The sequence below is a fragment of the Xyrauchen texanus genome, chromosome 1 (assembly GCF_025860055.1).
Source record: "Xyrauchen texanus isolate HMW12.3.18 chromosome 1, RBS_HiC_50CHRs, whole genome shotgun sequence".
NCBI lineage: Eukaryota > Metazoa > Chordata > Actinopteri > Cypriniformes > Catostomidae > Xyrauchen > Xyrauchen texanus.
This window is the reverse complement of record NC_068276.1, coordinates 16,061,929-16,206,107: the sequence shown is the minus strand read 5'-3', so window position 1 is coordinate 16,206,107 and position 144,179 is coordinate 16,061,929. Positions and strand designations below refer to the sequence as shown.

The 144,179-nt window shown below is 40.1% G+C and overlaps 4 protein-coding genes across 5 annotated transcripts; 1 reads left to right on the top strand and 3 right to left on the bottom strand.

Moving 5' to 3' along the window:
* Positions 1-68,503: 68,503 nt before the first annotated feature.
* Positions 68,504-82,078, bottom strand: LOC127649632 (CAAX prenyl protease 2-like). The gene is given in 9 exon segments (XM_052134853.1): positions 68,504-70,368; positions 70,371-70,448; positions 76,243-76,305; positions 76,397-76,468; positions 77,160-77,327; positions 80,680-80,758; positions 80,909-80,992; positions 81,308-81,410; positions 81,773-82,078. Coding segments are annotated over 9 exon segments (957 nt in total). The 5' UTR covers positions 81,937-82,078; the 3' UTR covers positions 68,504-70,222.
* Positions 82,079-83,557: 1,479 nt separating this feature from the next.
* LOC127651437 (E3 ubiquitin-protein ligase pellino homolog 1-like) lies at positions 83,558-105,438 on the top strand. Its single transcript, XM_052137261.1, has 7 exons — positions 83,558-83,907; positions 94,703-94,893; positions 98,492-98,621; positions 99,202-99,303; positions 101,394-101,615; positions 102,952-103,140; positions 104,088-105,438. Exons 2-7 carry the CDS (start codon positions 94,724-94,726, stop codon positions 104,703-104,705), a joined length of 1,431 nt encoding a protein of 476 aa, XP_051993221.1. The 5' UTR covers positions 83,558-83,907; positions 94,703-94,723; the 3' UTR covers positions 104,706-105,438.
* Positions 105,439-110,529: 5,091 nt separating this feature from the next.
* On the bottom strand, positions 110,530-123,514 carry rab1ba (zRAB1B, member RAS oncogene family a). Its single transcript, XM_052127151.1, has 6 exons — positions 123,205-123,514; positions 118,353-118,425; positions 116,764-116,859; positions 116,322-116,417; positions 115,911-116,042; positions 110,530-113,087 (listed from the first exon to the last, which is right to left on the bottom strand). Exons 1-6 carry the CDS (start codon positions 123,216-123,218, stop codon positions 112,893-112,895), a joined length of 606 nt encoding a protein of 201 aa, XP_051983111.1. The 5' UTR covers positions 123,219-123,514; the 3' UTR covers positions 110,530-112,892.
* Positions 123,515-125,828: 2,314 nt separating this feature from the next.
* Positions 125,829-142,816, bottom strand: LOC127650282 (tyrosine-protein kinase receptor TYRO3-like). Of its 2 annotated transcripts, none has more exons than XM_052135601.1 (15): positions 142,652-142,816; positions 142,503-142,564; positions 141,446-142,058; positions 140,880-141,035; positions 139,021-139,353; positions 137,995-138,154; positions 136,224-136,318; positions 136,040-136,138; positions 135,650-135,730; positions 134,790-134,882; positions 134,230-134,351; positions 133,309-133,418; positions 127,745-127,904; positions 127,186-127,319; positions 125,829-126,767 (listed from the first exon to the last, which is right to left on the bottom strand). In XM_052135601.1, the coding sequence occupies exons 1-15, from the start codon at positions 142,773-142,775 to the stop codon at positions 126,455-126,457; spliced, it is 2,655 nt and encodes an 884-aa protein (XP_051991561.1). In that variant the 5' UTR covers positions 142,776-142,816; the 3' UTR covers positions 125,829-126,454. The 2 variants fall into 2 exon arrangements, with proteins under 2 accessions (XP_051991561.1, XP_051991570.1); XM_052135610.1 differs by having other exon boundaries at positions 137,995-138,034.
* Between the last annotated feature and the right edge of the window lie 1,363 nt (positions 142,817-144,179).

The following is a 144,179-nucleotide window of genomic DNA, read 5'->3' as shown; positions in this document are numbered from 1 at the left end:
TGCGTGGGTGATCAACGACTACCCGTCGCTCTGCCAGAAGGAGTAATAAACACCATCATACACGCTAGAGCCCCTTCCACGAGAAGACTCTATGTGTCAAAATGGTCTGTGTTCTCAAAATGGTGCACCGACAGACCCGCGTGTCCTGGACCCGCGGACATGTGGGGTGTCGTCGCTGCTCGTATTTCTACAAGAGCTGCTGGATAAGGGCAGATCCCCATCCACGCTCAAAGTGTATGTGGCGGCCGTTGCGGCGTTCGCTGAACCCCTGCACGGCCAGTCATGGGGTAAAAACGAGCTGGTCATCCGCTTCCTCAGGGGAGCTAGAAGGATGAACCCCCGCGCCCCCCATCGGTTCCTATCTGGGATCTTTCTATAGTTCTCGAAACTATGAAAGCCCCCCTTTCGAACCACTTCAATCCGTGGATTTGAAATACCTTTCACTCAAAACCATTTTTCTGACTGCCCTGTCATCAGTCAAACGTGTGGGAGACCTTCACGCACTGTCTGTCAGCGCTGCGTGTCTTGAGTTTGGACCAAGTGACTCCAAGGTCATTTTAAAGCCTAGACACGGCTATGTTCCCAAGGTGATCGGTACTCCTTTCAGAGCACAGGTCATTTCCCTATCGGCGCTGCCAGCACCGGATAGCGAACGCGACGCCAATCTCCTTTGCCCGGTCAGAGCACTGAGATTGTATACTGCGCGCTCCGCTGCTTTCAGACGCTCCGAGCAGCTTTTCGTTTCATTCGGAGGGCGCACCAAAGGTCTCGCCGCCTCGAAACAGACACTATCTAGATGGATAGTGGACGCTATTGCTGCTGCATACGCGTCAAAAGACCTGCCATGCCCGTTGGGCATTAGGGCTCACTCCACTAGAGGCATGGCATCCTCGTGGGCATGGTCCAGCGGAATTTCCATTCACGACATATGTGTGGCAGCGGGATGGACTTCCCCTCCACCTTTGTCAGATTTTACAATATGGAAGTGCCCGCTCTGCAGGCAAAACTACTAGCGGTTTAATACGCTACAGCTCCCCTGGTGAGCTGCACTGATGGGACACATTCCACACAGACCGGCACCGCCGCTCTGTCGTTCCCTTCCTACTATGTGCTTATGTATTACACAATCAATGACCCGCATTCTTGCCGGCCAAATATTATTTCCCCACTCATAAGGGCTCCCCGGGTCCCCCTTAATTCCCTGGGGCTCATACAGTGGATGCTTGGCGCGCACGGCGTTGACAATGGGTTCCCGTAGCGTAAGCTGAGCTTACGCAATACGAGAGAACCTCTCGTAAGAGAACGTATCGGTTACCTAACGTAACCTCGGTTCTCTCTAGATGAGGGAACGAGTATTGCGTAGCCGGCCGTGCTCGCGCCACGAGCGACTTTTCGCTTCAGTCAATGAAAACCAGGGTTCCAGCCTACGAACTACGCTTATATGCACTCTAGTCACGCCCATTTTGGCGGGCTTTGATGCAGTGAGCGCGCGGACGCCTCTCATTGGATGCGAGTTCGCCCAAGCTCGTCTATAGGCTGCAGCAGTTGCCACAGAGCAACCTATGAGCTCGCTAGCTAGCCCGCTCAAGGTCTGCAGCTGCCGCACTGCGTTGACAATGGATACAAAAATTAAGGATAATTTTTTGGCTTCAATATCTCAGAAAAGATGAATCTTTCCCGTAGCGTAAGCTAGCTTACGCAATACTCGTTCCCTCATCTAGAGAGAACCGAGGTTACGTTAGGTAACCGATACGGTTTATTGATTAAAGGAAACAAACAGGCATGAATAAACAAAACTACCACGATGGGCAAATGAAAACAAAACACGAAAACACAGGAACGGGAACACGGGAACACGGGAACACGGGCATGGGAGCGAGCATAAACTACGTACAACAGCATTCAACGACAGACAAGGACTAAACCAAAAACCAGGATATAAATACAAAAACATGGGAAAAAGGGGCCAATGAACAAACAGAACAAACTAGGTGACAAGGTGATTAACAGAAACCAAAGGCAAATTAACAAGGGCAGGTGAAAACAATGAACAGTGAACACGAGGGAAAACAAGACTATGGAGGTACAAGGGTGACAAAAGTGAAAACTAAGGAATAACAAAAGTGACAAAATTACAAACAAAGGGCAACAGTGAGACAAGACAGGGTAACCGTTACATAGCCCCCCCCAAGGATCGGATACCAGACGATCAACAAAACAAAAAAACAGGAAGAACAACTGACAAATGACAGGGGGCACAAAGGGCAGACAGGCAGTCCAGGGGGCAACGAGAGGCAGACCGACAGTCCGGGGGGTGACGAGGGGCAGGCAGGCAGTCCAGGGAGCAATGAGGAGCGGACAGGCAGGCCAAGGGGGGCACAAGGGACACGGAGACAGAAAAAGGAGGGCGAGAGGGCAGATTAGCAGTCTCTGGGGGTGTGTGCTGGGAACCAGGTCGGGTGGCCTGGGAAGCTTCCACCAGGTAGGGGCGGGTTTAGGTGGACTGGGAGATGGCCGCAGAGCAGGGGCCGGTTCGGGGGGCCTGGGAGGTGGCCACAGGACAGAGGCCGGTTTGGATGGCCTGGGAGCTGGCCACAAGGCAAGGGCCGGTTCAGGGGACCTGGGAGGTGGCCATCGGACAGGGACAGGTCCAGGAGGCCTGGGAGGCAACCTCAGGACAGGGGCAGGTCCCGGAGGCGGAGCTGAGAGGGGCTCTGGAGACGAAGCTGTGGGAGGTTCTGGAGGCCCAGGAGGCGGAGCCAAGGGAGGCGGACCCATGGAAAGCTCTGGAGGAGCAGGAGGCAGAGCTGGGGGAGGCTCTGGGAGCTCGAGGCGGAGCTGAGGGAGGCTCAGGAGGCGGAGCTGAGGGAGGCTCAGGAGGCGGGGCTGAGGGAGGCTCAGGAGGCGGAGCTGAGGGAGGCTCGGGAGGCGGAGCCGCAGGTGGCTCGGGAGGCTCGAGAGGCGGAGCCCTGGAAGGCCCAAGAGGCGGAGCCCTGGAAGGCTCGAGAGGCTTGAGGGGCGGAGCCCTGGAAGGCTCGAGGGGCTTGAGGGGCGGAGCCCTGGAAGGCTCGAGGGGCTTGAGGGGCGGAGCCCTGGAAGGCTCGAGGGGCTTGAGGGGCGGAGCCCTGGAAGGCTCGAGGGCCTTGAGGGGCGGAGCCCTGGAAAGCTCGGAGGGCGGAGCTCTGGAAGGCTCGAGAGGCGGAGCCCCAGGAGGCTCGGGAGGAGGAGCTCTGGAAAGCTCGGGAGGCTTGAGACGGAGCCCTGGGAGGCTCGAGAGGCTTGAGAGGCGGAGCCCAGGTAGGCTCGAGAGTCTTGAGAGGTGGAGCTCTGGGAAGCTCAGAGGGCGGAGCTCTGGAAAGCTCGGGAGGCTTGAGAGACGGAGCCCTGGAAGACTCGAGGCTTGAGAGGCGGAGCCCTGGGAGGCTCGAGAGGCTTGAGGGGCGGAGCCCTGGGAGGCTCGAGAGGCGGAGCCCTGGAAGGCTCGAGAGGCTTGAGAGGCGGAGCTCTGGAAAGCTCGGAGCTCTGGAAAGCTCGGAAGGCAGAGCTCTGGAAAGCTCGGGAAACTCGGAAGGCGGAGCTCTGGAAAGCTCGGGAAACTCGGAAGGCGGAGCTCTGGAAAGCTCGGGAGGAGGAGCCCTAGAAGACTCGAGACTTGAGAGACTTGGGAGGCGGAGCCCTGGAAGACTCGGGAGGAGGAGCCCTGGAAGGCTCGAGAGGTGCTGGCTCTAGGATGGGCACGACCACTGGCGCTGGCTGTTGGACGGACCTGGCTACTGGCTTGCAGACCGGGGTAGGCGTGACAGGAGGAGCCCCGGACGGCTGAAGGGTCTCCACAGTGGGTGGAGAGGTAGGGTCCTTCTCGGCGAAGCCCACGGTGTACGGCGAGCCGCAGACCAGTAAGGTCGCCTCTAGGAAGTCGTGGAGAGTCCAATCACGCGTAGCCGGCGGCAAACGCTCCCTGAGTGAAACGTGTAAAGTGTCCCTGAAGAAAACCACCAGGGCTGAGTCCGGGAAGTCCGTGAACGTCGCCAGCGCGAGGAAGTCGCTGATGTGGTCTTCAACAGGGCGGTCCTCTTGTTTGAGGCTGAGCAACCGGTAGTTGGCCCGAATAACTGCTGGATCCATTGTGTGGTCTGTCGTTCTGTAACGAATGAGGTCGGAGTCAGACAAGGGATGAGGATCCAAATGCGGGTTTATTGATTAAAGGAAACAAACAGGCATGAATAAACAAAACTACCACGATGGGCAAATGAAAACAAAACACGGGAACACGGGAACACGGGAACACGGGAACACGGGAACACGGGAACACGGGCGAGTGAGCGAGCACAAACTACGTACAACAGCATTCAACGACAGACAAGGACTAAACCAAAAACCAGGATATAAATACAAAAACATGGGAAAAAGGGGCCAATAAACAAACAGAACACAAACTAGGTGACAAGGTGATTAACAGAAACCAAAGGCAAATTAACAAGGGCAGGTGAAAACAATGAACAGTGAACACGAGGGAAAACAAGACTATGGAGGTACAAGGGTGACAAAAGTGAAAACTAAGGAATAACAAAAGTGACAAAATTACAAACAAAGGGCAACAGTGAGACAAGACAGGGTAACCGTTACACAAATAAAAGAAAAGTAAAACACTTTGTTAAAAAAAAATTTTAACAACCATCCAGACTTGATTTATTTTAGAAATATGGTATATCAGAGCAGATTTATTTTAGTCATACCCTCTGTTTGTTTATATCTTTCTCTTCTCTCTCTCTCTCTCTCTCTCTCTCAATTCAGTTTCAATTTTAAAATACTTTATTGGCATGATTGTGTTTACATACAATATTGCCAAAGCATAAATACACAAAACAGATAATAACAAGACAAATATAATAATAAAATAGTAACAAATAACAATACAAATGTAATTAAAATAAGGTGCCAGGTAATTAATAAAACTATAATAACAATATACACTATACAATATAAAATAAAATTAGCCTTTAATATGACATGTTGAAGATAAGAAAATATAAGTACTGTGACTGAAGCACATTAAGGCAGTAATTGGTTTCTGAGGGTGTGCATCTCAAAAATGAATTTTGCTGCATCTGATGCGTGATTGTCTTCCCCCAGTAACACCAGCATCTGATCTGTTTCTGCTGAACTGAAAAACTGTGGCTTCTCTCTCTCTCTCTCTCTCTCTCTCTCTCTCTCTCTGTCTCTATCATTCACACATAAACACATAAACACCTGAAACACACCACAAGCTTTATTGCAATGGGGATTTTCAAAACACAAGGTTTAAAGGATTGAAACCTCATGTTTTAAAAATGATCATAGCAATATTGTTTGATTTGCATGTTTGCCTTTCTAACCTACACACATACACTCGCTCTCTCACTCAATTTCCTCTTCTAACCCCCATTTCTTCTTCTCTAAACCCAACGTCTGGCTTTCAGATCAGCAGGGTCTGTGTATCTTCAGTGTTAACCCCTGCTTATCTCCAGCCCAGAGATGACAGACAGAAAGAGAGAGAGAGAGAAGATATTCTACATGACCTCTCTCCCTCATTGTCCTCCCTTGCAGAGTCTGATGGAGATAGCGTATGTGTCTGCAATTCTCTCCAGAACTGCTAATGACCACCAAAACCTACCCGTAGAAGAACAATAGATCCGCTAATGGCCACTGTTCAAGCCACACATACCTTCGCTTCTTACTCTTTCAAAAGAGAGAGAGGAAGTCAAGGGAGAGGGAGGGGGTGATGGAGTTCTTCCCTGGAATGAAGCTGAGAGACTTTTAAAATGGGTTTCTATAACATGATATGTTACTGCTTTGAGACAGTGGGAGGAGGCTTCAAAAATCAGCCACCATAAACCATATGCTTGCCCGATCTTTATTCATTTTGTTGACTGAAACGATACATATACTTCTGCTGATGGGGGTCAAATTTACAACTGTTCTAAAGTTTACATATAGGTTACGCTTGACACTTAATATTATTGGTCAAATGTTGTCACCTTTGTTTTAATTATGATTCTCTAGTAAGTTATTAGATATAAAGTTATAAGATACATTTAAAAAAAAAAATTAAGTGAAAATGAGGGCAGTACCAAGAAAGTAATACTATGATGTCATTAATAAATAAAAAGAAATTCTGCATTTCAGTAATGAGAATTGGTGAGAACTGATGCATGGGTTAAAATGCTATATTGTATATTTATATTATATATATCCATCCATCCATCCATCCATCGTCAACCGCTTATCCTGTGTACAGGGTCGCGGGGGGCTGGAGCCTATCCCAGCTAACATTGGGCGAAAGGCGGGGGACACCCTGGACAGGTCTATATTATATAATATATAATATATATATATTTTTTTTTTTACAAGTTTCATGAGAATCACCTGATGACAGTTTATCCATTCCTTTTGTGTATATAGGAATGATCAAAGAAGAAATAACCCTCCCTGACATGCTGTCAGAGTCATGCTTGCTGCATTTACCTTCAAATCCCAACTTAAATGTTGCTTCCATTTTATTTTCAAATGGTAAGTTGGCAAACACAGAGGCAGAGGCAGTTGAGGCTGGACTTTGGGAAACAGAAAAATGACAACCTTTTACTTTTTTAACTATCAAAGATTTTCACAAGTCTGAATTAATCATGAATCACTTCACCTGTTATAATAGAAGATTTAAGGAGCTAGCAGAGATAAATTAAACCGCAACCGTAGCCTCGCCTTATTCCCACAGCTGTGCTCCCTTTCAATGTTGACCTCAAAAACTCTTCCCTCATAACCTTCATACTAAGACTAATTTTTATCAGGCATACCCTTTAAAAGGGCAGGATTGCCTCTGAAAATATGGCCGATCACACACAGCAGCATCTACTTTAAGACAGCACAAACATTAAGAGAATGAAAGGCACAAATATCCTTCATTACTCTTCACCGATCAGTGGGTGAGAACTGTAAAGCCATTACAACTTAACTAAAGCTGCCAATCCACTTTGGAAACCAGATATCAGAGCAGAGACTAGTAAACCACTGTTACATGTCAAAGCTAATGTATCTGTTTTTTTATTATTTTTATCCCCTTATCTCCCAGTTTGGAATGCCCAATTCCCACTACATAGTAGGTCCTCATGGTGGCGCGGTTACTCAAATCAATCCGTTGTGTCCGCCTCTGAGACCGCCAATCCGCGCATCTTATCACGTGGTTCACTGTGCATGACACCACGGAGACTCCCAGCATGTGGAGGCTCATGCTACTCTATGCGATCCATGCACAACTTACCACGTGCCCCATTGAGAGCGAGTACCCCTAAACGTGACCATGAGGAGGTTAACCCATGTGACTAAACCCTACATAGCAACCGGGCCAATTTGGTTGCTTAGGAGACCTGGCTGGAGTCATTCAGCATGCCCTGGATTTGATCTCTATGTTGGCCTGTCCCTATCACTGAAATCTAAGTGGCTTACTTGAATGTATTTCCAGGACCAACAAGGATTCAGGAGCATATCTTACTGTTGTTTGCTAATATTGAATGCAGATAAAAATAGTTAATGCCAGCAAACCAGGTCACCTATATCACAAAATGGTGTGAAGAGACAAATTATTGCAATGAAGTCAAAAGCCCAGGGAGATGGCATGGACTGGGTAATAAGAGTAACTCTTACATCACCCAACCACATTTTTCAACAGGGAAAAAGTCATATTTTCAATCTTTCATTGGAACTAATGTGGCAAGAAATGAACCACATCCTTGAGCATGACAATGACTTGGTATATGGATTGCGAGAGGAAAGGGCAAAGAGACTTTTGAAACAGCACTGATACTACTATCTAGTGAATAAAACCTTTTGGGTTAAGGCCACTGCCAGTTCACCCATTAGCTAAAAAAATAAAGATGGCTGATAAATTTCAAAAGAGAAGGGCTATTTTCCACCAGGGGTGTTGTCAAATTTTGCAATCATGTTTTAAAAGCTGTGAATATGTTGATATTGTACTTTTTCTACTTTTCAAAAATGTATGTGGAAGCATTTAGTACAAATATCAACAAATAATTAAAAAGACCACCCTGACTTCCAGGGCTACCAAGTCTAGTCTGCTTTTAACTACACAGAAAATAATGATATATCCACTCACAGTCATATAGGAAAAATAATTCTGTCAATGCAATGTCTTAGTCAGTCTGAGATCTCATAAAGTTCCCACTGAATTTATATAATGTTCTTTGCTTCATCAACACCCTAACCCATGCTGAACCTTATCTTTTGAACAGTGACAAAAGACACTGTACTTAGTATGTTTGAGAAAGAAAGCACTCAAGTAATTTCGTTCATAACAATAATTAGCAAAGGTCAAGTCACTCGTTAATTTGGTCCCTCTTAATGTGTTGTTCCCCTTAAGGAAGATCAAAGCTGCAGTCACTACCACCATCTCAACAGAGGATTCATCTGATACTGATGTTTTTAAGTCTCATTGAAGATCCATTGACCCTTCACCATATAAGCCATTAGTCTTGCACGATTCCTTGAGGTTCAAAGTCACAATTTCAATTTCTTGTCAACATCTGAAGATCACAGTTCTGCCCATATCATATAAAAAGAGATCTCAGTGCTGCCTAATACCTACAACAGAAGAGCACTAATGGATACTTGATGCAGCACAGACCAAATAAAAATGCCATAGATTAAACATTTTACGGTCTGTTAGCTAGTTGGCTGAAGTTGCAAATACACGCACATGTGAAAAAAGTTTTTAATTTTATTTCTTTAAATGAATGTGACGTGAAATGCATAGAGCATCTGATTTTCATCTTAATAATTTAGTAGTAATTACATGAATACACCCCTAAACCAAACCCTTAAAACTCAGATACGCTCAAGGCAAAGTTCCTCTTCATTCTTCACTCAGAACTAGAGAATTCTAAACAGTCAAGCAACAGTATATCATTTGCAAACATTCCAAAACCGGGCACACCATTGGGGGAGGTGTTTAGAGTAGCATTTAAATATAAGATGCAGAAGACTTTATGTAAAACTAAAGACACTAAAGTATGTTATCAATGATTACATGTCTCATTCTTTGAATAGAATTCACACAAAATCAGTCAAATGTAATTTTTGGAAATTGTCTCTATGCAAACAATTATACAGATGTAGTTCGCACAAGCTCAGCAACTCCACACACCGTGTTCTCACAGAGTGTTTATGTTATGTGGTCTCGACTGTGTGTAGAAATTAACTGGAAAAAGATTCTGCCATCAAAAGGGTGTGGAGCACCAGGTCACATCCACCAATGACGTGGACCAATGGCAGTAAAAAGGTGTTTAGGAGCCATAATGAACTATTACTGAAAGTTTGCATTGGCAAACTGTTGAGGCAACCACCACAACAAACTCAAAAACACCTTTTTGGCCAGATTATGCAATTACGCCACATCCATTTGTTCTTCGATTTTTTTCTTGGAGTATATTGGGCCTGTAACGCTATTGAGACCAAAACAGCATTTTTTGAATGTAAATTATTTAAAAGGCACCATGCATCCAATTTTATCAAGTGTTTCAGTAGTACATTAATATACTCCTAATCCAAACCAAAAACTAACCCCAAACAGCATTCTTTCATTGAATTTTTTTCAAATATAGTATCTTGCTAGCCACTAAAATTTGAAACTAACACATTGATTTCCCATGTGTTCATGTTGGGAGCTTAAACAGTTGTTGACTGTCAACCTCAAAAAGTCTCTCAAAACATGATGTGCCCTTAAACTTACTCCATAGGCACCATCCCAATGTATCCAAACTGTTTAAACAAAGTCCCAAGACCCAATGGAATCAAACAGGTTTAAAGAATTTTCTTATCTAATTAGGACCAAAACCAAGCAACACTCTTATTCAACACTGCCTACTTGTCTAGACTAAAACATGCCTGATATTTTCAGCCAAACTGTGGATGTAGTGTTTTCACCAGGAATAACCAATCATGCTCCTTAATCTAGCCCCAGATAGCCTCACTCTGGACATTTTTTCTTTGTGGAACAGAGAGGTCCTGAGATGAGAAGAACATGTCATCTCATCACAAGGATTATGTTCTCTGGAGCAGCTGGATGTTCCTGCAGGTCAGTAGTTTAACTCTCACACAGAGAGGCCAAATGGTCTCAGCTCCCACTGTGGGTGAATTGTGCTATTGTTTCAGCTGAGGTGAAACCCAATCTCAGCCTCCCGTTCACCACAAAATATGCAGGTCCCTTCCTCTCTTCCACCTCCACTGTTCCTCCTCATCTCTTTCTTTGTCTCTTTGCAATGTTTCTATAAATTTACACTTGACGGGTGTTGACGGAGGGTCTGTGCCACCCCCAGCAAGTGTCCCGTGCTGCCCCCAGCAAGATGCCGCCCCAGGCGGCTGCCCATGTTGCCCATGCGTAAATCCACCTCTGCATGAAATGAGATAATAATTTGTCATTGTAGTTGAAGGCAATAAAAGTCATTGATGCAATGTGTACAACGAGCCACATATGAATCATTGTGTAAAAATTTTGGTTTTGTAATGTGATTCTATGGGACAGATATATTTGTCACTGAAGATGTACTTTTTGGCTGGTCATGTGACTCAAAATTACCTTAACCCTAACCATGCAGCCATGCAACCACTTCTTATGCGCAGTCTGTGTTGGTACCGACCACCTAGAGGGGCACCATCATAACCTAAGCAACATAACATAACATAACCATCAACAACTGTGTCCTCAAAATTTGTCACACCACCAAGTAAATATGCGTATCAGCCAAAAACCTCAGATAAACCTGATAAAACAAAACCTCTAATCGCAGTCTCAGATGTTGTGAACAAAAGCTGACAAGCAAATTAAAAAGAGAGGTGCCTGAAAAGCCCAACGTCGCACACAGAAGGTTGGTGACATGCCATTAACATGAGCCGCTGGATAAATAAGCATGTTATACAAACTAAACATACTAGATTTTAGAATCAAAGCTGTAATTCAAAGAGTTTTATGAATCGTATGAACAATGCCTTTCCACTCTACAGATTGTGTGGTGCTCTACAGAAAAGAGCTCCATTGTTGTTGAGTACTCCTGGAGTGTGGTTCTGTTGTGTAACAGTGTTAAATAGATTGTGTTCACACAGTATGTAGGCAATAGTGTATTAAATCATTTTGAGATCAATAGAAATTATTACATTAACATCTGCATCGATTTCTATTTAAAAAAGTAGTTCCAGAGGTAAAGGTTCCAGAAAGCTATTATGAACAAAAGATTAAAAGGATTTGCATAATTACAGGAGGTTATTTTTATAGTTTTTATTTGATTTAAGAAGGCTATTTTCTGAAATCACCCTCTTGAATGATTGAACTAAAGATAATGGATATTAAATCTTTATGTAATTGGCCTTTTTTAGAGACATGTTCTCTTTAAGTAAAAAACAAAAAAAGCTCACTTAAACTAAAACAAATAAAGGGCGAAAACTGTTAGTCAAAGTCTGATTCAAAATGTATCTAATGAAACTATGAAACTACAGACACTGAGGTCAGAAATCAAATGAAGTCTCCCTAGAAAGAGGAGGTCAGTAGTTCTTTAGCTGAAATTGGTCTGTACGTACCGAAATTTCAACCACTTCTGCCAGTGGCCAAAGCTGGAATTTTGTCTGTATGTGCACGCATGAGCACCATTTTCAGTGGGAAATGTCCAAAGAGTGGTGCCAAAAGCTAGATGTAAAGCGCATTTTTTTAGTTACAGTTAACACAAATGCATCCGCCACCCGGATTGAGTCACTACGCCACCATGAGGACTTAGAGCACATTGGGAATTGGGCATTCCAAACTGGGGAGAAAAGGGGAAAACACACACACACACACACACAAATGCATATTTTAGTAGCCATACACCGCAATCTAATCTCCAACCCTAAACAGTTATTGGAGTAATCAACTTCCGAATAACGCTTATCATTGATGATGTGAATATGATTGCTTCCTGGTTTATGTGGGAACCAGAACCCGTGCTTCTGAGGCTGCTCGCACAACTCTCATTTGCTCCACAGAAAAAGGTGAACAAATTTGAATTGATTCAAAGATGCCTGATGGGAGATTGCGCTTGTCAGTAACTCGGCTGAATGCGGTCGATGTCAGGATATTGAAACATTTGGTAACAACATGTCGAGTTCCCATGTGATCATGTTGGAGTCAGGGAAGTAAATGTGTGAAGTGCCATTTCTGAAGAAGTTAAAAGTATCTCCAGAGCAATGCACAACGGCCAGAGCCAGATGGACTTCTTTTGGTAAGCAAAATAAGCTAAAAAGCATTGTGTACTTTTTGGGGAAATATTGTTTGGAAAGGGTCTGTCTTACAGAAGTGGTGATTACTTTAAGACTACATGGGAAGCACGGCTTTCCTTTAAGTGTAATTAAAATTGCACATTGACATGTTTATCAAACTGCATGAAATCTCTATAGTACATAATAAGCTACATGAGAGGTCAACTACATACAGAGAGTCAGACAGAAACTCACACACTGATCACCCTTTAGTTATAACTCTAGCTTCTCTGTCTCTGAAGGACGTTTTTACAGGCATTGAAGCTCTTCTCTAAGCCTTTAATTCATCATGTGCAGGAAATACCAGGCAGGCTTATATGTTTGTTTTGGTTGCAAATGAGAGGTTGTTTATTGGGAAGAGAATGAGCCAGTATTGTAGTTTCACTTCATTTATATATTTTGCACCCCTGGGACTTAAAAATACCCACCAACATTTTCAGCAAAACATTGTATTATGGGGTGAAAATGACTTCATAAATGAAATGATGGAGGAACATAAAACTGCTGAAGTGTGCTGATAAAGGCTGTCTTGTGTGTTCTAAAACATACAAGTGTGAGTATTGCATGAAATACAGGTGGTAACAATGTTACATCATTTGTTTATAACATTTCTAAGACTAGTCACCACTGGCATGTGCATTGATATTTTGATTTGATTGACAATGAAACCAGAAGTCTAGGGGAAAGTTTATAATTTTATTGGGCAGTGAAGAGTAGGAGATGATGTGATCAATTGAAGCATTTGACATGCTCCAATAATTTAAAGAAAGTGCATTGGACCAAATTTGAGTGGACAAAAATTGTTGTGAGGGCCTGTGTCTGCTATGGCCAGGGTGTTGACATATTTCTCAACCGATGAGCAAGTTGCTAGGTATCCAGCTAACTTTTTAACTGTAGTGTTAAACATGCTATATTTCAGAGATGGAAGTAAAGGAAAGATTCCAAGAAGAAGAAGAAAATACAACAGGGCAAGAAAAGAATGTTGCTATTTCACACATTTTAGTATTCAGAAGAGGCCCCAACACAGCAGGCAAAATACTTGCAGAATTGAGTGAGAGAATTGGCTGTAGGATAAATTAGATTTTAATGAGGATATGCATATGCGCATGGTGGAGCCCATGAGGAGAGGTGAGAGGTGGGGCTCTTGAGGGTCTGAGCTATGACTCATCCTCTGTTCCCTCTATAACTGAGCCTCGGAATGTTGTTGCTCAAAAAAAATCAAGTCTGATCTGAGATACAATTAATAAGATCACACTGTGTGTTCCCTGGCTAGAGGTGGTTCAGTTCAGGAATTGGAGGAAGCCAGTAAAGAAAGCCAGCTAACAGAAAGTAGATGGGCAAGAGAGAGCCATTTTGATTCATATTGTTTCCTCTGATGGATAATGTGATAGTAGCAGGGATTATGATATTTAACAATAATGGGTTGTGCATTATTAAAGTAAGGACAGGAAATAAAGCACCAGTGTGGCGGAAAATAGTCTCTACAAGAATGGACTGGCATTTACTTGAATCACAATTACATGAAACAATGAATTAAAGTGCATGCTTGAAAGTTTATTGTTGATTCTTATGCAAAGTCAACATAAAACAAGATGAGCGTTGATTGTCATGGCAACAGCTAATTTTAAGGTGGCTCTATTGCTTTTCATTGTACAGCATCGGAGACACCTCTAATATTTGGTGGTAAGGTAGGTAGGAGCCAGCATGTGAAAGTACTCTGGTTGTTCATCATTCATGTTCATTGTGTACAATAAATGATAAAACTCAACATGTCATAAAAACGAATGCATTTATTTATGCCCTCTGACCGGAAGAAAAGGGTTAAATGGGGCCTGAATGGTCCTGAATGGCATTCTGGCTCCTTTGTTTTAATAATAAAAAAAAGTTTTCATTTGATTTATTTTATTTAACACATTTATGTCCCCTTAACCACGTGTATTTGCTCAACAAAAAAAAGTCAAGTTTATTATCCTTCGCTCTAGTCAAGCGTCATATTCGAAATTTTCACTGTTCTCTAGCGCAGCACGAGACAGCGTGACTCAACACAGCTGCTCATTCCACTCTGCTCTGCTCTGCGGTCTTTTTCTAGTTTTATTAAAAAAGCTGAAGATCTAGCAACTGGATGGGTTTTTAATCCAGGAGCACTCACATCAAAAGCAAAGATCATACTAGATAGACACACTGTAAAGGCTTCACTGTTATTTTTTATATGTATACATGTGCAAACATTTATTTATTTTTGTAATGTTTAATGTTCTTTAATGTGCAAATATACAGCAGGGTTCACGTGTAGGGTTCTATTTTGCACTTGAATTCAAATATTTCAGTAACAATTTGTATTGTCTGCGTAACAATTTGAGTAAAAGGTTGAAAAATGTGTATGCATTTCAGAAATTCCATTTACCAAACACTAAGAAGTTTTGTAATTCCTCTATATTGTGCCTTTTACTATGGCGATATATAATTTGTATCTCATCTAGGGCACCAGAATTACCAAATGATTTTAGAGTTCCCTCACCTCCAAAATACCGATTTAATCCATCCACGTACATTCTGAAACAGGAAATTTCCTTTACTATCAGGGCTATTCAAGCAGGACCTAGATAATTCTGTGTGTGGTGCTTTAGTATAGTGGATTATGCATTGTGGACTGTCTCAGTCCATTCCTGATTTCTTTAACCATCATGATTTTGATAAAGGTTTATATATATATATATATATATATATATATATATATATATATATATATATATATATATATATATATATATACTGTATATAGCATGCATGATTGTTATGATATTATAAACTACACTATCTTTTCATAAATCAATGATATTATAACCATTTGTAAACCATATACCACTGTTAGCACAAGTTTATACATATTGAGTGACCGTCTTCCATCATGTCCCAGTTCTGTTCCTCCTTCTACTCTCTAACATTTCCTGCCCTCTCTTGACTAAACAATAATAAAAAATAATGAATTAGTGAGAGCAATCCTTAGTTTATTGGCTCATGAAAACAACTGCCAAGTTTCAATAAACTTGAAGCTACTTCTCTATGTCAAACTGAAAAAACAATTTAGACTATGAAAGGAGTCTAAAAGGAGTCACTCTATATCCCTACACTTAAAAAAAATGTTAATGAATAAATAAAAAATTTACTTCATGCTGTGGTTTTCTGTGGACATCTTTTTAAAGTCACTGATTCAACCTGACTGCATTAGGTTACACAACAAAACAAATCTTTAGGTGAATAAATCAATGAATGAACGAATCAATCTATCAATGAATCAATCAATGCATGAATGAATGAATGAATTAATTAATTAATCAATCAATCAATGCCTGAATCAATCAATAAATCAATGAATGGATGAAATAATGAATGAATGAATGCATGAATGAACGAATGAACAAAATAATAAATCAATGAATCAATCAATGAATCAATCAATCAATCAATGAAATGCAGTGAATATACACTCACCTAAAGGATTATTAGGAACACCATACTAATACTGTGTTTGACCCCCTTTCACCTTCAGAACTGCCTTAATTCTACGTGGCATTGATTCAACAAGGTGCTGAAAGCATTCTTTAGAAATGTTGGCCCATATTGATAGGATAGCATCTTGCAGTTGATGGAGATTTGTGGGATGCACATCCAGGGCACGAAGCTCCCGTTCCACCACATCCCAAAGATGCTCTATTGGGTTGAGATCTGGTGACTGTGGGGGCCATTTTAGTACAGTGAACTCATTGTCATGTTCAAGAAACCAATTTGAAATGATTCGAGCTTTGTGACATGGTGCATTATCCTGCTGGAAGTAGCCATCAGAGGATGGGTACATGGTGGCCATAAAGGGATGGACATGGTCAGAAACAATGCTCAGGTAGGCCGTGGCATTTAAACGATGCCCAATTGGCACTAAGGGGCCTAAAGTGTGCCAAGAAAACATCCCCCACACCATTACACCACCACCACCAGCCTGCACAGTGGTAACAAGGCATGATGGATCCATGTTCTCATTCTGTTTACGCCAAATTCTGACTCTACCGTCTGAATGTCTCAACAGAAATCGAGACTCATCAGACCAGGCAACATTTTTCCAGTCTTCAACTGTCCAATTTTGGTGAGCTCTTGCAAATTGTAGCCTCTTTTTCCTATTTGTAGTGGAGATGAGTGGTACCCGGTGGGGTCTTCTGCTGTTGTAGCCCATCCGCCTCAAGGTTGTGTGTGTTGTGGCTTCACAAATGCTTTTCTGCATACCTCGGTTGTAACGAGTGGTTATTTGAGGCAAAGTTGCTCTTCTATCAGCTTGAATCAGTTGGCCCATTCTCCTCTGACCTCTAGCATCAACAAGGCATTTTTGCCCACAGGACTGCCGCATACTGGATGTTTTTCCCTTTTTACACCATTCTTTGTAAACCCTAGAAATGGTTGTGTGTGAAAATCCCAGTAACTGAGCAGATTGTGAAATACTCAGACCGGCCCGTCTGGCACCAACAACCATGCCACGCTCAAAATTGCTTAAATCACCTTTCTTTCCCATTCTGACATTCAGTTTGGAGTTCAGGAGATTGTCTTGACCAGGACCACACCCCTAAATGCATTGAAGCAACTGCCATGTGATTGGTTGATTAGATAATTGCATTAATGAGAAATTGAACAGGTGTTCCTAATAATCCTTTAGGTGAGTGTACATGGATGGATGGATGGAAGGACACTGATCATGATAATTAAGTTACATTGAGCAATTCTTAGAAGAACAGTCCTTCCTACTGAAACGGTGCTTTTAAATAGCTTGTCAGTGATGCATTATTCATCTGCAATTAGGCTTAATTTTCCAAGCAGACAATAGTTATCAGTAGTAATATGCACAGTATCCAGGCAGCACACTGCTTTTAACAGAAGCTCAGAACAGAGGTTGAGACAATGAACAGTAGACATGCCATCTGTATTTGCCCTCCTCTTGTAACACTTTTCACTGTGGTCCTTTTATGCTGTTGATTTAAGTTGCTTCTTTACTGACCGCACCTCATACACTTCATAAAATGGAGTTTCATTAACAAAGTTCGGGAGGAGTAGATTCATTTAATCTGACCAGTCACACTACCAGAGTAAGCGTATATAAACAGCTGCTTACCTCTACGTGGCATCGAGCCTTCCTGCATTTGGCCCTGCCCATTTGCCCACCAACAGACCCAGGCGAGAGACTCGGATCGTTGGATGCTACTTTGCTGGAAAGCATCCACCCAGAACATCTGAACATCTCTTCCATCTAAATAATCTTGTTATTCAACAGAAGTTCCGCAGCAGCAAATAATATATATGTATTTTTTTTGCAGCACTGATTGATACCACTTTAAGTTCTATTTTTACTCTGTCTTTCTTTCTAATTTCTATTTGCCGAATCAGATCGTAGTGTGAAGCTGCTTCCGCAAACTGGCTGCTTCAATGCTGTTTACATGTCAGACAACTCCCTATGACAGTTTACATGTTCTCTTATCTAAACTTTCCACCCGAGGAAAACAAAAGATTAACTATTTAATCAATCAACTTTCCAATGCTCCCCAGCATTTCAATCAGGTTCTGCTGCACAGGTGATTCCTGTCAGCTTGATTACCTCGCAGTGCTGGGCATGTTTCATTCAGTGATTCTGTTTGAAGTCATATCTATTAAATCCAATTCTCAGGCACAAACTCCAATGATTTCGTACGTCCTTGTCAAAAGGAGTCACCCCCTGCCAATCATACTTTAGAGTTAATGGAAATACTTGCATCACGTTGGAAAAAAATCAACACACTCCAAACCATACGCTTTAAATAAATATCAGACTACGGTATTAATATTGGTACTTATTTTCAGGTGCCTTCTCATTTCATGACACACACAACTTTAAATGATGTTGTATGTATGCACATGCAAGCAAGTATGCTGACATTGCTTTACATATGTTCCAGACATTTAATCTAGCAAACAATTAAGTTTAAGGCATCCACAGATGCTACGTTTACAATGTCTTCCTCAACAAATGTTTGTACAAGCATGGCAACACCTAATCATGGGGAAAATCGAAACTTCTTCCTATAAGTGCTTTTACAGGGGATCTCTTTTTAAGAACCTGTTTCAACTATTCGTTTGTTACCCCAATCGCCAGGGACATTTAACGCTAGGCATTTTAGCTAATGCTTGGTTTACAAAGTACTGATTACATTATCTGTAAATGTATATATTATCCATAATCCCATCCCTCAACGAAGCAGCAAGTAGCGGTAGCCCTGTTTCCATGATTCCAACAATGTACACCCACTATCAGAGTGCTGGGCTAGGCTGTTATCTCAACAGAATGCAGATGCCTGCTAAACCTATACCCGGCTAACCCCAATGATTACATTTACATTTACATTTATGCATTTGGCAGATGCTTTTATCCAAAGCGACTTACAGTGCAATTCTTACAGGGACAATCCCCACAGAGCAACCTGGAGTTAAGTGCCTTGCTCAAGGACACAATGGTGGTGGCTGTGGGGCTCAAACCAACAACCTTCTGATTAACAGTTTACCAGTACTGTGGTTTATACCACTACACCACCACCACGATTCATTTCTGACCACGTCAGGCTCCTTCGGCCACATTCACTAATGCTCTAATACCAACCTTCCGCAGCCTCAGCATTTTACCATGCTTCCGCCGAAGCCCCTTTCATCTCTGCAACAACTGCAAGAACCTTTCTTCTCTAACTAATCCGTACAACCCCGGTACCTCACCGCAAATCCACTCCTCGGGCAGTGCGCTCAAGTTTGGCGACACCACAATCGCAGCGCCGTGCAAATAAACCTGTTACTACACTGCAAACAGCACAAATAGACTTTCGAAGCACCACAATCTTCCGGGCCACGCGACAAACTCCCACTACACTGCAAAATAGCGCTGTGGAAGGGTGGAGGGCGGGGCCGGGTAGTGATCATACACACCCGGTCCCGTATTAGGCTAATCAAGCCTCCCGAGAGGGATAAAGGTCGACTGCACAGGATCGTGCGGGAGAGAGAGATCGTTTACGGACATGTCCGTCATATGTGTGTTTGTCTTTTGTTTCAGGTTATTATTAAAATATTATTTATGTTGAAAAGCCGGTTCTCGCCTCCTCCTTTCCATTCATCCCTTTACACTGGTGCCGAAGCCCGGGAAGGAGGAGGGATGCCTGTCGTGGAGTCCTCGACACTGCCATCCACCCAGGGGAGCGCCGCTGCCATCCACTGGAGGATGGCAGTGTCGAGGACTCCACGACCGCCTGGAGTGGTAGGGCCGCTGCCAGGGGCGGAGGAGAGTCCCCATGAGTCGCCGAGAACGCGGAGGGGCGTTATTTCCACCGGGGGTCGTGAGTCTGACTCCGGTGAGAAGTGGCTGTTGTCCGCCTGAGAGGGTGGAGTAGTGATCGAGGACCATGCGACGGTGTATCGGAGAACCAGCGAGTAGGTTTCTTCATTTTTTTTTCATCTCTCTCTCCTCTCGCTCTCTCTCACTGCCGCTCTGCATTGGACTTTTCCCTCTCTTTTAAATTTTACAGTGTTTTTTTGGGGGGTACTACACTGTTACAGGAAGTACTCCCCCAGTTTAATTATTTCTGTTTCCCTCCCCTTGTCCCCTCCCTCGTCCAGGTAGGCGGGGATGACCTGCCAGCAGACGGGGCTTAGGGCACGCCCTCCTCCAGGGAAAGGGGGGGTGTACGTCATGCTGGGGTCTCCCCAGCCTGAGAGAACGAGGGAGGAATGTGGCAGGGTGGAGGGCGGGGCCGGGACGTGATCCTACACACCTGGTCCCGTATTAGGCTAATCAAGCCTTCGGGAGGGAGAAAGGTCGACTGCAGAGGATCATGCGGGAGAGAGAGATCGTTAACGGACATGTCTGTTGTGTGTATTTGTCTTTTAAGTTTATCATTAAAACTATTATTTATATTATCAAGCCAGTTCTCACCTCCTCCTTTCCATTGATCCCTTTACAAGCGCAATGCTGCATCTACAGCACGTCTTTCAGGCTATGCGTCCAAGCATCCATGGCTCCGTAACCCATATTATGCCACTCATTCCAAACGAACCATTACTCATCTAATGATTGACTATAATCAGGCTGTTTTAGGTCTTCCCTAAACAGTTCACCATAAGCCTGCATCTGCACCTATCAATTTAATTCAAAAATAGCCTACTATACGCCCTCACATCAAATGCTCATCCACTCAAGCCATTTGTATCGCAGAGAAAATTCTTGTTTATATGCAGCATAAACTTTTCACATGAAAACACAGGCTCATCCACTCGCAGCTCTGAGAGAGCTCAGTAAAATACAGCATAAACCATCCTCACATAAATTGTATGTTCTCCCATTGAACACGTATGGTCCTGTGCTCGAGGATTCATCCCATCCATATCGCAAGGAGGGTAGGGCTCTGGTTTTAAAGCAACTTTAATTACTTAATTTGAATGCAGCACAGCCTCTGCCGTCCGAATGCAGCGAGAGTCACCACATCCAGGCCATGTGCTCTCCCATTCAAATCGTAGTGAGGTCTCTTCCGTTCGACCGCGCGAGCACCCCCATTCAGGTGCAGGCTGGGTTACCCGTCCAAATTGCCATGCAAACCGTACGTCAGTAGGATGCAGGATATGCAGTAGAGTACCCTGTATATCATTTACGTAAATCAGATCAACAAAAGTCAACCTACTGTTTCTGAATTCACTGTGAGATCAGTCTGAAAGCTTGCAGATATTTGTTTTTAATATGGTACTGTGTTGTACTTGTGCTACTACTAAACTTTTAAGTCTTATTGCATAATTTGCATCAGAACATGTCATCTTCTTGGACCATGTGGTCCCACACAGCGCTCTTTAAAACTACATGCTCCATATTTAGAGGAAGACAATGGTTAAAATAGTTACACATTAAATAGTCCCCTTGTATGTTAAATACATGCCCTATATAATAAACCTATCAAACTACCTTGGTATGGTGGTGGGGGCATGGTCGAACTCGTGGCCCAACAACGTCCGGTCACAATCACCTGGTGTATGAGGATTTGAAGAGAGCCACTTGCAGCGGGTCAGCCGCAGCCTGGAGTAGTATCGTCAGCTGATGCTTGGTGACAACGGCCGCCCATTCACCTTCTCCCAACAGCTCCATGATGCCTGCTGGAGGTGGCTGCTGGATGAAAAATGTGACGTTGAGGCCGTAATCAACCTGGTGGTACTGGATCAATTCATTACCCAGTTACCGAAGGAGATGGCAGAGTGGGTCCAGCGCCACTGCCCAGCATCATGCGAGGAGGCAGTCCGTGTGATACCGTATCCAGGGGTTGGCAAGCCCCTGATGACTTTTCTCACTCTCCCTTCTCCCCTCCTTCCTTCCCCTCCCATTCCTCCCCTTCTCTTCCTATTTACCAGAAACGGGGATTCCCCCCTCCAAAACTGGCTTCCTGGCTCAGGGATTGGTCAACCCAGCGGTTCCCCCTGACCTTCTCCACTCTTCCCCCAGGTTGATCTATTCGCTTCCACCAGTGCGACGTAAGCTTGGGTAGGTCTGTTGGAGCTGCGGGGAACCTGGGCATTTCCTGGACTGATGCCCAGTGATGGATATGGGATCCCAGACATACCGCAGACCGCCCCTGAGCAAGTTAAATTGTTCTTGATACCTGTGAGTATTAAGGGGGGTACAGTCCAAGCCTTGGTGGATTCGGGTTATAACCAGACCTCCATCCACTAATGCTTGGTTCAAGATGAGGCTTTAGGTACAAGCCGTCGGGTGAAGGTGGGGTGTGTGCATGGGGATATTCACGATTACCCATTAGTGACAGTCAATATTCAATTTCAGGGACAAAAGCAAAGTGTCAAGGATTCCGTTAGTCCTCTAGAAGCAGTGCCTCTGCGCAACATTTCAGCACAAAGTATTGCAGAGGAACTCTTCAGAATTATCTCCCGAGTGAGGATTCCGAAAGAAATCCTCACTGTTCAGGGCACTGATCATTGGGATTAGTGGCTCAAGCCCTATTATTTGCCATGCGAGTGGTCCCGCAAGCCTTCACGGGGTTCTCCCTATTTTAGCTATTGTATAGGTGTCGACCGCAATGCGTGCTCGATGTCCTTTGGCAAAATTGGGTGAAGGGACCTTCAAACAGCAAAAATGAATCTGAGAGTAAAACTCCACACACTGGGGCAATTAACACAGGAGAATTTGCTCCAAGCTCAAGAATGTCAAAGCTGGCTTTATAATGGAACACTCGACTGTGGGAATTTACACCGTGAGATAAAGTCCTTGTATTGCTCCGCACATCGAGCTCTAAATTACTCACCAAGTTGTAAGAACCCTCTGAGGTCACACGGCATGTTGGAGAAATTGATTATGAGGTGAAATTAATGGATAGAGGTGGACAAAGGGATATTGGCAGATCCCCTTAACACCAACGTCCTATGAGAAAACAACCTTTTCCAGGGGCTCCAGCTACATTCCAGTGGCTCATGGGCAGGATCCTTAGACTGCACGCTGCCTACACCGCTGCCAGTCTGGATGACATAATTATCTACAGTAATAATTAGTAGCAGCAAATGCAGCATCTGAGTGCTGTTCTGAGATCATTGAGATGGACTGGGCTCATGGCCAACCCGAAGAAGTGCGCAATTGGGTGGGTGGAAGTACAGTATCTGGGCTTCCACTTGGGTCATGGATAGGTGTGTCCACAAATTGATAAACCCACAGCAATTGCAGCATGTCCGACACCCAAGACCAAAAAGGAGGTGAGACAGTTCCTGGGGCTGGCTGTTATTATCGCAGATTTGTTGGTTCAGCCATTTCCTCCCGCCGCTGGGCTTTTATCCCTGCAGCCACCACCAATCCATTACACACATTAATTTCAGCCAACTTATACTCGCAGGAGATGAAGCTCATTCTTGTGGTAAAGTCTTTGAAGTTGCACTGAGGTGTGAATTTGAATTTTAAAAATAGCATGTGAAAAGATGTCGGCTTGAATTTTAAGAATTCCCTTAACTTCATCTTGTCTGATGAAGCGTGAATTTTGCACTATGAAAGAAAAACACGTAAATTAAATCATTAATCATTAAAAGTGATTCATTTTCTATTGGCTATTAACTTATTAAACTTAATTACTTAATAACTTGATTTTACAACAATCAGATTTTACAGTGTGAATGACTAGTTACAATTTATCCAATATACTGTAAAAACTAGATTTCGTGAGTGGTAGTTGCCCTAGACATGGCTCGAGACACTCATTCCATGTACGTTTCTGGGATTTCACCCATTTTACCTTACAGCAGGTTTGCTTATTTAGAATAATAGCACACTTCTACGAAACAAGCTGCACAATTTGAGGTATCATATCCATAGCAAAAATGTGCAGGATTAGGTATGTGCTTATTGTTATGGGTTTGTTCCAATATGTAACCCTAAGTCTAAGCAATAGTAATAGCAATACTTGTTTTAGCAATCACCACAAATTAAAAGCAGCAGACAGGTAAACAGACAGGAACACACAAACACAGCCACACATCTGCTTCCCAAAAATGGCAAAAGCAGCGGTCCCTTAACTAAGCATTCTTTATCGTAATGTCTCATACGGAGTTCTGGGAGTCATTGATTTGTTTTGTTCTGGTGGGGTAACTCATGAGTGGGCTGCATTAGAGGGGTTCTGGGAGGAAATCCAGTCTCAATTTTGGTATCCAGATTCGGTTTGTTTACCATGCAGTCCCCATGAGGAGGCTGGTTGACTGGTTCCTTTCATCCCCTCCAGCCATTCTCTCTCTAATGCATTCAGTCTGGACAGCCACCACGTGTACACTGCTTGATTTTATTTGCTCTTTAGTGTGAGAGAGTGTTGTTCCCACACTGGACGATGGATGTTTGTGGTGTGCGACAAGCAATGATGGCTGGAGTCATGTTGCCTCCATCATCAAAGGTCACTCTGGCAAACTTCCTGTTTTAGGTCTGTACATTTGTATCACATTAGTTACTATTTTGTTGCATCTGTTAATTGCATCTAGTGTATTAAAAACGTACATAAGGAAACTATTATGGAAAAACTCACAAGGGAAGAAAGTCTTAAAACCAAAAAAAAAAAAAAAGATTCCATTAACACATTTAGTTCTGCTATTCACAGTCATTTATCATTCAGAAATTAACATTTTATAATTAACACTTTTACATGCACTTAAGAAAACTGTTTATTCCAGCATTCTGATGCTGTCCATCTTGTCAACGAGAATGACAAATTCCTTGTGCCACTAAAGGGAGAAAGCAGTTCATAACACCTGGGTTTCTCCCGGGGAACATGGCTTTTCTATTGATTTTCAGGTGTGAGTATCATTAATATGAGTCCTCACATGAGATGAGTTCTCATCTTATGTGAGAGGTCATGATTTGATGAAAAAATGCAGTTAATTTCTTTCAGAGTAAAACCTTTAATGTGGAAAAAATTACTGTGTGCACCTTTAATAAATTTGCTGATTCAATTAGTGACCTAGAAATAGTGCAAATATTTCGTATTAAATTTCCACGTTTTTTATTTTTAAATTTTCAAAATGTAATTTCCAGATTTGAATTAGATTTTGAATCCGACATTTTCAATGTGGTCTCAGACTTTTGGACCCCACTGAACGTTGGATAAACCATTTCATATATTATTCATATAACTCATATATATAATAAAGTTTTAAGAATTACATAACAAGCATGCAAAAGATTGACATCAGGCCTTGTAGAGGTTCTCTGTGCTTGGTCAGAGCACCCTGCCCGATCTCTTCTCACGCTCTTCCTCAGTCTCCCAAAAATACGGCAGGAAGTATTGGGGTCACACTGGAGAAGGAGGGGTCAAGGAGGAGGGCGTTGAGGGCAGCAATGTGTATGCTTGCAGATGTGTGTGTTTTGAGTATGTGTGTGTAAGAAATAGAGAGGGCGTCATTTTCTCACTGCATACTATTTTTAGTGTTTCTGCATGCAGGCTGGGAATCAAAACAACAACAAAACTATTGTACCTTCTGCCCAGTGACAGATCAAATCAACTGCTATGATGTATATATTAAAAAACATAAACTAAACAGACTACATAAACACAGAACTATGGAGTCAGTATATCAACCCATTGAGATGCGATAGTATGGCATGTCCTGTTTAATTATGTGTAATATCTGTGTTATTAATAGTGTAATGCACTATACAAGAGGATAAGAGGCTGTGCTTTTAGTATATAAACACACAGTCATGTATGGGAGTAGTATGAGATAACACTGATGGTGGTAACACCATTAAGGCTAGAATTATAGTTTCCTGTTCCATAGAAGAGGCCCAGTATGCACTATAGGCCCAAACATACTCTATGTAAGTATGTGAACACAGACGCATCTTGCTACGCAATCTCGATTTCGAGGGTCATTGCATTGTGAAATGTGTCATCACAGTTCATAACCTAACGCAAGTATACGCTGTATTCTCAGCGTTGCCGCAAGGGGCTCTACAGCTGATTTCTGTTTTCAATCAACAACTGTCATGGCGGAGCAGCAATTTGAAGAGAGTCTTCCCGAACAAGTTAGGTTATACAAAAATATTTACGACTCCTCGTCCCCTCTCCATTCAAATAAAACAGCGATTGAAAATGCTTGGCAAGAATTTGACGCATCACTATCACTTTATACCCAGTCGTCCAATCACAGTGGAGGAGGGGCTGGACAAATACCACACCGACCAACCGTCACATCCTACTTGTACAATGACTGAACAACAAAGGAGAAGTTTGATGGTCTCTGAATATTCATGTCTGTACCAGATGACATATGACCACAATATGAATATGAAAAAATAATGCTTCAGCCTTCCCTTCATCCAGAGCAAGGGCCAGAGCAAGTACTCTGTGCCGACATTTTTACATTTAGTACTTGTTGATAACACAAACTATCTGCGAAATTAGTTACTTGCAACACATTACTTCCGCAAATATTCTGTATCATAGCAACCAAATCATCTAAGCTGAAAAAATGCTGTGTCTACAAAGCGATCTCAAGTGCTCTCAGATTGGTATTTTCAGAAGAGCGTCTGGCATTTTCAGCTGGCAAAAACCGATTTGGTTGACACACGGCCATAGGCAGCATGAACAGAATCCATCAGACTCCAGTAGTTTAATCAATGTCTCCACTTGGTTTTGATTGAGAACAGACCAAAATATAACTCCTTCTTCACTATATCTTGACAGCAGTTTCACTGGCAATCATGACTTCAAGACATTGATTAAACCACTGGAGTTGTATGGATTGCCTTTATGATAACTTTATCTAATTTTTGTAGCTTTTTGAGTTCTGGTCACCATTCACTTGCTTTGTATGGACCTACAGAGTTGAGAAATTCTCCTAAAAATCTTCATTAGTGTTCTGCAGAAGAAAGAAAGTCATACACATCTGGGATGGCATGAGGGTGATAAATGATGAGAGAATTTTCTTTTTTTGCAAACTAACCCTTTAACTTCTCAAAATGTGAAGATAAAAATAAGAATAATAAACTATTGTAAATCACATTTTAAGTGAATATCACTGTCCAAAAGGAGCATCTAATTTGTATGCAGGGTCCCATGCCGAAAAGAAAGTTGTCCTGAAATGGCAGCATTCCAGCATCAGATACAAAGTATTCTTTAACGTTGTCTCTCCGGGAAGCCCTCTCTCGTATCCACATAGGATCCTGTAGGCAGCTGTCACCTTCTGTGAGATGTCTCCACACACCAGCTTGCATAGCCCCTTCTGATGTTGTGCTGTCAACTAGTGGCCATGTACCTGGGTCATTGGCAAATAAAATAGTAAGAGGCAATAAAATCTGAAACAATTTAAAAACTAATACAAAATACATGTATCAATATAGCAGTGTAAATGAAATCTTTGAGTCCAAATTGAAAAGGTAAAATATCAAAATGACTTTGAACTCAGAAACTGAAAACATGTTCCCCATGCAAGAGGTGTATTCAAGTAATGGTTTTGAATTGCCTTTTTACTCTATGTATTTCTAAATAATTTAATAGATCTAGACAAAAAAAATAGTGTCACATCATTGACCAACCTGTGTGGTTCTGACACGGAGTCATCAGCCTGACACATAAATTGTGCAAGGCTACACAGGCTTTGACAGTCGCTACAGCTTTATCTGGCAGGCAGTCAATGGATCTGTTGAAGATCTGGGGAATCTTGAAGCCATGATTCCGAAAGCATTATCAATTACTCTCCTGGCTCTTGCTTGGCGGTAACTGTAAATGCACTTCTCGTGGCTGAGGTTTGACCCTGTTGAGATATGGAGAGATAGAATGAGTGTGTATATACACTGGGGCCAAAAGTTTAGAATAATGTACAGATTTAGCTGTTTCGGAAGGAAATTTGTACTTTAATTCACCAAAGTGACATTCAACTGATCACAAAGTATAGTCAGGACATTACCGATGTAAAAAAACAACACCATTACTATTTGAAAAAGTCATTTTGATCAAGTCTGGACAGGCCCCATTTCCAGCAGCCATCACTTCAACACCTTATCCTTGGGTAATCATGTTAAATTGAACATTTGGTGCTAGAAAATCACTTGGCATTATATCAAACACAGCTGAAAATTATTTGGTTCATTAAATTAAGCGAAATATTGTCTTTGTGTTTGTTTTTGAGTTGTCACAGTATGCAATAGACTGGTATGTCTTAACATTAGGTGTCAATACTTAAAATTAGTGCCAATATTAGGTCAAAAATGGCAAAAAAGAAACAGCTTTATCTAGAAACTCATCAGTCATCATTGTTTTGAGGAATGAAGGCTATACAATGCTTGAAATTGCAAACTAAACAAGAGGATAAGTACATCAGAGTCTCTAGTTTGAGAAATAGACACCTCACATGTCCTCAGCTGACAGCTTCATTGAATTCTACCCGCTCAACACCAGTTTCATGTACAACAGTAAAGAGAGGACTCAGGGGTGCAGCCTTATGGGATGAATTGCAAAGACACTTTTGAAACAGAATTTTTTTTTTAAATAAAGTTAGAGTGGGCAAAGAAACACAGGCATTGGACAACAGATAATTGGAAAAGAGTGTTATGGATCTTAACCCAATTGAGCTTTTGTGGGATCAGCTAGACTGTAAGGTGCATGAGAAGTGCCCAAGAAGACAGCCACATCTATGGCAAGAGCTACAGGAAGTGTGGGGTGAAATGTCACCTGAGTATCTGGACAAACTGACAGCTAGAATGCCAAGGATCTGCAAAGCTGTCACTGCTGCACAAGGAGGATTCTTTTGATGAGAACTCTTTGAAGTAGTTTAAGAAGTTCTGGACATTTTTTTCATTTTCTTTTAAATTGCAATAGTAATTTTTCACATTATTAATGTTCTGACTATTCATTGTGATCAGTTGGATGCCACTTTGGTTAATAAAAGTTCCAATTTCTTTCCAGAAGAACAAAAGCTGTACATAATTCCAAACTTTTGGCCGCCAGTGTACATGATACAAATTGGTAGTAAAATGTGAGTTTTACTCTCTCAATGTCTAGTTTAATATCTCTAGTGTAATATGAAAATATTACATAGAGCAATGAGCAACAAACAATGCTTACAGATATGAAAAAGAAACCAAGGACTAATCACACCGAGAGTAGGCCCATGGAGAGAGTGGTAAATTAAAAAAGGTCTTTACCAACGTGGTGAGAAAGAAATGCAAGCAAGAATATTCATTTATTGCTCACTAAATACCATTTCACATACAGTATATGTATATTGAATTAGGGCTGGGTATTGATGCAGATTCTCAGATGACTTTCGACTATGATTCACAAGCTCTCTATTCATTTAGATTCCGATTTGATTCAATATCTATTCATATGGGTTTATTTCAGTTATAATGTCCCTTTTGATTACATATAAAAGAAATTATCTACCAGCTAATACTGTTAATCTTACAGGGCACCTTTTAACTATGTACATTAGGAAAATATTAATTGTAATAATTATATTGTATTACTTTTTCATAATTTTGGTCACATTTTGGCTTTTTAAAAATGAACAAATAAATGTATTCAATCAATAAATTAGACATTATATTTAATATATTATTTTTGTTACATATTTATTGCATGCAGGGTGGAGGCGGCCTGTCCGGTGGCGCTGTAGGCTTTCGATGTCAGCGACGATGTCATCCTACAGGCCTTGGAGGGGAGTACCGGGCGATCCAGGCAGGTGGCGGCGTTCTCGGGGCACAGGTGGATCGCAACCGCTCTGTCCACCTGGGTGACTTCCGTGTACCCGTGGGCTGCCCCACCATGAAAGGTACTGAGAGCGGATGAGTGAGGAAGTCGGTGCCCTCCACGACCTCGTCAACTCGTCATGCACTTCCAGGAAAAAAGTTACGGGGTGGTGTTGGGTCCTCCGCGTCAGACGCCTGAACTCTCTCCTATGCAGCGGTGACGTCGTCATCCAGTTCCGGGGCCTCAAGGGAAACTGCAGGCTGGCCGTGAGGCGAGCTGCACTCACCTCGAGCCTGGACGGAAGCAAGTGAGCATGCCGGGGGGGGCGGGTGGTTCGTGGGGATTTACGTAGCGAAACTGAGCCTGCTGCCATCCCCAAATCACCTCCAACAGCACGCAGCGACAGACTTCAGGAAATAAAAAGTAAATCTTTTATATTTCATCTAGATAACCAACCAGTGGTTGTCTTGCTATTCCGTTCAATGTAATTCACATCCCTGGTCTAGATGTAGAACATAGGCTAAATATAGAAAATTACTCAAAAGATTATCATCAATTTCAATCTCTCTTTTTTTTTCAGATAAACATCAAGATTATTTTATCGCCAAGCCCTATTTATAACATTGCATTAATCTCTAACAGCAGCCCAATAATCTCAGTGATAGATAGCGAATTTACAGTCTACATTATAGACACAGAATCTAGTAAGCAGAAATATGAAATTTACCTCGACATGGTTCTACAAATTAGAGGCAGGATTAATGCTGATATCTGGCTTGAGCAAGTTAAACTTTTTCCCTGCAAAAAGCCCTTTCAGGTGTTGAACTGTGCTTGAGGCATCCTCCGCAGTTGGTGCCAGGTCTACATCTGCTGTTCAAGTGTGTGATTTGATTTGATGTGACTAACGAGACTCTCTCTAACCAATCGCATTGATGGATAAAAATAAAATCAGGACAGGGATGTAGCGAACATAGACGGTGGGAAAATAGCACAGTAAAAGTAGTTACAGCATTAAAATATACTTAAGTAAAAGTATACAATTTTTAAACTACTTAAAATAGTACAATTCCTGGGAAAAACTACTTAATTACAGTAACATGAGTATTTGTAAGTCGTTACTTTACACCCCTGCGAGTTTGTAACTCGCTAGCATAGTGGGTTCTCTCCCGTTTGCTGTATGGCTGGACATGGTGAAGAAGCTTGTCAAATTTGACAGCTGTCATTCTGAAATACTCTAAGTGCTTGTCGTCGTCCAACTTATGCATACCTAGAACTAAAGAAACATGCTCTCATCCCTGCTTCTTGTGCGATTCAGCGGCCGCACATACCACCTTCTCTTTTGTTTAGTTTTTTCTGTCGTCTTTTCAGCAAATACAAAAGCACACACCTCCACTGTCGACATGTCATTGTACTTGTGTGAAGTATGTTTGGGCCTATATTGTGGCCCATACAGTATGCCCAAAGGCCAATATGTTTGTGAATTTCTGATGGCTCTACAGTGACAACAGTTTTGTAAGACCTCCCTGAGATTTCTCATGAACATCTCAGATAAATGTGTCACATATTTGGCCCCTGTGTAAACTTGCAGAAGATATTTGTTTGGTTCATTAGTCATTTTTTCCTCTTTTTTTCTCAGTGGCAAGAGCCTGAGAAAGCTATGTCCTGCTTCTATATTTGGACATGTCATCCTTGATATATGTCCTTGATAATGTGTGACATTTTTTAGGATTTGCCTTTTGCTCTAGCTCAAACTAACTAGGAATAATGTGGTCTCGCCACATCAAGGGGCAGCTGAAGCACAGTAAAACACAAGTGCATCAGCGCTTACTTTGATTAATCACAGTTCTATGTACACTCACCAACAACTTTATTAGGTACACCTGTACACCTACTTATTCATGGGATTATCTAATCAGCCAATCATGTGGCAGCAGTGTGATGCTAAAATCATGCAGATACAGGTCATGGGGTTTCAGTTAATGTTCACATTATCCATCAGAATGGGGAAAAATGTGCTTTCAGTGATTTCGACCGTGGCATGTTTTTTGGTGCCAGACAGGCTAGTTTGAGTATTTCTGTATTTCTGCACTTCTGTTCTACTATGCTTGAGCTGCCCCTTGATGTGGCAAGACAACATTATTCCCAGTTAGTTTGAGCTAGAGCAAAAGGCAAACTGAACCAGCAAACCCTAAAGAATGTCACACACATTCACAAGAAAGAGAAACACTCCCAGCAAGGTTCTAGTAGTGTTTCATGTCTGTATATCAGAAGATATTTTTCAGAGTGATTATGCTATATCAAGGACGCCATGTTGAAATACTCAAACCAGCCCGTCTGTCACCGACAATCATGCCATGGTCGAAATCACTGAGATCAAATTGTTTCCCATTCTGGTTGTTAATGTGAACATTAACTGAAGCTCCTTACCCGTATCTGCATGATTTTATGCACTTCACTACTTCCACACAATTGGCAGATTAGATATTCGCATGAGTAGATGTACAGGTGTACAGTACCTAAGAAAGTGGCCGGTGAGTGTATAATGCTCATTTAAAATGTGGTTGTTGTGTTTTTCTTTATACGGGTAGAATTATTAAAGATTCATGCACTCAAAGCTAGCTCTGTAATATTATAGTGGTGCTTGTGTAATGGGAGCCAGCTGGCTCTCCTGGTCTTAAGAGATGCACTAGCGACTGAGGCAAGGGCCAAGCCTTTATAGCACTGTTTCAAATCCCTTTCGGAGCGTGTTGAGTTGGAACGGTGATACTGGTGCTGTGACCCGAATGGGAGTGAGGTTTAGGGGGGTGAGTGTAATGGTAGTCAGCTGGTACGTGATAGCTGTCAGTGTGTAAACCTCACTCTCCTGGCCTTAAGAGACACATTAGCGACCAAGGCGAGGGCCATGGCTTTATAGTCTCCTTTTAGCTTGTCCTGCTCCCATGCTGGGAATCGCTGTTTTTAATCCCGCTCTGGATGGGTCGAGTAGGACTGGTGACACTTGTTACTATAAGAGACTTGGGAATGGGCTCTTTTGACATGGGCCAGTAAGCATCAACGTATACAGCAACCACCAAACGGCAAGTACCACTCAACTTCTCATCAGAAGATCCATCGAATTGGCTCTGATCAATGGTATTGATCTTTTTGGCCAATGAGGTTTTGCCTTTATACTTAATTTAGAACCATAGCTACCTGTTTAGGTAATAAAATAAACTAAAGTTTAAATTACTTACACAATATACACTTTTTTGGAAGTCTGCCAAGAATGTAACTGTATATTGTCTTTGATTGCACAAAAAAAATAACACCTCTTAGCTTCCATCACTCAAAATCAATTTTAAACTCTTATGTTTTGCTCTCTTCAAATTTGTGGACCAGGAAATATGATCTGCCATAGTCATATGATATTGTCAAGTTTTCTAAAACTGAAATTTGCTTTGAAAGGCCATCACTGTCCCTAGGGCTCAAATGGGTTAATAAAGGTCAGACTAACCTGCCCATGACCACAGAAACCCTAAATTGATAGTCACAAGATTTAATTTGTGGAGATTAGATGTGATTAACCTCATGCAACTAAAAGCCTGAGATATTTTCATTACCTCTCTGGTGTCTGATGATAAATGTAATGTGGCGGTAATAATAGGAACCAGACAGTCTAGTTAAACACACATAAAGGCTGATTCTTTTATAAGATTGCACATTAGTTTTTAATCCATCACTCATGAAACCTCATTAAAGTGAGTTGATTTTTGATGGTCAATCATTGATGAATAAAGATGTGTTCTTAAAACAACATTTGTATTTATGCATTTGGCAGACGCTTTTATCCAAAGCAACTTACAGTGCAATTATTACAGGGACAATCCCCCCGGAGCAACCTGGAGTTAAGTGCCTTGCTCAAGGACACAATGGTGGTGGCCATGGGGGTAGAACCTGTGACCTTCTGATTAACAGCCCTGTGCTTTAGCCACTACACCACCACCATGGGCTCTATCATACTTTAGAATCATCTATAAAAACACACATTATTTTCCTTTAACAAGTTATGCGTATGCATCCAACCTCATGTCAAAAAGCTTTGATGAATGCTTTGAACCATTGACGCAAAAACAGGTCTATGATGGCAATCTAGCCTGATTACCCGCTTGTAATGGCTTAAATACCTCCACTTGAGTAATTACATGCAGTTAAAGAGCCCATGGATGAAAATAAGTCTGAGAGTGTGTCTGCAAGAGCTTCCTAATAAATGCAGATGTGTCCACTGATGTGTGCTTAATGGTCCATGATGCAACACACAGCTGCAAAGGCTAACATTGACCTCCTTCTTGATGGGGTACAGATAATCACAAGTCACACAAAAGGGATGTACAATTTCACATGGATTATGCCATGAGGTTTGACTAGACAGAATTGATTATTTATAGGTGCGACGCTGCCTGAATTATTCATTTGTGTCAATCTGCTTGAAAAGTGAAGATCTCAAGGACAGCATGAAAGAGAGTGGGGTTCAACAAGAGGTAATTTTCATCAAACAGATGGGGCTCTTTCAAATGCATAAAAGGATAAATTGTCACCGGGCAACAGCAGCAACGGCTTCAATGGCAGGTGTGGTTTAAACCCTAGAGTGATAACAAAGCTAAAAATCTATGTTTGTTTAGACTTTCTAATTTGGGGAAAGATAATTATAAAATGTTCTTGAGCTCTTTGATATTTTCAAAGCTGGTGAAAAAAAAGTATTCATGTTGCATTAAGAAGAACAAATAGTATGTTGCCATTATTATGGTGAAATGTATTACATCTGTATGTGACAATATACAGTATGTGACTATAGAACCACTCCTAAGAAAAATACAATGAAAGTGGTATTCGCCAGAAACAAATGACCAAAATGCTTTATAGTCCCATTGGCTAACATAGAACTATATTGCTTAGAACACTTGAACACCATGGCAACCACAGACAACTTTCTGGCATCATCAAAACTGTCCCATATTTAAAACAGAATTGTATTCTATAATAAATCCAAACAGAATGCTTTGTTCCACATTTAGCCATTTACGTCCCCTGCACACATCATGATACAAAGAAATCGAAGATGAAATGGTTGCAATGTCATTTAGAACAAAATCTAGCCAAAACGAAAGTTTTTTTAGTTCGTTTTGGTGGTTTGTATCAGCTTGCCAATGCAAATTTTCCAAAAAACTGTCAGCTGCAAAACACCTTCTTACTGCCATTAGTTCACGTCATTGTTAGGAATGACCAGGAGCTCCACCTACATTGAGGCCGACAGCTAATTCCCATTTATACATCCCGGGAATTATTAGCGAGCTGTTACAAATTTTCTTAAATCTGTACAATCATTTGCGTAGAGCCATTTTCCAAGAACATGTGATGCTATTTTTTTTATTAGCCTACAAAAGGAATAACATCTACTCAAATACTCTTAAGTACCAATTCACTCATGTGCTATCTGCAGCAAAAGCCATTCACACATCTTCCCAAAGTAGGGCCTATCATCATTCTTTTGTCTCTGTTCTACCCATTAACACTCTTTTATTCACCCATCTTTGCAGTAGTATCAGTGTCATAATAAATTGCAATAACAGAGTGTAATCGGAGCACCTTATGGCAGAGTATAGCATGTTTAAACATTAGTGCCATGAATGCAAAAGGTAAACATTACAAATTACACATTATCTACTACATATACAATCCTTTATATCATCATGAGGCATTAAGTCATTGAGACACACATTTAAACGTCATATTAGTTGATGTTTTACATGTAGTCTTGAGCGTCCCCTATTTAAGTGCTCCTCTAAACACCTCCCAGAGCAGCTTGACCTAGATTTGAGTCAGTTTCACATATCAGTATCAATGGTAAAATTACAGAATAGAATAGAATGGAAATTTCTGAAATTATACTGAGAGTGTTTTCCTCTTGAAGTTGACAAACCTTTCAATGTGAAAGGACGTTTTGTTTGGAAAGAAAGCTCTGGGTGATCTGGGTGAGTATCCCAAAGGCCATTATAACACTTACAAAGACTTCTACTTTAAGATAAACAGGCTAGTAAAGCAACAACGGCCTGGGAATGTCAATGAACTCTTGAAGATTAGGCAAGAATAATAAATTCTGGTCTTGGAGGGTGGCGAATAAGAAAAGAATCAGAAAATAAGTTTGGGAATGAAGCACGGGGCAACATCAGTCATCACATTCCAGAATCCCCAAGTGACCTCAGCCCGGGAGTGTGATAGCGGTCCAATGGCCAGGTGAGTAATGAGGTTACTTCTCTGCATTTGTGGGAATCAAATGCAAAAGCGACCTATACAAACAGCCGCCTTAATGAGTTTGCTAATGGAAGCGGGGTATGAAGCAGTGTCAGCTGGGTATCGGATCCTACACAAATACACAGAGTTTATGCAATACAGACCTGAGACCTGGGGTTCCAAAACAAGGAAGGTCAATAAGAAGTGCATGCTGGGAAGGCTAACTGTCTATCTGTCGAGTTCATGGGCCAGAGGTCATCATCAGACATGGAGGCGTCTATCACCAAACAGCTTAACCAGTACTGTAACCTGAAATCAAAGGCAGACAGATATGAACACTGCTCATGGAATTTTCTCCCAAATGTCCATATACTGTCATTCAGAGAACAAATACAGCAATTTCTGATCCACAATGAACAAAACATCTAATGATAATTATGAAATCCACACAAGGATTCTTCAACATGTTCAAAAAGGACAACACAAGCAAAACGCATTATTATTATAAAAAAATGTCATATTATTATTCGACATACATATACTGTACATCCCATAGATGAAGATATATATAAATTGTTAATTGAGTAAAAGATACACATCTTGAGAAAACAGTGAATATTAGCATGAATATTAGTTGTTCAGGCATATATCATTGTAAAATCTTAGGACCTTCTGGTGTAAGAACATACAGATTTGCATGAAAAACAGGAATTCATTTGCACGGAAACTACATGGCTCATGAAAACCTGTTGCATATTTCAGAAGGGGAAATGCCAGAGCATATGAATTTCATGAATAATTCAAACAATAACAAAATCTTTGCAATAAATAAAAAATTTGAAATATATTTTGGTGAAAGTCTGTTTATTTGAAATACTGTATGTGTACTCTGTCTAGAATAAAATAGTCCTTCACAGAATAAGCACGTTTGTACAGCATTTAATAAGATTAAGATTAACAATTAAAAACAGTGTAAGAAATGAATCATGAGAGTCATGTGGGTTTTTTAGAACATGACGTTGAGTAAATGACTCAAATTTGAATTGTTGATTTCAGAGGTTTCTGTTGTGTTACATCCAGTGGCGTAACAAGAGGGAGGGCAGGGTGGATAGTGAGAGGGGGCCCACAGGATCCAAGTTATGCCACTGGATATATCAGATGCACAGTGACATATCCAACATACTTTACCACACTGATCATGCAACATATTATTATAAGTAAATAAATAGTCACCTTTTCAGTCTTTATACAGGAGTTATTTCTTATAATTACTAAAATGAATTTCACTTGTAACTAGAAAATTGCTTTTTGCATGTAAATACAATGAGAAAACCCTCATTGTAAGGGTGTCAAGTTTTTTAGCTAACACGCTGAGAGTAAGTCGACCCAATCATAGTAAAACATGGCAGTTCAAGAGTCTTGTGTAAATCAAATAAAGTACAGTGGGCCTTGAGTGCTGGGAGTGCTTAAGATGTCTATTAAACATTTTGAGCCTCTATGTGTCAGTGTGCTGTGCAACTGAGAGAAAGTACGAGAGAAAGTGAGAGGACTATATGAGAAAGAAAGTGTGAGTATGAGAGATAATGAGTCTATGTAAAGCTGGAGTGTAAAAGTGTCAGTTGATGGGGGACAATTTCCCACTTCCCAGCAGAACTCTCCAGCTGAGCTCTATCAGAGGCACTGCTATGATAATCTGCTCCAGATGTCAACCTGTGTGGAGACCTTGCTGCAGGCACAGTGAGCTCCTGTCCAGCACAAGAAAGGAATGTCAAAGCCTACCAACACATTTTCACTCACCAAGGGTATTTCTTAGCGAGCAGGGATCTCTGGAGAACTGTGATTTAGAGGTCCAAATAATTAAAGACGTGTGTAAGATGATAGAAAGATTTACATTTCCTATTATTTAAGTATGTGGTATTTAGGGATGTGTAAATCAACATATTTTTAAAATCACCAGTGAACGACTAGTTTACTAATCGATCTTAATGAAGCCCAGTATAATTCAACAGACACCTATCAGACGTGTTCCTCAGCGATATATGGACGCTTAGCTCAGTCCTTAAATAGGACAGATATTGACAGACATAGTAAATTACTGTATGTAGTTAAAATATCTATAAACCTTTATTGCACAAAACTATCATAGCCCTCACCATAAAATAAACTGAGACTGATCATCTATCCATATTAATGCAAACATTGCTCACAACAGATGACTGGGAGTACTACACATGTCTTGTAATATGTTATTAAAGGAGGTGAATTTGCTACAAAAGTGCAGCTGTGATGGCTCTATATAGACCCTCTCTGAGAAGTTGCATCTCTAAATGCATCACATTGAAAATACTACCAGAAAAATTATTTTAGAAAAAAAGATTATGAAGATTAATTCTAGATACATGTCGTCTTACCAACCAATTAGTTGAATGTGCTTAAATATTGAACTGTTTCTCACCCACACCTATCAGATCACTTCAGAAGACATGGATATAACCACTGGAGTCATCTTGAACCCTTGTAGCTTAAAAAGTTTGGTACCCTTTCACTTACATTTTATGGACCGAAAGAGCTGAGAAATACTTCTAAAAATCTTCCACTGTGTTCAGCTGAAGAAAGAAAGTCATACACATCAGGGATGGCATGAGGGTGAATAAATGATGAGAGAGTTTTCATTTTTGGGGTGAACTATCCCTTTAAGTAATTAAACTCATGTCGCAAAAGGTCCTTTGAACATGTAATCTTTTAGACAATCATATGCATACTCTGTCTTTGTCTAGCATTTATCTGATTTAACTGCAGCACAATACAATAATTTTTTACTGAAACCTCCTCCACCCCAGCACCACCTGCCTAGGTGTGCTTCAGATGGATTGTATGTAGGTGTTTTTGAGCAGGAGCTTGTCTAGCATGCGCAACACTGCATGTTTATGTACGTTTTAGCGAGCACTTATGAAGGCCAAGACAAAGATCCCCATTAGCAAGCACCTATGAAGGCGCAGAACGGTACATGAAGGGGTGGGTGGCCAGCACCACGCCCGACCGCCTTTGTCTCCCCAGTGGCGATGTTTTACACACCGCACCAGGTACTCATTTTAGGCTGAGTCGACCTAGGGGAGGCCCAGGACCAGTTCAGATAATCGTCACTGGTGTTGGCCATGAGCGGGAATCAAACTCAGGTTGCCAGGTGCATAGTGCAGCGCACTAACCGCTAGACTAATGCTCCAATTCAAGATAATTTCACACACACACACACACACACACACACACACACACACACACACACACACACACACACACACACACACACACACACACACACACACACACACACACACACACACACACACACACACACACACACACACACACACACACACACACACACACACACGTGGTGTTTCCATGTTTTATGGGGACTTTCCATAGACATAATGGTTTTTATACTGTACAAACTTTATATTCTATCCCCTAAACCTAACCCTACCCCTAAACCTAACCCTCACAGAAAACTTTCTGCATTTTTACATTTTCATAAAACATAATTTAGTATGATTTATAAGCTGTTTTCCTCATGGGGACCGACAAAATGTCCCCACAAGGTCAAACATTTCGGGTTTTACTATCCTTATGGGGACATTTGGTCCCCACAAAGTGATAAATACACACACACACGCACACACACACACACACACACACACACACACACACACACACACACACACACACACACACACACACACACACACACACACACACAGACACACAAGCTATCAGCATGTATACCATCCTGACAAACATAGCCTAAAACATATTAATCACAGTCGCAGATGTTTCCAAATTGCATCTTGACCTTACCCTAAAGGCCTGGCTTAATAGGATTATTCACCTCACATTACACTGTTTTTCTGGCAAAATATGAGGGGACAATATCATATGAGAAGTTTGTAACATTATATCAGTAATTCATTTAAAATATTCCTCTGCAAAAGCACAAGCTGTTCCTTTGCCTCTCTCTAAAATCACTTCATCTCATGTCTTCAGGGTATGTGCCGTAATAAAAGTACACCCTGTTTTTTATATTTGACTCACTATAGTCACTATGATCTATCAATGACAGCAAAATTATCTAGTATTGTGTCTCCTATGTGTGATCTAAGATGTGATCTTTATAACAACAATGATAATGTTGTATGATATATATCTTCTTGTAATATTTTGATTGTGTTGTTATTGAGGAAAGACACTAAATTGATCTTTAGGGTATTCAATTTAATATATCAGGTTCACACACTGTCCATTCTCTGGGCAATTTAAAATGCCAGCCAATACTTGCTTCCAGATTTCTAGATAGGGCATAGCAATCATTATAACTAGGCAGGACATGTTACCCGCACACACCACTCCCTTTGTCTGAAAGATAATCTTTTTTCAGGGGTTGTTTTGCTTGGCCACATTGCTAAGAAATAAAAATTGTAGCCAGCTGTGTAAACTGACAAGTTGAAGACCCAGCAGAAGACTATGTGCACTGGAAAAACACAAGTATTTATTTATATGTACATGTAGATCATATTGGAGATATTTTTGAGAACGTTCAGGATCTTTGTGAACTAGCTACTCTTCAAGCTACCACAGCCACTAGCTGTTAACGGCAAAACTGTTTCTCTCAATGACCTCTCTTTCATGCTTTGTCTGCTAAACTTTATTTGGTTTATAATCATAATTTTAGCATTGGAAAATCCTGTCAGTTCCAGTTGACTATGACTTTGAATGTGTGCAGAAGTTGTTCAACACAAACACTACATATTACTTCATGCTGTTTCAATTCATGAAATAAAATAAAATTAAATAATTAAAAAAATTATAAAATAAATGAGAGGTGAGAGGCTGTGCTATATTGCGAATACAGACAGACAGACAGACGATGGATGGATGGATGGTTTAAGATTTATATTTAAGAGAGGAGAGTTGCCGTTCTGCCTGTGAAATGACACTAAGCCATTTGAAGAAGAAGCTGCCCATAATGTTATATAACCAATAAGGTCAGAGTAAACTGGTCAACGAAAACCTCATTTGATTGGTTACACAATGCAGGTAGACCCGCCTCCCCCTCACGCTTGCAAAACTCTTTTCAGTGAGAAAGTTGCACGTGGTTTATCTGTTTTGCTGTTCACAATAACCTTTCTTTGCTTGCACGTCACTGATTTGCAGTTTTTGGCCAGATTTAGGTGAAAAAACTTTGCCAAAAGTGTAAGCGTGAAAAAAGGAAGTCAGAAGAATACAGATAAAATGTACTTTGTGTTAATATTAAGTTACAGATTCACAACACATAAATTATATTTAAAGTATTACAATATTGCAAATATATTTTTCTTATGCTTGCATTTTGATTTACAGATATTCAAAACTTTCTCTGCACTTGCAATTTTTATTTACACTTGCAATTTTTATTTACACTTGCAATTTGATTTATGCTTTTACAAATCTTTCTTTGTGCTTGCAAATCTCTCTATGATGCTTGTCACTTCATTTACGCTTTTACAAATCTTACTCTACATGTGCAAATATTTTAGGCACTAATTTAGCTTTATAGCATTATATGTTCTAACTTGTTGGATTGTCTAAACTACTTGCATTTTAATTTTTTTAAATATTGTCATTGCTACAAATGCAAATTAAAACTTGGAGAGACAGAGAAAAAAAAGCTGCATCATAAAGGTTTCCGCTTCCGCGGTCACGTGACTCATTTTCCATCCTTTTTAAAATAATTTGGAACATGTGCAAAGGATTGTAAGTTAGATGGGCCACAAAGGCACACCCAATGCATCCTCCAAAATATGGCAAAAGGCTGTGAAAGCGGCTGCCTTCCAAGGGTCCTCAGACGCCTTGGAAGATGCTTGATGAAGTGGCAGCCAAGATATCCATCCAGCCTAATGAGGCTCCAGCCTTCCGATTGAGATGCACTTTAAGTCTTGGAGTCTCCACTAAAAAGCTAATGAGTTGAATCAGGTGTGATTGATTAAGGAGACATCCAAAATACGTAGTGTTGGGGGGCCTCCAGGACAGGTTTGAGAACCACTGCCTCAGAGCATAGTCAATAAACTCTACTAAGGAAAGTTTACACCTGCCTCCCAGCATACAGGATTTCACAGGCTCATTGTGCCCACAATGAAAGCAGCCCTTCAGCTAAATATCTCACCAATTGAGTGCATGGGCAAGAGTCCAGAACTGCTCTGTGTACTGCTAGATAGTATTTCTTCCTTGTCTGAGAGGAGGAGGTGGCCGGGAATCAGATGGCGAGGTCAAGGCGGTGGGGACTCAGGCGGCGAAGTCAAGGTGGCCGGTACTCAGGTGGCAAGATCATGATGGCGATGTCAGGTCAGCCAGGGACTCAGGCGTTGTGGTCAAGGTGGCCGGGGAATCGGAGGGTGGGTTCAAGGGAGCAATTGGTGCCACTGTGGGGGTAATGCCATACCCCACTGTGTATGTCTTACAGCATAGTCAATAAACTCCACTAAGGGAAGCATACACCTACCTCCCAGCATACAGGATTTCACAGGCTTATTGAGCCCAAAACGAAAGCGGTCCTTGAGCTCAATTTCAAAGTGCACAGGCAAGAGTGCAGAACTGCTCTGTGTACTGCTAGATGGTATTGCTTCCTTATCCTGTAACCTGGAAGTGTTAAAAGGGTTGATAGTGGCCTGCATGGTAGCAGCATAGTGAGAACATTAGATAGGGGAAGAGGTGTTTCATGTAATAACAGTTACTCCATTGTGTATTTTTGCATGGCTAGAACGCTAAATTGACCAATTAGCATCCAGGACCGTAACTATATGTTTTATATCAAATAATTTAACTTGACCAAAGGCAACAACCATTTCTAAAACTGTTTTGGACTGAGACAAAAAAGTGCTAAATGTCACCGTAACATAAACTGAATGGTCTGAATTAGTTTTTTCATAATCCCAAAGCTTCAGCACATGCACATAATGCTTATGGCAACAACAAAGAAGTTTAGAAACGTAAAAATACCAGACATGCATTTCTGCCAGGATGAAAAGACCATTACAGGCAGTCTACCTGGAAAAGGCAGACAAGAGCTATGAGGTACAAAATCTGCCAGATTTTTAAGAGCAAAGATAATGAGAGAGACAGAGAACTCTTAACTTTACTATCATTACAAATGGCACTGAGATCTTTACCAGAATAAAATAAATAGGAACAGAAGAGAAATGAGGAATGGTAGAGGAAAGGACAAGGAAAGAGAGAAAGAGTTTATTTGGTAGCAGAAGTTGTGTTTGCTGTCTGACTTCATATTGCTGGGTTTGCATTTTAATAGTTGCCTGTATGCTGCAATTCGCACAAGTTCTTGGCCCAGTTTCCACAGTTCTATTTAAAAACAGACTGATAAAAGAAGAGCACAATCTTTGCATTCTTTTGCACAGGTTTTTCATGGAGGAATGAGAAATAAATTTACTTTATAACATTGTACATTACAATGTGCAAACAACACATTTTATGTTTCTATGATTCATTACTCTAATGATGACAACTAGATTAGCACATTTTCTGAAGTTGCTATGTGGTTGCTAAGGTGTTCTGAGTGTTGTTTAGAATGATGCTATGAGGTTGTAAGGGTGTTCTGGCGGTTGCTATGTGATTGCTAAGGTGTTCTGAGTGTTGTTTAGAATAATGCTATGAGGTTGTAAGGGTGTTCTGGTGGTTGCGATGTGGTTGCTAAGGTGTTCTGAGTGTTGTTTAGAATGATGCTATGAGGTTGTAAGGGTGTTCTGGCGGTTGCTATGTGATTGCTAAGGTGTTCTGAGTGTTGTTTAGAATAATGCTATGAGGTTGTAAGGGTGTTCTGGTGGTTGCGATGTGGTTGCTAAGGTGTTCTGAGTGTTGTTTAGAATGATGCTATGAGGTTGTAAGGGTGTTCTGGTGGTTGCTAAGGTGTTCTGAGTGTTGTTTAGAATGATGCTATGAGGTTGTAAGGGTGTTCTGGTGGTTGCTATGTGGTTGCTAAGTTGTTCTGAGTGTTGTTTAGAATGATGCTATGAGGTTGTAAGGGTGTTCTGGCGGTTGCTATGTGATTGCTAAGGTGTTCTGAGTGTTGATTAGAATAGTGCTATGAGGTTGTAAGGGTGTTCTGGTGGTTGCTAAGGTGTTCTGAGTGTTGATTAGAATGATGCTATGAGGTTGTAAGGGTGTTCTGGTGGTTGCTAGGTGGTTGCTAAGGTGTTCTGAGTGTTGTTTAGAATAATTAAATGAGGTTGTAAGGGTGTTCTGGTGGGTGCTATGTGGTTGCTAAGGTGTTCTGAGTGTTGTTTAGAATGATGCTATGAGGTTGTAAAGGTGTTCTGGTGGTTGCTATGTGGTTGCTAAGGTGTTCTGAGTGTTGTTTAGAATGATGCTATGAGGTTGTAAGGGTGTTCTGGTGGTTGCTATGTGGTTGCTATGTTGTTCTGAGTGTTGTTTAGAATTATGCTATGAGGTTGTAAGTGTGTTCTGGTGGTTGCTAAGGTGTTCTGAGTGTTGTTTAAAATGATGCTATGAGGTTGTAAGGGTGTTCTGGTGGTTGCTAAGGTGTTCTGAGTGTTGTTTAGAATGATGCTATGAGGTTGTAAGGGTGTTCTGGTGGTTGCTAGGTGGTTGCTAAGTTGTTCTGAGTGTTGTTTAGAATGATGCTATGAGGTTGTAAGGGTGTTCTGGTGGTTGCTATGTGGTTGCTAAGGTGTTCTGAGTGTTGTTTAGAATGATGCTATGAGGTTGTAAAGGTGTTCTGGTGGTTGCAATGTGGTTGCTAAGGTGTTCTGAGTGTTGTTTAGAATGATGCTATGAGGTTGTAAGGGTGTTCTGGTGGTTGCTATGTGGTTGCTATGTTGTTCTGAGTGTTGTTTAGAATTATGCTATGAGGTTGTAAGGGTGTTCTGGTGGTTGCTAAGGTGTTCTGAGTGTTGTTTAGAATGATGCTATAAGGTTGTAAGGGTGTTCTGGTGGTTGCTAAGGTGTTCTGAGTGTTGTTTAGAATGATGCTATGAGGTTGTAAGGGTGTTCTGGCCGTTGCTAGGTGGTTGCTTACTTGCCCAAGTCAAACAAGACAAGCCACAAGCCTCTATGATATTCCAGTCTCTAGATATGGCTCTCACCTTCAGTTAAAATCTATAGGACTTCTCCCAATTTACTCTCCACCACACGATAAATTTAATTCGGATTACTTAAGGCTCGGACACATTTATCTTAGTATGCCGAAATTCTGTGTATGAAAGTGTGGGCGGATTTTGAGAGTTTGTGAAACCAGTAAAAAACTAAGTGCCACTTTGGATGAGTGAAGTTAAAAAGAAAATTACAGCTAAACTGATATCCTTGTCCATTGTGAATATTCATTGTAGCTGTGTACGAAGAGGAAATTCTTTGCCACTGAAAGTCCATTGCATGAAATTCACGACCAAGAAGATTCCCATTGAGATCACTGTGTATCGCACGTGGAATTTCACCATGCGCAGGTAAATGTGACTGCACCTTTAGATGAGTAATAGCACAGCTCTCATCTACAAGCCAAATGATTTGAGTTATGTGTCATAGCTTAAAGGGAGAGTTCACCCAAAAATGAAAATTCTCTCATTATTTACTCACCCTCATGATATCCCATGTATGTATGGCTTTCTTCACCAGAACACATTTGAAGAAAAATAGAAAAATATCTTAGCTTATTAGGTCCTTAAAATGCAAGTGAATTGAGATTTCTCTTTTGAAGCAGACAGTCAGCATAAACATCAACCATATGACACCAGCTGTTAAATGAATGTCTTCTAAAGTGACGCTTCTGGTGCAAAAAAGATCAACATATAAGTACTTTTTTAACCCTAAATCCTGCTTCCGGTCAGGAGCAGTACACGCATGTGACGTAATCGCATTGGCATTTGAAACAGGCGAGAACTGAGGTACGTGCATCACAGACAGAAGAGCAGTGCTCTTTATAAGGAGGAGGAATGCTGTGCAGTGGCTTGGTTGGTTTTGATCTGTATTTATCTGTTTCTTTACTCACAATGGTGCGTTTGTGTGCTTATCCTGGATGTCTCAACCGAGTGGTCTACATACCTGTCAACATTTGGTTTGTTATGAGCTTACCTCTTCATGCTGTAAGAGGTAGGCTCATGCTGTTAAGTGTACTGCACGTGTTAAGTGTATTATTTACATTGCAATACCCATAAATGAAAACATAACTTAATTTATTAATATTTCTTAATTTTTTTATTTGTCATTTTATTACAACAAAACATCACAGTTTTTAACACTGGTACAAACACATAACACTGTGGTACAAACTAATTTAACACATTTATTTACAGTTCATTCCTTGAGCATCAATAACTGTCTCTCTTTTGTAAACATAAGTACAGTATGTTTTGTAAACATGGTAGAGGAATATGTGCTCACTTTTTTTTTTAAGTGTTGTAATTGTATGTGGCAGATTTTGCTGCCCTCTTGGACGGAGTGTATTTTGAAACCAAACCGGTGTGGTTTATTTTGCAGGATAGGAGAGAGCAAAGAGTGCTGTTATTCATGCTCATGCGATTTTCTGTAACTCTCTGTCTGTCCTTTCGTGATGAAGGATGAGATCGCCTGTGTGCCCTTACTTGCCTCTTCTGCGCGATGGTGCCGCTGTGTTTTAATGTGCTGGCTAATGTCATTTTTCCCGCCGTGGCCTACATTAAAATCAATGCGACATACCTTACAAAAAGCATGGAGGTTGTCTATATGACTGGGCAAGATGCACGTAAATTGTTGCGTCCAACATTGTTGAAATTTACAATTGTACTTCAGTTTCTTTGCGGGGACACCGCCTTCACCTACCATCATGTCTATCGGCTCGCTTTCGGGTTAAACTTTCCGCGACTGCGCAACTGGGTTATACTAGGTTGCCAGGTTGAGGTGACAAATGGGTTGAAATTGTAAATGGTGTGTGGATTGTGTGAATATAATGCATTTAATACAATCTGGCAACTGATCAACATTAGACAAACATATTGGTCCGATTAATAATAATAATCGGCGATTATTCATAAAGGAGTTTGGGCCATGCAAATTACGGGAGTTTCCCGGGAGAAATAACAAACCGGGAGGGGTACGGGAGATAGGGCTAAAAAACGGGAGAAACCCGGGAAAAACGGGAGTGTTGACAGGTATGGGTATCCTACTATCCTTGATAGTACATTACTGAGAATTATGAGATTCAGATCAGAAAGTATTCAAATAAATCAGTATGGCCATTGTTGTTTAGGACATTTGTTTAAGATGCTGTTAAAGTGCATTATTATCTCTATGCCAACCAGCTTACCATAGAGGGGGTGTACCTGTAATAAATGTAAGGAATGTTGCTTTAGATAACCGTAGCTTCTGCTAAACTTCATAAAATGAAACCTGCACTGTGAAGTTGTATGCACCACTAGCCGAACAAATTGTATTAAAATAAAACATTAATTCCTTCATACAAGATTGAGAAATGAATTGTATGTATTAGTTACGGCATATATTTATATTATGTAGTAACTGTTTTATTAAAGTAATAAGGCACTTAATGCTGTGCTATTTTCTGTATAGTGCTTTATTGTGAACTACACTGCATGCCCTTTAGCCATGACTATTTTCAAATATATCATTGCCTCTTACACTACTTCAATCTTTATTATTTTTCTAGACAACTGGTTTCTGAAATAGTGCCAAGTGACTATTGATACGGCTCCTTGTGGCAGCATGTAAGTGCATGTAAGACTGATCTGGCTTCTTTTACATCCACTCTCACCTGAGTGCTGATTGGACTATGAGATGCAGCTGAAATGTGCAGTCCACTCTCAGGGATCAGGAGCATCTGAATGCATGAACCACATGCATATATGCATCTTTCTCATTCCAACTGGACTTTACTAGCTCATTGTAAAATGCTTCTTGACAACTTTCCTCAGCTCTAATCAGTATTTTCTGAACACAGACTGGCACACTGTGTTTATGGCTTCCAAGATGCACAACTGATTATGTCAGTTCTAAATGGTGGAGGAGTGAAACTGTCACAGCAGCAGCAACTTAAAAACTGGACAGTGGCAATTTTTCCCACTCTTTTTTATCTCCTCACAACTGTAATGTTTAACATGTTATTTTTCAGAAAAATAAAAAAGATTGGGGTTTAATTTTGTGGTTTGTTTTATTTACTTTGCAGTAAAGTATTGAGTAGACTTGGTGTACTTCTGGTTAAATTCTGGGACAATACTGGCATTTAGTCTATCAGCCACATACGGGCCACACAAGGGCTATCAGGCCTTAACAGATCTCAACTAAAAACAAAGTAAAAATAGTGGAAGGCCCGTGTATGGGCCTCACAAGCTTTTCTAATTTGGCTTCCTACTGGTTGAGTTATGGCACTGTTTTGGGTCAGTTCTGGCAAAAAGATATCTGGACCAGATTTGGGCCGTCATTTGCTTTCTGAGCGACATTTCAGTAGTTTCAGTAGGGCCAAAGCTGTCCCAAAGGAAATTTGCTGACTGGGAACTTAATGTAATTTGTGTCAACTCCATCAGACACACTAAAATGTATGCTATTTTAATTTGATACATCCAACAAGCATGTTAAGTCTTTAAATATCTAATAATGGTGATCAATAAAGGAGTTAAAGGTATAGTTCAACCAAAAATGAAAATTTGCTTATAATTTACTCACCTTCGGGCCATCCAAGATGTATCTGAGTTTCTTTCTTCATCAAAACAGAATTTAAGATTTTAGGATTTCATTTCAGGACTCCTTTAAACAATGCAAGTGAATGTACTCCATTTTCTGACAGTCCAAAATTATTTTGATGCTCCCTAAATATGCATTTTGGACCGTCAGAAAATGGAGTACATTCACTTGCATTGTTTAAAGGAGAAGGCCTTTTTTTACTTAAAGATTAATTTTGTCCCTTATCTCAGGAAACAGTGTGACAGACAATATGATACTGGATAAAACTTTGTCCTAAAACAGGTCCCGAAATGGTGCTTAAGTAGTGGATTTATTTGGGGCCCAAGTACAAATCTCATGAAACTGTAAAGAAATGTCCAGTTCATATAATGCTAATGTAATTACTGTATGTTTTTCTTAATGAAAATTAAGCCTTTTTGCTGTCAAGTAATTTTGTAAAGATTTATATGTATACATCATGGTGATGTTTGATGTTCTGGATTGAATGAATAAAATAAAAATACATAATTTCCATCCATCCATCTTCAACCGCTTATCCGATGTCGGGTCGCGGGGGCAGCTGCTCCAGCAGGGGGCCCCAAACTTCCCTATCCTGAGCCACATTAACCAGCTCTGACTGGGGGACCCCGAGGCGTTCCCAGGCCAGTTTGGAGATGTAATCTCTCCACCTAATCCTGGGTCTTCCCCGAGGCCTCCTCCCAGCTGGACTTGCCTGAAACACCTCCCTAGGGAGGCGGCCAGGGGGCATCCTTACCAGATGCCCAAACCACCTCAACTGACTCCTTTCGACGCAAAGGAGCAGCGGCTCTACTCCGAGCTCCTCACGGATGATTGAGCTCCTCACCCTATCTCTAAGGGAGAAGCCCGCCACCCTTCTGCGGAAGCCCATTTTGGCCGCTTGTACTCGCTACCTAGTTCTTTCGGTCATGACCCAGCCTTCATGACCATAGGTGAGGGTAGGAACAAAAATTGACCGGTAGATCGAGAGCTTTGCCTTTCAGCTCAGCTCTCTTTTCGTGACAATGGTGCGATAGAGCGAGTGCAATACTGCCCCCGCTGCCCCGATTCTCCGGCCAACCTCCCGCTCCATTGTCCCCTCACTCATGAACAAGACCCCGAGGTACTTGGGGCAATACCTCCTTCCCTACCTGGAGTATGCACTCCATCGGTTTCCTGCTGAGAACCATGGCCTCAGATTTAGAGGTGCTAATCCTCATCCCAGCTGCTTCACACTCGACTGCCAAGCGATCCAGTGAGAGCTGAAGGTCACGGACCGATGATGACATGAAGACAACATCATCTGCAAAAAGCAGCGATGAGATTCCCAGCCCACCGAACTGCACACCTTCCCCACCCCGACTATGCCTCAATATCCTGTCCATGAATATCACAAACAGGATTGGTGACAAAGCGCAGCCTTGGCGGAGACCAACCCCCACATGGAATGAACTCGACTTTGTTCCGAGGACCCGGACACAGCTCTCGCTTTGGACGTACAGGGATTGGATTGCCCTAAGAAGGGACCCCCCACACCCCGTACTCCCGCAGCACCTCCCACAGTCTCTCCCGGGGGACCCGGTCATACGCCTTCTCCAGATCCACAAAACACATGTAGACCGGATGGGCATACTCCCAGGCCCCCTCCAGGATCCTTGCGAGAGTAAAGATCTGGTCCGTCATTCCACGGCCAGGACGAAAACCGCATTGTTCCTCTTCAATCCGAGGTTCGACATTCGGCCGTACCCTCCTCTCCAGCACCTTGGAGTAAACTTTACCAGGGAGGCTGAGAAGTGTGATACCCCTGTAGTTGGCACACACTCTCTGATCCCCCTTTTTGAAGAGGGGAACCACCACCCCGTTCTGCCACTCCTTAGGCACTGTCCCAGATTTCCACGCTAATGTTGAAGAGGCGTGTCATCCATGACACCCCCTCCACATCCAAAGCTTTCAGCATTTCTGGTCGGATCTCATCAATCCCCGGGGCTTTGCCACTGTGGAGTTGTTTGACTACCTCAGTGACCTCCCCCAGGGAAATAGAATCCCCCATTAGCCTCCAGCTCTGCCTCTAGCATAGTGTTGGGATTTAGGAGTTCTTCAAAGTGTTCCTTCCACCGCCCAATAACCTCCTTGGTTGAGGTCAACAGAGTCCCATCTTTGCTGTATACAGCTTGGATGGTTCCCCGTTTCCCCCCCCTAAGGTGGCGGACGGTTTTCCAAAGGCACTTTGGTGCGGACCGAAAGTCCTTCTCCATGGCTTCTCCGAACTTTTCCCACACCCACTGCTTTGCCTCCCTCACGGCCGAGGCCGCAGCCCTTCGGGCCTGTCGGTACCTTGCAACTGCTTCCGGAGACCTCCGGGACAACAAATCCCGGAAGGCCTCTTTCTTCAGTCGGACGGCTTCCCTGACCACCAGTGTCCACCATGGTGTTCGATGGTTACCACCCCTTGAGGCACCTAAAACATTGAGGCCGCAGCTCTCCACCGTGGCTTCGGCAATGGAAGCTTTGAACATTGCCCACTCCGGTTCAATGTCCCCAACCTCCGCAGGGATGCCTGAAAAGCTCCGCCGGAGGTGTGAGTTGAAGATCTCACGGACAGGGACCTCCTCCAAACGTTCCCAGTTCACCCGCACTACTCACTTGGGCTTCCCAGGTCTGTCCAGAGTCTTTCCCCACCCCCTGACCCAACTCACCACCAGATGGTGATCGGTTGACAGCTATGCCCCTCTCAAGTCAAGTGGTTTTTATTGTCGTTTCAACCATATACAGTTAGTACAGTACACAGCAAAACGAGACAACGTTCCTCCAGGACCATGGTGCTACATAAAAACAACAAAGGACCAACATAGGACCACATGAGACTACACAACGAAATAAAATACCTATATAAACTACCTATATATACCTATATAAAGTGCACGTGCAAACATGTGCAAAAAGTACATGACAGTACAACAAATTACTGACAATGAACAGGACAATAGACAGTGCAGCGCCGACCAGTACTCAGTAGTGCATAAAGATGACAGTTTCTAAAAAGGTAAACATAACATACTATGAGATAATGTTCTATGCACATAGCAGTTATTGAGGTAGCAGACAGTTATAAAGTGACAGTTATTAAAGTGCAACTCAGGACACGTGTGTGTCAAACCAGTCTCTGAGTATTGAGAAGTCTGATGGCTTGGGGAAGAAGCTGTTACACAGTCTGGCCGTGAGGGCCCGAATGCTTCGGTACCTCTTGCCAGACGGGAGGAGGGTAAAGAGTTTGTGTGAGGGGTGTGTGGGGTCATCCACAATGCTGGTTGCTTTGCGGATACAGTGTTTTTTGTAAATGTCTTTGATGGAGGGAAGAGAGACCCCAATGATCTTCTCAGCTGTCCTCACTATCCTCTGCAGGGCTTTGCGGTCCGAAGCGGTGCAAGTCCCAAACCAGGCAGTGATGCAGCTGCTCAGGATGCTCTCAATAGTCCCTCTATAGAATGTAGTGAGGATGGGGGTTGGGAGATGTGCTTTCCTCAGCCTTGAAGAAAGTAGAGACGCTGCTGGGCTTTCTTGGTGATAGAGCTGGTGTTGAGGGACCAGGTGAGGTTCTCCGCCAGGTGAACACCAAGAAATTTGGTGCTCTTGATGATCTCCACAGAGGAGCCGTCGATGTTCAGTGGAGTGTGTTCACCTTGTGCTCTCCTAAAGTCAACAACCATCTCTTTTGTTTTGTCAACATTCAGGGACAGGTTGTTGGCTCTACACCAGTTCGTCAGCCGCTGCACATCCTCTCTGTATGCTGACTCGTTGTTCTTGCTGATGAGACCCACCGCGGTCAGTGTCATCGGCGAACTTGATGATGTGATTCGAGCTGTGCATTGCTGCACAGTCGTGAGTCAGCAGAGTGAACAGCAGTGGACTGAGCACACAGCCCTGGGGGCCCCAGTGCTCAGTGTGGTGGTGGTGGAGATGCTGTTCCCGATCCGGACTGACTGAGGTCTCCCAGTCAGGAAGTCCAGGATCCAGTTGCAGAGGGAGGTGTCCAGGCCCAGCAGGTTCAGCTTTCCAATCAGGTGCTGGGGAATGATTGTGTTGAATGCTGAGCTGAAATCTATGAACAGCATTCGAGCGTATGAGTCCTTATTGTCTAGGTGGTTGAGGGCCAGATGGAGGGTTGTGGTGATGGCATAGATCCGTTGAGCGGTTTGAACGATCACGCAAACTGCAGTGGGTCTAGTGAGGGGGCAGCTGGGTCTTAATCTGCCTCATGGCGAGCCTCTCGAAGCACTTCATGATGATGGGTGTAAGTCGCGACGGGACGGTAGTCGTTGAGGCAGGACACTGAAGACTTCTTTGGCATGGGGATGATGGTGGTGGCCTTGAAGCGCGTTGGAACAACGGCGCTGCTCAGAGAGATGTTGAAGATGTCGGTAAGAACATCTGCTAGCTGGTCTGCACATCCTCTGAGCACTCTGCCAGGAATGTTGTCTGGTCCAGCAGCCTTCCGTGGGTTGACTCTACGTAGAGTTTTCCTCACATCTGCCGTGGTAAGACAGAGCACCTGGTCGTTGGGAGGAGGGTGGACTTCCTCGCCATCACGTCGTTCTGCACTTCAAACCCGGCGTAGAAGTCGTTCAGCGCATCTGGAAGGGAGGCATCTTTGTCACGAGGCAACTGATGTTGTCCTGTAGTTGGTGATGGCCTGGATGCCCTGCCACATGCGGGCGTGTCACCGCTGTCCTGGAAGTGACTGTGGATTCTCTGGGCGTGTCGCGCTTTGCCTCTCTGATTGCCCGTGACAGTTTGGCCCTAGCTGTTCTTAGGGCTGCCTTATCGCCTGCTCTGAAGGCGGAGTCTCGGGACCTCAGCAGCGTGCGCACCTCCGCAGTCATCCACGGCTTCTGGTTGGAGCGTGTGGTGATGGTCTTGGAGAAAGTGACATCATCAATGCACTTGCTGATGTAGCTGGTCACTGATGCTGTGTATTCCTCCAAGTTGGTAGAATACGCCATATGTTGCAGCCTCCCTGAACATGTGCCAGTCAGTACACTCAAAACAGTCCTGAAGAGCAGAGATGGCTCCTGCTGGCCAGGTTTTCACCTACTTCTGAAGCGGTTTTGTGCGTCTGACTAGCGGTCTGTATGCTGGAATTAACATAACAGAGATGTGGTCTGAGTAGCCGAGGTGGGGCGGGGCTCCGCCCGTACGCGCCTGGGATGTTTGTGTAAACAAGATCAAGCGCGTTCGCCCTCTCGTTGCAAAGTCCACATACTGATGGAATTTAGGGAGCATTGTCTTGAGATTTGCATGGTTGAAATCTCCGGCGACAATAAACAGTCCGTCGGGGTGAGCGTTCTGCAGTTCGCTCATAGCCCCATACAGTTCACAGAGCGCTTCCTTAGCGTTAGCTTGGGGAATGTAAACTCCGGTTATGCAAACAGTGGTGAATTCCCGTGGTAGATAAAAAGGTCTGCATCTAACAGTCACAAGCTCCAACAGCGATGAACAGTAACTAGAGATTAGCATAGAGTTCTTGCACCATTCCGTGTTGATGTAAACACACAAGCCACCACCGCGAGTCTTACCGCAGAGAGCTGTATTTCTGTCGGCACGAAATGAGGCGAGCCCGTCTAGCTGAATGTTTTGGACACTCTTCACCCGAGTGTCCAAAACATATGGCCTCAGATCCGACGACACGATTACAAAATCGATCATCGACCTTCGGCCTAGGGCGCTCTGGTACCACGTACACTTATGAGCATCCTTATGTTCGAACATGGTGTTTGTTATAGATAATCCATGACTAGCACAGAAATCCAATAACAAACATCCACTTGAGTTCAGATCGGGGAGGCCGTTCCTCCCAATCACGCCTTTCCAGGTGTCCCTGTCATTTCCTACGTGTGCGTTGAAGTCACCCAGCATCACTATGGAGTCCCCTACTGGGGCCCTATTCAGGACTCCATTCAGGGTCTCCAAGAAGGCCGAATACTCTGAACTGCTGTTTGGTGCATATGCACAGACAACAGTCAGAGTTTTCCCCCCCACAACCCGTAGGCGTAGGGAGGCGACCCTCTTGTCCACTGGGGTAGACTCCAACGTAGTGGCGCTCAGCCGGGGGCTCCTGAGTATCCCCACACCCGCCCGTCGCCTCACAACCTGGGAAACTCCAGAGAAGAATAGAGTCCATCCCCTATCCAGGAGTACTGATCCAGAGCCAAAACTGTGCGTTGATGTAAGCCCCACCAGATCCAACTGGTAACACTCCACCTCCCTCACCCGTTCCGGCTCCTTCCCCCCCACGTCCCCAGAGCTAGCCTTTGCTGCCCGGGTCTGGTCCGTCGAGGCCCACGGTCTTCACTGCCACCCATATGGCAGCGCACCCGACTCTTGCGGTTTCTCCAATGGGTGGTGGGCCCAGGGGATGTAGAGGGGGGTTTCACGTCGCTTTTTCGGGCTGTGCCCGGCCGGGCTCCGTGACAAGCCCGGCCACCAGGCACTCGCCGACGAGCCCTCCATCTGGGCCTGGCTCCAGACGGGGGTCCCGGGCTTCCTCTGGGCAGGGTAACTCCTCCTCCTTCCATTTTTGCCTTAGAGTCTTTGTGAACCATTCTTAGTCTGGCCCCTCACCTGAGACCACTTTGCCTTGGGAGACCCTACCAGGAGCACATGGCTCCAGACAACACAGCCCTCAGGATCATAAGGGCACACAAACCTCTCCACCACGATAAGGTGCTGGTTCCAGGAGAGGTATACATAAAAATACATAATTTGTTATATTTATATTTAATTATTACAGTGATTTTTTTCTATGCAAAGTATAATTTATAACTTTTATTATACTTAAAGTTTTGTATAGTTCATGTAAATTTCGGGGGAAATATAATTTGGACATTTACTTGTGAGATTCACTCATTTCATAATAAGCAATATAATTCATCATTCATTCAATTCAGGCATCTCATCCAATCATGATCCAGCATATGCCTCATATATTCACATAGCTTGTATTATATTCTTATTACTCATTATGCAAATATTTTACGTATGTAAATTGTAACATATGAACCTATTGTTAAGTGTTACCATGAAAATATATTTAGTATACATACATTAAGTATACATATAGTAAAGTAAGTATACGTTAACATTAGTCAATGCATTATGACCTAACATGAACTAACAATGAACAAATCAACATCGACATTAATCAAAATGAATAAATGCTGTAATAAAACATTATTCATTAGTTCAAGATACGTAATGCATTTACTAATGTTAACAAATACTGTACATTCATGTTACCTATTCATTTGATTAATGGTTCTATTTCTAAGACAGTTTAAGCTAGTGGGAATTGAATAATAATGCCTGACATTAAGTAAAATGTCAATTAATCAGATATTGAAAACTGACATTGACTTTCATTACATTTTTAGCATGCATTTTTGGCCCGTTCCAAAGTTCTGTGCAGCTTGCTGTGAGTTCCCAGCAAAGGAGTATTGTGTTACTGTCTTGCAAGAAGAGGTTTGTCAGTATGACTTCTGCGTTTGTGTGCTCAGCGTCTCTGGAGGACGCTGGAATTAGACCTTCCAGATTCAGCCCTCCCGATTTACCCTTCACCCCTGTGTCCATGGCCCAAGACAGCCATAACGACAGGAAACACACCAAAGTGGTTCCTAGTGACATGAGAGCCAAAGATCTGTACTGCCCAGGCTGCATATCTCCGCTTCAAATTGAATTAGAACAAATTTACGAGTTCAATTCAAAATGCCGCACATAAGCCATGAAAGCAAAGCATGTTGTTTGTGCTATCCTTTTCAATTTAGTTCAGGGCAGGCCGTTCCCTTTGGAATGCTAGGAAAAGATTTCCCACTGAGAAGTATTTCTTTTCATTATCTTACAGTCTTTCCGGAGCACCTAACAAGTAGTTTCTTTGCATTTTTTTATTTGATATGTCTGCAGTGCAAGCACTTTAGGGTGTTAAAAGTGTAGAAAGATGACAACTTTAAGTTGACACGATGATATATTTTATGTGCGCATATACTGCAGGCTATTTGAGCTTGCGTAGTCTTTTTAAGACACCCATTCACCTTCTCTTTCAAAACTGTTGAGAAAAAAGCACTGTTTGCAGCTGAAGACTCGCATTCCACATATACATTTGTCACACACAAGAAGATTGGCTGTCAGTTTTATCTCAGTTAGGTCGTGTGAATGCAAAGAAGCAAGTTCTTAGAATCAGCTGGAAGATACAGTAGTCACATTCACCTTAATATCCATGTTCATTCTGAATCTCCCAGCCTAATTTGCCTTTTCTGTGCTGATTTTGAGTGAAAATCTGTGGAATGTATTTAAATATGGTAAAATGTCTTTGCAAAGTCAAAGTATCTCATACCCACGCAAGGTTCATACCCAGAAAGCACACGGACATATCCAAGATGTCTGTTTAAGAGAGTTTCATCTGGAAAACGTCGCATTTGAATTAACATCTGCAAAACATCTTAAAAAGATCAGATTTACAAACATCCTAAACCATAAACGTCCCAAAGACATCTGCTGAATGTCTTCTTAAGATCAAAGAGGAAACTGTAAATAGTAAAAGTAATCTCAAAAAGTAACAAAAATGTACTCGATTTAAGCTTAAGTTTCTTACTAGTTTTAATTAAGTTACCATTACTCTCTAAATCCTAGTTGTCATTAATTAAAAAATTTAAGTGGTCCTATAAACAGTACTTGAAATGTCACATTTTGGAATCATAACTCAAATATTTATGTACTTCAAACTCAAAATTATCAAGTACAAAATAGCAGCTGCACTGTAAAAATCGAATTAGTTGATCTTATTTACATTTTTTTAAAGGCAATCGGTTTGCATGCTTTTACTAAGTTAATGAACTTATTTGGCTCAAGCAATACAACTTAATTTTTTAAGTAACGTTGAATAGTTACAAGTAAACTTAACTCGCCTGTGTTAAGTATCGTTGTTTTGACTTCTTTAAATTGGGTTATAACATGTCTTATATATGGTGTAAAGGAAATTATGACTAGACTCTAGGTTAGTCATATGTGACATTGGATTCTACTCTGTACTTCTTAGTGCACATACAGTGAATCTGCACTTTTGTAAAGTACAAATGAGTAAAGGAGAATGGCTTAAACTAAACAGGCTCCATGTTCACCAGAGGCAAGATGAATCACCCTCATGGTGACTTCAAAAAAATCTCAATTATCAACCAGCTAAAACAAGACAACAACAATTGTGATAAGAAATGATATACATTTTAAAATATAAAAATAAAATCATAATTTTTCTACATAAGTTCCCTTGTTTTGACCAAATATACATGAATGATTTAAGAGCAAGGTTTAGGTTGTTTGCTTATCTGCAACACATTTATAAGACGCTTCCTCTTGGATGTCGATATGACAATTAGCAGATGTCTTTGAAATGTTTACGATTTTGAATGTTTGTAAATTTGATCTTTTTCAGATATTTTGCAGATGTTTCTTTAGACTGTGATGCTTTCTAGATAAAAAGATCTAAAAGAGAGATCTCGGAGACATGCTTGTGTTATCTGGGTGGCAGATGAGCAAACAAACTAAAAACTATGTCTTTCAGATGTAAACAAACACATCAAATAGTTGTCTGGGTGATGTACGTGTGCAATCAGGGTACCACAAGACCTTAACTGGCAGGAGAGTGACAATATTTGTAGAGAGTCTACAAATTGCAGACTTCATAGCACCACAGAGAATGAGAACTAGCACGTGTAAAAACATAACAGGGAGCAAAAGGTCACCCAATGCAGCAGTCATTATTTCTTTCCGAGGGAAATAACGCTGCCTACAGATAATGTCTCCTATGTCACTGTAATACAGCAAAGCATATACATCAAAGGCTGGAAAGTATTCCATCTTTGTGTCCATTATTGCACTGTCATTAGACAGGCAGGCAATGCAGACACGGACTGAAATGTAGTGCTTCAGTTCATGTGAATAGACTGACAATCTATTAAGATCTTTTGAAATGTGCACTCAGCAAGAGCGCCTTCATTACCAATAGCAATGTCTGTTTCCCCTTCAATATCACCACCATCCGTTTTGAGACCACTCCTAGCACAAGTTGCATTTATTTCATTTTTTTAAATAAAGGTTGAATCAACAAAATCACACAATGGAAATATTTCAAACTCAATCATGGTCAGAAAAATGTGAAAATGTGCCTCATCAGAATTTCTATTATTATCAACATACGATACTGCCCCATATAGTCAACCCCAAAAGTACTTGCTTTAGATAAAAAAAAAAAAAACATCAGCACAAATGGCATCTTTTTCCAAACTTTTCTGAACCATTATTCTGAGCTAAGAGTTTTCCTCAAATTCACACAGGTGCCTAAGCAGTGTAACTTATTGGGTGTTTCTCAATTCTAAGAATGCAGAGAACGGACTTGCATACTTATGAAGACCAGCCTTGCTAAGCTACCTTGGAAGAATGAACTCGGAAGGACAGGAGGACGTAGAACACGTCTATTGTGAGCTTTGAGATGTTCTGCGAACTTCCTGTTGTGCAATTAACTATCCCGGAACATTTGAATCTAGAGAGAGAACTACTGGCATTATCACACCTGTAAGGTTTTACAGCACTAATGACATGTTCAAAGAATAGTCTTTTTATATGAAAAATGTGTTTATTACTATATTAAAATGATGCCCTAAAAAATTACAAATGCTGACAGAGTATGACGACACTCTGAAGCTCGCAGACATTTGCGAGCTTACAGCAGGAAACTCTTCAGAAAAAAAAAAAGATAAATGTAAATTGTCTGCCACAGTATTATGGAGTTTTTTCTGATAAGGCATCATCTGATTCACTTTTCACAGTCATTATTTTATCCATGAGTGCAAGTTTCCAAAAGCAGGGTGGTTACTGAGATCAAGCGAGTAGTATTCAGCTGCTTGTGTGATCCCAACATGGCAGCCCGCATGAGGGGACACACCCCATGTATAATAAAACTGGATTCTTCATTTCATGTGAATTGTAATTTTCTTTATTTTTACATATATTTCAACATGACAATTTATTTCTTCAGTATAACTTTAAGAGGAAAACATTACTGAGTGCACCATTAACTATATTTGGTTAAATATGTTCTATTTATTCCGAACTTCCCCTCGGTGGCCAAAGCTGGAACAAAAGTGGAACTCATGCATGACCAACATAACACAGGAAGTCGACATCTTGTTTATTAAAGTTCCAGTAGCCTAGGATCAGTCACATTATGCCGACACACTGACAAGCGCCATCACCAACCAGACATTTTTGCAATGGTTCAAACACGTTTACCTTTTTAGGCGCGACCGGAAGCTTGTTGCGTCAGCAGTGTGGGAGACCTGGGTTAACATCTCGCATTAAAACCATTAAGTATTCATGTTCGCATATCAGTGACGACTGCGACACAGGTTGCATTTTCCCCACTAACATAACATTTTTACTCCACTAATGATTAGGTTTAAGTTTGGGGTTTGGGAGTAGAGTTTATAAAATATGGATTCCTTTTCATTGCATTACATCTTGTACAGCTAAAAACAACTCACTTCACTCGTTTTTGTCGCCCATCCGTGGAAATTTCTCCTTAGAAAATTTAACTCACATGTGCCAATACAGGCACAAACACTTAACGCTTTGGCCACTGGAGGCAGTGTTTCCAATTTCGGTAAGAATAGATCGATTTTAGCAAAAGAAAAAGTCAACATACGGTGTCCGATTTCACTGTCAGATCAGTCTGATCAGTCTGCACAAGAGCAAGCATAAGCAAATGTTCAAATTAAACATTTGAAATAATAATTCATATACTCCCAACCACAAAACCCTAACCTTAACAGTACTGAAACTAATACAGCATTCGTTAACTTTGAAGGAAAGTGACTTGAAAGGCACAACATGGGTGATTTTTAAGAACATTTGAGTTGCAAATACATTAATAAACTCCTAACCCTAACCCGCGTTTTCCCGCGTGCTGCTCCATCTTGCGCACTGTCTACCCCTCAGTCTTCCAAAGTATACTCTTTTGACGACAAACGCAGATGTGTTTGATGCACGAGTACTAAAAATGCTTTTAGCACAATGGCAAGTTAACGGCAGGTGCAAAGATGTGGAATGTCTGTGTGCATAGAAAAAACTAGTTGAAATGTAGGGTGTCAAATAAACAATTCCTAAATCTAAATTAACTTTCAAATAATCATTCCCAATGTATTGCTAAAAGTGATCACATTACTGTAATTTTATGCACAGGCAAACCTAACTGGTTTAAAACTATAAAAGTGAATCAATGGTTTGTGCATCACAAAGAGTTTAAATTTATAGACCATACACTGTATACACCTGGGAGTTCAGATATGTTAATGCCCTTCACAGCTGAGCAAACCCTTTCTGAAGCTGGATGTCCACCCTAGAAACTCCTCTGCTGAAAGGCCACCACAGGGCAACATTTACATTTTTACTGCCTACTTGACTGCTGGATGAACCTTGAAATAAATGTGGTTTTACCTTGACAAAAGTTTATAGAAATTAAACTGAAATCTACTACCCCAAAGTGTGCCGAAACTGGATAATGAGTCATGTTGAAGTGCAATTTTACAACTCTATTTGGGTTGAAACGGTCGCTGTAGTGTTAGTACAGATAATTAAATTAGCAGGCTTTAATGTCAGTTTGAATGAAACCTTGCATTTTAGACATGTAAACATTTACACGTTCATAAAAGCAATACAAATGAGATTGAGAGACAAGGGGACAGAAAAAGCAAGCAAATATAAAATAAACAGATGGTGTGGAGCAGAGCCTCTTCCAGGCATATAAACTTGGTGACAGACAATGTGGCAGCGTTCCTGTTGGAAAAGTAATACTGTTGAAGAGATTAAGAAGTATGTAAGAGAATAGAAGGCATTTCAGTTTCCCCCTCAGTTTCACTTTCTGCAAAAGCAATGTCCTGCCTCTGCATATCATTTTAATTTTCAAGTAATATAACAGAACAGACAGTTTTTTGTTTGTTTTTACATTCTTTTGCACACTCTACCCTTTTCTTCTTATTTACCAGAGAGAGTTGTGTGTCTATATTATCCAAAATAACTCTTAATATATGTGGAAAGCACCCTTGAGCCCCCAGCCACCCCCCGTACCCTATACTCACACAAGTATGCGGGAGCTTCAAACAGAGCCTTCATGTCAGTGCAACCCTGTGACTCAGTGTGGTTGTAAACAGTTGTTAATCAGTGGAAAAGCTATATACAGTGCACCAGACTAAAAAAAGTCATTGGCTCCCAATGGATTTTACTTACTGTTTTTTGGCGCCAAATCACAGAATTGCTCAATTTAGACTGCCATTCAGAAACAGATCTACATTAGATATTTACATAACGTATATTATGCATATGGTAGTATGTTGTCTTGTTGAGCATCAATGAATGTTTGCACCTAGTGTAATAGTTGTGTACCTCAATTAAGTCCCTTAATTGTCCTAAAGCATGGTCACTCCTAAAGCTTGTGTTAAAAGCTTGATTTTATATATACAGGTTTATATATATATATATATATATATATATATATATATATATATATAATCTGTTTAAAAATATTGCCGTAGTCTTTCTTTACTGTTACAGGATGGCCCAGACACAGAGACTACAAGAGTGCAAATTGAAAAATCCCAGATGCAGTTTATTGCGCTACTCCAATACCAATCAATAATTACCAGAAGAAGAAATTGGTACACAATACGGGATTTGAAATGCAAGCGCTCCCAGTTGTGAGCTCACTGATGGCTGATTCACTGATTCAAACAGCTAACCTGAGCTGAAACCCTCAGTTCTTTTCAGGTGATTCATGAAGAGAGTGATTTCAGGTGATTCAAAATAGTCATTTGTTTTCTCGCGCCGAGTTTGTTGTTGCGTGCTGTGCAGTGAGGTCATCTTCACAACAGAACTGGTGAACAGTGGCACGAGACACACTGGTTGTGCGTGCTCTAAAATGTATTCAATAACTCACAAGATGATATCTGAAGAACCGGATATGAATGCACACAAACTGACTGTTGCCAATAGCAACTAGATTTTAAGCTCTTGTCGCAATTAATTATTTTTGCTCACTTCTGTGACCATTTTAGTCGCAGTCTGGAGCCCTGTATATACAGGAATGTCAACACTCGCTGCTGCTGATAAGCATGCTTAAACGTACATTTTGGCAATTTTAAATGTTACAGCTGACAAGAGCCACAGCAAACAAAGGTAATCCCACACACAAGCTCTCTCAGTTTCTCTCTTTCTTTCTTTCTCTCTTCACAGAGAATAATCTTTGTAATTTTCTAAAGCAGACTATCAACATCATTATCTTCTTTTTTTTTTACTTGTGTACATTAGTGGTTCACTTTTTAATTCTTGTTTTAAATTAATTTGATATTTTATTTGTTCAGTTTATTAAAACTTTTTTTATATTTCAGTTTAAAATATGCAGTCACTTTTCTTTTTAAATTGATTTGTGAAGCCGTTTAAGCTGCACTTGATGTATAAAGATAATGCACAAATAATTTATAATAATAATAATAATGAATTACATAAACATATTATTATCATCATCATCATGTTAGAGCAAGCACAGAGCACTATGACACACCTCCAGAAAACTCATTGTTCCATCAGAAATGTATCCATTTATTGTTCAGTGTTTTTTGCCTGGAAGAAAAACAAAGAAAAGGAAACCTTCAACTTACAGGCACCGAAGCCAAAAAACCCTGATGTTTATGTCCATCTATCCAATTGAGATATTACCATTACCTTCCCAGCTGGTGGGCTGGTTTTATTCACAGTTCTTCTCCAATCAAAAGCCTTGGCCAAGCCAAGCCAAGCCAAAAAAAAAAAAAAAATTGATGCTCAAAAGTGATGGAACACAGACTGACAAAGAGAAAGAAAAGCATATAACATCATGTTGGTGACAGTGATAAAGGAAAAAACCTCACAATAGTTCAGTTCAATGTCGTTTAAACACAAATAGATACTGGTTTAATGTGAAACATCACGATATCTGACACAGAAAGGACTTTTATGAAATATGATTCAACACAGAGGAGATAGCGTTTGATTCAATGCTAACAGTAATCCTTACACATTCCTCTTCTGAAGAATGACTCCATAGATACAACCTCGAAAACATCATATAGTCTCATTCAAAACTAGCAGATACTGCTAGTTAAATGCAGCGGCACTGCCGGTCTCCACATGTTTTTCCCCCAGTTTTGTCAATGCTCAAATTTCAAAAGATGAGCTGCCAATTTGACACAATGAAATGTATAAATATTAAAGATGGGTTACATTTTATAAAAAATAATATTTCAGTGCATAAGTATAGAATGCTAACATCTCTCCCTGGTGGTCAAATAGAGGTAACACAATTAAGTGAAGAAAGACTTCTCCCTTTGAATTTTCTAAATTACATTCAGGAGCAATTTAAATATTATTTAAAGGACAAATGTGTTATTTTGTCTATGTTATAACACTTTCTCCTATCCCAGTTTAATGTGCAGAGACTATAAATAAGCCATGCATGTGTTGACTTCCCAAGGAGTGTAAACAGAAGAGGTTGGGACTTTAAAAATCAATTTGGAAAACCTGTTTAAAAACAACAATCATTTTTGCAAATTCGTTCATTGCCGCAGATATTACACTCTTCGGCTTTTAACTATACAGAACAATATAATAAAAATAAACCACAACTCACAAGTAGTAGGTTTAAAATACTATTTATTTACAAACAGCAGAGATTTGTAGAGTGAATTAAAAGAACCCCAAAAAGATAGTCCTAAACATTTGTCCATCAGTGAATTGCAGAAAAACAATTTGCATCCACATTATTCTCAGACACCAAAATAGATTTGATTATAAAATATATCTCTCCATATAAACATCTGAATTGGCTAATTACAACCAATCTTTTTAATAAACATCTTGTGTAGCATTTTCAAATAGTAACCATTTCTTCAGTTGTTGTTTCAATGAGTTAAAATAGCACTCAGTCAAGTTTCACATTTGCAAAAATAGAGTTGAACTTCTATTGCTCCTCCGGTCCTTACAGTGAATATGACGAGTGTTCCAAGCATCTACGCAAGCCCAAACCGGTGACAATTGTTTTGCTTGCAAATACTCAGATTCAGTTGAAAGAACAGAGAAAACAAAAATATGTTAAAAGTCTCGTGAAAATAGATGAAAGAAGAAATTTAGTGAGGAAATGAGGATCCATGTATTGGACTACATTGAGTGACACCTAACAAGCTCCTGATACATATTCAAATATACAAATGTGCTGCTAGGAAAACGCCATTTCAGTTCCACAGGTAATATCACAGCAGTGACAGCCAGCATGTCCTTGCCAAGTACCCGTGTGTTCAGCCATCCCTATAAAAATCCCAACTCAACATGCCTCAGTTGACCAACCAAGTCGGCTGATCTGTATTTCAGTCATGACTTGTTTTTTTCCAGACAAATCCTGAACAATGAATTTCCAAAGATATCAAGTTTGAAGGTTTGCCTTCAACCAATACGTACAATCCCAGGGCAAAAGTTAATCATAATTTAATTCAACTTTCTGATGATGGAATAAATGTGCAAAGCACAACAATTAAAGTTTCAATTAATAAAATGATGAACATAATGACATCATGTCCAGGTCACATGTGACCTCAAAATCACAGAACAAATAAGGCATAATACTTTGCATAAAGAAAATGAAGCCTGACATTCTCAGTATTATAATGTGCCCGGATGTTTTAATTAAGTTTTGTAATTCCCATTATACAGAATGGAGATGATGTAAATGTAAATGACAAAGATCAGATTCTCATTACTGTAGTACAGTGCTGTTTACTGTATTAACAGAACAAAAATACTATAATATATCATATTTTGATACACCATTCATTGATAAATCATTCAATAATATTAAAATGTATTTTTGCATTATAGTGACGAGAATATATATTTTTTTACACTAATGGGGGGGTTGGCTTTGATGTCATTTACCATTAAACACATACCTCAGGTCTTTAGTGACCTGGGACCTCATTCCACCCCAGTACCTCATCCATTTTTAGTTGTGCCCATACCTCTTTAGTATTCCTTAACCCTTCTCATATACATAGTGTTACAAAAAAAATGCTAAAATTGCTATATATTTTATTTATTCTTTATATATATATATAATTGCCAAAGTAGTAACAAAAGTGTATAAGGACTTTATAGATGCTAAATTTGTAATTATTGATTATTTACATTTGACATTGCTATTTGATGAAGAAACAATGTGGAAGTAAACTATAGCAAGTGCAACACAAACAGTATGGTTTGGCTATTGTTATTTGGGTACACTACTAATAAGTTGTACATCTATTTAGACAAAATAAACGTGTATCTTGTTTATCTTATGTTATGTAGCAATATGCTTTTGACAGCCAGTTGCTTCTCATTAAATTTCAGTGTGAAAGTAAAGAATCCTGTTCTAGATTTGTCCTGAATTGTTGCATCATCGGTTTAATGCACGAAAAATTTAATATTTCAAAATATAGCAGAATATATTCTATTTGTCTTGAAAATGCGATGGACATTTTTACACTGTCTGGGCATTTTTGTAGATCCGTTTGTGATAGGGGCGTGGATTCCAGGGGGGATGGGGGGAGGTAACCCTCCCAATAATCAAAAGAAGTACAACCCCCCCCCCCCTCCATATTTATACCACGATCTATGGAAATACGCCCCCCCCCATGTTCGAGCCAAATCTATGCCTTTGGATACAAGTCCCAGGTCTTAAAAGACCTGTGCATGTAACAATGTTTGAAGAAAAAAACAAAAATCGAAATGGCCGTAAAATAGGCTTAATTTTCTTAAAGCAAAATTAAACTTTAAATTCTCTCAATTGATTGTTGGGTGAAAATTACATTTCTTAGTGAGACTCACATGAAGGCGAGTGCTTCATTCTTCAAACGACACAAATAAACAATATTGGTCCTGTGGCGCCCTCTGTTGACTGTACTCACAACAAGCACAAGGAACTAAACTTCAGCAGCATTCAGTGTAGCCAGTCACAGGTTAAATTGATCCTGGAGCAGTGCTTACATACAGCATCCTCCCAGTGTACAGTGTAAACATGTCAGCACAGTCATATACACTATGGCACACTTTAACACGCACTTCTTTCAACACTAGAGACTAGTAAACCAGAACATTTCAGTAGCCTAACTACAGAAGATATAGATATCTTGGTTGCATCTACAATACCACAACTATGATACATTTGGCAGTTCAAATGGTGACATTTAACATTTTCTTTGTAGTTAGCCAAATAAGAAATTATTTTGGGTATTACTATAGGTATCTATGTCTTGCTTCACACTACACAGAAATCCCTGATTCGATCCGGTATGTGAGATTATTGCTTGAAAGGTTTACTTTGCATGGTCTCTCACAACACAGAAAAACCTATGAACACCTCTACTACTATAACGAATAAGAGACTATGTCCTCTTGAAGGACTGCGGCTGTCAATATTTGAATCAACAAATTATAACAATCATGTAGATGACTGTACTCTATATACTATTGATTTCACATTTAATGAGGGCTCAAAGCAAAAACAACTGAATAACGGACACCCTTACTTATAGCATTGTTTTAGCAATGTTCGGAGCAAGCTCTATTCTTGGCAACAAGCCACATTTGTAATCTTAAACCATTTTTAGCATTACAGCCTACACTTTGAATGTATGTGCATTTGGTGCGTTTCTTCACCGATCAATATCTAAACATCCACAAGTCACAAACGTAGCAGCATGCAATGAACGTTTCATGATGAAGGAACCTGCGTAAAAAATGAAACCTCCATGAATCCCTCTGTAGGCATGTCTCTTTCATTTGTGATATAAAAAGGTTTATAAAAGTTTAGTATATACAGTGCATCTGGAAAGTATTCACAGCGCTTCACTTTGTCCACATTATTTTATGTTACAGTCTTATTCCAAAATTGATTAAATTTATTATTTTCCTCAAAATTCTACAAACAATACCCCATAATGACAATGTGAAAGAAGTTTGTTTGAAATCTTTGCAAATGTATTAAAATAAAATAATATCACATGTGCACAAGTATTCACAGCCTTTGCTCAATACTTTGTTGAAGCACCTTTGGCACCAATTACAGCCTCAAGTCTTTTTGAGTATGATGCTACAAGCTTGGCACACCCATTTTTGGGCAGTTTCTCCCCATTCTTCTTTGCAGGACCGCTCAAGCTCCATCAGGTTGGATGGGGAGCGTCGGTGCACAGCCATTTTCAGATCTCTCCAGAGATGTTCAATCAGGTTCAAGTCTGGACTCTGGCTGGGACACTCAAGGACATTCAGAGAGATGTCCTGTAGCCACTCCTTTGTTATCTTGGCTGTCTGCTTAGGGTCATTGTCCTGTTGGAAGATGAACCTTTGCCCCAGTCTGAGGTCCAGATCGCTCTGGAGCAGGTTTTCATCAAGGATGTCTCTGTACATTGCTGCATTCATCTTTCCCTCGATCCTGACTAATCTCCCAGTTCCTGCCACTGTCCTTATATAGACAGGTGTGTGCCTTTCCAAATCATGCCCAATCATCTGAATTTACCACAAGTGGACTCCAATCAAGTTGTAGAAACATCTCAAGGATGATCAGTGGAAACAGGATGCACCTGAGCTCAATTTTTAATGTCTTGGCAAAGGCTGTGAATAATTATGTACAAGTGATTTCATTCTTTTGTTATTTTTTTTTTATATACATTTGCAAAGATTTCAAACAAACTTCTTTCATGTTGTCATTATGGGGTATTGTTTGTAGAATTTTGAGGAAATGATTTAATTCAATCAATTTTGGAATAAGGCTGTAACATAACATAATGTGGAAAAATAGAAACGCTGTGAATACTTTCCAGATGCACTGTAGACTGAACAGAACTATACCACATGTTGTTCAAAGAATGTGAGATGTAATTCTCTGATACAGGTATTACAAGTTAGACAATACAATCTTGACGCAATGTTGGCATTTGTCACACAACTAAACGTGTTTAGAAAGAATAGAAGTGTCATAATGAAATGGCAACATGTTGCCTTCGGTGGCGCCTTTGAAAATGTATTGGAATTTTTACAATTTTAAAACAAAAAGTGTCAAATCTACCTTAAAGGTGTTTTTTTATATATATATTTTATCATTTACTCACCATCATGCCATCCCTGATGTGTATGACTCACTTATTTCTGCAAAACACAAACGATTATTTTAGAAGAATATCTCAGCTCTGTTGGTACATACAATGCAAGTGAATGGTGACCAAATCTTTGAAGCCTCAAAAAGCACATAAAGGCAGCGTAAAAGTAATCCAGACGACTCCAGTGGTTTAATCCATGTCTTCTGAAGTGATCCAATTCACTTCATCATTGTATGGACCTACAGAGCTGAGATATTCTTCTAAAGTATTATTTTGTGTTCAGTAGAAAAAAGCAAGTCAAACACATATGGGATGGTATGAGGGTGAGTAAATAATGAAGTTTCATTTTTGGGTGAACTATTCCTTTAACATCCTCCACTTCCACCAAATTAACAGGACAAGAAATTCTTATGTTCATGTAAAATGTCTTTAGTCTTTAGCACTGCATTAAATATGAATGAAACACCACAGGTCAAAATCCAGCACTGAATATCCTGAAACTGTAAAAACTGCTGCTACATCAACAGTAATTGGTATAAATAGATTTTTAAATAACAACTAGCCAAAACAGGAGTGACCAATGCTTTTTTTTTTTTTTTTTTAAATGTCTCATAATTTGCAATAAACCACTATAAACCATTGCACAAGGCCAATTAATTGAATCTAAACTTACACAAAAAGCTGTGTGCCAAGGGCAATTCTTTGACTTCAGACTCACACTCACAGACTTTTGTTTTTCTAATAACTCTATTCCTCCAGTAGCATACCTAAAGACTGGACACATACAGTATCTATATTTAAGGCTACAGAACTGAGTAAAGTGATGATCAGATAAAAAGTTCAAGGTTAGAACTTTGAACGCTTTCATGACTTTGAAGGTAAACATGAACGTCTTCTTCAAGGGCACCAGACCAAACAGGTGAGGTTTATGTGAGTGAGAACAAATAGGGAGTCATGCATTTTCAGAAATGCACATTTCAGCGTACAAATCTTCCCTGTAAACCCGTAATCATTGTCTGATTTTTATCCCCCAGCACCAATTTCAAGATCAATACACCAAAATATTGTCATATAAACATGCAGACATGTATAATCAACCTGGTCTTCATCAAATGTAGGCCTGGTTCATAGTTGATGTCACTTGATAACACTAAATATCTGCTGCTTTCAACATGCAGAACGGTGAAGCAACCTGAGGATGTTTTGCATCCAATGAGTCCTTTCACCAACCTCACAGAGGCGGAGAATTTTCATACCTGTTCTGCTGGTCAAACCAGTTGCAGAGCCTGGAGAAGAAAAAAAAAAGCCACTCCTTTCCAAATGGCTGCAGGCTTTCGAGAGAAGGAATGGATGAATACAGGATGCAAGCGTGGTTGGAGAGAAGGATCAGGAGCAGATGGAGCCAGATGTTGAGGTCAGGGTGCAGACGGGTGTAGGCAAACCATAGAAGAGTGGGTCAGTCATGACGAAGAGGAGGAGGAGGAAGAGAATTACCCCCAAAATGTAGAAGGAGAGAATGGAGAGGCGTTGCGGTGTTCTAAGGCCGTGCTGAGAGCCGGGAAACCCATGTAGTTACAGAAGGAATGGCACAGCACAGGACCAACCAGATGACCTTAAGACACACACTTAGATGAAAAAAGTTGTATTTCTTTGTATGCCAAATGTGTATGTAACATTGTTAAGTCTAGTTACAGTGCTGTGTAAAATTATTTGCCCTTACCTATTTCTTTTATTTTTGTGTATTTTTCATACTAAATTGTTCTAGATCTTCAAACGAGATATAACATAAAACAAAGGCAACCTGAGTAAACATAAAATACAGTTTTCATATATATATATATATATATATACATTTTTTTTTATTGAAGCAAAAACAAAATTATCCAACACCTATATCACCCATGTGAAAAACTTAAAGCCCCTTAAACTTAATAGCTGATTGTGCCACCTTTAGCAGCAACAACTGCAACCAAACACTTCCGATAAACACTTTCACAATGCTGTGGTGGAATTTTGGTACACTTTTATTTGCAGAACTGCTTTAGTTCAGCCACACTGGAGGGTTTTCAAGCATGAACTGCCTGTTTAAGGTCCTGTCACAGCATCTCAATTGAGTTCAAGTCAGGACTTTGACTAGGTCACTCCAAATCTTTAATATTTCTTCTTTTAAGCTATACAGAGGTGGACTTACTTGCTTTGGATCATCTTGCTGCATAATCTAGTTGCGCTTGAGCATCAACTCACAGATTGATGACCAGATGTTCTCTTTTAGGATTTTCTGGTAGAGAGCAGAATTCATGTTTCCTTCAATTATTGCAAGTCGCCCTTGCCCTGAAGCAGCAAAGCATCCCCACACCATCACACTACCAGCACCATGCTTGACCGTAGGAATGATGTTCTTTTTGTGGAATTTAGTGTTTGATTTACGGCAGATGAACAGGACACATGACATGAAAGTTCCACTTTCGACTCAACAGTCCACAGAATATTCTCCCAAAAGCTTTGAGGATCATCAAGGTGTTTTGGAAAAATTCAGACAAGTCTTAATGTTCTTCAGTGTTAGCAGTGGATTTCGTCTCGCCACTCTTCCATGGATGAAATATTTGTCCACTGTCTTTCTGATTGTGGAGTCATGAACGGTGAACTTTGATGCGAGAGAGGTCTGCAGTTCCTTGGATGTTGCCCTTGGCTTTTTTGCGACTTCCTGGATGAGTCGTCGCTGTGCTCTTGGAGGGATTTTGTAATGTCAGCCACTTCTGGGAAGGTTCCCTACTGTGCCAAGTTTTTTCCATTTGGAGATAATGCTCTCACTGTGATTCTTAGGAGTCCCAGAGGCTTTGAAATAGCTTTGTAACCCTTCCCAGACTGATGTATGTCAATCACCTTTTTCCTCATAGTTTCTGGAATTTATTTTGAACTTGGCATAATGTGCTACTGGGTGAAACATTTTAGCAAACTTCATGCTGCTGACAAAGTTTTATTTAGGTGTTGATTTGAATGAACAGGGCTGTCAATAATCTGGCCTGGGTGTGTCTAGTCCAGTTGAACCCCATTATGAATGCAGTTTCATAGATTTGGGGATTTAGTAACTAAGGGGCAAATACTTTTTCTACACAGGCCCAGTTGGTATTGGATAGCTTTTTTGCTTCAATAAATAACATTATCATTTAAAACTGTATTTTGTGTTTACTCAGATTGCCTTTATTTTGTTTGAATTTTTTAAACAATTTAGTATGAGATATACACAAAAAAAGATGAAATCAGGATGGGGGCAAATACTTTTTTACAGCACTGTATATTAGAGTTAGTTGTAGCTTATATGGGTGAATCCCTTGATGCACGATTTATATACAATCTCACGATTTATATAATATATTCGAATATTATACAGTATGTAAATACAGTATATACACACACATATATAGATAAATATAGGCTGTAAATCGATAAAATGTTTTAAACTAGTTAATTACATGACTTGCAGATTAATCAAAATAATTTCAATTAATCAGATCATTATTATTATTTGCTGAGAAAGGACCCCAAATAAAGATAACTAATATAATGCATAATTGTTTAAATATTTATAAAATACGTAGGGTCTACTGAAATTCAGTTTGAAATAAATTACATTATTTTGCCAGATTAATAAAGTATTGATTAAACAATAAAAAAAAGGCTTAAGAACTCGATATATTGTTAGTTTTATTCTCATATCATTGAGCAAGCCTACAGTAGACAGCAATCTGTTCTCTATAAAGTTCGTCAATGTGTCCAGTTCTCACAGTACACATTCTTGCATAACGCGAAGCGAGCGTTTCAAGCGGCACGAATGAAGCGAATGACGTGACTCAAACACGTGAAATCGCTTCGATCACAAGCGAGAAATTGAGATTGTCTGGATGTCACTGATGTACTGACGTAGTAGCAGAAGAAATCTGGAAAAATGGATGAAAAAATTGTTGTAGCGGTGTTTGGGCACCCGGAATTGTATGACACAACGTCATACATGTACAGAGACCGGACCAAAAAAAAAAAAGACAATCGCTTGGAGGAAAGTGAGCGAGGAAGTTGGACTACCTGGTAAGTTCTGAAAATATGCGCGTCTACTTGATTCCAGCTTTTGGTTGTAGTTTACTGTGAACCAAGTCGTAGAAGCCCCTCCTCCTGTCCTTTTCCGGAAGAGAAGGGGGGAATACTCGTGGGTTCGCGTTGCTCGTGCAAACATGAGTTTAAACACAAATTTATAATCTAGCGGTCAAACTCGCGTGAGCAAAGCAAGGCAAAAATGATTTTTTCATTGTATGTGAACGGACCATAAGTGAGTGGTTCTCATTCTGTGGCTGGGCTGCTTGTGAGGTTTGTAGAGGTGTTCTGCCACCTATTGGCATGGCTCGTCAAAACAGATGAACTTCAAGCTTGAATTTCTTGTATTGTAGGAAAATTCATACTTTTATTATGGAATTTATGTAGGGTTTAGATTAATTGCGATAATCTTAGCACGTTATATTTTATATAATCACTAACTAAATACACGTTAAATAAACAAGCCTTATATGTATGTGTGTGTGTGTGTGTGTATAAATATATATATATATATATATATATATATATATATATATATATATATATATATATATATATATATATATATATATATATATATATATTCTGCATTCCTAAAGTACTCAAACCCCTTAATTCATTTAATTTTGTTATGTTGCAGCTAAAATGCTTTAATATTTTTTTGTATGTGTGAGTGGAGCGGAAACAATTTCCCCTCCCCTTATATTATAAATTACCAAACAATTTTTTTTTTATAAAATCACCAGAACAAAAACAAAACATTAAATAAAAAAAAATAAAAAAAATAAGCCTCAATTATTTTCTATTATTGTACTTCTTTTAAAGTTGCCCTATAATTCTGTGAATGGAAAAAAATAAAATATTTTTCAATCAAAACTAGAAAAACGATGTCTAATGCAGAGCTCACTTTTAGAAATAAGATTTATAATTTTTTTTATATTTTAAATCTTCCTCTATTCACATTTGCTGAGCTTCTTCATCTGCATCTGCAAATCTATAATGAATAAATTAGCCTACGGCACTAAAATAAATTTAGATGGCAATCGTTTAAAATCGAACTAAGCAAATATTAACATGTTGATTAGTTCAGTTGGTGTTTTGTTAAGATTGAGATGTATTAGATTACAATGCTGATATGATTATTCCAAATACTTAATAGGGGAGAGATATAGGCCTATATATGCATTACTGACCTTTAGATTTTCTCTCCACATATGAACAGATTAACATCGTTTTTGGACACATCTTTTAGGATTTCACAACGAAATCTCATTGTTCTCCTTCGCATCATTAATTTTCACTATATGCCAGTTAACGTAAGAATAAAGAGACAAGACAAGCCTGTAGTTAAGTCAAGCTTTAACGCAACCATAACTTAATAAAAGGGAGTGTGAAAAAGCTAAAGTAACCTTCGCACTTGAGGTTGAATATTAGAAAGTGCTGCTAGATTTTAAATTAGTATTTTTATCACACTCTTTCTGGTTATATCAGAAATTCCATCTTTCCTTCATGCCAATAGTGTTTAACACTGCTTAACGCGTGGTGAATTATTGCATTAAGGTCCGTTAACAGGTGTTTTGTCCATGATGGAGTGTTAGTGGAGCGCTCCTAGAGCAAGAGAAAACAATGACTCTCCGATTTTTTAAAAACCCGCTCCTCGCTCCAGGCGAAATCATGCCCTCCACTCCTCCCTCCCATTCCGCTCCACTCACATACTCTGCACCATACCCCATCATGATAAAAGCAAAAACACGATTATTGATAGCTTTGCAAATACATTAAAAAGAAAAAAATTAAATATCACATTGACTTATGTATTCAGACCCGTTGCTATGACACTTGAAATTTAGCTCACGTGCATCCCATTTCTCTGGATCATCTTGGAGATGTTTCTACACTTTGATTGGAGTCCACCTGTGGCAAATTCCATTGATTGGACATGATTTGGAAAGGCACACACCTGTCTATATAAGGCATCACAGCTGAAAATGCATATCAGAGCACAAACCAAGCAATGAGGTCAAGGCACAGGTCTGGGGAAGGCAACAAAACATTTCGGCTGCATTGAAGGTTCCCAAGAGCACAGTGGCCTCCATAATTCTTAAGTGGCAGTTTGGAACAACCAGGACTCATCCTGGAGCTGGCCGCCTGCCAAACTGAGTAATAGGGGAGAAGAGCGTTGGTAAAAGGGGTGACCAAGAACCTGATGGTCATGCTGGTTGAGCTCCAGAGATCATGTGTGGAGATGGGAGAAACTTACAGAAGGACAACATCACTGCAACACTCCACCAATCTGGGCTTTATGGCAGAGTGGCCAGACGGAAGTACCTCAAGGACTCTCAGACCTTGAGAAGCAAAATTAACTGTTTGGCCTTCCAAGCATGATGTTTGGAGGAAACCAGGCACCACTCATAACCTGCACAACACCATCCCAACAGTGGTAGTAGCATCATGCTGTGGGGGTGTTTTTCAGTGATGTTGTCCTCAGGGACTGGGGGACTGGTCAGGGTAGAAGGAAAGCTGAACGCAGCAAAATACAGAAATATCCTTAATGAAACCCTCGTCCAGAGCGCTCAGGACCACAGACTGGGCCAAAGGTTCACCTTCCAACAGGACAATGACATAAGCTCACAGCCAAGAAAACACAAGAGTGGCTTAGGGACAACTCTGTGAATGTCTCTGGGTGATGTAGCCAAAGCCCGGAATTGAACCCCATCGAACATCTCTGGAGAGACCTGAAAATGGCTGTCCATCGATGTCCCCTTCCAACCTGACAGAGCTTAAGAGGATCTTAATATTAGAATGGTCACATCATACTCAAAAAGATTTGAGGCTGTAGTCACTGCCAAAGGTGCTTCAACTAAGTACTGAGTTAAGGGACTGAATACTTATGTCAATGTGATATTTAAATTTTTCCATTTTAATAAATTTGCAAAGTTAAAAAAAAATATGGTTTTGCTTTGTCATTATGGGGTATGGAGTGTAGATTGATGTGAAAAATATATATAATTTATACATGGTTGCATAAGGCTGCAACATAAAATATGAAACAAAATGAAAGGGTCTAAATACTTTATGAATGCACTGTATATATATATTATACAAAAGACTAAATAAAACTTTACAAATACAATTAGATATAAATATTTAAAATTAAAATAGTATTTTCTAATAATAACAACATTATAAATATAAATAACTTTTTACAGCACTACAGTAATGAGATTCTTTAATTGCATATGCTTTATGATGTCACAATGCAAAAAAAAAAGTCTTAGTAGTCCTAAATTAATAAAAAATAAATGAAATTATAGATGCACCTGTCCTGATGAATATAAAGGCTGTATAGGCCCCAAATACTGCTGTGTAGGAGAACTGGAACACTGAAAAGGACAAAAACATAGCTATGAATAATTTTGTCTCAAGGGTAGCACTACTTGAGCTAAGATGACAGTAAACTAATGACTTGGTTACCTGCAGAGAGGAAAATCCCTGAGACAGTGCCCTGTCTGAACCGCAGCAGCTCAATTACATGGTGAAAATGAGCTAGTCACAAACAGGAGAGAGAGAGAGAGAGAGAGAGAGAGAGAGAGAGAGAGAGAGTGTGTGACAATAATGGTATAAAAACGCAATCCAAATGTAAATCATGCATCATTTACTCATTTTCCTTGATCAAGTCTGATAACATTCATCACCATAAAAAGAAATAAATTCAAGGTTTATTCCAACAGTAATTAATAAAAATACTATCTACAAGTGGGTGGACTGACAGCCATTCAGGAGTTTCCCTGATTTGATCAACAGCGTCAATTTTGCTTAGATATGAAAGAAATTCTCTGCAAACTAATGCAAATGAAACGGTTTATTTATGTTTTAATTAATGTTTAATTAGGATTAAAAATAGTGTCAGAAACATTCATTTCAATTTCATTGTAATTAAGAAATGTAATTATCAACATAATAAATCTGCCTTTAGGCTTGACCTCCCACCATTGTTCATTAATTTGCTCAAAGACGTAATTTGATAAACTGACTTCCCACAGTATAGTTGTTAAAAAAACTATTTTTAACAGGAGATGCGCTGCAAATAATATATATAGAAACGTTTCAGACATCCATTGAAAAGGGCATTGATTAATACATTTTAGGATTTTGAGAATAGATATTGAGATGTTGAAGATCAACAAAAAGAAATCGATTATTTTTGCAAGGCAAATGGCACATGGTCTCAACTCACCAACACCAAAGAAAAGTGGGCACGTGAAGATGGCAGTAGAAGGGCCAGCGCAGGGCACTAGCATGGGAAGCATGCATGCTCGGAAAACCAGCTCTTCTGTTAACGGTGCAACTACCTGGTTCCTCAGCCAGCGCATGTCACTCAGACAGAGCGTCCAGAAGCATGGGTCTGCAAGAACATTACAGGACATCACTGAAGGAACTGTCTTTTACAACAATATTGTCTTATAAATGTAGTTGATTTTTTTGTCATATCATTGTGGTTTCCAAATAACTTTTAATGCAATATGTCAAATTAGAAATACGAAGTTGAGAACGCGGGGTCTATTAGGGCAGCACAATTAATCAGATCATGGAGATACCAATTACAGCTGCCACAATAAACTTATCGTGAAAAGTGTCAACTGCAACATTCCATTTAGGTCTACTCCTAATGTGATATAATAGCTGTTAGAGTGAACTTGACCCTTTAGCTTTCATTTACTGATGTAAAAAACAGCAGTCAAGTAATTCAGAAACATGGTTCAGTATATTAGTGATGTTTAGTTTGTAAATGATTAGGCTTTTCAGAATTACATTTGTAAGTAATCGAATCGTTCTCACTCACCTATACGGTGATTCATATTTTTAGTTCACAGACGTCTCTCCCTTTTGAAGCTAATGAGCTGTATTTTGAAGCGTGAGACTGCTTTGGTGGCTTTCATGCCTGTAAAGACTGACTAGAGCATGAGCCAATTTCATTCAAGTGCAGGCTGTGAGGCAGCATATCACTGGTTCGAAAAGATGACTGAATATGCCCCTTTAATGAAACAGTCGAGTTGGTCATTTGTATCTGAATCAGATGTGACATCTCGTTCATGAACAATCTTAATACAGGTAAACTGTGAACGAAATTAACCACAATCGTCTTGTTTGTGGATGAGGATCTGCTGAACAAATAAACGAGAGGAGGCATGCCGTTCATTCAGTTCAGCACGTGAGTCAGTTGCGTTCACAATGGCTGTAAGGTCAAGTATATAGTTACGCAAAAAACATAATTCCCCATTTCTGAATGTGTAAAAATGTCTGAAGACCATACAGTTAAAATGACATGAATTACGAGTGGAAATGCTGTGCTTTGGTGCACAGTGCAAGATATTATTGGGCTTTACTTGTTAAAAGTTAAGCCCAGCATTTGACAAAATATAGGAAAATAAGATCTGCCATTTATGGTGAAAATGGTTATTGTGTTTAAACTCAAATTGTAAAGGGTCTTCGTACATTTGTAGGCATGAAAATTCTATTCGTGTTGCTTTTAAAGACTGACTTTAGCATGAGACAAAAGCATTCACGTTCTGGCTGTGATGAAGCATATCATTGGTTTGACCCACTGAACGAATACACCCTAGACTGAACTAGTCGGTTACGTTGTTCATGTGCATTACTGGTGCACTTTTTCACAAACAAAATGATTGAATCAGTTATCTTGCTCATGAATGTGGATCAGCTGACTGGTTGCATGAGAGGAGGAGCAGCATGTTGTTCGTTCAGTTCAACAATATTGTTTATCAAGAAAAGGTGCTGGATTAATTATGAATAAAAGTGAGTTATGACAACACATTACAATGACATACGAACATTATTGAAACTCAAGTTATTTTGTGGACTAGTATCATTGTCTTTTGTATAGCTTGGTAATTACTCATGCTCAGCAGTTCACAGTATGATAGATGTGCTTTATTGTCATTTGTGGAGAAACGTTTATGATGCTTAAACACTCACTGTTCTGGACATGAATGACTGCTTTTGGTTCTGTGCAATTAGTTAAAAGTCATTTGCCGCCATATACAGGGGCTAAGGTGTGACTTGCAGAAATGGTCAATGAATGAATCAATGAACAAATCTTTTAGGTGAAATGAATCAAAAGAATAGAGACAGTGAAATGAATCAAAATCACCACCACTACTGTTTAAATATATATATATATAGACAACATAAAGAAAAGGATATTACTGGTAGACCGATATATTGGTTTAACCAATTATCGGTTACAGGCAAAAATCTATGCCAGAAGTTGCATTTTGGTTTTTATATTATTATAACTTTTTTCTCCATGTTAAGGCCTTTGCGCACCAAATGTGAATTTTATGCCACGATTTTTGCTGCAATTATCATTTTAAAATAGAAACAATGGATTCCTATGAAGTCATTCACGCCCTACAATGGGAGGCTGTTTTTTTTCTTACGTGTCGATTTTTTTTTCTTCGCCTGGCGATGAAATGACTTGACCAACACATTATGAGCTTTGGATGTGTCAGGAGCTGCTGCAGTTATCAAAACCAACTGCATCTGCCTTGCATCCCATTAAAAAATCTGATTGCACTTGGATTGTCTTCATAATGTTTTCCATATTGCTGCAATTTTTTGTCTTCACATTTAATCTTACGAGAGTTCTCTTACTGTATATTTCTAATATAATATATCACAGCACCTTTGCCTTTATATCACCTTTTTTAATAAACAACTTTACGGATCTTAAGGGTTATTCTTTGCAAAATATTAATAACATGAATGCTGCAAAACACAGTGCATTGTATGACTTTTGTATCAACAGAGCTTATAACAGCAACAGCAATCACCGACACTTTGTGGGGATTTGCTGTATCTAAATCTGTCATCGTTGACAATATTCATCCATATTTGTATCCTCACTTCAATGCATATTTTGTTATTTTGATTAGATAATCAAGTGTTCTAAATTAAGACAAGAGCATGCAAAGGAAACCGTGAGTATATGGAAAAGTGATCCGTCAGCACATACAGTACATCTCGCCTCCAACTTCATCTTTTGAATAATAATAAACCTTAGTCCTCAAACCTCATTTGTTGAAACATACATATATACAAGCCCCTTCATTTGGTAAATATATAGCCTATAAAAAGCTTAATTTGGTAAAAACTTAAATATAGATCATATAAGTACATCTAAGAGTCCCTAGTGTGTTTCAAGCTTGTTTATAGTTAAAGTCCCACATTATGCACCAAACATTACTTTTTTTTCTGGTTATTATTGGGAATTTTGGTTGAACAATAAGCTGCATCTGTGATTTTATTCATTTTGGACTTTTGTAGCCTCTGTGTCTGTGCCCTTCATAGCAAGGAAAGACTTTTGTTTTTTTTACATTCTATAAACACATTTTAAAAAAACTATAGGTCGATTACTTGGTTATCTGCCTTTTCCACCACCTTAGTTATCGGTATCGGCAAAATCCAATATCGTTCAACCTCTATATATGCAATGCATACACCCTGCAACAAAATAAATATCTTTATGTAACTTCTATCATTAAAATGTATCGCAATTGCATAATCGAGGGAACTAATCTACAATTACGATTGTCATGATCAAGCAGCCCTAATGTCTATACCGGTTTAGCACTAACTGTGTCAGTGTTTCAGTTATTAAAGAATGTAAACTTAATATCTCTTTATCAGATGATTAAAATACATGTAAATCAATGGAAATGGACAAGATTGCATACCAACAACCACTTTTATCCCATCAATGAAACCCCAGGGGCAATCCATAGCTAGCTGGATCAGGGGACCCAGAAACAGCACCTGATGGAAAAAGGGGTGAAGCCCATGATCAAAACATGTCAATCATGAAAAATGTGTCAGATGTCTCAGATAAGTGGTCCAATGGAAAAACACAAATAGGACTGTGGGGAAATAATTGTGGGCATTGGCCATTTTCCCTAAAAACCTCACCATGGTCAGCAGCAAGGGTAGAATGACAGCAGGCAATAGTCCCTCAAACCGGATCCCCATAAGTGCCAGTAATGAGGGACCAGGCTATGAAGGAAATCAAACAAATCCATGCAAGTGTATTGTTTCCCCAACAAATAAGGTTACCATAAACACAAACCAGAATCAGATCTAATGAGATCACAAAACATTTTATTACACAGGCTTAGTGAGGTCTGTAAAATACAACGTGATCAATCCAGAACTCCATATTATATCATTAAAACAATAATAACAGTGAATAATGATTTGTAAAATTTTGTTCTCAAGTTTTTGCTTTGCTTTTCGACAATCCTTGGTTCCATTTGGGAAAACACATTACAATAAACACCTAACACAAAACACAAAGGACTAAAAACTAACCTGTATGCCTGTGAACTCCTTCCATGCCCACACAAATAGTGGAGACAGAGCAGACACAATCAGCACGCTTGTGAAGCGCCTCTTTATCACTGCAGGATGATCCCTATTAATGCAAACAATGATCACTGTTATCAACATGCATTCAATGGTAATGAGTTTGCATACAGTATAACACAATACAAACATCAAAGACAAAACATGAATAATAATAGTTGACCAAAAATGACATTGATCGAAAACTGACCTTAATAGAAGGTTGGGGGATTAACAACTTATAAAAACAGAGTACTGTTTATGTAATTTAGGTAAAACTTTACACAATAATTGAAAGAAGCCATGATGTGTAACATTTAAACGCTAAGCAGCGTGAAACTTAGTGAGCTGCCTACCTGGACAGCAGCATTATAGAGTATCACAAAGTATTTTGAATAGTTTAAGAAGTGCATTCCAGACAATGAATGTTACCTTGGTAAATCGCTTTTCCAGACGTATAAACTTCCGACATAGGAGCACGCAAGCAGCAGACAAGAGAGAACCGACACCCAGCAAAGTCCATCAGGAACAGACGCCACATTATCGCGGAGTGAAGCGGAATGAAAACTTGGCATCACATCATCATCGTCGTTCATGGCGAGAGCAACAAGAGTTGAAAACGTCTCAACGCGTTAAAGGATGGCAGGTGTGGGTGACACATTAAATACGCCACATTTGTTTTCGTTTTTATTCTAAAGAAGTGTAAGTGACTGAACGCAATGGAGAAGCTGAGGAAGACGCTTTGGCGCCTGGAAGTGACGTCATCAAAACACGACGACCCTGCTGGCCTATTCTTTTTCTTTTAAGGTTATTTGTATTTGTATGTTTTTTATTGCCATAATCAAGAACGATACAAGATAAAATGTACATTCGGATGTTTGAAATAAGAAGAAAAAACACAATACTAAACAGGCGCCAGAGTACAATAAAATAAATAAAACTTATGTTACAATCCCTGTGTCTCAATCAGCTCCTTATGTCGTGAATCAGTACATCGTAAACACGAATTCTGGCACTGGTAAGGGTATTGATCCACTGAACATTGGGACTCTTATGACTCAATCACCTGTGACCACTGAGACACGTTAATGTGCTCGCGCATAGAAGCGCTGCTGTTATTGATCTGCATCGTCGCTGTATGACACTATCCTTAATTTTTCTTGAAGATATCCAAACGTACAGTGTTATTATAGCAGATAAACGGCATAAATAAAGAAATTCAAATGTATTTGGAGTGTATTTTAAATCTTATTTTAACACTGTATATTTTGGATGTAGCCCTTTTGACACTCTAATTAGATAATCAGTAGAATCTGATTATTTAGATAAAGGAGACATCCAAAATGTGTTGCATTTAGTGGTATTCCAGGAAAGGATTGAGAAACACTGCGATAAATGAATGTAGTTGAATTTTAATGTAAAAAAAAGTTGTGGTATCGGTTTCATCCACAATGCGTCATGGGGCTACACGTTTGGGGCCATTAACTTCCTCTCTCTTTTTTTAACTTGTGCTAAATTTGGATTGTGCATTATTCATCTCTCTCTCTCTCTCTCTCTCTCTCTCTCTCTCTCTCTCTCTCTCTCTCTCTCTCTCTCTCTCTCTCTCTCTCTCTCTCTCTCTCTCTCTCTATATATATATATATATAACTAACCATAATATTATATATAATTTTTTTTATTTATAACAGTGATCATATATATACATATATATATAGAGAGAGAGAGAGAGAGAGAGAGAGAGACGAGAGAGAGAGAGAGAGAGAGAGAGAGAAAGATATATATATATATATATATATATATATATATATATATATATATATATATATATATATATATATGTATGTATATAACAGTGATCATATATATATGATCTATATAGTGACACAGCAAAACCACAGCATGTATTATAGGTTTAATAAGGCCGTTGCTGTTCCACAGGTAAATCCCTAAAATGTCGAGACTGCGGAGGGTTCCACGAGCTGTCAAACCCCTCGCTCGAGCGTCACCGCGCGCGTAAGTAACAACAGTGAGGTGGTGCCAACCGCGCCGCTCTCACGAATAATAATTAGCTCGCTCAGCCTTCGCCGAAATCTTCCAATGGAGTAGGCCGATTTGAGAATATTAATTAGCGTGTATTGACGTCGAAGCTTTGACTCATGACTATTAATAAGACCGTTACCGTAGTACCATTCGAACATTCGCAAAAGGAGGCGGCGCTACGCATGTCGTGGCATCCAGACCAACCGCAGAGACGCATGATGTGGGCGAGGGCAAACCCCGTCCTCGGATTTCTTTAACGGGACAACTGCGAAGGAGAGATGGGCGTGACCGTGACAACGGTGTGTCTGGACTAGACCGAAAACACTCTTCTCCCGGATGAAAATCCGCGTTGTCTTCCGTGGAACTGATGACACCGGAGTGTGGCAATGCAAACCACGCGACGTGATGCGCGTGCCATCCAGTTTAACACAGCGAGTGATGAATTACCAGCACGACGCCCGATTTTAAGGCCACACGGGGATTGACAAGCCAAGGATATTCAAGACAGGGGTCTAGAACTTCATCAGGTGCGTACGTGGATAGTTTATCTGGATTACTTGTTTTGCCAGTATTTTTGCCTTGTCGTCTCTACCTGTCTTTTCCCCTCTGTTTATTATTACTTAAACAGTCTTCTTATAGATTATTGCGGAGTGCCATGTCTAGATGCGTGATTTCTTCTGTAGTTGCTTATTTATATTCTTTGCAGCGGAAATCCCATGTGTGTAGTTCCCAGGCCTTGTAGACAGCCCAGTATAAATCTCAATTATGTAATTCATATGGGACACAACTGCAGAGATGAATACCAATAGAACATGTTTTAATATAATGACGTGATGTAATATGCCCATATGTTAGGCTGTTATTCTTATTTAAATTTTTATTTATTTATTTGTATTTAACAGTCGACGTAGGCCTATTAAAAGGTATTGGCATGGTAATAATGCACGAGATGTCACACTTGTATCATGTCGGCACTCAATAAATGTCGTTAATAAAATGTTGCCAGACTTTTCATATTTTACTAAGTCTACAGTGAGTGCCTCGGTAGTATTGTGTGATTACGTCTTAAAATTCGATTTTCGAATCCTATTTGAATTCGAATCTTGGAATTCGAATATTCGATTTCACCTGTCCGTGGTGTGACTGAGACGCAATCCGATGCAATCTGTCGTCTGGGAGCACGAGCTGGTCCACGGCTCGTGCTGTTTCGAGTAAATTAGCAGAATGTAAAAAAAAAAATGCCATTACATAAGCTTCACTGTGCTGATCTTTAACATTATCTCTAACATTTATGGAACAGATGATGGAAAATGTTAGTTTTCACAGGGCCTAGTTTGCACAATAACGTGGCAGAATTACCTGCACAAAATGTTCTGTGATGAACAATATAATTAAGGTATCATCAGTTCATCAATCAATTAATTGTAAACAAAAATTTAGTATTTAATTTCAAATGCATAAGTGCTGAGCTGGTTCTGCAAGTGTGCTTTGTTTACATCTTGTTTGAAGAACTACTAATACAAAGGCAAAAATAAATTTTATATAGTGTCACATAAAGTATGCCTACTAAGCACAGCAAAACATGAAATTGCATTTTATCAAGCTTATGGGTGGGTTTGAGTCACAGATTCTACGAAATTGGAATTACTTTGCATCTACATAAAAACACATGTTAGACCAATAGTATTCCCCCAAATGTTGTCCCAACTAGCCTAACAGAGTTGTCTGAATGAACAATGTCATATTGAACAATGATGCTGATTTGTGAGTTTCCAGCATGTATTGCAACATTATAGGTGGTTAGTCTTTTAGGCATATTTTTTAGCTGTTTGATGAGTTCATGCTGTTATTGTTGTTTTGTGTTGCCACTATTAGTCAGTTGTTTTAATAACTTTAATAAGTTTGTCGATTGTCAATATTTTTGAGGATTGTGTGTTAAAGCGATAGTTCACCCAACAAATTAACTCCTCTCATGATTTATTTACCTTTAAACCATCCCAGATGTGTATGACTTTCCTTCTTCAGCAGAACCGAAGTGAAGATTTTTATAAGGAGATTTCAGCTCAGTTTGTCCATATAATGCAAGTAAATGGTGCCATCAGGCTACTGGCTGTTTGACGGTCCAAAAGGCATATTTAAGCCGCATAAAATTAATCCACACAACTCCAGTCGATCACCTAATGTCTTCTGAAGCAAATTGATAGGTTTGTGTAAAAAAAATAAATCTATCATTATAAACTTTATTAACTTTACAAAATCACTTGCTGCCAACAGTCCATGTATCAGTATCAAACAGAAATACAGCGGTGGAAGCAACAATTTAAAGTTAAAAACATTTTAATTATCGATTTAGTTTCTTACATCAACCTATCGGTTTGCTTCAGAAGACATTAATTGATCGACTGGAGTCGTGTGGATTACTTTTATGATGCCTAAACATGCCTTTTTGACCATCAAATAGCCAGCAGCCTGATGGCACCCATTTACATGCATTGTATGGACAAACTGAGCTGAAATCTGCTTATAAAAATCTTCACTAAGAAATTAGTTTAGCATTTTTTGAACAAACAAATTCACATTGACTAAAAGCAGCAATGTTGGTGAGGACAGTTAATACAATTGTTGAGAGAACTCAATCCTCATGATTGAGGATTTTAACTTTTATATATTATGTAACATTATTTCTAGGTCACTTCAGAACAATATGCCTTGGGAAAGGATAATGACGTGTTATGTCAAAGTTTAGGTTAGTATTTTATCGCAGCATTAAGCAGATGTAAACAAAACCAACTTTTGAATGGTTGTACTTCAGATTTGATAGATGAGGGCTTAATTTATGTCAGTATGCATGAGTGTGCATGTGATGTGGTATAATTTGCTTGTTTATTAATCGTGTATGATAGTGGTATTATAACCAGGCGTGTTGTTTGAAGTTTACACATTTGTAAACATGCATGTTCACTTATCTGATCGTTTTAATTTCCTTTCAGCTTGACTGGTGGTTCATTGTGGTTGTGTTTATATGCTGCATAGTATTTCCCCTTTGCAGTGTTGCTCTGCTGTGCCATTCTGTAGTTGGCACACTGACATATTTTGAAGAACCTTCATAATTATTAATTAATTCTAATTATAAATGAACCTGTATTGCAAAATGCCACTGCAATGTCACATAGGTGGTCCATATACTGTACGAGTGTGCTGACTTGCATCTGTGAATGCTGATGTGTTGTTGGAACAGTGTAAATGATAGAGCATCTGTCGAGGTCCCTGCCTCTGAAGGTCACTATCATATTTCAGAGCCACTTATGAAGGGGAGAGGATGTCTCGCTCATCAATGTGTACTCGCTCTTTCTTTCGTTCCCTCACTTTGGTGGCTGCAGCTTTTTCCTGTGCTCGCCCAGATTGGAGCAGCGGGGTCAGACAGCACTGTAGGACACTCACTCCATCATGAGCCGCACACACCTGCTGCAGACTACAGCTTCACAGCAAAATGCAACAGACAATAGCCATGATGTCCTTTCAACATACTGCATAGGCTACAGGTTTACATTAGCAGAGATAATGTCATTATAGTACAATGGACAACACTTGTTACTGATGGTGTTTTCACATTAATTATGCAATATGCACCTCTGTTATACTGCTGCTGACTGCAGCTTTTTAGCACTAGTAGAAAACATTCACTGCAAAAGGTGTAATTTGGAATTGTTACCATAAGTAGCAATTAATACGTGATCTAACCCTTATAATGAATTTTTTTGGTGTAACCTAATATTTTCAGGTTAATTCAGTAATGTTAAATAATATTTTTGGGAAGTTTATTGAGATGTTACCCGACTAATCTCTCGGTGAATTCGGAAACAGTAGGCTTACTTTTTTAGCTAAAGTTGTTCTGTGCTTACAAAAATGTTTTTATTAAATGTATTAAATGGTTAGGTTTAGTGTTTGGGCAAGAGGTATGAAATTATGGTTAGGTTTGGGTTAGGTCTTAGGAAAAATCATAATAACGTTTTTCGTTGGTTTGTATATTTTTCTCTATAAGGGCCAACTTGTACGATTTCTTGCAATTTTGCCATCACGTACAATTATTATGATCTGTCAACAGTTGAAAAAAACCCATGTAAGAATAAAAATGATAGTGATAAATGATAATGACAAAACACTTTAAGATAAAACTTTCAATGTCATCAGTTTTACTCAATCCTTCCATATTCATATTACTCAAAAAATTAGGCTAATGTAACCAAGGGAACTTAAATTAACTGAATTGATTCAACCAAAAAAGTGTCTTGTTAGCTTTACTTTATAAATTGGAGTTGGGGCAACATGAATGTTCTTTGTTTGATTTGCTGAAACTGGGCAGAGGATTTCTAGGTCCCAGCATGCATTGCATGAGACTCGAAAGGGAGCGTAAATGTTAAAATTAAGTGATATTTTTAGGACTGTGAATCATTAAAAAAATTGTAACAAATTAATCGCAGTTTTCTGTGATTAATCGTGATAATCTTAAATGATGGTACATGATACATTATAACAAACAAAAAAAAAATCATCATAAATATATTTACTGTCTCAAAGAACTTGCAAGAAATCGGTTAGTCATCATTTATTTAATTATTTAAATATGTGCATGTTAAAATGTTATTTTTTTAATTTATTTTATGGATAGAGTTAAGTAATGCCGTAAGGCTGTGTAGATTGCCAGGAACACCTTTCGCGTTTCAGGAAGTAAAAAAATATAAAATACACTGCATTGATTGCGTACATTTCCCAGTCCTAGTTATTTTATGTGTCTTTGTGCAAGATAAATATAAAAGGGGAGACTTTTAATTTATAATATTTTGTTAGTGTGAGATTTAGAAGAATTTCTGTTATGTTGTTGTTTTGCGGGTGACAATCGCGGTGAGGTGTGGATCCTGGCTTGAGGACCAATGCATTTTAAGGTATTCTACATATTGCTTTATCCATCGAGCAATTGCATTACTAATCATAGCATAGTGTCCAAGTTGCACTTAGTAGTGCTTCCCACAAGCATATATTTAGCATGCTAACAATTCCTGTCACTTGCACGCATATCACTACAAGAGTTATTTTGGCATGTCAAATTTTGTTGGGTTTACTTGAATCAGTTAGGTTTCCTCTACTTAAAGTATTTAAGTTGAAATAACATGGTAATTTAATTGAAGAGAACTCATTTCAGACATGTGGAACCACTGTCTGTGATTGAATCAAGTTCAGCCAAAGAGTTGTTTTCTTTCTTTACTTTTTTAGTGCAGTCATAAATGGCATAATCTGTGCTAACTCCCACAGACAGTCTTAATTTAGACTTGTTAAAAAAAGATAACATTACATACATTTAAAGCAAAGTGGTCCTGTAGTCATTCTGACAGGTGCAAACTCAATTTACAATAGCTTTCGAAAAACAACCAAGCAAAACTCAAATACCCAAATCACTCGCAGACAGAACAGCATTGCCAACAATTATGCAACTGTGCCAGTATTCATGGCATCCATTGCGCACACACAAAACACAGCACAGGCAAAACAGTGAAACAGCTAATGATCTGCTGAAAAGCAGATATAGATTATGACAAATTAAGTTTGGCAAGCCTAGACTTGAGTAAGCCTCATAAGTTATTCGCGAGATCATTTCCTTGTGTGGGTATATTTAGTAACCTCTTCATCGGTGTCTTGATAGAGATGGATGAGGCAGCCCTCTCTCTCTCTCTCTCTCTGTCTACCCCGCTCACACTCACACACACACACTCTTACGCTCCACACTCACTCATCTCGCTGCAGAGGCAGAAGAGAGGATTGTGGGAAAGAGAGAGAGGTGACAGGAGATGATACATTAAGAAGGGTGAACATAAAAACAGACCAGAGGGAGGACATGGTGATCTGAGAAGGCAAGATGAAGGGAATAAAAAAGGAGAAAGACATTAGAGGTACCTGCGCGTTGGGACTTGAGTCTTTTAATAACGGCAAAGGAAGGCAATGAATTATTGATAAGCCAGCCAATAATGTGTTGAGAACAGTTAGAGTGCAGAGACAGTGCTTGTCTTTTTATTACAGCCACTATTCACTATGGCAGTAGTCGTATTGTTGTTGTGTCTAGAAAGATCACCTTCCATAATGGTCTTTCTCTTCTTCATCACCCCTCTAAATCCTTCCATTCTTCTTGATCTCCCTTTCCAAATCTCTCTCATTCCCTCCTTTCTCCCCCAGGTTGTGGCTGTGGTCTGATTAGAAAGTGTGTGGCACAGACCAAGAAATCCATCACCCTGCCAGACCTCAGCACGAACACACACACACTTCATTACCAGCATGAAGCATCTCTTGTGCATCCCTAGTAATCTTCTGTTTTCTCTTATCTGCTGTTGTATATGCACTATATGTTTGTTGTATGTCTCCATCCCTTTCTCCATCCCACTGTCCCTCCCTGCTCCTCTCCTTTATCACCTGCACCAACATGCTATTTCTATTTTTGTCCTCTTCCATCTCTTCATCTCTCTGGATATCCCTCCCTCTCCTCACTCTATCCCAGCCTCCAGTCCCCCGCTCACCACTGCACACCCAAAGTCATGCAGTGCCATAATAGCGCAGTGATTGGCTCATCTGTGCTGTTGGTTATCTCAAAACCAGCAAGCTTCCTGCAAGGACAAGGGTTTGTACTAGGTTCAGATTAATTTTCTGCACATTGGTGATTGGATTAAGGAAGAGGACAAACCGGGTGCTCTTAGTGTTTTGTATATTCATATTAAAAAATATGTTGCCTTGCCATAGGTTTTGCATATTTTTGTATGTTGTGTTTAATTATTTAGTTAGATATTATATAACCGGAAACAATTCTGTGATTAAAGGGATAGTTCACCTAAAAAAGGAAAATTCTCTCATCATTTACTCACCCTCACGCCAGCCCAGATGTGTGTGACTTCCTTTCTTCTGCAGAACACAAATTAAGATTGTTAGAAGAATATGTCAGCTCTGTTGGCCCTTACAATACATGTAAATGGGTGCCACAATTCTGAAGCCATACACATCTGGGACATCCTTATGCCAGGGTGAGTAAATGATGAATGTTCATTTTTGGGTGAACTATTCCTTTAAGGTGGCATTACCCTTGCAGACTGTGCAAGATGCGTATAATGCGATAGTAGATGTGAGACAAGTTACAGTTCAAATGAGATAGATAATGTGAATAGTGATTGCCCGCCACTGTTCTAGGCTGTTGTGATTGGTTGCCAAGGCATTGCTATACACTCAAAAAAATCTACTTTCACTATCGACAGTTTCACTCGTTACCCCCCCACCCCCCCATGTTCATATTACTCAAATTCATGTTACCAATGGAACTTAAAGTTGCACTGAAGTGCCTTGAAGAGCTCTGTTTGATTAGCTGTTTTGACGTATTTCCTACTGAAACAGGAATTGGGGGCGGGTCATCTCGAATGACTGTTTTTAAAAATAGCCAGTAGGCCTTAGTTTACAGCCACACACATGCATACATGCACACATACCCCTTTCCACCGTGCTGCTCATGTCAGAGTCACTTACTGGGAAAACTTGAAGTGATCTCGGTACCGGCCAGCTTTTCAAAAGTTTTGAGAACCAAATGATCTGTTAATATTACTAAATAACCAGCCAACAAAGGCACACAGCACGTCACTGTCTTTGCTTATGATGAGGCTGGAGCCATTGTGCTAATAAAAATGAATGAGAAACAAGCATGTAATAAATATTTATATTATTGTTTTTCACTGTACACCAAATATAGTGAATATCAACTAGGGCCACAACTAACGTTTATTTTGATAATTGATTAATCTAACAATTATAAGAAAATATTTTCGACTATTCGGGTGATTATTGCAACTATTAATTATTAGCGCTTAACCGATTACTCATCTTGTACCCTGACATAAAAGTTGTATTAAACGTGCTTGCTAACAATAAAGTGGACAAAATCATCTTTTAAAAATATCTCTAAATGGCATTCACTGAATTAAAGGAAACTAATAATTTTTTAAAAAAAATCCTGATGTTATCAAGTGTTTTTGTCTTGTTTTCCATTTAAAATAGTCTAAATTATTATTATTATAAAATTATGTTCATCACGGGTGCAGTTTCAATCTCTCCCCCTTAGATTGGGACATTCACGCAACTCATAGAAGAGGCGCTGAATGCACAGAGAAATGCCAGTTTTTTGAGTTTGTAGTTAATTACATGACCTGCTTCCTTATTATTTGAACTTTAATAAAGCTATAATGCATTAAATATTACTGCATTAAGATGTAATGCTGGGGCATTTCCTTTAAAGACGCTCGACGCTCAAGTTGCCTCAGCAGCGCAGCAACTCCAGCTCACCTTATTTCACAACAAAAGTGATTCTGTATTTATTTATTTGGTATTTTTGTATAATTCCCTCATACTTTGCGATCAACAACACCTGAAACTGTGACAGTTGAGTCTGCGTCTGGATGTGAGCTGTGTTTTCTTCCTCTCCTCATTCAGGTGCGAACTGCAGTGCTGCTCTCACACATCATCATTAGAGTTTAAAGTGATCTCATGTTACGTTAAATGAGATCAAATGACTATTCGGCAATTTTTATCGGCAATTTTTTATTGTCGATAACTACGACTAATCGTTTCAGCCATATTCGCAATGCAAACGCGAATTCTCCGATATCCCTCCTTCTTCGAAGTGTAAAAATTGAAGCCAGACGGCCCTCTTCAGCCAGTCGCAGCACGTTCGGCATAACACGGTGGCCCGTTTCATGGCCTGCACACCGGGAAAAGTCCTGGTTCTCCCTATGGCCAGTCCGCCCTTGTAGCATAGTGACAAAGTCGTGCTCGGTAGTGCATCCCACCAGGATGTATTTAGCATGCTAATATTTCCTGTCACTAGCTAGCATATGAAACTATTTTAGTGATAAAATAGTTTCATTTGAGTTATTTTGAAATATTTTGTTACTTTATTCAGTTAAGTTCCCTCTACTTGAAGTATTTAAATTTAAATTGCATGCTAATTTTAATTTGAGAAAAATTCATTTCAGACCACTGTCCATGATTGAACCAAGTTCAGCCAAAAGTTATTTCTGGAGTGCTAGGTTGTTGTTGTTGTCTAGGTACTTACTGGCCCAAGTGAAAAGAGCACACCCCAGGTATCTATGATATTCTGGTCTTTCAGTATGACAAAGGTACCACCTTCAATGCAAGTTTATGTGATTTTGATCTGATATGATCACTGAGAAAAGTAATAGCACACCACTCCTCATGTCACAGACAGACAGACAGACAGACAGACAGACAGAGACAGATAGATGGATAGATACAGTTGAAGTCAGAAATGTACATACACCTTAGCCAAATACATTTCAACTCAGATTTTCACCATTCCTGACATTTAATCAAATAGAAAACATTCCCTGTCTTAGGTCAGTTAGGATCACTACTTTATTTTAAGAATGTAAAATGTCAGAATAATAGTAGAGAAAATTAATTATTTCAGCTTTTATTTCTTTCATCACATTCCCAATGTGTCAGAAGTTTACATACACTTTGTTAGTATTTGGCAGCATTGCCTTTACATTGTTTAACTTGGGTCAAACATTTTGGGTAGCCTTCCACAAGCTTCTCACAATAAGTTGCAGGAATTCTAGTCCATTCCTCCAGAGTCAGGTTTGTAGTCCTCCTTGCTCACACATGCTTTTTCAGCTCTAACCACAAATGTTCTATCGGAGTGTGGTCAGGGCTTTGTGATGGCCACTCCAATACCTTGACTTTGTTGTCTTTAAGCCATTTTGCCACAACTTTGGATTCACTTGTTGGAGTCACTGCTTGGGGTCTTGGGGTCACTGTCCATTTTTGAAGACCCATTTGCAACCAAACTTTAACTTCATGGCTGATGTCTTGAGATGTTGCTTCAATATATCCACATCATTTTCTTTTCTCATGATGCCATCTATTTTGTGAAGAGCACCAGTCCCTCCTGCAGTAAAGCACCGCACCCCCAAAACATGATGCTGCCACCCCCATGCTTCACATTGGGGATGGTGTTCTTCATCTTGAAAGCCTCACCCTTTTTCCTCATAACATAACGATGGTCATTATGGCCATTGTTTCATCAGACCAGAGGACATTTCTCCAAAAAATAAGATCTTTGTCCCCATGTGCACTTGCAAACTGTTTTCTGGTGGTTTTGGAGAAGTGGCTTCTTCCTTACTGAGCAGTCTTATTTCAATATAGGACTTGTTTTACTGTGGATATAGATACTTGTCTACTTGTTTCCTCCATAATAGGAAATAATTCCTGTTCACAATTGTTTTTTTCTGAGGTCTTGGTTAATTTCATTTGATTTCCCCATGATGTCATGCAAAGAGGCACTGAGTTTGAAGGTATGCCTTAAAATACAATCAGAGTTACACCTCCAATTGACTCCAATTCACCAATTAGCCTGTCAGAAGCTAATTGGCTAATTACCTAAAGGCTTGACATCATTTTCTAGGATTTTCCAAGCCGCTTAAAGGTAGAGTTAACTTAATGTATGTAAACTTCTGACCCACTGGAATTGTGATTATAGTCAATTAAAAGTGAAACAATCAGTCTGTAAACAATTGTTGGAAAAATGACTTGTATCATGCACAAAGTAGATGTCCTAAGTGAGCAGCCAAAACTATAGTTTGCTAATATGAAATCTGTGGAGTGGTTAAGAAATTAGGTTTAATGACTTCAACCTAAGTGTATATACATTTCTGACTTCAACTGTAGATAGATAGAGATACAATTTAGTATTATTATGATTACTATATCGAAATTTTCTTCCAGATAGTGCACACCATGTACTCAAGAGGAATGAACACAACAATTTATCTGACAGTCAGCATGGAACCTTTGAAATGTCACTGCTGTAACTGCGTAGCCATTAAGTGTGTATGAAAAACAACAATGAACTCCTTCGCAATCGAGCACTTGACTGTGTGTTTATGGAAAGGTTGTTACTCTCCTGGGATTGGTTAAATCTCCTGTTCCCGACAGATTGTCAATAGATGGTTGGCTGCTTGTGGACTTCAAAACACTGCAGAGACAGCCACACACTATCTCAGGCTGTTCTCTCAGGATCAGCTGTTATGTGTTAATATTACATTTAATCCTGAGAGAACAGCCTGAGATAGTGTGTGGCTGCCTTCATATGCATGATACGCCTGTTATTGTTTTGCTACAGGTGAAGTCACTGTAGTTGGCGAGGGAGATGAGATGCAGATAGAATTCATATTGAGTTTCCATTTCCTCTCCATAATCTTTCCCTCACTCACTCTCTCATAGCCGTGAGTCGTTCTTCTGGATATGGTTTTGGAAGGGAGCTCCGAAGCTCTTTGTCCTCCTCCATCCCTGGAGCTGCGTCCATCATGCAACAAGAGCCAGCCGTCACCTCCTCTGGGCTCAGGATCCCAGTCCCATGATGCCCTCTGCCCTGAGGATGAGCCCATCAAGTATGGGGAGCTGATTGTACTTGGGTAAGATAACATTCACGTTATTCCTAAGGATTAGGGCTGTCACGATTAGGAAATTTGGCCGACGATTAATTGTCAAACAAATATGTGGCAGGGAGGAGGGCAGGGCATGGTGTGCAGCATCGTGACCCGGCCCGCCCTCCTCCCTGCCACAAAATAATTGCGATTATGACGATTAATTGTTTTATGGCTATGACGATTTCTTAAGGTGCATGTGTGATTTATAAACTTTAAGAAGTCATTTTTACATATTTAACTTCAAATATTTAAATCAAATAATAAAATATGGATATATGATTTCCTTTTAAGGCTTTTTAAACTTATGACATGAAATTCTTTTTGAAATATTATAATATTTCAAAATAATTAAAATATGTCTCTTTTTGGTCAACTTTAGTTTTGATCAGTTTTACATTGTTTTTTGTATTTTTGGAACTTAAAAGTAAAATAGTAAAATATTTCTTTCCTAATTTCTTCACTTTCACATGTTATTTTAATGCTCTTTTATACCCCACAAGCCCTTATTTCTCATGAAGCATAATCTTTGAGATTTAGTTTCATTATTTTATCACTCCACAGAAATAGAGTAAGCGTGCATCTCCTCCTCCGTGTGCCATTAACTCTGCGCCACTGCATGTATGAACCTCCTATGACCATGAACTTTTGCCATTACACGATCATTAAAGTGAAACTGGAGCGCTTTGTGTTCACTATCAAAGTTTTTTTTTGTTCGTTTATTTCCGCAGGAGTTGGCGAGAGCCTGATGGTGCATGCATCAGAGCGCTTGAGAAGCGCTTTGCATGCTCTTCCGCATGTGGTGTGGATACAGCATCATTCAAAATGAATAGTTTTCAGTTACAGATGCCATTGTAGAAATTCACTATTCACAATCAGCATTGATTCATTTAATCCAAGAGTGAAAGTGTCCAATAACAAGACGGTTACTGAGTTTAAGCGAGTCGTATTCATCTGGTCATGTGACTCTAAAATGGCAGCCCCCATGAGGGCGCCCCTGCCCCATGTAGAATAAAACAACTTTTATAAGGTGACTGATATGACTGAAGTCTTCATCTCATCTGAGTGCTCATGATTTTATACATGTGTTTCAAAATTACAATTAATTTCTTTAGGAGTGAAACTTTTTTAATGCGGAAAAAATTACGTAGTGCACCTTTAAGAAGATCTCATTTGAAATTTTTCTTTCCCATGGGCTTTGACAGCAGTATCAATGGAATGGCAATATTGAGTTTCTATTCATTCAGTTTAAATTGTACCTACAGTACACTCATCTGAACTGTACAAGACCGTCTCAGATTTACAAAATCCATTAATCTAAATAACAGCTCCTCCACTCAGCCAGGGTATTTCAATGAATACAGGAGTTCAGTGGGAGTTCAAGGGGAAAATTACCCTTAAATAAGAATGACTTCAGTCAACATCGTTTCTTTTAGATGAATGAATGCCACAAACGTACCTGCGGCTCATTTTCCAGACTTATTTTTACTTTAGATTTCAGCTGCAGATGCAAAACTCTTCATTTGACTGCCAACAAAGATGCCATTCAAATCAAGCTGCTGTTTGGCAGAGCCGTGAAATGAATGCTTCCAGTGCCAGGAGGGGAAAGAGGAAGAGGGTTTAACCCTTGAGTAAATGAAATTGGGAAAGAACAGTGAACAGGATTTTGTAAGCCTCTCAAAGAGACAAAAAGAGAGAGAGCTCATTTGAATGTCTGGACTATTGATCATTCTCTGAATGATTTATTAGATGGCTTTGCTTCCTCATTGACAAGCTCTTGAGCATCTTGCATCATTCATTTTGTAGATGATTGTATGACTTCTGTCATAGTATAGACAGAGAGACAGATTCATGTAATTTAATTATTTTTAAGGACACGACTAGCTACTAAAGAGCAGCTAACTTCATTAAGGCTATTTTTTAAGGGCAGGGCAATATTTCAGCTATTTTATGCTCTTTTCTTTTTCAGAGCTGTATTTATCTGGCAGCAAAACAATGAGAAGCTCAATTAGGGTGAAAAACGGCAACATTTTAAAAAGTTAATTGTTATGTACAGTGAATATGGAGGGACGGATTCAGTACACTTGTTTGCGCCATGTCATATTAACTTATGGGAACATGATAATATTTTCTAGGCCAAGTGATAATTTTGTCGAGATAGCAACATCAATATCTAACAATCTAGGATAAACAGAATGGAGATGATTAATAAAGATACATTGTATTTTGAATTACAAATGAGATTTATGGACATAGTGTGATCTCTGGTGTTTAGACATGGCTTATAAAACATATCCTAAGAGTTAAAGGAATAGTTCACCCAAAAATGTAAATTATCTAATTTAGTCACCCTCATTCCATCCCAGATGTGTCTGAATTTCTTTTTTCAGCAGAACACAAATGATGATTTTTAGAAGAATATTTCAGCTTTGTTGTTCCTCACAATCTCAAAAAGTGAATGGTGACCAAAACTTTGAAGCTCCAAAATTTAAATAAAGGCAGCATAAAAGTAATCCATATGACTCCAGTGATTAAATCCATGTTTTCTGAAGTTATATTATAGGTGTTATTTAAGTCCTTTTTTACTATAAATCTCCACTTTCACTTTCACATCCTTATTCTTTTTTTTATGGCAATATAATTATTTGTGCATATCGCCAACTACTGGTCATGGCTGGTGAAAGGTGGAAATTTAAAGTAAAAAAAGGACTTACATATTGACCTGTTTCTTACCCACACCTATTGTATTGCTTCAGAAGATATGGATTTAACCACTGGAGTCTTAATGATTACTTGCATGCTGCCTTTATGTGAATTTTGGAGTTTCAAAGTTCTGGTCACCATTCACTTGCATTGAATGGACCTACAGAGCTGAGATATTCTTCTAAAAATCTTCATTTGTTTTCTGCAGAAGAAAGTAAGTCATACACATCTGGGATAGCATGAGGGTGAGTAAAAGATGAGGGGTTTTTCATTTTTGGTTGAACTAATCCTTTTAAGGAGCTTTGCCATCTAAAAATTTGCATCATGAAAAAAATAGTTGATTTTTGATCACTTAAACATCACCTAGACACCTCCAATGAATACATCTTTGTCCTCGTGAAAATTGTCCAATCTGAATCCATCCCTTCTTGATAATCATAATAGCAAAAAATTGAATGAATAATAATAAATGTAAAAACTAAAATACTATTTTATAGATTTTTACAAAAAAAGACAAAAAAATGCAGCCCATGTGTCTGCACAGGGATTCAAATGAATTGTATTGTTTTACTCTATGTTTCAATGAAATGTATAAACAAACTTTCCAGTCATTTGTATAAGAGAGTTTGGGCATTTGAGGAAAGTATGTTTGATTAGTGCCTTCACATGCAAATCAATGTGACAAAAATAGACTTGTAATACTAGGTGAAAAAATAGTTCGTTTTTGAAAAGTTGCTCTGTTTTGAAATCAGCTGAGTTGCCGTCACACTACTGAAAACTGTAGTTAGTAGTTTCACTACTTTTAGTTAGTTACTTTCTAAAACTGTTCTTGCAAAGGACTTGCTCAGCTTATATCATACTCTTGTGGTCTTGTTACATCCAGACATAATGGTTCACTTGCTAGCGGGGACAAGGGGCGCAGAAGGAGTCGGCTGGCCCTTTACAAAAGACCCAAATCCAACGGCGTAAAACCTGATGTCATCCACAACGTCTCCACACCTCTAGTGTCAAAGGTGACAGCATTTATATCATGGAGCTATATTTAAATGCTTTACAAATGTATTGTAACATTACAGAGTAATGTACAGTCAGCTGGTCAATAATCCACTTCGGGGTGATACAAGAACCCTCCGCTTCACATTGGGGTTCTGATCACCCTGTTGGGTGTTTATTTTGTGATAGTAACCAGCTGACTGTGCATTCTTCAGACTAGATATTCAGAATGTCACAAATTACCAATCAGAATTAAGAATTTCAACGAGTCTTGCCATAAATGTAATAAACAGATGTTCATGGATGTTTAGTATAATAGCTTTCCAACCTCATGTTAAGGTCTTTCAATGAGATTTCAAACAGTTGTTTATTGCTTAAATGTTTTCCTACACAAAATCTGTTCCAAAATAACTGTCCTCTTGACCCACCTACAAAATACTGTAAGAGCAATTGCATAACACCTTTGTTGTGCCAATATGTTGCATAAGTTTTGTGAACATAAAAGTACCTGCATTCCTCAAACTTCTTTAGAGAATGAAAAATGCAATAAAGGCCATTAGTCAAAAAAAGTGTGCGTGTGTGTGTGTGTGTGTTTTGCAGGCCCTAAGCAACAAAAGTCAGCACAGCATCTCTTACACACTGTCCAGGAGTCATTCTGTTATCGTGGAATATACACATGACACAAACACTGACATGTTTCAGGTGAGCAAAGCATTGAGAAAGACACAACGTCTCATTTAGTTTACTTAAGCTGTTTACACACAGTATTTACTATTTAGTTCATTATAGCTGTTTACTTATTCATTCAGTTGACTGAAGCTGTTTAGATGTTCATTTATTATTGCTTACATATTCATTATTTAGTTTATTATCATTGCTTACATATTCATTATTAATTAGGTCATAATAGCTGTTTACATTTAAATTTACATTTTTGTTAATTATAGCTGTTTATTTATAAATTATTTCATTGAATCAAGCTGTTTAGATGTTCATTATCATTGCTTACATGTTCAATTTATTAGGTCATAATAGCTGTTTACTTATAAATTATTTAGTTGATTGAATCTGTTAACATATTTAGTTGACTGAAGCTGTTTAGAAGTAATGAATTAGTTAATTATAATTTCTTGCATATTCATTATTAATTAGGTCATTATAGCTGTTAACATTTTCAGTCATTATTTAGTTCTTTATAACAGTATGACTTTATAAATAATCATTGTATTTAATTATTGTTGCATACATATTCATTATAGTTCAGTAAGGCTATTTAAATATTTATTATAGCTGTGAACATATTCAATTTCACTGCACCATAAGTAAAATAGTGTTGTCTGTGGTGAATCATATTTCTCTGTTCTATATTTCTGGCCTCAAGAACGTTAACTAACTGTATGCACTAAATGATTTACCCAATATGGGCATGTTCCTGAATCAGCAACCCCTAACCCTAAAGGCCCAGTCATACCCCTAACCCTAAAATCCCTTTCACATGAGTCATGTCAACATTCCTCAATGCATTTAACTCTGTGCAGGGAAGCATCAAGCTGCAACGCCCGACACCACTGCATCACACGCTGGATGCTCAGAGTTCAAACAAATTGAACTTTCACCACGGCACTTCACAAGAAAGAGAGACTGCTTATAGAGAAACATTTATGCTTATCATGACATTTAGGGAATAATCATCATATTATACAAAGATACTTTATGAAAATGTATAAACAGTATAATCAACATTCTGAGATGCTGTTTGCAACACATTAGTTGGCATATGACAGTTGTTCTGAGAGGTGCGTTGAAGCCTAGACAGGTGTCACGCAAAAGCACTGTACCTCTGAAATCAGCAGAAAAGGATGGGTTTATAAGAATGATGTTCTAAGCCTAACCATCATTATTGGGGGAACTACTTTGAACAGCACTGTTCAAAGTAGTCCGTTTTGTGACACAGCACTGGTTCCATCTGAAAAAATGTTGCTCGTTGCTGGATAATCTACACTATTGTGAAAATAGCTACTGTCACGAAACTGGAAAATTTAGTTAGTATCATCGCTACTGTTAGTTAGTTACTCCTCAACATTGCTAACTATAACCCTAAACTCTGATGTTCAATAGTAATGCTGATCCAGGAACATCTTGTTTATCGGAAAGGAGGAAGTGGGAACCGGGTTATCAACCAAAAATGCTTTTTAATTAAACACAACTTAAAATTGCTTTTCAGCATAACAAAAGATTGTTTCTTTCTTTCTCTCTCTCTCTCTCTCTCTCTCTCTCTCTCTCTCTCTCTCTCTCTCTCTCTCTCTCTCTCTCTCTCTGGCATCTCCAGCTCCTCCTTATCTCTCTCTCTCCCGTTGATTGGGGCAACTCCACACCAGGCATGCATCCTCATGCCCTCCTCCTCGTCACACACCCCCAAAACCCGATTCACGCTGGGGAACCAACCGGCCTGACCTACTCCCTCCCCCATTCCTGGAGGGAAGGAGTTGCCCCTTCGGCCGTTCTGCCACCGGCTGGTCTTCCCCTCCTCCTGGGAACCTGAGTAGGATGAGGGGAGGCAGAAGGGAGAGAGAAATAAAGTGGGAGAGCCTGATGGAGTGAGAGAGAAAAAAAAAGAAAAACACTCCGGTTCCCTTCCACGCTGCCATTCGGTCCTCTGACAGCGCGTCTTCCTCCAATCCCGGGTTTCGGCACCAGTGTGGAAGACTTTCATATCTAATCAATCTGTGCCAGAATATTTGCTCAATATCTCACTTGCTCTTGTCTTTTTGCTAATGTGTCTTTTACTCAAGATCGGCCGTTCCACAGAGAGCATGATTGACTTTGTGGTGACAGACACAGCAGGCAGCGGCAGTGGAGGACAGGGTCAGGGGGGTGCCAACGGAGAGGGAGGACAGTCGGCCCAGAGCACGATCTCCCGCTACGCTTGCCGCATCATGTGTGAGCGAAATGCTCCGTACACTGCACGAATATATGCCGCGGGCTTTGACACTTCCAAAAACATCTTCCTTGGGGTGAGTCATACCACTGAGGCCATTGAGTCATAAACACTCTTACTAATGCAGAATCCTTTTCAGCTGATGGAAGAAAACGGCACAGCTCAATTTTCACTGAAATCAGAGGACTAACAGTAACACACGCGTCATTTTCCTACTAGTTTACCTGTTAAAACCTATATGTGTAAGTGTCACTCACAGGTTTATAGGACGTTCAGGTAGGCTTTATCAGTTTAATGGAGGTCTTGTGTACATACATTTATGCATATGGCAGACGCTCTTATCCAAAATGACTTGCAGTGCATTCAAGGTATAAATATTATCAGTTTGTGTGTTCCCTGGGAATCGAACCCATAATCTCGATGTTGCATAGGGCCATGCAATTTCCTCAATTTCTTCGGTCCAATGAGACTTTCTTGATAACGCAGCCATGCTAGTTGATGTTCTGTTGCAGGTACATTAGGACTCCTCCCACTGAAACTTCTCGTGCCCCGTTTCTCTCATTGGCTGTAGGTCAACGCTGCAGTTGATATTTAACATGATAGATATCTCGCTGACATCGGCGACACCTCGGCAACGTGTCAACGATCGCGTCTTTGATGGTTCATACATTGCGTTTGTCGCTTGCGGGAGCGAGCTCTGATTTGCCTACGATTTCAGGCTTTTGTCGGCGAGCGAAATTCGGGCTTAAAATCGTGTGAACTCAGCATTAGGCACTTTTTTGTTCTTTATGGAGCTTGACAGCCCTGAATAACTATTTACTTACATTTAATGGTGAAAGACGTGTGAACATTTATATGTTGTGTTCAACGAAATAAAGTCATAGAGGTTTGGGAGACCATGAGGATGAGTAAATAATGACAGTATTTGATATGATTTGACCTTGATAACTGAATGGTGGATATTTACATTTTTATTCTCAAAAATACATTAACCTTGAGAACAGCAATGGTCCAGTAGCCAGCAGTGCTGCATGACCTATCAAGGCACGGCTATGGACAAATGTCCTTGTGCAGCTCTCCGCTCGCTGCTGCTCTGTGGAGGTGGAAAGAGAAAGAATGGATACTGTTTTCAGGCTGGGTAGGAATATTTCAGACTCCCACTTTATAATGCAGCTCCAAGTAGTAGGTGTGTTGTGTAATAGCTAGTACAGTAGTTATAAACAGAAACCCTACAGTATCTGTCTGTGCATTGTAATCCTTTAAGCTTAGTTTGTCAGTGTGTTTATTATATAATGTAAAACAAACATTTAAACAACTGTTGTTAATCTGTGAATTAATCTTGATACTGAGTGTAATAGTCAGAGGAGAATAATAATACTCTTGTAAATCTTCTTGAAATGCTTGATTTGCAGGAGCGAGCTGCTAAATGGAGGACCTCAGATGGTTTGATGGATGGGCTAACAACCAATGGGGTGCTTGTGATGCACCCAGCAGGGGAGTTTGTATCTGAGCCCGCTCCAGGGGTTTGGAGGGAGATCTCCGTGTGTGGGAATGTTTTTGCCCTTCGAGAGACAAGATCTGCCCAGCAAAGAGGAAAACTGGTGAGAATTTGCTTTAAACACGTTAACAAATCTGTGAGGGAAACAAATTTGTTAAACTTGATCTAATTTTAGTCTTGGCTTAGTAAATCTAAATGGCTTAAAATAAATAAACTGTGGCTCATCCAACTTTTAAAGGTATAGTTCACTCAAAAAGGAATATTCTGTCGTCATTTGTTCACCCAAACCTTTTTGACTTACTTTTTTCTGTGGAACACAAAATGAGATCCAGGGCAGAATGACAGTTACCATTCACTTTCATTCTATGGAAAAATATGCAGTAAAAATGAATGGTAAATGACGGGCCATTCACCCGGAATATGTTTTTGCGTCCATCTGTACTGTATTTAAATAGTTTAACTATGTAAACATGCTAGACAGACGTTTTTGACCATTGTGTCAGGTCTCACTTTTTTTCAGTGTCTCCCGCATTTTTAAGACACTGTGGGGCAAATTCACTAAAGAATTGCAACACAATTTGTGCATGGTGACCAGAAATTTGAAGCTACAAAACGCATGTATTGGCAGCATAAAAGTAATCAATAAGACTCTAGTGCTTAAATCCATGTCTTCAGAAGCAATACTATATGTGTGGGTGAGAAACAGATCAATATTTAAGTCCTTTATAAATATCCACCTTTGACCAGCCCCAACCAGTAGGTGGCAATATGCATGAAGAATGCAAATCCCCAAAAAACATAAGAAGAATGTGAAGTGAAAGTGGAGATTTATAGTAAAAAAGGGCTTAAATATGATCTGTTTCTTGCCCACACCTATCATATCGCTTCTGAAGACATGGATTAAACCACTGTAGTCGTATGGATAACTTTTAAACTGCCTTTATGTGGTTTTTGGAGCTTCAAAGTTCTGTGAGCTTCTACAGTGCTTAAAACCTTCTCTTTCTAAATGACTGAATGTATGTATGAACGTATGTGTTCTTTATCTCACAGGTCGAGAACGAGTCGAACATGTTGCAGGATGGTTCTCTAATCGATCTTTGCGGGGCCACTCTGCTCTGGCGGACCCCCAGCGGTCTTCGCCACACCCCGACTCTCAAACAGCTCGAATCCCTACGTCAAGAACTAAATGCTGCTCGTCCACAGTGTCCTGTGGGTTTCAACACACTCGCCTTCCCCAGCTTGGCCCAACGTGCCACCATCGACAAGAAACAACCCTGGGTGTATATGAACTGCGGCCACGTTCACGGCTACCATAACTGGGGCTTTCGCAAGGAGAAGGCAGGATCTTCTGCCTTGGTGTTAACCGGGGGCGGAGGAACCGCTCCAGCCACCACTGGAGAGCGCGAGTGTCCCATGTGCAGAGGGGTGGGCCCCTATGTGCCCCTTTGGCTTGGGTGCGAAGGAGGGCTGTACCTGGACGCAGGCCCCCCGACACATGCGTTCTGCCCCTGCGGGCACGTGTGCTCGGAAAAGACGGTGCAAGGCTGGAGTCAAATCCCACTGCCGCACGGAACGCATGCCTTCCACGCTGCTTGTCCTTTCTGTGGAACGTGGCTGACCGGAGAACAAGGCCACATCAAACTCATCTTCCAAGGGCCGGTCGACTGAGAGAAACAGCTATCGCTCGGAAAGTGCGATGTTAACGGGATATTTCACCCAAAAATTAAAGTTCTATCATCATTTACTCACCCACATTTCGTTGCACACCAATATGATTTTCCTTTTAACATGGAAGACAAAAGGAGATGTAAGGCAGAATGTTAGCCTCAATAACCTTTCACTTTCATCATATGGGAAGAAAAAAAATGCAATGAAAGTAAATGGAGACCGAGGCTAATATTCTGCCTAACATCTCTTTTGTTCTGTGGTCCACAGATGAAAGAAAGCCATATGGGTTTGGAATGACATGAGGGTGAGTAAATGATGACAGAATTCTCACTTTGGGGTGAACCATCCCTTTAGGATTAAATAACACAAAATGAGAGCTCGGACTATGGAGGATGGACACCAAATAAAGAGCTAGTGAAAAAGGCAGGGATGCAAAAGGGAATATACTTTGCAATGTGATGCAGAATGTGTAAATAAAAGTAATGAAATAAAAGTTGAAAATTAAAATTGTGATTACTGTGTGTAAGAGTCGAAGATGTAAATAAAAATGTAATACATTTGCATATGTAATAGCTGTCATTTAAATTGTGTAATGATGAAAAAGAGACTATTGTGTCAACATCCAACAATCGGTAGCAGCTCTACTTAAAAAAAAATGTTCGGGTCCCATTTCTCTCCAAAATCAAGAAATATTATTGCTTTAAGAAATTTTTTGGACCATAAAATATTTTTGCATTGTTGTGACATTATTTTCATATATATATATATATATATATATATATATATATATATATATATATATATTTATTTATTTTTTTTATTATTTTTTTTTTAATTTATTTTTTTTTGCATTATTATAATTGCCACCTCATTGTCAAAAAACAAAACATTTTAAAAGCCCTAAAATAGGCTGCATTTTAAGATAAATGTCTTCCTTTTAGTTTTGGGGTGAAATATGACAGATGTGCAGGTTTAATTTCATTCACCTATTCAGCAATTCTGTACTGGAGAGAAAGAAAGAAAAGAGAGGACAAAAATAAGTCATTTCAATTACCAACTGGCACTAAAATCAATAGAGAAAATCCAGTTTAAATGTATCATCAGTGCGTGTATGTTAAATGGTGCATGAACTACACAGGCATGTTAAGATATTTTCAGGGTCTCCTTGTAGTGATTTTGATGATCTGGCAAACTGAGAAATTAGAGCAATGCTGCATCCACCCTTACCTCCATCCTGCACTCTCTCTCTCTCTCTCTCTCTCAGGGGAGTCTGAGTGGAACGGTACAGTCCTGCATACTGACTGCAGCTACTCTAACTGGCTATAAATAACTCAAGGTTATTGGCTCACCCCTACTACACATGCACCCCTCCCTCTCAAAGTGTGTGCATAGACAAAAACAAAAGCACACCAGACATAGTACATCCATTAACAGGTCAAATCTAACATTAGAGATTCCATTTATTCTATACATGTGGTGGATTACAGTGGTTTAATGTGGCACTGGGAATAAAATGGATAACTGCAGAAAGCTATTCATAGTTCATATGTTACACTACTGGAAACTAATCACTGATTTTCACTTTCTGTCATCAAAAGGAGATCCTTTCATTTATGTATTTCTTTCAAAGGTAAAATAATATTGAGCTAACACAGAATAACTCACATACTTTGCAATTTAAATATTACATCATTATTTACTCACTTCAGTAATGACAATATGGAGAAAATGTGCTTAATATCCTATCCATCATTTTCTGTTTAAAACAAACAAATCTTGTTATTGTGGGGTAAGATGTGACCTGTACCAGGCTTTGTGAAATTTACCTTTATACTATATATATATATATATATATATATATATATATATACAGTTGAAGTCAGAAGTTTACACAGTGGATAATTATCAGGGCCAGCAAAGCTTTCTCTGCTGGCCTAACATGTCTAATAAATAAATATTTTTTCATCATTTCATTCTCATTTACCTTTTTGCCTATGTATTTTCAATCGCTTTCCATTCCTAATTCATCTACAAACGAATAGTAAACAACGAATAGTTTATCCAATCAGAATTTATTCATGCGACTGGTTCACAAATCGCATGCCCAAAGCCGAGCACTTTAGCCGAAGCAACGCGTGAGTTTGAGCTCCACTCCGTTAAGCCTTCAGAATTTCTACAGAATCCCTCAACATAGCAGTGAATAGGCATCAAAATCAGATTGTCAGATTCATCAGCCAATCAGATTGATTTATTTGTTGTTGGTGGGTGTGGCCTTTAGGATATGTCCAAGTCAAGGCCTTCTAGCTAGCCTTGAGTGATGCAATCACACTTTAAGTGATGTAGGTCATTTGAAAGCAAAGAGCGCGAGATCTTGCTAAAGACTCCCGGTTGTCATTACTGCTGCTGTCAACATTGAATAAGAGATCCTTATGTATTTAAAAAGTAAATTGGTATGTGATTTTTGCATTGTTATAACAATATCAGGAGTTTTCTAAATGTAAATTAGGCTGGTTGGAGCATTTAGCAGACATCCCAAGTCTCCCGGAAGTTCCGGGAGTCTCCCGCGTATTGATAGCGGCTCCCTGATGCCTGCAAATTAGTTAAAATCTCCCGGAATCAAGAGCGAGCGAGCAAGAGCGGTTAGACTGTGCTCCAAACCGTGTAGCGCGCACGCCAGAGAGGGAGAGAGCGAGAGACCTTGCGTGTGTGTGTGCGTGTGCATCAAGAAGTGAAGACAGAGAGCATCCTGATTGGCCTGTTTCGGTAAGTCAACCAATCAACCTCCCTGAAATGACTTTTTGCAGGTTGGGATGCCTGATTTAGTGTCAGTTTAAGTTTTGAAAAGTAACTGTCTACCCATACGAAACTAAAATGTTTAACTTTCTTGGTTTTGACTTTCATGCGTGGACATGTTTTAAAAATTTCAATTGGTATTATTATTTGGCAGTGTATGTTATGTATAGTGTCTATAGGCATAGAGTGTCTTACTAATTGTGAAACAGTGTTTTCTTTATAGTATGAATCACACTGAAGCACTATAATTTAAATGCACGACCCGCCATGGAGTTTACATACACTTAGGTTGAAGTCAAAATCAACAGTAACAGTCAGTATTTGGTGTGGCCACCAGCTGCATTAAGTACTGCACCAGATTTGCCTGTTCTGCTGTGAGATGTTACCCCACTCTTCCATAAAGGCTCTTGCAAGTTCCCAGACATTTCTGGGGAGGAATGGCCCTAGCCCTCACCCTCCAATCCAACAGGTCCCAGACGTGCTCGCTGGCCATGGAAGAACACTGACATTCCTGTCTTGCAGGAAATCACACACACAGTACGAGCAGTATGGCTGGTGGCATTGTCATGCTGGAGGGTCATGTCAGGATGAGCCTGCAAAGGGTACCACATGAGGGAGGAGGATGTCTTCCCTGTAACGCACAGCATTGGGACTGCCTGCAATGACAACATGCTCAGTCCGACGATGCTGTGACTCACCACCCCAGACCAAGACGGACCCTCTACCTCCTAATCGTTCCCACTCCAGTGTACAGGCCTCAGTGTAACACTCATTCCTTCAATGATAAAGGCTAGTCTGACCATCACCCCATGTCAGCTCTGACCCATCGAGGCATGGACTCCACAAGACCTCTGAAGGTTTCCTGTGGTATCTGGCACCAAGACGTTTGCAGCAGATCCTTTAAGTTGCAAGGTGGGGCCTCCATGGTTCTGACATGTTGGTCCAGCACATCCCATAGTCGCTCAATTGGATTGAGGTCTGGGGAATTTGGAGGCCAAGTCAACACCTTAAACACTTTGTCGTGTTCCTCAAACCATTCCTGAAAGTGTTTTGCAGTGTAGTATGGCGCATTATCCTGCTGAAAGAGGCCACTGCCATCAGGGAATACTATTGAATGAAGGGGTGTACGTGGTCTGCAACAATTTTTAGGTAGGTGCTATGTGTCAAAGCAACATCAACATGAATGCCAGGACCAAAGATTTCCCATCAGAATCTTCATTACTCAGAGCATCACTGCCTTCGACGGCCTGCCTTCTTCCCATAGTGCATCCTGCTGCCATCTCTTCCCCAGGTAAACAACGCACACACACAGTCCACATGATCTAAAAGAAAACTGGATTCATCAGACTAGGCCACCTTCTTTCATTGCTCCATGGTCCAGATCTAATGCTCACGTGTCCACTGTAGACGCTTTTGGCGGTGGAGAGGGGTCAGCTTGGGCACTCTGACCGGTCTGCAGCTAGGTCTTCTTTCCTCAAAACAATGATTGACTGACGAGTTTCTAGAGAAAGCCATTTTTTACATAATATTGACCTCAAGACATGCCAGTCTATTGCATACTCTGGCAACTCAAAAACAAACACAAAGACAATTAATTTAATGAACCAATTATTTTTCAACTGTGTTTGATATAATGGCAAATAATTTTCTAGTAACAAATGATAATTTTAGCATGATTACTCAAGGATAAGGTGTTGTAATGATGGCTGCTGGAAATGGGGCCTATCTAGTTTTGATAAAAAATGTGCTTTTTTTTTTTTTTACATCAGTAATGTCCTGACTATACTTTGTGATCAGTTGAATGCCACTTTGGTGAATTAAAGTACCAATTTCCTTCCAAAACAGCAAAATCTGTACATCAGTGAAGTTTTGGAGAGATGAAGATACAATAGCATGATGTAATACTATCAAGTTTGTTAGTCTTTAGTTTTGTTATATGACAAAGAAGATTTTAAAGATATTTCTTATCATTGTCCTGGATTTCACTCAGTATAACCATTTATTGGGACTGTCAAATGTAATAATATTATTTCATTAAACAATGCTGTAAAATGTTTTTGCATAGTTCATGCATACTGCCCATTTACTTATATATATATATATATATATTTATATTATCAAATAAAAGTAATAATAAAAGTTACAAATTGTATCCAAAGAATTCATAAAAATTCAATTTAATAGGAGTATCGGTATTGGTATCAATATCGGCGATGTTGGCCCGAATCGAAAATGAAAATAAGTAGCATCACCCATCTCTAGGCATTGCTTCAGTTCCCACCATGTTTTAAATCAAGTAGGTTCAGTCTGGCGGTATTGAAGGCCCACGTCCGACTTTGGAGATGGCCGATCATAGTGAAGATTTTGGGGTGGCACCTGGGATGGCCAAAGGAGTGAACTTTCAGACAGCACTTAAAGGTCATTGAAGTAGGCATACACATTTTTTACTTAAATCACTTAAACACTCTTCTTCTCAAATAAGCTATAGTTTTTGTAATGCAAAAAAAAAGGATTAATAAAGATTAATTAAAACCAAAGAGCTGCATCAATGCCATATTATTATTATTTAATTGTTTTGCCCTCTTGTCATCTATGGCAAGGTGGGCCAAATCTAAGGTCATCACATTGGCCCGCTGGCACTAGTTTGGGCACCTCTGACCTAAGAGAACTGGTGCTGTTTGGAAGGCAAAGATTGTCACACCAATTATATATATTTTTTTATGTATACTGGACTTTGTGTAAATTGATAAACATACTTATTATGACATTATTTTTGAAGACATCTTCACTTTGCAACTTTTTCCACAAGTGCCTAAAATGTTTGCACAGTACTTTATGCACATACAGTATATGCTGTATAATTGAAATCATTTTGTATTTCTTTTGTTTTCTTCCGGCATCTGATTGACTTTCACATTTAACAGTTGTCATATTTCCATTTCAAACTAACATGGCAAGTGCTACACACCTCACCACCCACACAACATTCCACTCAACACAAAATAGAAAATACCCAGAAGTCATCTTTAAGTCTCAAGTTGATCATTTTTATTATATATATTTATAATATGTACAGAGAAGAGAAAACAAGATCAAACCCAACTATGAAACAGAGCACCAGAGTGAGCAAGCAAAGGGGGTGGAGAGAAAGAGTGTGCGTAAGACAGGGAAACTACAAAAGAGGTGCTCGCCATTTTATCATCGCCGTGTCCTAATTCAAAAATGAGATGTGCAAATATTTTGGGTAAAAAGTAGAAATGAAATAAAGACAAAAACCATTAGAACTTTCCCTCACATTCATAAGCAACCCTCCCCAACCCATCAACTCCCCACATGGTACCCCACTAATCCTTCCAATAACTGAGACACAGCACAAAACACTTAAATTCATAGACCAAATAATAAAAAAAAAAATGGGTAGAACAGCAAACCTTCTGAGAAAACAAAAGGACCGTTAAGAACGCATCCCAGAAAAAGCACTTGTTTTTAATGTGTGGGAGTTTTAAATGAGACTTTCTTATACAGTTTAATTTCACACAGACATAAATCAAGATCCACAATGGATCTGCACATTTTAAAATCAAAAGGAATGTTCCCAAACACAGTTGCCCCTTGCCCATCCCCCATTCCTGGCCATTGCACGCACACCCACATCCCTGCTACTGCTCCCTCCAGCCCAACGTTACCAATTCAGGTACAAAATACTACAAGCAAATCCACCACAGAAAGTTAGTGATGAAAATTAGCACTGGCAAGTGTTAGTGGTGTCAAAACTAGATTACGCTGACTCGATGTGCATTAAGTGATCCAAAAACATGACGGTGAATCTATCCTAATTAAGACAGAGTGACACACTAATACTAGTAAAGTTTATCTATGCTTTTCTAGATCCAAGTTGTAAATAATAAAACAGGCCAACAGAGGATAGTAGGACTCAATCGCAATCACCAGTTGAGTCAGTGTTCGAAATCTGCTGAATAAGACTGATGTTTAACCTCATGGAGATGGGCATATGGGCCCTGGGTTGCCCTTCATCATCCATTTGAACCTATCAAATCACCCAAGGCAACATTCGAACAAATTTCTGCAGTAATATTCTAGATCCTTTACTTATAAGTTCTTGAGAAAGGTCCCAAATGACTGTAGGTATCCACAGAGATCGATTCACTGTAAGGTCTGAAGTCTAGAATCCATGTGGATATTTTTCATTAAGGAACATGGTATATCATATCCGGTCTTCTGTGCAAGGCCAGTCAATCCCAATATTCCTTCATTCAGATGTAACACAATGCATTCGCACAAACACACCAAACCAATTCCAAATAACTGACACTTTAATTGTTGGCAAAATTAAGGCCCTCCACAAATATGCTAATATTTTTACCGTATGGAAATAAATACACGCATATACCTTGAATGCACACACTTAGGATGCATGATGGACCGTTTTGGGAGCACAAGTTTTAGCGGCTTCTGAGCACATCCAACCCAACAAGATGATTAATGGATATCAAAATGTAGAGGTTCCAAACTAAATCCCCAAAACTGCTGCAAATGGGAGGAAACAACCTCATCGACATGTGCCAAGTTCAAGAAACTGAGGTGTTCAGTTTGGACAAAAGAAGTGAAGGTCATTGAGGTAACAGAGGGAACAGTAGCTTTCATCAACCAACCTTAACACTCCCCATCACCCGACCAGATGAGGACATTTGACAGCAGTAAGTCTTTGTACAAAGCCTTCATTAGAAAACACAAAAACTACAGGAAAAAAATCAGTCTTAAAAATCACCATAATAACAATAATAAACTAGTAGGATGAGAACAAATAGAATATTGCCAACTTTGTATGCGCTGTTGACTTCTTGTTGAACGATTCAGCCAAAGAAGCCATGCCCTCACACACATAACCTCAATCATTCAAGTTTGTACATGATAGCTTGTGTGCACATGTGTGAATTAGAAATACTAGAGATAGGTTAACTTCAATTTAAACCTCTCCAATGGAGTTTAATAGAATTGAGCATCGCCCCTATATTTTCTCTCATCAAAGACTTATCTTTATTTGTGAACATTTGAAATGTACAAAAGCTCCATCCTGGATTTGAAGTTCAAAGGGGTGGGGCTACGGGTGTGGATGGGGCTATTAATGTAGGCGCAGCAGATGTACAGGAAAAAGAACATGGCTAAGAAGAGGGGGAGGTGTCTATGAAAAGTGGGAGGCAAGAGAGTAAAAACAAGAAGACTGTGATGTCATAAAAGAAGATTAATTTCAAAACGTAGCCGTAAGGTGGTCAGAACATTGGCTCTTGATGTAGTGGTTCCTCCCATGAGAATGCTTTTTGGTGTGAGAAAATGTGTTTGAGGAGGGAAGGGATGGTTGTGTGCTCCGGTTCTTCAACAGCAGCCGCCACCAGACTGCTGCACAGGAGTGCTCTCAATCTTCAGGTTGGGTTTGTCTCCTCCAGTTGTCGCTCCAGGGCCCATGCGTTTCTTGATCTCAGCAGCCATAGTCATGAAGGCCTGCTCTACATTTGTGGCATTCTTAGCGCTCGTTTCAAGGAAGGGTATGGCTAAAGAATCAGCAAATTCCTGCAAGGCAAAAAAAAAGAACCACTAACAAGTAAAACACTTGAGAATGCGTTACATTTTCCCTAACGTCACGCTTAGCTTGTTAAATCTTCAACTAGACTTAAATACAAATCTCTCTGCCACAATGCTAGGATGTTGTGGGTGTTGCTACAAAGCTTCTAAGGAGTTCTGAGAGGTTGTTAGTGTGCTGCTACGAGCTTGCCTTAAGTATTTGACCTAAAAATTCTCAAGATATTCTGGTCCTAGATATGGCTCTTGCCTCTCCAATGGAAGCCCACTTTTTTATTCGTTTAATCATAGTCCATAAAAAAAAAAAATCATAAAAAGTGATAGCAGCACACCTCTCCTCAAAAAGCAAAGCAATTTTAGGTATCATTCTTGTCCTTAGTTTAAATGGCGTGGAATGAGTTACATGCCAAACTTTAATACTTAGTTTAGGATTAGTTCAAATCACTAACCCAAAGAATGAGCAATGGTAACTGTAATGCTAGGTTTAACACACCATCACACTACCACCACCATGCTTGACCGTAGGTATGATGCTCTTTTTGTGGAATTCTGTGTTTGATTTGTGCCAGATATAACGGGACACCTGTATTCAAACAGTTCCACTTTCGACTCATCAGTTCACAGAACATTCTCCCAAAAGCTTTGAGGATCATCAAGGTGTGTTTTAGCAAATTTCACGGAGTCCCAGAGCCTTAAAAATACATCAGTCTGGGAAGTTGCAATCACATTTTTCCTCATTATTTCTGGAATTTCTTTCGACCTTAGCATAGTGTGCTACTGGGTGAAACATTTTAGCAAACTTCATGCTGCAAAAAAAGTTTTATTTAGGTGTTGATTTGAATGAACAGGGCTGGCAGTAATCAGGCCAGCGTGTATCTAATTCAGCTGAACCCAATTATGAATGCAGTTTCATAGATTTAGGGATTTAGTAACTAAGGGGGAAAAAACTTTCACACATGCCCAGTTAGTATTGGATAACTTTATTTTATGTTAGATTTTATTAGAATTTTTGAGACAATTTAGTATGAGATATATAAGGATCAGGATAGGGGCAAATACTTTTTAACAGCACTGTAAATTCATCTATAGCAGTGTCTCTCAACTGGTGGGTTGTGACCCAAAAATGAGTCGCAGGTCTAGACTTGGTCACTGACAGCAGGGAAAGAAAAACAATGCCAGGGTTTTTCACAAAATTTCGGGCCACTGAGGCAACTTTAATTACATTAATCTCACGTTCTGTGCTTTATATGCATAATATATGAAAACACGATTCAATGTGTGGTGCGAGCCATCACAGAACCACTGGTACCAAAATGTTATAGTTAATAATCTATAAGGTGTAATCCATTGGACCTTATTTGTATTACAGCTGTGGCAGTTGGAGTTAGTTTCTAAATGCGTTTAAACTAATAATTTATATTAACAAAATACTAATATATATATATATATATATCTCTTTTAGAAACACTAACTTCATTGACCTAACCACTGTAATGAGGAGCCATCCATAGTCTTACAAAGACTAAGTTTTTCCACTGTGTATTATATGTTCTTTTTGAGTGATGTTCGATATTAGGAAATAAACTGGATAATAAATACAATATGCTCATTTAAATAAATAGGCTTAAAGTGGGGAAAAGAAAAGTTAAGGGGGGGCCCCTTCCTGTATTTTTTGTTCAACAACATTAACAAACTTAATTTCACATTATACATATCCTTTAATTTGAAAACCATTAACAAAACTATGCAAGCAAAAATAAACCCAAACTACATTTAAAGGATAGTTCACCCAAAAATGAAAATTCTCTCATCATTTACTCGCCCTCATGATATCCCTGGTTTGTATGACTTAATTTCTTCACCAGAACACATTTGAAGTAAAATAGAAACATATCTCAGCTCCGTAGGTCCTTAATGGACCAATATGAATATGCAAGTTTTAAACAGTATGATGCCCAGATGCTTGCTAGAGTTCACGGTGACGGATGAAAATTAATGCTGAAGAAAAATGACCTGACATTTGATAAGAAGCTTTAGAAACTAAAGCGAAAATCATAGTCAGTAGTTTGGAATTATTTTGGATTTGTTATGTCATGCCGCTCACTTGCACTGTAGTGTTAAAACACTGCAGATGAGCAATATAATAAAACTAGACCACTCTGATTATAATCAATCAGGCATACCCTATTGAACTTGCAGTGATTATAAATGGGAGAATTCTAATTTTGTTGCATTCAGGGGGGCCTGGGTAGCTCAGCAAGTAAAGACTCACCTGGAGTCATGAGTTCGAATCCAGGGCATGCTTAGTTACTCCAGCCAGGTCTCCTAAGCAACCAAAATGGCACAGTTGCAAGGGAGGGTAGAGCCACATGGGGCAACCTCCACGTGGTCACTACGTGATTCGAACTTGGTGGGGTGTGTGGCGAGTTATGCCGTGGAGAATAGCGTGAAGCCTCCACGTGCGTGCGCTATGTCTACGCGGTAATGCGCCCAGCAAGCCACATGATTAGATGCACGGATTGGTGGTCTAAGAAGTGGAGGCAACTGAGATTCGTCCTCTCTCACCCAGATTAAGGCGTGCCACTACACAACCACGAGGACTTAAAGAGTGCATTGAGAATTGGGCAGAAAAGGGGAGAAAAAAATAATATCTATCTATCTATCTAGTCACGTTGCTTGATTTCTGTGTACAAAAAAAAGATCATCTAGTTAGCTTTGTCATGCCACTAACAAGGGAAATGGCGACAATTATAATTATACAATTAATTAAGTCATAATCATTCAGCCCTAGTTTCTACTTTGAAGCATTATTACCTTGGCTGTTGTGTAGTCCACTACTTTCTTGGTGGTAAGGTCACACTTGTTCCCCACCAACAGCTTGTTGACATTCTCGCTTGCATAGCGGTCTATTTCCTGCAGCCACTGTTTCACATTGTTATACGACTCCTTTAGGGAAGGCAGGAAGAAGAGAGAAAGACTCTTTAGAGATGCATCATTTTCAAGCAACGATGAGGCAAAACAATATCACCAATGATCTGGGTTTGAGAAGCAGGCTACCAAACAAGAGAAGTCTGTTGAGGATGATATGTACAAGAGCATCAAAACTACTGAAGAACATTCTCTCCCAAGACTTCACATCTTCCAGTTTTTTATAGACTGCGATTCATCACAGCTTCAATATTTGTCTTGTTAATTTCGGGTCAAGCAAAGGTAATCATGCCTAACCTGATCTGTGACATCATAGACCACAATGATGCCATGAGCTCCTCGGTAGTAACTGGAGGTGATGGTGCGAAACCTTTCCTGGCCTGCAGTATCCCACTGGAATAGAGTTGAGGATTATCACACCAATTAGATTCATTAAAATATTAAGGTTATCAGTACAAAACGTGCATCTAGGAGACAAGTAGAAAGCTTTAAGTAATCTAAAAGCATGTCAAATTCCACTAAAAGTGTTGTATTGAGTTATTAGAAAACATATTTATCCATGAAAGCAGGGCATCAAAATGTACTTGGTGTGCATACAATAGATGACTGACAATTGAAACGGTCACCAACTCTACACAGATACAAAACAATACAAAGTATGGACTTGACACTAGACGAAGCAGCAATTTCACTTTTAATGGCATGCAGTCACACTGTCAAAAAATTTATTGGAACTTACAATCTGGAGCTTAATGGTCTTGCCATCCAGTTCAATAGTGCGGATCTTGAAGTCCACGCCAATGGTGCTGATGTAGCTCTCTGTGTATGTGTCATCCTGCATGAACAAACAACAAAGGCAAGAACAGTGAGACAAATAGTATGTCAGAGAGGGAAACAAATCATTTAATGTACCTCTGTATCTATACATCTTGCGTTCTAAAAGTAGTAGCTATATTCAGTGAACTCTCAGTCTAAAGAATTCATGGTATGCATGACGTTAAATTAATATCCAGGGATTAATACAAGTTAAGCTCAATCAACAGCATTAGTAGCATAATATTGATTTCCACAAAAATTCATTTTGACTTGCCCCTCCTTTTCTTTAAAAAAAGCAAACATCGAGGTTCCGGTGAGGCACTTACAATGGAAGTGAATGGGTGGCCAGGGAAGCTCAGCGAGTATTGATGCTGACTACCACCCCTGGAGTCGCGAGTTCAAATCCAGTGTGTGCTGAGTGACTCCAGACAGGTCTCCTTACAAACCAAATTGGCCCAGTTGCTAGGGAGGGTTGCTATAATGCGTGGTTCTCATTAAAGGTGGTGTGCGTGGTGAGTTGTGTATGGATGCGGCAGAGAATAACCTGAAGCATCCACACTGACTACGTCTCCGCAGTAATATGTTCAACAAGCCACGTGATAAGATGTATATTAAAATAATAAAAAAGGCATTTCATGACCCCTTTAAAGCATTTGCAAAACAAAGGAATAAGACATTTTATTACAAAAACATAAAAATTGTAGCTCAGCGAATATTGACACTGACTATCACCACTTGAGTCACAAGTTCAAATCCAGGGCATGCTGAGTGACTCCAGCTAGGTCATCTAAGCAACCAAATTGACCCAGTTGCTAGGGAGGGTAGAGTCACACGGGGTAATCTCATCGTGGGCACGATTAGTGGTTCTCGCTCTCAAAGGGGCAAGTGGGAAGTTGTGCGTGATTCGAGTAGCATGATCCTCCACATGCTGGGAGTCTCCACGGTGTCATGCACAATGAGACACTTGATAAGAAGTGGCTCACACACAGACATTTATTGGCCCCCATTCACCTCCATTGTAAGTGCCTCACTGTAACCAAGATTTGTGCTTTTTTAAAGAAAAGGAGGAACAAATCGAAATACATTTTTGTGATAATCAACATTATGCCACAAATGCTGTCGATTGAACCCAGAATATTCCTTTAACTAACCTTTACATGATTTATCCAGAGCAGTTAAATGAATAGCTCACCCAAAAATGAAAATTCTGTCATAATTTACTCACATGTATGTTGTTTCAAACATTTATGACATTCTTGCTTCTTTGGAATGCAAAAGGAGAATGGTATGGACTGACAGTCCCAGTCACCATTAACTTTTCATTGCATCTGGTGACTAAGGTTGTCAGTCATTAACATCTCGCTTTGTGTTCCATGGTAAAAAGAAAGTAATACAGGTTTGTAAACAGATTGAGGGTGAATAAATGAAGACAGAATGTTCATTTTTGGCTTAACTATCATATGTTTTGGCAGTAAAAACTGACTAAAACTTCCAATGTGTGTCCGTACTCACAGCAAATCTCAACAGAAGACACGACTTCCCCACTCCAGAGTCACCGATGAGGAGCAGTTTGAACAGGTAATCACTAAAGGGTAAAAACACCAGTACAGTTAGCATCAATACATCAAAACAAGAACACAATTGCAGTTTTATATCTGAAATAACCTTGCTTCCCATATATACACTAGTGCTGCTAGGATCAGTGTGACAACCTTCCCACTGCCACCAGCGGTGTGGTGCACATACAGGCATGTCATAAAGGCAACGCATAAGACCTTGTGAAAACCTGAAATAAATTCATCAAATGAAAGCATACGAGTATAGTGAAGTATTAGATCTTTAGCTACTGTGTTGTCGATTCTTCATGCTAGAGACGTAGACATTTTCCATTTATGAAAGACTTCAGGATTTGATTTAACGCATTCTGTGTGTCCAAAAATGAGATCCACGCATCATATTTGTCAATGAATAATATCTTTTTAATACCCTTTCTGTTCTTTACAGTCACTTGTGATTAAAAACAACAAAAGACAGATTTACTTCTAATCACACATGGATGCGTTAAAGAGACCTTGCATGTCCCCTCTTGTTTTATGGGTTCACTGGCTGATGCCGGTAGTCAGTACCAATTTAGCACATGTTCTACATATCAATGTTTATACACAGACAGTACTACAAATTATGCAAGTAAACAAAAACATGTAACAAAAATATACATGCAGCATCCTCTAAAATACCGGACAAAACACAGGGGACATGATGTAAACTTGTTTTGAATATAATTAAAAGCTTGTTTTTTTAAATGGTGATGCAAACGTTATAACTAAAAAAATTTTTTACAACGTCTCTTTCTTATTAATTATCTTAATTTAAATAATTTACTATTCGAGTATTCGTTTTTTATGCGCTTAAATATTTGAATACCAAATGATTGATGAATGCCCATCCCTAGTTTAATTGCGTCACTTGTTTGCAGAGATCCCTCGTTTTATATAGGTCTATGACATTTGCCTGTCAATAATGTCATATGTATAACATGTCAATTAACAGGTTATACATATGTTCAGCAAAAATGAAACAGCACGCTGCTCACTGCGCACTCACACTAACTCGACACGTGTCCAATGAGCCGTGGAATGCCGCGAGAGAGAGACGCCGTAGCACTGATCAGTCACGCTGATTCGATCATCACGTGCCCGAAAAAAAGATGTGCACAATCCCGCGCCAAATTTAGTGCCCAGTTTGTAATAAGTAGCACAGCTAGGCTATATCACAAATATATTTCTTCTTTTGTTTTTGACGATTTAATGAGGCTACTTGTCTGGTCGGGCAAGTCAATTTCTTTTTCAATTGCCCTTTCAAAAATCTACTAGTCCTGGACAAGTGTTAATGTCGAACCCTGCATCATGTACTGTACAGTGTTAGGAGATATAAAAAAAATAAAAAAATAAATCACATGCATTTATTACATTTACATTTATGCATTTGGCAGTGCACTTATTACAGGGACAATCAACCTAGAGTTAAGTGCCTTGCTCAAGGACACAATGGTGGTGGCTGTGGGGATCGAACCAGCAACCTTCTGATTAACAGTTATGTGCTGTAGCCCACTACGCCGCCACCACCACCACTCGTGCGTATGCACCACTCATGCGTGCGTGCATGATGTAATGAACTGTTGCCACAAGAGGTCCTAAAATATTAATGGCTAATTCATTAACTAACTTTCTCCAGCGGAACACAAAAGACGGAATTTTGAAGAATGTTTAGACTGTTTTTGTCTGTAAAATTAAAGTAAATTGGGTCCAAAACAAATCTTTGGACCCCATTGAATTTTATTGTATGGAAAAAACACACACAGACGTTTATCGAAATAGCTTATGTACTTTTGTATTCCGTAGGAGATAGGAAGTCATACAGGTTTATGTTTGGAGCGACATGAGGGTAAATGATGACAGAATTTTCCTTTTTGAGTGAACTGTCCCTTAAAGGATTTAAATTGCCCTCAGACTAATAACTTTCAATTAAAAACAAAACAGAAAACTGCATCTGACATCAGAACTCCAAACACCAACTGCCATAGAACGAACAACCTACTTCATGCTGACAGCAAGGAGAATTCAAAACAAAATAAACAAAGTATCCCCTTCCACCAACTCAAAATAAATCTGGGAATTTGATTCCACTTTAATGATGACAATGTCACAATGGATGGTCTATTCTGGGTTCTGCATTCAAGGACTACCATTAGACAGGCTTAAAAACATTGCATCACACAACAGTTGTGAAGTAGGGCTGTCAATTGAGCAGAGAAACAATTCTAATTTATACCTTAAATATTTTCAAAACAGTCAGCTGATTTTTAAATTGACATGGTTTCCTTAGTCCATAAGAGACCGCAAATACATAAACCAATCAGCATTGTTGTATTACTGCATAGAGCATTCCTGGCTGTTAAAAACTAAATGAGCATTTTATTTTCAACTAATGTGCATAAAATAAATAAATAAAAAGTTTTAGTCGGTTCATATTCTCAAATCTTAATTCAACAGTAAAATGATCAGGATAAATTCTTCAATAGGCAGTCCACGTGATGTTACACTTGCACCGATACCTACTACTCCAGACTCAAGCTTCATAATAACGGTGAAATACCACAATGTTTTTTATTCAGTACAGTTGTATGTACAGTAGCAATATTCACAGGTAGCATTGGTATTTGGCTGAACTTAGTGGTGAAGTGGCTCAGACTATGAGCACAGGCCAGGGGCTGTTCAAACAGAAGGAACACAACAGACAGGAACCGAACACGAGGATCTCGAGACACACAAGTTGAACATCTTTTCTGACAAAGCATTTATACAACTCATTACTTCATCTGAGAAATGCTTATAAGAGAGAAAGACGCAATGGCCAAAGACCTCCACCAACTGTAAGGGGCTGTTCACACAGATCGCTTTTGCATCTATCCATTTGTTTTTAAATGCAAACGTGCGCTAGACGAGTGTCTTTGTTTTTGTTTATTCAGCGTCTCGTGCAGTAGCGCTGTTTTTTTAGATGCTGTTTCTAATTAAAAGAACTTTAAAAAGCATCTTGAGACAACTGCTTTCTGTTAAACTTTATTTGTTATGCTGTGTCTATCCTATTGTAGTGCAAGAATGAGATCAATCTGAAGTCTTCATAAGTTCTTGGCACACATCCAAAATTGGAATCCACAGGTTTAGATTTCAAATGTGCATTTTTTTTCTTAAATCCAATGAATATTCGAATTTTAATTTGACAGCCATATTGTGAAGCAATCATTACTTGCTCTGTGCATGCTATTACACGGAGTGTTGGCTGTCAAGAAAAAAAAGAGGTGTTATACCCACAAACATGAAGAAAACTCTCAAGTAAGGTACTTCAGGTAGGTAGGTACACTGTAAACCCTAAAGTTGTCATTACAAGAAAAAACAATTTGCCATAATTAAGCATTACGTGAAATGTCAAGTTTTGGGCCCATAAATCAAATATTTAGGTTCCTTGAACTCTTTTTTGGGGGGATTTTCTCCCCAATTTGGAATACCCAATTCCCGCTGCGCTCCAAGTCCTCGTGTTGGCATAGTGACTCATCTCAATCCAGGTGGTGGAGGACGAATCTCACTTCCTCCACGTCTGAGGCCGTCAATCTGCACATTTTATACGCGGCTTGTTACAGCGGAGACATAGCGCATGTGGAGGTTTCTATTCTCCATGGCATCCACGCACAACACACCACGCACCCCAACGAGAGCGAGAACCACATTATAGCGACAATGAGGAGGTTAACCCAACATGACACTACCCACCCTAGCAACAGTGCCAATTGGTTGCTTAGGAAGCCTGACAAGAGTCACTCAGCACGCCCTGGATAAGAACTCGCAACTCCAGGTGTTATAGTCAGTTTACTTGCTGAATTACCCAGGACCTGAACTTACTTTTCTTAAAAATCCATAGGGCACAAGATTTTAAGTGTTAAGAACTCAAACTATTGAGTCCAACATTGAGGCTATGGAGAATACCCACAATGCCTTGTGCATTAATTATTTAATTATGTTTCCTTGGTCAAAGTGAACATATGGGCCATTTAAATAGCAGTTATTTTGAATTCATAGAGGTTTTACCTCTTTTGTAGTATTTATGTTGTTATGTTACAAATAATGGTTTAGTCTGATGTCACCATTAGGGTGATCCGTGTCCCCTTTGGTCAAGTTGGACCCTGTTTACTCTTTTTCAGTTTTCCTTGAGCATGAGCAACTGAAGTACATGTGTATATGCAATTGTGTTGCGAATAAGCAGATATTTATGGCTGCATATTCATTCCTCCTTACACTTATAAATATTTAGGATCAACGAGGCTGACCGGATTCATGTCAAGAGAGACTTAAAAATAAGCCAAATGACCTCTTTAAGCTGTATCACAGACTCTCGGGCCTAATGAAAATCTTATGACTCATGCGATGACAAGTGCATGCAGCGTTCATTATACTGAGTGTGCATGATCCAGCTGAATTCCGTCTCGCGACTGTGAACTATCGACGTCACTCCGTGGCAACGCGACGCAATACAAAAAATGACGTCACACAATACGGCAAATGACGACATTTACTTACGATAAACGCTAAATAGCAATGCATTTAACACGTGCATGTAACAACTGGTACTGTTAGTTTGCGCGTGAGAACACCAAGAGAAATGCTACAACTCCACAAATATCCGTTAAATTCGCTGTTTGTTCCGGACCTTGTTAGCCTTTCAGGCTAGACAAAGCTACACACACACACTGCCTCTCGCGATTGTGCTCAAACTGACAGCCGATATGCACAACTAGACATGAAATACTCACTATTCTGGATTCATTGTGTGTGTGTGTGTGTGTGCGTGCGTGGTTTCGTTAGATTCAGCAGGAGATCTGACTCTTCCTCTTTTCTCTCCGAGCAGATGATGATGATGATGATGATGGCTTGCCCCTCTAGAATTCCGAGGCACTGGGGCAACTTCCTCTGATTTACCCCCTCCGTTCGCACCTCAACACGGTCTTCTAGTTAAATTGGGTCACTTGACGGACATTACTGATCGTGTAATAGAAAACACGGGTATATTGTTCTGCCGTTTCTTCCTTCCTTTCTGCCCGTCGCTCGAAGTGCAATATGGCTGCGCAGGTGCGGCAGTGACATCAGATGACGTGGCATTAAGATCGGACTCTCTTTTACCCCACATAGTGGATTGATTATTTTTCACCACCGTAACAAAGATGTCGACCTTTCTTTTATCACACACTTTTCTTTCATTAATTCGATGATATGTTAGGAAAATAAACCCAACTTCTGAACGAATTGCACTGTTATCATAAGATGGTAAAGTTTATGTGTTTGAAATCATTTTCATTTGTTCCACTGTCATTTCCTCATGTCCCCTGAGCTGCACATAAAACATCTTTGACTAAACTAAGTGCTAAATCGTCAGATTTCTAAATTTCATTCCATCCAATTAAGTGGTTAGCATGATATTCCCTCACTAGCATGTATTTCTTTGTTGTAAACATGTCATTTTAACAGTGATAGTGGACTTTTTTTTTTTTTTGTGTGTGTGTGTGTCCCTTGATTTAGCTATTGTCCATCCTGTAATGTCATGATACTGTGACCTTTAATTGAAGATTTGTTGTTATAATGACATCACACACACTGGAGGTGACATCAGCATTAAAGTTGGGACAGTTGAGTGTTTATCACAGTGAAAATTCATAATTTCTTCTAATAACACTTATTCAGCATTTAGGCACTGAAGACACAAGTTTAAGTTTAAAAAGTGGAATTTTCCCCCATTTGTCCATTATGCAGGTCTTCAGCTGGACAATTGTACATTGCCATATTGTGCGGTTTATAATGCACCACACATTCTCAATTGGAGATGGTCAGGACTGCAGACAGGCCAATTCAGCACCGGCACTCTCTGCTTATTCGGCCAGTGTGTGGTTTGAAGTTGTCCTGCTGAAAATTTCGGGACGTCCTGGAAAAGATGGTGATGGATGGCAATACAGGCTGCTCCAAAATTTTTACATATCTTTCTGCATTAATTGTGCCCTCACAGTTGTGCGAGTTACCAATGCCATGGGCACTGACACACCCCTGGCCCATACACTGGATTTTGTACAGCATCTCCTAAGAGTATTCTTTTAAAATAGAACATTTTATTTTGAGGATGAGCCTCCAGTTAAAGTAGTAGTTCATCTAAAAATGGAAAATGTACTTGTACTCACTCATTTACTCACCCCTATGTTGTTTGAAACCCATATGCTGTTATTTTTCCTAGGAACATAAAAATATATATTTTAAGCAGCTCCATTCCATAGAATCACAGTTTAGTGTATAGTGAGCTGTCGAGCTTCATAAAGGACAAATAATATAAAGCACTATTAAAGACATCATATCAGTAGTCCATATTCCAAATTTTCTGGGGACTTACAACAGCTATGTGTAATATGGAGTACTTTTATGGTATATTAATAATGGTTTTTATTCTTTGGACCTTGACAGCAGTGATCAATATGAACTGTTTTTGTATGGCAAAGAGTAGCGTTCGGGTTGTGGAAGAAAATATTGTGTTAAGATTCTACAGCACAAAAAAGAAGGAAAGGGTTTCTACAACAGGTAAATTGCTAGCGATGTAGACACAGTGTTTGTCTTGTACTGTGTGAACATCTGTGTGAAAAAACATCTTTTTAAAACCAAAAATTATACAATTTTGGGCCTTTCTCACATTTAAAGACTTCAAAGACTTAAAAACTAGAAACTTAAAAACAAACACTTGTTCAGAAAATGATTGCATTCAGAGCCTTTACTATATTAAAGGACCAAAGAGGACCGTTATATTTGTGACCTCAACACGTGCGACCCCCAACTCCCAAAATAGTTTGGTCCCCCCAATTTTCATTACATGGTTATGGCCTTGCATTCACAGTAAGTCCTGAAAAATCTGCTTCAATATAAATGTGACAACCTTCCTCAATCAGAATTTTATGAAAAACACCCTTGTCTTCAGAACTGTGTGTGTATATACAGTATAGAGAGAGAGAGATAGACAGACTGACTGACTGATTGACTGATTGATTGATTGATTGATTGATTGATTGATTGATTGATTGATTGATTGATTGACTGACTGATTTACAATCAGTAAATTTCGATGTTTTTTCACTATGGCAGTCAACCCTGGGAATGTTTGTTATATACAAATTTTGTTCTACTTTTTTGTTGACACTGACTGCTTATTGTACTATACAAGAATGTCTGTTTTGTCAAGCTGAATGCTATTTTGTATCACACTGAGCTTTTTAGATACTGATTTCAACAGTAGATAAAAGCGTACCGGGGAAAGTCAATACAGTACAATACTATAGTACACAGAAACAGGATATGCACATTTGTATGAATACAGCAAATGTATTTTTGTAGCAATGTGTTACATGTTAATAGAAAATACACATTTGCATGTCCACTTATACACATTTCTTACATGTAAAGTCATACTGTATATAGTGAACAGAAAATTGCCACAAAATGACATTGAAAAAAGAAACATTGAAAAAACATTCGGAATATATGGAATATGTACTGTATATATACATGTACGTCTGACAGATTTTGATAATTGAATGGATCATTTTGCATGTGATGCTCACATGATGAAAGAATGTTTAGAAGTTGAGAACAGTATGACAATTTCACTGAGAATCAACTCAGTTTTGATCAGCAAGATGTGCATTTAGTTATTGTGCAAATTGTAGACAATTGTACTTATGTGCCAAAACACATGCAATTTGCTTAAATGAATAAGAAATTCAAATATGGTGTGAACAAGGAACTAATTGTTCAGATATTTGAACTTAATGTTTTGAAAACAATTATTCTCATTCAAGAATTATGCCAAAGCGATTGAGAAAAACTGTAAAACAACATACAAAACCACTTCTAGAGAAAACAAGAATACTGTATGTAACTACACATTTGATTCAAATTTAGTTAGTGAGATATAGCCCTTTTAACAACCTTGTAAGTGCCATAAGTACCAACACAGACCAGGCATGGCCCACGTTCTCATTCATTTTTATTGCACAGCAGGTATCCATCCTCCTCTTTGTCCTCCACTGATCTGGAATAGTATACAAGTCCACTGACAGGTTCGGGTAGATATATGTTGTTTACAGCCCCTTCCATCTCAGGATCCACGTCCTCTGCAGCATCCTGCCGATTACTGGCTGCCTCTAGGGCCTGGTTGATGTAGTGGGCATCCTTGCTGGCCTCCAGGGGAGGAAGCTCAGATAGAAGAGCTTTGAGTTTCTGGCCCAGCTCTCCAAAACATGGCCTCTGAGAGGGATCTCTGTGCCAGCAGCTCAACATCACCTCATATCTGATAAAGTGAAGGAAGGAAAGATGTTGAGTTTGAATCATCACTTATATTATCTCTCAGATCTGCTGTTTAAAAAGCAGTATTGCCATTTATGTCTCTATACCACACAAAAAACATTGCAATTTACCATGATTTAGTGATCACAGCACCAACCAATACCTTCTCAGCAAGGTAATTCTTCCATTTTAAGGGTGTCTGCCTTGGCACTCAACTGCTGTGACTCATAACACCTCTTTAACCCATAAACCTTTCTTCCTTAGCCTGATTTCAGTAGTCTTGCAAAAGCCCATTTTTAGCAAAGTCTTAGTCACAGTTTCCTAATCAACTAAATCTGTGGTAATATCTTTACTCTTAAAAGCTAAATGCATTTTGTGCTACTTTTTTGCGATCATGCATGAAAAATAATGGAAGTGCATACAATTTGCTGTCGATGTCCCCCTGTTTGAGATGGTGTCCACTCTCCAGCATGTCCAGGACCTCATGATTGGGGACACCCGGATAAGGTGTCCTCCCCCTGGATGTGATCTCCCACATGGTTATTCCAAAAGACCACTATGAGACATCAGGAACAACATAGTTTACAAACTTGCTTGCAATTGTAATACAGTATAAAAAATACATCTACATTTGTTACATTTCATTTTTGCATTACAGTAAAAATAATTAGAGGAAGGGACATAGTTATGTAACAATAATAAACATAAATACATCTTGATGGATTTTGTGAGATTAACCTGTGTATAATTTGTAACGTTGTGAATGTTTTAACTGTAAGACTAGTCACTGGAGTAACTTGCATTAAAGTAAATAGAAAAGTCTTCTGCAACAGCATCAGAAACACATTTCTACATTTAAAAAAAACAAACAAATAAAACATTCTTCTGAAAGCATTTAGGAATGCACAAACCTTTCATTTTCAAAGTTGAAAGGCTATGTATTGTAACTGTCTGGGCAAGGTAAGCAAAGGTAAGACTGACCACATCACTCTTAGTAGTGTAAACCGACTCAGACAGGCTCTCTATGGCCATCCACTTTACAGGCATTCTCACAGCCACTTTCTGCCTGTAGTAGTTGCTGGAATAGATCTTCTTAGACAGGCCGAAGTCAGCTACACACACGCGCAGGTCATCTCCCAACCTGTAGAAATGTATGTGTTTCAATAAGCACCTCAATAAGTGTGGCTACTCTTAAGACAAGGAAGTATTAAAGGGATAGTTCACCCAAAAATGAAAATTCTCTCATCGTTTTCTCACCCTCATGCCATCTCAGATGCGTATGACTTTTTTTCTTCTGCTGAACACAAATTAAGATTTTTATAAGACTATCTTAGCTCTGTATGTCAATAAATGCATGTGACTGGACGTCAGAGCTTTGAAGCTCCAAAAAGCACATAAAGGCAGTGTAAAAGTAATCCATACAACAAAAGTGATTCAATCCATGTCTCCAAAAGCAATATGATAGGTGTGGGAGAGAAACAGTTTAATATTTAAGTCCTTTTTTTTTTACTATCAATCTCCACTTTCACGTTTACATTCTTCTTTTGATTTTAGTGATTTGCATTCTTAGTGCAAATCAACACCTACTGGGAAGGGAGAACAATTTATAGTACAAAAAGGACTTACATTTTTATCTGTCACCCATGCACTACTTTTTGTCACGAACCCCGCTCCTCTGCCCCATCTCCGCTTCCTCGAGCACGCACACATACACTCCGCGAGCGTGCTCGCTTCCCGCTCCCTCGCTCCGCCCCCTTGAGCTCGTACGCTCTTTTTCCTCCCTCGGGCTTCCACGCCCGGTTTTGCTATTATGAGCTCTCGCTCGTAAATTATCTCCCCCTCTGGCTCACATGCCCGCTTCAGCCAGAACATTATGACCACCTGCACTCACGCGCTTCCAATCCCCACACATTAGTTTCACCTGCACTCGTCTCATCACCTGTCATTGTTTACACCTGCACTCGCACCTATATATATCACTATCCTTTCGTTTGTATCTTGTTGGTTGTTGTGTTTAGTTTCCCGCATCTTTGCCCCCCGCTAGTCTCGTCTAGTTTTGCCTCCTTTTGTCTTCCTCTTAGCTTGCCAGCTCCTCTTGTTCCCCTATCTTTTGCTCCCTCTAGTCCCCTCTTGTATACATCCTGTTTACCCCGGCTTTGACCCTCGCTCCCCTCGACTACTCTCCCGGATTTGCCCCCTTTACTCTCTTTGATTCCCCGGCTTTGACCCTACGCTTCCACGACTACTCTTCACTGGATTTGCCCCTTGTTTGTACTTTTGCCTGCACTGCTTTTATTTAATAAAGCAGTTTTCTCCAACATTGTGTCTGTCTCATCTTGTGTGTGTGTGTGCGGGTTACAAAATAACCAACCTCACCGTAGACAGTCACAATGCATCACGCGGTGGATTCGCGCAGCTCGTTAGAGCGGAGATGCACGTCACATTCGGCGCAAGGAGCTACAGTTTGGAGGCAGGACCAAGCGCTCACGGCCCAGGGGCAGCAGGTATGCGCTATTTTTGATTTTTGTCAACCTGCTTCACCTGTGTCTGCCCCTGAGCTCGTTTATGCCTCCAGTGCATTTCTGAGCGCCGTGCACTCTCCACCCCCGGAGAGGTTTTATGGCTCACCGGACGCTGGCCAAGGGGTTTTTATGCGAGGCAGCGGTTGTGTAACTCATAACCCCGCCCTCGACATTAAGGAGCCAGCGGCCCGACTCTTGGGGTTGCGTCAGGGGAGTCAACCCTTGGAGGTTTTTGTGATGGATTTTTGTGCCCTGGCGTACCAGGAAAATTTTGATGAGGTGGCTCTGAAAGACATATTTCAATGTGGACTGAATGAGCCAACCTCATCATTCATGCCTGGTGGTCGCTGCTCCCTTAACCTGGCTCAGTTTATTGACCTCGCCCTACTGTACGCTGGTTCCTCGTTTACTGTGGGGGAGGCAGAAACTGAACCAGCGTTCCATACCACGGCCCCCGTCTTGAAGCCTACCACGGCCCCCGTTTTGAAGCCTGACACGGCCCTAGCCCCGAAGCCTGACACGGCCCTAGCCCCGAAGCCTGTCACGGCCCCAGTCCCGAAGCCTGTCACGGCCCCAGCCCCGAAGCCTGGCACGGCCAGAGAGCCAGCGCCCATGCCTGCCACGGCCAGAGAGCCAGCACCCATGCCCGCCACGGCCAACGAGCCAGCGCCCATGCCCGCCACGGCCAACGATCCAGCGCCCATGCCCGCCACAGCCAACGAGCCAGCGCCCATGTCTGCCACGGTCAGCGAGCCAGCGCCTGTAGCCTCGACCGCCCCAGAGCCAGCACCTGTAGCCTCGACTGTCCCCATGGCCACGTCCCCTGTTGGCCGAAGACGTAAGAGAAGGAAGAGGGCCCCTTCTCCCCAGTCTCGTCTTGTGCTCAAGACCGCAGAGGTTCCCTCAGAGTCTTCTACAGCTCTGCCGACCTCTGCTCCGCCCCCAGAGTCTTCCACGGCTCTGCCGGGTTCTGCTCCGCCCCCAGGGTCTTCCACGGCTCTGCCGGGTTCTGCTCCGCCCCCAGGGTCTTCCACAGCTCTGCCGGGTTCTGCTCCGCCCCCAGGGTCTTCCACGGTTCTGCCGGGTTCTGCTCCGCCCCAGAGTCTTCCACGGCTCTGCCGGGTTCTGCTCCGCCCTCAGAGTCTTCCACGGCTCTGCCGGGTTCTGCTCCGCCCTCAGAGTCTTCCACGGCTCTGCCGGGCTCTGCTCCACCCTCAGAGTCTTCCACGGCTCTGCCAGCCTCTGCTCGCCCCTCAGAGCCCTCGCGGCCTCCGCCTCAAGAGCCTCCCAGGGCTCCTCCTCTTGAGCCTCCCAGGGCTCCTCCTCTCAAGCCTCCCAGGGCTCTTCCTCTCGAGCCTCCTAAGGCTCCTCCTCTCGAGCCTCCCAGAGCTCTACCCCTCGAGCCTCCCAGAGCTCCGCCTCTCAAGACTCTCAGGGCTTCTCCTCCCGAGTCTTTCAGGGCTCCTCCTCTCAAGCCTCCCAGGGCTCCTCCTCTCAAGCCTCCCAGAGCTCCACCTCTCAAGCCTCTCAGGGCTTCTCCTCCCGAGTCTTTCAGGGCTCCTCCTCTCAAGCCTCCCAGGGCTCCTCCTCTCAAGCCTCCCAGGGCTCCTCCTCTCAAGCCTCCCAGGGCTCCTCCTCTCAAGCCTCTCACGGCTTCTCCTCTCGAGTCTTTCAGGGCTCCACCCCTCAAGCCTCTCACGGCTTCGCCTCTCGAGTCTCTCATGGCTCCTCCCCCCCAAGCCTCTCAGGGCTTCCCCTCTCGAGTCTTTCAGGGCTCCTCCTCCCCTCGAGCCTCTCAGGGCTCCGTCCCTCGAGTCTTTCATGGCTCCACCCTCAAGCCTCTCACGGCTTCGCTTCTCGAGTCTCTCAGGGCTCCTCCTCCCCTCGAGCCTCTCAGGGCTCCGTCCCTCGAGTCTTTCATGGCTCCACCCCTCAAGCCTCTCAGGGCTTCCCCTCTCGAGTCTCTCAGGGCTCCTCCTCCCCTCAAGCCTCTCAGGGCTTCTCCGCTCGAGTCTTTCAGGGCTCCACGCCCTTCCAAGCCTCTCAGGGCTTCGTCTCTCGAGTCTTCCAGGGCCCCACCTCTAGAGCCTCTCGAGTCTTCCACGACCTTTTTCCCTGAGCCTCTCACGGCTCTACTCCCAGAGACTCCAGAGCTTCCTAGGGCTCTGCCTCTCGAGCCTCCTACGGCTCCACCTCCCGAGCCTCCTATGGCTCCACCTGCAGAGCCTTCCAGGCCTACCTCGCTAGAGCCTCCCACGGCGCCACCGTCATTGGCTCCACCTCCTGAGCCTTCCAGGCCTTCGCCCCTAAAGCCTCCTTCGGCTCCACCTCCTGAGCCTTCCAGGCCTTTGCCCCTAAAGCCTCCTTTGGCTCCACCTCCGGAGCCTTCCAGGCCTCTGCCTCTAGAGCCTCCTGCGGCACCACCTCCCTCTGCCCTGTCTCTTGGGCTCCCCATGGCGCCGCCTCCTCAGCCTCTCAGTACCCCGCCTGCCGAGTCTCTCACGGCTCCGTCTTCCATGGCTCCGTCTCCCAAGTCCTTCATGGCTCCGCATTTCACGGCTCTTCCCTGGCCCCCTGACCCTGTCCGGTGGCCCCCTGACACTCTCCCTGTCCTGTGGCCTCTTCCCTGGCCTCCTGACCCTGTTCCTGTCCGGTGGTCACCTTCCAGACCCCCGGACCCAGTCCCTGTCCTCCAGTCGCCTTCCAGACCCCCTTACCCAGTCTCTGCCCTATGGCTGCCCCCTAGATCTCCCGACCACCCGCCTGTCCACTATGTTCCCCCTGACCTTAACATGAACTGCCCATGGACTGATTCATTTCCCTTTTTGCCTTCTGTCCCCCTTGGACTGCCCTCATTTTGTTTGTGTGTTTTGTGGGTTTTCTGTTCCCTCGAGCTCACACGCTCGTTCTGCCCCCGTGAGCTCACACGCTCGTTCTGCCCCCGCAAGCTCACACGCTCGTTCTGCTCCCTCGAGCTCACACGCTCGTTCTGCCCCCCGCGAGCTCACATGCTCATTCTGTTCCCTCGAGCTTAACAGCCGAGCGCAGCCGTCAGGAGCCGTCCGTTATAGAGGGGGGAGTACTGTCACGAACCCCGCTCCTCTGCCCCATCTCCGCTTCCTCGAGCATGCACACATGCACTCCGCGAGCGTGCTCGCTTCCCGCTCCCTCACTCCGCCCCCTTGAGCTCGTACGCTCTTTTTCCTCCCTCGGGCTTCCACGCCCGGTTTTGCTATTACGAGCTCTCGCTCGTAAACTATCTCCCCCCTCTGGCTAACATGCCTGCTTCAGCCAGAACATTATGACCACCTGCACTCACGCGCTTCCAATCCCCACACATTAGTTTCACCTGCACTCGTCTCATCACCTGTCATTGTTTACACCTGCACTCACACCTGTATATATCACTATCCTTTCGTTTGTATCTTGTTGGTTATTGTGTTTAGTTTCCCGCATCTTTGCCCCCCGCTAGTCTCGTCTAGTTTTGCCTCCTCTTGTCTTCCTCTTAGCTTGCCAGCTCCTCTTGTTCCCCTGTCTTTTGCTCCCTCTAGTCCCCTCTTGTATACATCCTGTTTACCCCGGCTTTGACCCTCGCTCCCCTCGACTACTCTCCCGGATTTGCCCCCTTTACTCTCTTTGATTCCCCGGCTTTGACCCTACGCTTCCACGACTACTCTTCACTGGATTTGCCCCTTGTTTGTACTTTTGCCTGCACTGCTTTTATTTAATAAAGCAGTTTTCTCCAACATTGTGACTGTCTCATCTTGTGTGTGTGTGTGCGGGTTACACTTTTATGCAGCTTTTCTTAGTCTGAGTTCTGGTTTATTCACACTTACATTGTATGGACCTACAGAGCTGAGATATTCTTCTAAAAAAATTTTTGAGTTCAGCAGAATAAAGAAACTCATACACATCTGGGATTGCATGACGGTGAGAAAATGATGAGAGAATTATTTTTTGGGTGAACTTTTTCCTTATACAGGACAACAAAAAGTTATCTCTGTTGCCCTCCTGTGGACTTACATGCAATTACGAGCAGCCAAGTCTCTATGTAGGAAACCCCGAGAGCTGAGATACTCCATTCCTGCAGCAATGTCAATCATGAAACGCAGAAGACTCTGATAAGGCACAAACTAAAAAATATATACAGGTCAGTTTCAATGCTAAGTAGAATACTCTCAAATCTGTGGTTATTTTAACCTCTGTAATATAAAGAAAGAACTTGTCTCAGTTGATTTGTTATTTTATTTTTTATTTATTTTGGTGATCTATTGACTATGCCGATAAATGCAGCTTTTCTGCTGATTTAGGATTATTTATTACAGTAGATGTAGATGTAATAGTGCAGGATGAATGGCATTGCTTAAAGTCCTGTCTATGTATTTTGATCATTTTTCAGCGTTATGATAATATTTGAGAATTTACACATAGTCCACTTCACAAATAAACTATTTTCTTTTAATGTTTTTTCAAAATATGTTTTATCACTTTGATTTTGTTCACCCAGTAGATTGACTGGGGTAGATTGTGGTTGCACGTTCATTCAGTTCACTGCAGAAGCGACCGCTTGGCTGAGGCTGGCTCCCTTGCATTTATATAGCCAGTTGTTGACCACTACTTGGTCTGGCCGGTAGATGGGACTCACTCCGCAGGTTTCAATAAACAGTTACTTTTGGGGGTCCTCTGGGGGCTAAGCCCCTTATCTCCTTCACCCCTAGCAATGCCCATGTATCAAACACTTTTGCTGCCCTACAATGGAGACTGAATGTCTTGAATTGTCTAATTGATTTGCCAAAATCGACAGAAATACCCCATGCTCACTGAACTTTACGTAAAAAATAAGAGTAGCCTATAAAGAAAGAAAAAGAGAACAAAACAAGTAATCCTGCTTAAAACATGTTAAAAGGTGTTGTAAATGTCATTATCTGTAGGTTGTAGACTGACCATTTGAACGTCGCCGTAGCGAGTGGCTATAAGAAAGCGCCGTAGGTCTCCATGTTTCATGAATGGAAGAATTACAAGAGGTACAGGGATGGAGGACTGTGGATCTCGTTCTAGTGCAACCCCTAGAAGACACACATAACACACAGCAAATCAGTAGCATGCAGCGCAATAGCAAAACCATGGTAGAAAATGTCATCACAATGTTGTCTTAAATGTCAATCAGACATTAGAAATGTATGACGTTGACTTAATTGGCTACTGCACTTCACAGTATTACACAGCTGCCAAGTGCATTATGTTGAACAGCTGCTATGATCCATTCGATTCTTATAATAGTACAATCCCTCATTAATTTGGGAGGTCAAAGACAGGAAGGTCAACTGTATCCCACTGTTAATGTGAAGCATCACGAGAACTTGTACAGGTTCACACTTTACCCTTGGCCGGTCCACAGATGCCCAGTTGCCATAGGAACTTACTGAAATTAGGTTACCTAACACTATAACATTTTAGCCTAGATTTCAAAAATCAAATAATAGTTCCATTCAAGAGAGACATACCAAGCAATTTAACTACATTGTCATGATCGAAATATCGCATAATTTCTGCCTCCTTGAGAAAGGACTCCAGATCCTCTTGACTGTGGATTCCAACTAAAAAATTAGAAAAGAAAACAAAAACACATTATTAGAGCATTAAACCTAAATGTCATATGAGAGGTTATTTTAATGGAATCGAAAGCATTTGTGGCATAATGTTGATTACCACATAAACCAATATTGATTCATTCCTCCTTTTCTTTAAAAAGAAAAGAAAACCTTTAGGTTACAGTGAAGCACTTATAATGGAAGTGAATGGGGCCAATTATTGGAAGGTTTAAAGAAAAAAGTGTGAAGCTTATAATTGTATAAAATCACTAATATTGGTTCTTCTGTTAAAAGTTGAGCATTATTTAAGCTTTTTATGCAAAACCTTGTTTGTACAGTTGTTTTAGGGTTAACAGCATTACGTTGCCATGGCAACGTAGTTGTAAAATTGGATAACTTTACACACAAAAGGTTAGCAAGCAATTTTATCACTCTAAAATGATGATAACTTATATTTTTTACAACTTTTTTCTGTACATTTGAAGCAGTGAGTATTTTAACATTTACAAATTGGCCCCACTAACCTCCATTGTAAGTGCCTCACTGTAGCCTCGATTTTTGCTTTTTTTAAAGAATAGGAGGGACGAGTCAATATAAATGTTTGTGGTAATCAACATTATGCCACAAATGCTGTCGATTGTGCTCAACTTGTATTGAACCCAGAATATTCCTTTAATTCTAAATTGTCATTTTAAGATTATACTATACATCATAATGTTTTATTAGAAACACATGCTTCACTGTAACTTGCTCTCTGCACTACACACACACACCTCTCATGGTTTTCACTGCCACTTTGATGTCTTCTCCTCCTTGAGGGGAAAATATGCCCTCATAGACTGCCCCAAATTCTCCTGCACATGGAAAGAATCCAGTTTTCCATCACAATGGCAAACTCCATAATTCATACCCAGATTACATAATGACAATGAAAATGCTGCTTTCAACTCAATAAGCAATAAGCAATAAGCTTGATATAGTTTTACACTACTGTTATGAAGTTACATAGTGTTAAACTTTATAAACATTACATTGACTATTTAATAGTAAGTAATGATATAACCAAGAATTTCTAACAGCAGAGCATTCTTTACATATCTACTGTAACACTAATAAAGACCAAGGGCAAATTTGCAAATATCACTTTGTTAGTCTGTTTGTACCTTTCCCAAGCTCTTTGCCCATCGTTAATTTAGTACGCTCCACCAGCACATCTCTTAGACCGCACAGCAGTCTGGAACTCACCCCCTCCAACATCTGAACTGAGCCAGTCACAGACAGAGAGACAGGTTATTGGTATATATTAATAAAAGTCCTATACACAAAGGTGGTTTGAGGGAGACTTACTAGTGATTTGCTCAGATTGAGCTGTGGGTTCTGGTTCATCAATACGTTGAAACGTCACACCAGTGTGGGATATGAACACCGCTTGCTCATCATCACTGAATACAAAATGAGAGCACAAATGAGTCAATGATGTGATGTTCATTTTCTTTTCTGGATCTATTAAGATATTCAAAAATACACTAAAAATGCATTTGACACAAAACAGGTATTGAATACATATCTAATATGACGTCAGTCTTCAATTTCTGAGTTTAAAGCATAACTGTCAACATTCCCGTTTTTTCCCGGGAGTCTCCCGTATTTCACACTCATCTCCCGCCCCCCTCCCATTTTGTTATTTCTCCTGGGAAACTCCCGTAATTTGTATGGCCCAAACCTCGTTATATGAATATTCACATCAATATTTTATTCTAAGGTTGTCCAGTTGCCAGATCTTGTATGAAACGCATCCTACTCACACAATCGACACATCATACAAATTTCAACCCATTTGTGACCTCAACCTGGCAACCTACAACCCAGTTGTGCTGTTGATATCTGCGCAGGTAGTAGATGAGGGAAGTTGAATCAAGCATCACTGGTAGATGGGAGGCAGGGCTAGACTAATAATCTGGCATACCGTGCATTTTCCCGGTGGGCCGACACAATTTGGGGCCGACCAGGGGTGGACTGGTCATCTGGAGAACCGAGTGGGCCTGTGGGTCGGCCACAAAACGGGACGAATGGGCCACAATAAGCTAAAATGAGCCGCTGCGTTACACAGAAAAGGACAGCGAACATATCGAATTCATATCGACAATGCCCACGCCTTTTGCAAATGTGTTGCACTGATTTTAATATAGGTCACGGTGGGAAAAATTACATTACTCAGCATATGTATTTTGCCTGCCCATGTCATCCTGCACCCAGAAATTGGAACACCCTACGGTTAACAGATGTGGCTCATGCTACTCTCCGCGATCCACACACAACTTACCACGTGCCCCATTGAGAGTGAGAACCAATAAACGTGACCACGAGGTGATCACCCCATGTGATTCTACCCTCCTAGCAACCAGGCCAATTTGGTTGCTTAGGAGACCTGGCTGGAGTCACTCAGCACACCCTGGATTCAAACTTATGAGCTACCCAGGCCCCCCAAGAACATTTTTCAATCAAAAGTTAGTCAATCAACTAGTTTTTATAGAAAATATTTTCCAAAATTGTATGAAATTAGATTCATCCAAACTTTATTCGAACTTGACACAAGTTTTAAAGTAGATTTTTTTAAATAGTTGCCATTTTTATCATCTCTGACAAACTTATTTTTAATGAACCATATTAAAACCTTTTAATTAATTTAGTTACAAATAATTGCAGACATATTCCTTGCGTAACATAAATTAAATTAAAAATGAAAACAAATAAATCAATTCTTGTTTGTATTATACCCAAACTGAGAAAGCATTTTTTATTATTATTATTTATTTAAAAAAATCTATGGCCATGCAATTATTTTTGGTTATGTGTTTTTAGCTCAGAGCCCATAATAGTCAAACTTTATATAAAGGCTGTAACCAGAGAAACTGCTCTATTGTTGTGCACAAAAGTCACACGTCTCATGGGCCCAAACTGACCTCTCGTCAGTCATTATTCAGTATCTCACAAAGGGATAATGCTTTAACAAATATTTAGGATACAAATATAAAAAGCAGGACAAAAACATAGATGTTAAGGACTATAATTGGATAGGCAAGTAAATGCATAAACATTTGTGGTTTTCCTTGTTTACCTGCGTTTCCTGTGGCGGCGCCTTACAAAGAAGAATACAGCTATGAGAATGAAGGGAAACAGGACACCACACAGTAGAGCAGCAATTAGACCAGAAAAGAGCACCTGTTTGGAATGGGTAATGGGACCAGGACTGGGCAATGTACTTAATGGATCTCTTGCTGAAACACATTACACATAAAAAGATGCATGATGTCATCTAAATGAAAAATGCAGGATTCTTGTTCTTTGCTATTAGTGTTGTATTGACAATTGTGCATTTAAAAGTGCTCTCTGTGGCAGCTCAAGATACAATACTTGTCATTTTTAGTAAGCAGTCCTTTAGTAATTAGCATTTATTAAGATGCATAAAGACCAATTTACTGTTATAGTATACATCTAGTACAGTATTGTACTAGTTTTCATTGCTTACTGATAAAAACTGACTGTAGACAATATAATGGTCTGGTCTGCACTTATATAGCACCTTTTTAACCTTAGCGGTATTCAAAGCACTTTACACTGTGTCTCATTCACCCATTCACTCACACATTCACACACCAATGGCGGCAGAGCTGCCATGCAAGGTGCTAGTCTGCCATTGGGAGCAACTTGGGGTTCATTTTCTAGCCCAAGGACAATTTGGCATGTGGAGTCGTGTGGGCCGGGAATCGAACCACCAACCCTGCAATGCTAAATTCTCTAAATGTTAACTTAACAATAAAGATTTTGTATAGCTTTATTTGACTTGGAATATAGCATGCGAGTCATATGGTCTACTTTTTGGAGTTTGACAGATGCTATAAATCACCAACTTTTGTTGTATGGAAAGAAAGTAGCCTGAGCATTCTTTAAAATATCTCATTTTGTGTTCCACAGAAGAAACATTTTGGTTTAGCAATTTTCCTTTTTGAGTAAATCGCCTTAAGATTTTTGCACAATTATGGTAGCTTATGAATCATTCCCATTCCTCGAAATTATAACCTTTTGGTAAATCACTATGCAACCCTGGTATTTCTTTAGCAGAAAGATGAACATCAACACTCACCTTTGTAGATGATAGTTGACTGCATGGAGTGATGATTTCCAAGTATAGTAGATATGGCATTGTGTGCTGTGACAGACAGATGATAATCCAGTTCAGGCTTGATTTTGGTGATATTGACTGCTGTGTGTTTCAGTCCAGTGGTGTAAGGGAGAATCAACACTGTGTTCTCACATGGATCCCACTGATCCCCAGATGCATCTTGTCTCTGTTTACACTGCACGTCATATTCCACTTCAGCTCTTCCACCCAGGTCTGCAGGCGGAGCCCAATGTAGAGTCGCAGCTGTGTCACCTAAATGCTGGGAGGTTAAGTTGACCGGGGGTGACGGAGGTTCTTCAGTAAGAAAACAAAGAGGGTAGAAGATATTTTGACAGGACCAATTCAAGGTCAGAAATTAAGGGGGGGCTCAGGGCAAAAATGCAGCCTGATCCCATGAACATTAATGGTAATTAATGGCTAAATTACATGATATCCTTTTCGCTGCAGTTTCACAGTGAAATGCCCAGTGGGGGGCGCCAAAAGCGAGTAAAATGGTGTCGTAATCAGACGAGATTTTTAAGGTGAATATTAGATGGAGGTTTTAATGAGTAAAATGTACCTCCCTAACCTAAAACTTTCATCTAAACCCAACCAATAGTGTCCTAAAAGCAAATGAGAGGTTAAAAAAAGCCAGTTTTCTGAAGCAACCATGTCAATTTGTGTTGCTTCTATGACACTTTCATCTTATATGTCAGCTTGCATGCTTGGCTGGGCTCAATCCTCAGTCTTCCGAGACCAAATTTCAACACTCTTTCAGGCGAGCTACGGTACAAGCTAATCACATTGGAATAAGTGTATAAATGTAGGTGGGCCTGTAATACAAGCATTAAAATGTATAGTTTTTCAAATGATGTGTAAGCGTAGAACATTGCAGGCAAAACGAATTTTGCCGAAATGTAGTTATAATAATGTTTACTCTATAAGACTAGGTTTCAAATAATGTAGGGTCAAAAAAAGCCCCAATATTAAATTCCTCTATTTGGGCCTAATTCTAATAAATGTATCTAGTTATTCATAGAGACAGCGTTTTTAAACAACATTTATACATTTTCTTAAAACAAGGATGTTGTGGGGTGTTGCCATGCATTTCTATGTCTCTGTTCCTGCCCTGATTCTTCCCAGCTATTTCCTGTTTACCTTGTTTGCCCAAATGTATTTAATGTCCTTGTGTTTGCTTGTGTCTTTGTCAGTTGTTGTTTCCTGTTATCGCCATGGATGTAATGTTTGTTCAGATCCCAAGTTTTAGTTTAGTTTAATTTTGTTTTGTTCCTGTGTTTTCCAGGTTTAGTATCTGGATTCGTTTTCTTGTTTAATTAAAGCTGCACTTAGCTCCTGCTCTCTTGACTTCTTCCTGCATTCGCTACAGGAGTGTGGAGAAGATTAATAGGGTTAGGGGTTTGTTCAAATCCTTAACTCTAAGTTTGCACAATAGTTATAGTGATGCTTGCCTTAGCAAACACCTCTAATGATCAATGCCATTCACAAAACCAAAATGTCTATGTTGACATTAAAAAAAGCACCACTAATAATCATATAAAGCCAGTTTTATGAATGGCAACATGGTGCTGCATAATGAATAAAAGGCATTTATTGTTCTGACAGTCACTGTTTTTAGGATTATACTGTTTGAGATTGCTAAATGCTAATGTATTAACTGCTACATTTGTATTGTGATTATTTATAACAATTTCTAAATGCAATTAGCAAACTGTGATTTCATTGTTGGTATGAAGGATTTGGAAACCTGTTGGATCTAATGAATCTATAGAATGACAGGAATGGTATGGTTTAAGCATGCTTTTTTTTTTACTCAAACATACTTGTGCATCCCAGCTGGGGAGGGTCACTCTGCAGGCGTGCATAACCCTGTTCACAGTCACACTGAAATGCACCTTCTTGATGTGTTGTACTTCTGGGAGGACAAGGCAAACATCCTCCACTTTCATTTGCTGGTTTAAAGCTGCCCAACCTACAAGCTGTATGAAAGTCATTAAAGATAAATGTGCAAACAGAGGAATGCTGCAAAATTTTAAAAAAAAATAAACATGGTCTCTATGTATTTATACATATTTGTGCATAAATAAATATCTATGCATAAATAATTAAACATAATTAAACACATAAATAATTAAATATGTGAGGAGATATACAAATAATACAAACTAAAAAAAAATTTAAATAAATATAAATAAATGAATATAAAAAAATACCCCCATCAATGCAAAAATAATACAATATAAAACATAAATAATTGGTTGGTGAAATGCAAAATTGAAAGTTAATTTTTAATTCTGTATTTCTAAAATCATTCATTTATTTCTCCATGTTGTTTCCGTATTTATTATATGTTAATGAGATTATTTATTTATTTATTACATAGTCTCACCTTTGCAACTGTTTCCCTCGGGCTGGTAGCCTGCATCACAAACACATAATCCCTGAGGTGGACCCCATGTCCCGTTTGACTGACACTTCATCACTGGGGCGGATATCTCCACTGCACTATTTACACATACTCCCTTACTTAACCCTGATCCTGCGGGAGTTTCCTCAAATTTCATTTGGCTCCATGCAAATTCTGGACACTTCATGAAGAATAGCTCGACAGAAGCAATAAAGATGCAGATGCCGCTGTAGGAAAATCCTAGGTGAAAGCCCTTCTGAAAGATCTTTCCTAAATGAAGACCCTGAGCATGGTTCAGGTTCTCATCCAGAGGAACACCTCCAACAGGAAATTGATTTTGGGCTGTGATCTCGTGAACAGCTTCCCGTGGTATCCCAATGTTTTGATCCAGAGGTTGGTCAGATCCTTGGACATAAATATAGACAGGTTGCTGGTCCTCTTGGGCAAAACTGAGGTCCAGCTGAATCTCATGGGCATCTTGCTTGGGTATCCAATTGGTCCATAATGTTTGGGGAGTATTACTGAATTTGGGGTTACAGGCTTGGTAGACAAAGTGTTTATAATCCTTCCCAAGCTGCATGTATGTTTCTTTCCACTTACATTGACAGAGAGAGAGAGAGAGAGAGAGAGAGAGAGAGAGAGAGAGATAACCAATAATGTATTTATCTGCAACCCACTATAGTCATTTAGAAATGTATTTGGTCTGTTATACTTTTAAGGAACTGAAATATAACATTTTATTATACCCTTACAAATGTTAGAAACAATCAAAAATCTGTTTTAATATCTATTTTCTGTACACTCCAAAAAAAAAAATATTATTATAATAATTTGAAGAAAATAAAAAAACTTATTTATATATATATATATACATTAAGGTTTATTCATTTAATTTTGTTAAATTAAAAGGCTAAAATATTTTTAAGTGTATCAAGTTATAAATTTAGCCTATTTATATACCTGTAAATTTCATAAATATATACATAATTTGCACAAGTATTTATATAAATATTAAATTAATGAGCAAATTGCCTCTTACAGATTTTGGAGAAGAGGACGTCCATTCCAGGCTTCTCTGTTTGCTTGAATCAAAGATCACTTCTAAAATAAAATGTGCATGATATTAGTTGTTCATTAGATTTTCAAGGCATCCCATTATTAAGATGTAAAATCTCTGCCTTGCTTTACCTCTGATTGGGTTTGATTGCGCGGATTTATCGGCGGAGGCACTCCATGAAATAATAAAAAATAAAAAATAAGAACAATTTATAAACAAGTTCATAAGAAGCGTCTTCTTCCTTTCAGTCTTCATTTATACCTTTTAATTTCTTCACACTGCTTCCGAACAGGCGATCAAACCTCAGCAGTATAAAATGATGTCACAGATCAGAGTTGACTCGGAGTTAAGCGCACAGTGATGTCCGAATCGCGAATGAATTGTGCATTTGAACAGGTTATTTTTAATGATTCAAACGAACCGACTCGTAAAGCGTTTGTAAATCATTCTAGGGTCTCTCACTAAATACTAGGGGATTTTAGTATGTCATCACATACCCATATAAATAAATGCGTAAATACTATGTAGTCATAGAATGTTAATTAGAGAGACTTAACGAGAACTTTGGAAGTGAAACTGTGAGGTGCAAGAAGGCTAATATCGGAACTATATAGGCTACAGCGCAACGATGAACAAAATCTTTTTTTTTTAATTAGGGAACTAGGTAGAGCCTAACATTTATTTCACTAGAGAACAATTAAAATGCCGTGCCAGGACATCTGAGAATACTATTGCTGATTATTTAAATTAAAAAATAAATAAATAAATCATTGTTTCAACCTGTTCATTCAAACGAATTGTCCGATCGAACCGATTCGCTAAAAGAATCTGAATACCGAAAAGTCGAGCAAAAACGCAGAATCTTGCGACTGTTGTCAATCAACACTTCTCCTTCACAAAAGTCTATAGACAGGTTTAGACAATTTATATCGACTTTTCAAGGTGTTTATTAAGAAACAACAGGCGAAAACTATTGTCCTATGTTTACACTAGTTTTAAAAAGTAGTTTTATTCAAATATTTTACACCCCCAAAAATATTTTAGACTATTTTCAAGATTTGAATTGTATAATTGTAAACAAAATTAAATTAAATTAATTTAAAAAAAATTAATATATATATATATTTATTTATTTTTAGATAACTTTTTGTTATGAAATTTAAATGCGTAAATCTTAAAATTATTATTGATATTTATTTTTTTCTATTTTAGTGTCGCTTTGTTTTATTGCTTAGGTCAATAATGCAGCTAACCTTGATAACTGATGAAATGATAATTGTCTATTGTCAAAAGGTGTCACTGAGGTCATTGGCCCCATGGTTTGGTCTAATGGCCTCTGAATTTTTGTTTTGCATCTTTTTCCAAAGAAAGTTTTATCTGATTTTTTTCCAATAGACGAAATATGACTTCATAGCCTAAACTGCACTGCAAAGGTCCAAATGAATATAGGCCTAATTGACAATCATTGATGATAGTTACAGCTCTTGTGTTAAAATAGACCAGCTGCAGTGTTGATGAGTTTTGATTTAATCTTTATTGAAATAATAATTACAATTTTAAAATCTAGAGGCAGCAGTGTTTCAATCATGCAAAATGTTCAGTGTATCACTGAGCAGCAAAGACATTTTTTTAATTATTCACCATTAATGGTTGAGTTCT

Bases quoted from the DNA above. Each gene is read 5' to 3' on its own strand.
- LOC127651437 (XM_052137261.1), top strand. From the start codon at position 94,724: ATGGTTTTGGAAGGGAGCTCCGAAGCTCTTTGTCCTCCTCCATCCCTG. The intron at 101,616-102,951 runs GTGAGTCATACC...CTTGATTTGCAG, and splicing joins CCAAAAACATCTTCCTTGGG to GAGCGAGCTGCTAAATGGAG. The intron at 103,141-104,087 runs GTGAGAATTTGC...TTTATCTCACAG, and splicing joins CCCAGCAAAGAGGAAAACTG to GTCGAGAACGAGTCGAACAT.
- rab1ba (XM_052127151.1), bottom strand. The intron at 116,860-118,352 runs GTGAGTACGGAC...TTGTTCATGCAG, and splicing joins GTCTTCTGTTGAGATTTGCT to GATGACACATACACAGAGAG. The intron at 116,418-116,763 runs GTAAGTTCCAAT...ACTCTATTCCAG, and splicing joins AGACCATTAAGCTCCAGATT to TGGGATACTGCAGGCCAGGA.
- LOC127650282 (XM_052135601.1), bottom strand. From the start codon at position 142,775: ATGAAGACTGAAAGGAAGAAGACGCTTCTTATGAACTTGTTTATAAAT. The intron at 136,319-137,994 runs GTAAACAAGGAA...TTTTGTATTCAG, and splicing joins CGCCGCCACAGGAAACGCAG to TGATGATGAGCAAGCGGTGT. The intron at 133,419-134,229 runs GTCAGTCTACAA...TATATTTTTTAG, and splicing joins GCTACGGCGACGTTCAAATG to TTTGTGCCTTATCAGAGTCT.